Here is a 105,191-nt window from a genome sequence, read left to right as displayed (position 1 = left end):
TTAAACTCATAGCAGTTAGTTTCCAGCTTTCCAAAAATGCCCATCTATTCGACATCTATAGGCTTGTTTAGGTAGACCAACTATTTGTCAATCAGTTCCTTTGCATTCGTTTATTCAATATGCAGTCTAACTAATGTGTAAAACACTCATTTTTCAACACTGTGAAGCATATGGATGGCATCATAAGTTAAACCTCTCCTTCTCAGGGAAAATGGCTTCTAAAGCAGAGAGATAATTAGAAGTTGTGAAAATAAATTTGAATTTCAAATAAATTACGGTTTTAGTAAAGAAATTAAGAAAATCCTGTTTCACTTGGCTACTTTGTTCTGGTGATTTTTCTTTTTCTTTTCTTTCTAACTTTTTTTTTGAGTTATTTTGGATGCAGTCTTATTTCAAAAATTTGGTGTTTTGCTTTGTTTTTTTGTGTGCTGTATTGGTTTTTGTCACAATCTACACATAATACTGAATAACTCAAATGCAGTCAGTTCATCCTTTTCTAGATTTCTTATGGCCTCTGAAAAGATCATCAAATGCTTTTGGAGAAACAACATAAATTTCTGTTTTACTGTAATTCTTTTCTATATTCTTATCTTCAGTGTATTTAATGAGTACCTACTATAGGCCAACCACTGCTTTTTATGGTAGGGATACAACTTTGATCAAAATAGTTAAAGCTCCTGCCCTTAGGAAACATTATTCTATATGAGACAGGAAGATGTATATTTTTCTGTTTTTAAAATCAACTTCACTGAGGTTTGATTTGCACATAGTAAAATGCACACGTTGTGTGTACTTCAATGAACTTTTACAAATGAATTCGGCCATATAACCACCACCATAATCAAGATACAGAACGTCTCCATCCCCTTAAATCACCTAGCCCTATTCCAATTAATCCTTCCTTGACACCCACCTCATCTCCTGGCAGTCACGGTTCTGTTTTGTCATGATAGATTAGTCTTTTTTAGAATTTCATATAAATGGAATCATACTCTTTTGCTCATACTCTGATTTCCTTTGCTCAGAATAATGTTTTATGAGATTCATATTTTTGCATGTCAAGTGGTCATCCCTGTTTGTCGATAATTACTATTCATTATATGAATAATTACATATCATTGTATGGATATGCCACAAGTTGTTTATCCATTCACCAGATGATGAACATTATGGTTGTTTCCAGTTTTTTTTTTTTTTTTTTTTTTTTTTTTGCGGTATGCGGGCCTCTCACTGCTGTGGCCTCTCCCGTTGCGGAGCACAGGCTCCGGACGCGCAGGCTCAGCGGCCATGGCTCACGGGCCCAGCCGCTCCGCGGCATATGGGATCCTCCCGGACCGGGGCACGAACCCATATCCCCTGCATCGGCAGGCGGACCCTCAACCACCGCGCCACCAGGGAGGCCCTCCAGTTTTTGATCATTAAAAATAAAGCTAAGAAGAGGCAAAAGCCAGAGCCGATCAGTGGAAAGTTAACTATGTGGAAACATCTGCTAAAACACGAGCTAATGTTGACAAGGTGTTTTTTGATTTAATGAGGGAAATTCGAGCCAGAAAGATGGAAGACAGCAAAGAAAAGAATGGAAAAAAGAAGAGGAAAAGTTTAGCTAAGAGAATCAGAGAAGGATGCTGCATTTTATAATCAAAGCCCAAACTCCCTTCTTATCTTGACCATACTAATAAATATAATTTATAAGCTTTGCCATTGAAGGCTCAATTGACTGAAATTACTTTAACATTTTGGAGATCATGTATGTCTAAAAGCATGAATTGGAACTGCACTGAAAGTCAAATTCACTTAAAAAAGAAATTAATGTGGCTTCACCAAGAAAAAAAAGCTTTTGTGTGTGCACATTTTCATTCCTAAGTAAATACCTAGGGGTGTAATTGCTGGATCATGTAAACGCATGATTAATTTTATAGTAAAAGACAAACTGTTTACTAAAGTGGTTGGACCATTTTGGATTCCCATCAGGAACATATGAGAGGTCCAGCTGCTCCATGTTGTCAACATTTGATACCGTCTTTTAAATTCTGGCCATTTTAATGGCTATGTAGTGATAAGCATGCGTTACGTTTCCTACCCATACTACTTATGTAACCCCACTTTAAAACTGATCATTTTATTAATTTCAGGAAAAATCTAAACCATGTAAAGGCTCTCTAGGAAACATAAAACCGGTGTCAGGGAGCACCAGCTCGATGGAGCTCTCGTAGCTGGGCTCTTCATGCAAGGCCCCAACAACTCAGGCCTCCGCGTACTTCCAACGCTTCCTCGCGCCTCCCCGGCACCTTTCTAAGAATTTCCCAGGGAACCGCGCGGCGCGAAGCGGGGCGGGCTCTGGGTCCTCAGGCTCCGCCCCTTACCGGCACTCACCCCCTCACTACCCAGGCCAAGGCCGCAGGCTGGAGAAGGAAGGTAGCTTCCGGTCTCGCGATTGGCTCTAGTCCCGCGAGAAGAGAAGATATCCGCCCCGGACGAAGGCTGTCGGTAGCGAGGAAGGGGGTGTGGCCGGGGAGCGCGAAGTCCCAAGGCGTGAGGGAGAGGAGGCGGGGTCGCGCGCACCGGGCGTACGCATGCGCGCACGCGGCCGGTCGGGCTGGGCTGAGAGGGGAGGGGTCGGCGGCGGCGGCCCAGGCGGCGTCGTTATTTCCGCGATTTGGGCGGTGCGTGGCAGCGCGGGTGGCCACGGGAGAAGTAGGTAGGGACCGCCGTGCGGAGCCATTGAGACTTCTTCCCTCCCGTGTCAGAGAGCCGCAGCACCCCGCGCGCGTGGCGGACCCTGGGGACGCCAGGTCACCCTGCGGCCCCTGCCCTCCCGTCGCGCTTCAGGTAGGAGCTGCGGGCTTCCCCGTGCCCGCTGCCCGCCGGGGCCCTGGCCTTACTCAGTGTTATCGGGGCGACGACCTAGCACCGGGCGTGCCAGTTCTCCCGCGCGACGACAGCCCTCTCCTCGCCTCCGTGCCCGTGGGGCTGGGGCCGGGCCGGGCTGACCCGGGTGGGGCGGTCTCCTCCTCAGGTGCGCCCCCGCCCTGGGCCCGGCGGCTGGGGCCCGGCGGTGCGCTCCCTCACCCCATGCCCCCCGGACAAGCTGTGTAGGGGTCCGGCCGGGCCGGGAGAGGTTGGCCTGGCGAGCTCCGGCAGGTGAAGGACCACCTTGACTTGAGTAGTTGCTGGGGTCTTGGGCTTCGAGAGGGGACTCTGAAGAGTGCCTTGGTTATTTGTGGCCAGTGTTGAAAGTAGGAAGCTCTGGAGTTGGTTCTCTTTGGGCCAGTGGTGGGATGGTTTGTGATTTTTTCTTCCTAAATAGGAAAAGCAGCAGCAGTGTTAATTGACGTGGGATTTAATTGCAGTAAGGTAGGTTTTTACAGTGCGGTCCTCAAACTCAGAAGAGCTCTGCTTAAAGAGTTTAATTAAGACTTTCATCCAATACTTAAACGCACATGGTTTGCAAATACTCTTGCCCTGAAAGCTACATCCTCTCTTTTACACCAATATTAATTTTATAGGAATAATGGTTATGAAAGCTTCTGTAGACGATGATGATTCAGGATGGGAGCTCAGTATACCAGAAAAGATGGAAAAAAGCAGTACAAACTGGGTGGACATAACCCAAGATTTTGAAGAAGCTTGTCGAGGTGAGTTTGAATTTTTGAATTAGAAGTTCAAAATTTGGGAAAGGGTGCAATAAAAATGTGGATTGTGATTTCTAAACTATCTCAATAAATGGAAAAAAAATCAACATGTGTGGTTTATCAAGTTTGTTAACCACACATATTCCCTATCCTCTGATTTTAACTTTCATTTAAAGCCAGTTTATATAGGATATAGCATTAAATACAGATGTTCAGGTAGTTTCTTGGGTTAAAATTTTCTAACTTTTAAGTAACAGGTTAGAGAGCACATAGCAGTAATTTCAAACTGTGGAAATACGAATTCTGTCGCCCTAAAGATGGGAGTGTTGTATATTTGAGGTTTGAAAATAATCGGATCATGTCATTCCCTGCTTAAGATCCTCCAGTGGCTTCGTGTTGCATGTAGAATAAAATTCAAACTTCTTCCCTTTGACCTATGTGATCTAGTGTCTGCCTCAGACTTTTTTTGTACCACTGCTTCACTAGACTCATTATGATAAGTCATGAGATCCTTATCTCATTAAACACACTAAGGTCGTGTCCCCAGGTTTTACATAGCTGGCTCCTTCCTGACCACTTAAATGTTACTGTTCCAGGGACTTCTCTGGTGGTCCAGCGGTTAAAACTCCGTGCTCCCAATGCAGGGGGCCCAGGTTCCATCCCTAGTGAGGGAACTAGATCCCGCATGCCGCAACTAAGACCCGGTGCAGCCAAATAAATAAATATTTTTTTAAAAAAATGTTACCGTCCCAGTGAGGTCTCAACAGCCAATCTAAGCAGATTTATCCCCTCATTCTCTTCTATCCAGCTCCACCTCAGTTGAATCACCCTGCTTTATTTTCTTCATAGCACATATCTACTGTGAGAAACCATCATTTTCAATTATCTTTTATTATTAGCCTCACTCACTGAAATATAAGCTTTGTGAGTGCAGAAATCCTGTCGATAACCCTAGCACACAGAACAGTGCCTGGCACATAGTAAGTTCAGTAGATGCTTGGGCATAAATGATTGGAGAAATAAGCATGTTCGTTGTTTGAGAGGAAAGAGCCTTAGGGAGAGAATGAAGGTAAGAGAAAGGAACAAATGATAGAGTGACAGCTTGAACTTCAAGAGAGGATGGGATCAAGAACATTGTAGAGAAATTAACCTCAGGAAAAGAATAGGGACTTACTGAGACAGGAGAATGAAGGTTAAGGTGATGAAGATACAGGTATATTTCTAAGTGGGTGGGGAGGAATGGTGGAGGGATTCACACCATGATGGCTTCTATTTTGTTGGTGAACAGAGGGTTAAGCTTTTAGTGATGGTGACGTGTGTTTAGAATAGTGCTCTTAAGGAGAGGAGTAAAGACTTGGAGCAGCTGCAGGTGGACAGGGAGCCAGCTGAGTATAAGCAAAGCGATAACTCATGTGCTTACCCTTCGACTGTTTTGAAATCCATGTCCAGTTGAAGTATGCCTAGGTGAGATAGTGGAAAGAACATTAGACTGAGCGTTGGGTGACTGCCCAAATATGTCTCTCTAAGGGAGAATTAAGTGTAAGTTACAGTGTAGTTTTTGTGCTCAGTGTTCTTAGACTATTAAGTGGATCACACCTATAATCTTGGATTGATTTTCAGTGACCTATGAAGGTTTTATGAAATATATATGGCTTGAGTTGGGCCGTAAAGGACTGGTCAAGTTTCTGTTAAGTGAATGTTAGGGAATTACTCTAAACTGAGATGAACCATTAGAGCCAAAGTTCAGTGAAACTTTTATGTTTTTTTAAATATAAGTTTATTTATTTATGTATTTATTTTTGGCTGTGTTGGGTCTTTGTTGCTGCGCGTGGGCTTTCTCTCGTTGTGGCGCGTGGGCTTCTCGTTGCGGTGGCTTCTCTTGTTGCAGAGCACTGGCTCTAGGCGCCCGGGCTTCAGTAGTTGTGGCACGTGGGCTTCAGTAGTTGTGGCTCGCGGGCTCTAGAGCGCAGGCTCAGTAGTTGTGGCGCGCAGGCTTAGCTGCTCCACGGCATGTGGGATCTTCCTGGACCAGGGCTCGAACCCATGTCCCCTGCATTGGCAGGCGGATGCTTAACCACTGCACCACCAGGGAAGCCCAGAGACCTTTATGTTTGAAGAACAGTGAATAATTCTGCTTCTTTGGGGAAGGAACCTTGAGTAGAAAATATGGTTTAGTACCTGCTTCAGTGTGGATTGAGAGAGGGTGGCATATCATTTTGTTGCCAGCATCAGACTATCCTATTAAATACTCCTCCATAATTAGCCCTTGTACTGTCTCAAGTGGCTCAAATGTGAGGCATACTCCTTGAAACTAAAAAGTTGATATAGAATTAATCTTTATGTATGATTTTAGGACTGAAAGCTGTTAGCATTTTTTTTTTTTTTTTTTTTTTTTTTGCTGTACGCAGGCCTCTCACTGTTGTGGCCTCTCCCGTTGCGGAGCACACGCTCCGGATGCGCAGGCTCAGCGGCCATGGCTCACGGGCCCAGCCGCTCCGCGGCATGTGGGATCTTCCCAGACCGGGGCACGAACCCGTGTCCCCTGCATCGGCAGACGGACTCTCAACCACTGCGCCACCAGGGAAGCCCCTGTTAGCATTCTTGAGCCTATGGTATTAATAATTTGTTTTCCCCTCCTGAAATAATCAGATTCATAGCCTTGATTATAGGTTAGACTTCTAACACCTTTCTGAAAACTAAATTTAATACACATAACATTACGTCTTTTTCTTAACTGTCGCGGTGGTTTCTCTTTGGTAACAGTGTGATGGCATTTGGATAGACTTTGGTGATTTCGGGGGAGGGGAGTACTATAAAATAATCTGCATACTGATGACAGCGTTTTTCATGCACATTTCTACTTATTCTTTTAGTGGCTCTTCAAAATCTTCTGGATCAAATTCTAACTTTCATCATTTATTTCTTATTGGTCCCATGGCACACATTCCTGCCACATTTCCTATAGCTGACATTGAGGCTTTTTTTTTTTTTTCTTTTCCAAATTATTTTGAATGTGTAGTGCCATCACTTATTTTACCTGATATGTAACATACCATTCGTCTAAATTACACCTCTGAGCTTCCCTTCTCTGGGAAACCTTGCCTAATTCAGTCCATCTCATTTTGTTACCTGTAAGGCCTCTGCTCTTTATATTCCGTTTGTTTGTCTATATTTAGGTACTTTCTGATTACAGAGTTACAACTTAAGACACTTCACTTAAACATAAACGATCATAAAAGATACACTGCTGCTGCTGCTTCTGCCTGCTAGATTCCCTTCTTCCACACTTGCTCTGCATAGCCAACAACCTCTTCTAGGATGTTGACACCATTAGGTGTCTAGAGCCCAGAGGTAATACAAGGTCAGCTATAATTACTTTCATTCTTTTTAAACTCTAATTTAGGAGGATATGGGCCCATCCTCTCATCCTATTTTCTTCTCTCTTTGATGGCTTAGTTCATTCTTCCTTAGTCAATCTTTATAACAGGTATCACTGTTTAGGACCCCCATAAGCCATCCAGTTCCTTTAGGTCTTGCCCAGTACTTTCAGAAAACTCCTTTTGTTGTTTTCTCTTCCCTCATTTAAAATCCAGGATGCTTAAGCCTCTTATTTCTCTTCTTTGCTGTTGTCTTCTCTCACCCAGAACAATATATTTGTTTTTAAGAATAAATGAATATTCTAAGACCATGTTTCTTCAAACCAGAGAATATCTGGATCTTGTACTTCAGAAGTATGAGAACCTGTATTACATGAAATGCTGTCATTGTGGGTGATTGCCAGGAACCAGCATAATTATGAACACAAGCTTGGGCCCTGACACTGTAGCAATAGTTGATTATAATGTTATCATCCATTTGGTCTGGAATATGTTTCTGTAATCTTTTAAAAAGGTTATCATTGAACTGATTGCATAGCATTTAACAATTATTATAGAAGAAGTATAGATCCTTGATAAAATTTAAATGGACTTTCACTCCACCCCCTCAATTCATGAACCCCAGTTTGAGAATCATTGTTCTATGCATTTGCTGTTTGTTACCATTTTATTCTAAGAGGAAAAAGATGGACAGAAATTGTCCTGGTGAAAGATCAGGGCAACCTGTAAAACATTTTTTTAAGTGATTTTGGTTTTGGAAATGAAAATTGTGTTTTCCTTGTCCGTACTATCAAGAATATTTTTTTTTTTTTTTTGGTAAGAGGACCCATTATTCATTCATTCATTCATTATTTTATTTTATTTTATTTATTTATTTATTTATTTTGTGGTACACGGTCCTCTCACTGTTGTGGCCTCTCCTGTTGCGGAGCGCAGGCTCAGCGGCCATGGCTCACGGGCCCAGCCGCTCCGTGGCACGTGGGATCTTCCCGGACCGGGGCACGAACCCGTGTCCCCTGCATCGGCAGACGGACTCTCAACCACTGCGCCACCAGGGAAGCCCTCAAGAATATTTTTTTTTTTTTTTTGCGGTACGCGGGCCTCTCACTGTTGTGGCCTCTCCCGTTGCGGAGCACAGGCTCCGGACGCGCAGGCTCAACGGCCATGGCTCACGGGCCCAGCCGCTCCACGGCATGTGGGATCTTCCCGGACCGGGGCACGAACCCGTGTCCCCTGCATCGGCAGGCGGACTCTCAACCACTGCGCCACCAGGGAAGCCCAAGAATATTTTTAATGGTGGGGCATGGGTCGGGTGAGCAGCACTGGTAATTGTGGATCATTCTTGTTCTCCACCAGGGGTGATTTTGCCCCTCAAGGGACATTTGCCAATGTCTTGAGACGTGTTTGGCTGTCACGTTCAGGGGTGGGAGTTTGCTACCGATGTCTAGGGTGCACATTGAGGATGCTGCTCATCATCGGATGCACGGGATGGCCCCCACAAAAAATAAGTTTTCTGCCCAAAATATCAGTAGTGCTGCTTGGTTCACTCCATGTAGATTACTTTTAAGAATGTTCAGCTATCATTTAACCTCTTTGACCTTGGATTTTTTTAGGAAAGGAACACATGGATGTCATAAGACCTCTGACGACTAGCATTAAATAGCACATGCAGTAGGAAGGGAATGGGACCTTTGTTGCATTTTGAAAGCTCTTCTTACCAGATTTCCTCTATAATCTTGTATTGTTTATCCTGCTCTATAGAAAAGGTGTCCTCAGAAGTCACCATTTTCCCCCTGTTAGTTGGTTATTTTAGTAATCATGTTTCTAGATAGCAGGCTTTTATTGCTGTTCTTGATTCCCCCCACTCCCATTTGGGCATTATCTATGGACTTCCCCCCACATAGTTAGAGCTATGCAAATATTATTCATAGCTGAGCCAAAGAGTAAAACGGTTTTGCTTTTCCCTTCCTACACATTTCTGTTTTATGCAAAAAATATTTACTCAGAAACCATGTACTTGTCATTAATTCTACCTTACACCCTTCACCAGTTGTCTAAATCTTCTTAAGACATTCAGGCACATCAGACATCCTATTGTTTTTAATCTCCATGAAGAAATTTCTTCTCAAGTCTCTTACTTTGCTCAGATCTGGACTTTGCCTTTTGTACCTGGTATGATCCTGAGATCTTCCTTCATCATCAGCCTGGGGTTTCTTACTTTTCTTCCTTGTTTTGATTAGACATCTTTATTATCTTCCTGAGTAAAGCACATGGGAGATACAGTTTTTTGAGACTCTGGGTGTCTGAAAATGTCTTTATTGTATCCTCCCACTTTATTGATAATACATCTGGGTATGTTTGAGAATTTTGAGCGCATTGCTCAAGTGTCTGATGACATTCTGATTACCGAGCTTTCATATGTAACCTTTTAGTATCTTCTCTTTGTTCCCCATGTCCAGAACTTTCACAATGGTTTGCTTTGTTGATGACTCTGGAGCCCTTTCACTTTGATCTTTCAGTTCTGGGGAATTTTCTTTTTTTTTTTCTTAAAAATAGTTTTATTTTAAATCCAAATGAATTTTTAGTTTAAATCCAAACTTTTACAAAAACTAAACACTTTCTTAATTAAGTATATACCAAAAATATCAATGATTTAACTTGCTTCTGTGTATAGTTTTTCCATACATGAGCACCACCATGATCATTACCATTACAACTACAGCATTCTTTTTTTTAAATTAATTAATTTATTTATTAATTTATTTTTGGCTGTTTGGTCTTCGTTGCTGCACGTGGGCTTTCTCTAGTTAGGGCAAATGGGGGCTACTCTTCATTGCGATGCACAGGCTTCTCATTGCGGTGGCTTCTCTTGTTGCGGAGCACAGGCTCTAGGCTCGCAGGTTTCAGTAGTTGTGGCATACGGGCTCAGTAGTTGTGGCTCGAGGGCTCGAGAGTGCATGCTCAGTAGTTGTGGTGTTCGGGCTTAGTTGCTCCACGGCATGTGGGGTCTTCCCAGACCAGGGCTCAAACCTGTGTGCCCTGCATTGGCAGGCGGATTCTTAACCACTGCACCACCAGGGAAGTCCCACAGCATTCTTTTTTAAAACTTGTTTTTCATCCAGAATTTCACACATTAATTTTTCAGTTGGATATTTAAATTCCACTATTAATCATGAATCACAGAAATGGCAGTCAAAGATATCCTCTGATCTTCCTTACTCTGACTCTCTCTTTTTTCATGTGGCTTTCTGAGTTTGGCAATTGTTAACAGATTTACGAAGCTGCGGGAAGATGCCGATGACCCCATTTCATTCTTCCTTCCCTCTGTAATTCCTATGTCTGTGTAAGGATAAGGTCTCCACTTCAATACAAGTCTTGCACAGGATGTTCTACACATATATTTTTGTATATTTATTGAAAAAAATCCATGTATAAGTGGACCCACGCAGTCCAAACCCATGTTGTTCACGGGACAACTGTAGATCCTTCACACGCCTTCTCAACACTGCACTCCACATAACCACTGAGTGACAAACATGGATGGGTTCATTTATCTTGAGTCTTTCTTCTATTATATGTGGAATCTGCTATTCAAGTCTGATAGGTTTTTGCTTCCATTTGGTCTTTTCTGTTTCACATATTCTGTGGGGAACTTCCTTGAATTACTCTATTTCCTCTTTGTTTTTTTCTCTATTCACATTATGGAGTGTTTACTTTTTGAATATTGAAACGTCTAGGCTGAGTATCTGTTTTTTTTCTTATGCTTTCTTGCCCATTTTCCATCTCTTTGTATTTTTCCTCAATGCTGTGGACTGAATGTTTGTGTTCCCCCAAATCATATATTGAAACCTAATGCCCAATGTGATGGTATTAAGAGGTGGGGCCTTTGGGAGGTGCTTAGGTCATCATAGTGGAGCCCACATGATTGGGATTGATGTTCCTATGAAAGAAACCCCACAGAGCCTCCCTAGTCCCTTTTGCCATGTGAGGTTATAGTGAAAAGATGGCTGTCTAGGAAGTGGGCCCTCTCCAGACACTGAATCTGGTGGTGCTTTGATCTCAGACTTTCTAGCCTCCAGAACTGTGAGAAATAAAAGTGTGTTATTCATAGGCCACCCAATTTATGGTATTTTAGTTATAGCTGCCTGAGTGGACTAAGACTCTCAATTTAATTTTTCTTTTCTGCTGTATTTAATTTCTAAGATTTTTTCCCTCTGAATGTTTCTTTTTTTAATAAAAGTAGAGTGTTTTTGTTTCAGGGTTGCAATATTTTTTCTAAGAATAATAATAGTTCTTTTGAAATTTTGTTTCCCAACGTAGTGTCTTTCCTCCAACTTGCCTTTTTTAGTTTGTTTTCTTTGGTTTCTATCTTTCGTGTTAGGGGATTACTTTAGATATCTAAGAATCCTTTGTTGCCTGTCGAAGGTGGGGGGCTGCCAAAAAGCCAACTGGAAGCTCCGAATTTTTGAGCGGGACTCCTCTGCTGTGAACGCCAGTATCAGGTGATCTGACTTGGCTTTTGTGTTGGAGAACCTCTGGTGTCAGTTATTTAGCTCCTTCCTCTTGGAAAGATTATATTCTGTAGAGAAAATTTATCTAATCTCCTGCTTGAGGTTGAAGATTTGACTGTCTGCCTGTGATTTAACAGGTAAGTGGGGGAAGAGGTCTGGAATTTTCACATATTCACTTAATGCCCCCTCTTTCCAGAACTGAACCCTACCCTTCAAATAACCTTCTGTCCCTGGAGATTTTTTGGTTTGCCCTTTTCAAAGAAAGCCTTCAGTATTATCCAAGGTGAGGGAGGGGTAGTTATCTTGTTCTGTAAATTAGGGCAGGGCTCTGGGCTGTCTGATGGCTCAGTTCTCTCTATTTTAACCCATCTTTATATCCTCACTTTCAGAGGTAAGTGGTAAATCAGGTTGGTTTTGGCTTTCTCCACTGCTGGTTTTATTTTTCTTGGGTTTGCTAGGAAACGACTTGTCTTTCTGTTTCCAAGTTTCCCTAATTTTGTTGTATTATTTCTGCACCAATTTTTCCTCTTCCTTTAGGTTCATAGCTTTCTTCAAAAAAAAATTTTTTTTTCCTTTAATTGTTTAAATGAGATTTCAGGAGGGAGTTAAAGGTTGTTGCATGTGTTCAGTTGGCCACCTTTACCCAGGGGTAAACTTTAATTCATCTGTTTAATTATCACTGTACAACGGTATTGGATTCCAGCTATATCATAGGTTCAGTAGGGTCTTCATAGCGACGCTAGCAGTGAAATTAACCATGATTTACAATGTTATGTGTAGAAATATATTCAAAGATCTGTAACACCAGTTTTCAAATTACCTTCTCATTTGTAAGAGGGTAAAATGTATTTGTGTTGTCAAATAGTTACATGTTTTTCTCATCCCATTAGATTACTTTTCTTCAGGAGAATGATCGTATGCTTCAAGTGCTTAGCACTGCTGCAAACCCAAACTCCAGCTACAAGTTATAGTTCATTGTTCATTTCCAAGGCAAAAGGGAGGATGTCCTAAGGAACTTTAACAGAATCATCTAGTACAAGCCTTCATTTTACAGATGATAAAATCAGGGCCCAGAGTGATCGACTTGCTTCTAGGTCTGTGGAGTGTTCAGTGAAGCTATTTGGTACCCAAATCTACCCTAAGTATATGGTAAATTATTACAGCAGTTCTCAATTTTTTGGCATCAGAACCCCATTATACTCTTAAAAATACCTTCTTATGCTTTTAAAAAGTATTGTTTATGTGTATTATATGTATATTGATGTTTACGGTATTAGAATTTAAAACATTTTAAAAATACTTGTTCATTTGAAAATGGTAATAAACCCATTGCATGTCAACATAACATTTTTAAAATGAAAAATGTATTTTCCAAAACAACAACTTTGAAGAGTGGCATTGTTTTATACTTTTGAAAATCTCTTTGATGTCGGCATAATAGAGGGCACCTGAATTCCCTGTCTGCTTCTGTGTTCAGTCTGTTGCCACATGTCATTTTGGTAGAAGTATAGGAAGTATATCAGGCCTCACCAAATATGTAGTTAAAAGATGGTGGAACCTTTTCAGGTAATTGTGGATATTCTTTGCTACTACACCAAAACTTGGCAGGTGGTAGTTTCTTAAAGATTAAGTTTGCAGTGTGGAATCTGAAAGCATATTAGTGGACCTTTCATGCTGTGTTACATAAAGTATATTGGTCTGTCTAGAACGTTGAATGGATCTTTTATCCATGCCTAATTTTGTAACATGCATTGCTATTTGCAAAATATTGGTTTAGTGAGTTAAGCACATTTTCCAAGTGTTGACACACTTCATTATACAGTATTAAAAAGCACATTTGTTAATATCGCCACAGTATCCTCAGGAAAGCCTTTTTAAGTATTTGGACACTGTCAAGTTCACAGTGGCAGATACATGTTTTCCAAAATTCTGATTTTTTCTTGAAAGCTCAAATTTTATCACTGGCAATAAACCTTGTCAGTTATTTTCCTAAAGTGACAAACTCATTTATTTTCAAGAAAATGCCATATTGTCAAGTCTGAATAACTATAATTTGTCACTGTTCTTTCAAGTAAAAGTGGTGTTCCATGATAGTTGTGCAAGAGCTTTTCCTTGAGACAGTCTCTTAAGCAGAGGAAGTGTTTATGTATACTTCCCATTTGTCAAATAGAATATTAAAAAGATGTATTCAAAGATTGTAATTTAATTAGGTATATCAGGACCAGCCCTAGGATGAAGTGAGTGAGGCATTTAGGGTACAGAATTTAAGAAGGCACTACTTGAAAGTGCCTTCTTAAATTTTGCACCCTACGTGCCTTACTTGCACTCTGGTCCTGGCCCTGAGATTAATAATTTTTACTGTTCCATCAAGGACTTCTTAAGTGAAAGTGCATGGAAGTGAAGAATACACTGTTTAGCTTGGGGCCACTGTCTTGATTTGTGCTGAAGCTACAGAGTTTTGCCCTTTTCCTCTTTACACCATTGCTTTTGCATCATCATTGTAATTGTCAACACAATGAAAAAAAAGTTTAGTATTATTTACAAAATGTATTAGTATTATTTTAGTATTTTAGTTTTAGTATTATAACAAAATGACTTTAACATCACAGGCTCCTGGGTTCTCAAACCATCTTTGAGAACCACTGTATGTTCTATTATGCTTCATTACAGTATTTTGATAAATGCTTCTCATTGATTTATCTGTTTTGGTACATGGAACTTTGAAAAATGAATGTCATTTAACTTATTAGCTAGGGAGATTCGTAATATTCTGAGAACTGCTTCTTTTTGTCTTCCACAGGAGTTGACCATCAACATTTAAGCTACTTAAAAATGATACAGTGGTGGTCCTCCCTTTACTTGCACATTGAAATCATCTGGAGTACTTTAAAACCACTCTATGGGTCCCACTCCTAGAATTTGATTGGTTTGGGGTGCTGATTGGACATTGGGATTTTCAAAAGCTCCCCAATTGATACTGATATGCAGCCAAGGTTGAGAACTGCTGCTTTATGGAGGATTAACACTCTTTTGATCAGCTGTTTATGCAAGTGCTTTCTACATTATTTAAATAAAATGTAATAAAAAAAATAATTTCGACACCGTTCCTGGGACAAAAAGAGATTAGATTATGATGCCAAGTAGTTTAAAAACAACTTGAGAAATAGCATACAGTTCTGTGAAAAAGTTTACTTAGGGAGAAATGTATTAGTGGGTTTTTTTAAATGAGGCTGATAATTCTGGTTGTATTATTGTAGCCTGTGATGGGTCACTTGTTAATTCTCAGAAGTTCAATTTATAGTTAGTGTTTAAATATTCACTGTGTAGAAGACATTATATTAGTAATTGAGTAGAAATAATATGACCATTTCTTAGAAAATGAAGTTTAAAGGACTGCAGGCACATTTTTCAGGTGCTAATATTTTGTTTCATTTTTTTCTTAGAATTAACAGTTAAATATAAATATGGTATTATTCAAAAGATTTTTCTCTTTGTTTCTTTTAGAATTAAAGTTGGGAGAACTGCTTCATGATAAGCTGTAAGTATTTGTGTCCTTTGAAATAGTGTAGTGTAATATTTCCATCTATTTTGTCTCCTGTGCAATAGTATTCCTTGAAGTCTGAGTAATTTTACATTTCAAAGCTGTAAGAATAACACTATTTATATATTTTTAACCTTGGTCAGCTGTTTTGGGGCAGCTTACCTTAGTCGTGATAGGAAGTGGTTGTACCTAGTGAAACTGTGACTTATGGTCATACCTTGAGGGTAGGTGTACAGAATGTGGAATTTCGTGAGAAAAGGTGGTTGCATGTTGTATGTGATACGCTGGTTGATAACCAGAGGTAGGTGATTATATTCCTAGATGAAAGTAGATTGAGAATCCCTAGAAAGGTAAATGAAAGGAAATTCTTGATTATATTTATACTCCCATAGATAGCCTCAGTTCCCATACTGCTCTGGCCAGACTCAATTTTCAAGGTTGGGAGTATGAAATTTTAAATTAGTAAGTAGACAAGATTGGACGTTTGTTAGGGGAAGTAGAAACTTGAAATTTAGTTCTTCTCAGACTTAAGTGACATCAGAATCATCAGAAGGGTTTTAAAACACAGATTTCTGGAACCCACCCCCACAGTTCCTTATTTAGTAGGTCTAGTGTGGAATCACAGAAGTTGCATTTCTCAAGTTCTCAGGTGAGATTGATGCTGCTGATCTAGGGACCACACTTTGAGAACCACTGTAGGTCATCATTTTGATGTCACTGGCAGTGATAGGAAGGATATAATGAAATCAAGCCATAAGCTAATGCAGGAAAGAACGTGGCTCCTGACTATGGAATAACATTTGAGAGAGGGTCGCTAGAGGGTCATAGCCCTCTTCATTTCCCCAAGGTTTTAGACACTGAGCCCAGGGATCATGATTGCCAGCAGCCTACCCTGGCCATCTATTAAATTTGTATCCTTTTAATCCATATCTTCTTTAACTGTCATTTCTTTTCCCCCTAGCATGTACGGTCTTCTAGCCTTCTATGTCATACACTTATCTTTATTGTTTGTTTCCTTCCACTAGAATGTAAGCCCCATGAGACAGGCAAATTTGTTTTGCTCACTCATGTATCTCAAGTGCCTAGAACACTGCCTAGCACATAAGCAGGCACTCAGTATTTGTTGAATGCATGGAATAGCTAACTTACTGCTGCTCTGGTTTCTGTAGCAATTTTACTAATAAAGCAAATACCTTATTTAAAAAAAATTTTTTTATTGGAGTATAACTGCCTTACATTGTTGTGTTAGTTTCTGCTGTACAATGAAGTGAATCAGCTATATGTATACCTGTATCACCTCCCTCTTGAGCCTCCCTCCCACCCCCCACCCCACCTGTCTAGGTCATCACAGAGTACCAAGCTGAGCTTCCTGTGCTTTATAGCATGTTCCTGCTAGCTATTTTATGCATGGTAGTGTATATATGTCAATCCTAATCTCCCAATTTGTCCTGCCTTTCTCTTCCCTGCTGCCTGTGTCCACGTGTCCGTTCTGTACATCTGTGTCTCTGTTCCTGCCTTGCAGATAGGTTCATCTGTACCATTTATCTAGATTCCACATATATGCATTAATATACGATATTTGTTTTTCTCTTTCTGGCTTACTTCACTCTGTATGACAGACTCTAGGTCCATCCACATCTCTACAAATGACCCAATTTCGTTCCTTTTTATGACCGAGTAATATTCCATTGTATATATGTACCACATCTTCTTTATCCATTCATCTGTTGTTGGACATTTAGGTTGTTTTCACATCCTGGCTATTGTAGATAGTGCTGCAATGAACATTGGGGTACATGTGTCCTTTTGAATGGTTTTCTCAGGGTATATGCCCAGTAGTGGGATTGCTGGGTCATATGGTAGACTTTATTGATCTAGGGTTTTAATTGTGCCATTAACAACTTTTCTTTAGTTGTTTTCATATAAGTAATAAACGGATACTTTGTTTTTAACAAATTTAAACGTTAGAGATGAATCAGAACTTCTCATGACACCATCTGTCCAACACAATCTTTGTTCTTTGCTTGGAGATAGTCATTGTTATAAGTCATCAGATTGTTACATGTGCTGGACCTATAAAAAATATATATACTTATATATGTGAATGAAATCTATAAAACTAGTTAACTGTAAATGGGGATATATGGTACAGTATTCAGCTTTGCCATTTTTTATGTAAGGGACTTGAGCATCTGTGGAGGCTCCTGGAGCTAACCCCCTGTGGATAGCAAGGGTCGACTGTGTGTATTCTGCAAATTCCCCACCCCCCCCTTTCAGTATATCTTGGAGATCTTTCCATGTTAACTCCACCTTGTTCATTTTAACTGCTGCTTTTTATTTTATAAGATGACTGTACCATAATTTGTCCTACGGTATCCCTATTGATGGACATTCAGATTGCAATGTTTTTTTGGTAATGTGGGAAAATTGAAAACATTTAATTTATACAAGCCTCTTTATACATATACATGTGCAAATGATTTTTAGGATAGAAGCCTAGAAATCAAATGACTGGATTTTAATGGATTCAGCCAAATTTTTTCCCTCACAAAAGTCTTTATCAATTTACACTAACACCAACAGCATATGAGAGTACAAATTAAAAAAAAAAAAGTTTCCTTACTCCCCCCAACCCCCGCCAAAAACCAGCATCATTTTGTTTTGCATTACTTGATTACATTAGAATTTTAATAGCTTTTTACTTTTTTATTAATAGTTTATATTTTCTCTTCTGTTAATTATCCATTCATGTCCTTTGCCTACTTTTCTTTGGATTATTTGCCTTTTCCTATTTGTATGAGTTAGTTATATATTCTGGATATTAACTTTTTCAAAATTACCTATATTAAAAATATTTCCCCTAGATAATTGTCAGTGTTTTAACTGACTGGTTTATTGCTGCATATAAATTTTTAATATTTTACACAGTTGGAATTATCAACGTTTTTCTTTGCAGCTTTGTAAATTATTAAAAGAGTTTTTGTTTGTTTGCTTATTTTAGGTTTAGAACTTAGATGTGCCTGGGGTTTGTTTTATTAAACTGTGTAAATCAAAGATTTCACTTTTTCAGGATCGTTAGCCATTTGTCTTAGTAGTATTTATTGACTAATACACTGTTTTTCCACTAATTTGAAATTCCACCTTTATCATATGTACTTCCTACAAAAACATGGCTTTGGATTGTTTTTTCTTCATCTGTGTATGCTAGAATGCTTTTAATTATTACAGGTTTATAGTATCTTTGATATTTGGTGAATCCCTGTTGTTTTATTGAAAAGGTTTTTTTCCATTTTTGCATATTTTCTCTTTCAGCTTGACAAGCTCATTGAAAAATACCATTTGGGTTTTGATTCACAACATTGCATCAAATTTATAAATGAGAATTTTCTTCAGTATGCTCATATTGTCAGAGTATCTTAAATTGAAGCATTAAGAGGTTTGATGGATTTCAGGGAGTGTCTCCTTAAAGCTCTTCTTTTTTTTTTTAATTGAATTATAGTTGATTTACAGTGTCATGTTAATTTCTGCTGTACAGCAAAATGATTGTTATACGTATGTATATGGTTTTTTTATGTATCCATTTCCATTATGGTTCATCATAGGACATCGAATATAATTCTCTGTGCTGTTCAGTAGGACCTTGTTGTTTATCCATTCTCTATATAATAGTTTACATCTGGTAACCCCAACCTCCCACTGCATCCTTCCCCCAACCCCCTCCCCCTTGACAACCACAAGTGTGTTCTCTATGTCCGTGAGTCTGTTTCTGTTTCGTAGATAGGTTCATTTGTGTCATATTTTAGATTCCACGTATAAGTGATATCATACGGTTTTTGTCTTTTTCTGTCTGACTTCACTTAGTATGATAATACTAAGTATTAGGTCCATCCATGTTGCTGCAAATGGCATTATTTCATTCTTTTTAATGGATGAGTAGTATTCCATTTTATTTATGTACCACTCCTTCTTTATCCATTCATCTGTCAGTGGACTTTTAGGCTGTTTCCATGTCTTGGCTGTTGTGTAATAGTGCTGCTGTGAACATAGGGGTACATGTATCTTTTTGAATTAAAGTTTTTTTTGAATTAAAGTTTTGTCTGTATATGCCCAGGAGTGGGATTGCTGGATCATGTGGTAATTCTATTTTTAGTTTTCTCAGGAACCTCCATACTCTTTTCCATAGTGGCTGTACCAACTTACATTCCCACCAACAGTGCAGGAGGGTTCCGTTCTCTCCACATTGTCTCTGGCATTTGTTATTTGTAGAGTTTTTAATGATGGCCATTCTGAGCAGTGTGAGGTGGTACCTCATTGTGGTTTTGATTTGCATTTCTTTAATAATTAGAGATGTTGAGCACCTTTTCATGTGCCTGCTGGCCATTTGTATTTTTCCTTTGGAGAAACGTCTGTGTAGGTCTTCTGCCCATTTTTCAATTGGGTTGTTTTTTGTTGTTGTTGAGTTGTATGAGCTGTTTATGTATTTTGGAAATTAAGCCCTTGTTGGTTGCATCATTTACAAATATTTTCTCCCATTCTGTAGGTTGTCTTCATTTTGTTTATGGTTTCTTTTGCTGTGCAAAAGCTTCTAAGTTTGATTAGGTCCAATTTGTTTATTTTTCTTGATGTCTTACTGCTGCTGCTTTTCTGAGAGAAATGATTTAATATAACAAGGTAGGTGTCTTTATTTTCCTGGTAATCTAATGGCTTTAGACTAAGCAAAATAGGAAGTCAGTAGCTTCATGGACAGTCACTTTCTTTTAGGCTTTTCTTTTCTCATATCTCAAAGATATACTAACTAATCACTCCACACTACATCACAACTATCTGCTTCTATGGCTAATAAGCCACAAACACCAAACCATCAAAATTTCTGGATTTTACTTTTTTCTTATGTAATTGCCAAAACTTTGGGCATATAGATGGTAATGTGCTAGGTTTTTAGACTTTCAAGATGTAAAGAAAATGAAAAAAATCTGAAAGTTACATTTGATAATGATTATTCCAAATATAACTTTCTAAGTGTTAAATAGTTAGAAAAATTATTTAAAGAAGGCAAAATGAAATCCATTGTAGATCAATTGATCTCTTTTTTTTCAAAAACTTCTAACTTTTTGAAGGAAGAACTAAAACAACTTTGGTTTTAATTCTTTTCTTGCCTCATAGTACACGTAAAATAACTTGTGACAAGTACATGGAAGAATTTTTATGTTAAAGGAAGATTATCTAATTGAAGTAGAAGTGATAGCAAGTTGGAAAGACCAAATACATAAAATAGGGTAGTTATTTAAAGTACTGTAATAATTTTTGTACCACCGTGGAATCTAGGTAAGTTTATTAGTTCATAAACAATTTGTAGAGTCAATTTTTTTATTTGCAGATTTGGTCTTTTTGAAGCTATGTCTGCCATTGAAATGATGGATCCCAAGATGGATGCTGGCATGATTGGAAACCAAGTTAATCGAAAAGTTCTCAATTTTGAACAAGCTATCAAGGTAGTCACCATTGTGCCTTTTGTGTTTTCTTTTGTTGTTTGTTATTCATATGTTAAAACATTTTGATTAATAACGGAAATCAAACTTAGTATGTTAAAGTGTAATTTTCTTAAATGCCTCTCAGGTATGTAAACAAGCGTTGGTTATCTTTCTCCTTCCATTGAAATTTTAATTGTTTAAGGTCTCCATTAAAAGATTGCTCTACATTTGTGTCTGTGTGCACTTTTTAAGTTAATTTTTGAAAGCATTTGAGTGTGTATTCACATACCTGGGTAATTGGCTTAGGGATTAAATTTTATGTATTAATATATTAAGTAAAATGCTTGTGGTAGTGAACTAGATGTTTAATTCAATGAGAATTGATTTAGAAGTTCATTCATAGTTGCCTCATAGTTTAATTTTTGCGTATTTTGTGAAGAAAGATTTGCTAAGTAAGTGGATAGAGTTAAAAAAATTAGTAGTATAGTTAATTAGTTTAAGGGAAATGTTTAAAACATTTTTTTTCTTTGTAAGTAGTTTTATTTTCTTTGTGAGTAGTTTCAATTTATTAAAATGCTTCATACTTATTAATGTTTAAAACTAATTTGAACTGTGCTTTTAAAATGCTTGGTAGTTTGACTCTTTTTTTTTTTATTTTCCTGTGGTACGCGGGCCTCTCACTGTTGTGACCTCTCCCATTGCAGAGCACAGGCTCCAGACGTGCAGGCCCAGCGGCCATGGCTCACGGGCCCAGCCGCTCCGCGGCATGTGGGATCTTCCCAGACCGGGGCACGAACCCGTGTCCCCTGCATCAGCAGGCGGACTCTCAACCACTGCACCACCAGGGAAGCCCTGACTCTATTTTTTTATAAAGGCCTTTATTCTGTTTCAAATTCGAGAGGCTTTGATTTTTCATATTGAAGACCCATTAAAATACATTATTTTTAAGAATACAGAGTTAATTTGGCACCTTAGTTTTATCAGATGATGAGATAGTTTCCTTAGAATTGATACTTTAAAATATTTACTGTACATAGTAGCCATACATATTTTTAAAACTTATATGTCATATTTCCCCTTCTTTTTAGGATGGCACCATTAAAATTAAAGACCTCACCTTGCCTGAATTGATAGGGATAATGGACACATGTTTTTGCTGTTTGGTAAGAGTTAAGATAACATGTTGGTTAATTTAAAAACTGTGACTTACTTGAATTTCAGTTTGAAACATCAACATTGAATATGAAATATATGTAATGCTTGGCCTAGTAAGGTGTACATAAGATTAGCAGGCCAAGTTATGCTGTAGGAAACAGCATTTTATCTTTTCATCTGGGTGGCTTTAGGTTCTTATTTTCTAGAAGGATATTTTCTTTCCAAGGAAGATAATAATATATAGGCATTATCCAAAGTACCCTTTTTATTCTCAAGCTACCCAGGGAAACAAATCTGAAATTGGGAGGTTCCATTAATAAGCATGAAATTGAACCAAAGAGAATTTTGGATTGGCTTTGGATAAGTTTTTTTCCTAATCCAAGGTATATTGAAGTAAACTGGCCATTTTCTACTATGAAGAAAATTTTTTAGTGATTTATATATATATGCTGAATAGGTTGTCTTCCCTGGATCATGTGGTTTAATTGTGGGAAAATTCTCATTTGTACAGCCCTTTTTTCTGCCCCCTTCTTTCTGACTGTCCCTTTCTTTTTTAAACTTAATATTAAATCATTGTCCTTAGAAATAATATAAAATTTCTTCATCTGTGCATCCAGTAAAATACTCATTGATTCCAGTGTGTATGAAGTACTTCTGTTATGTATTTTTTGTGTGTATTTTTCACTTAGGTCTTTTTCTTTAAAATTATTTAATTTATTTATTTTTGGCTGCATTGGGTCTTCATTACTGCGTGCGGGCTTTCTCTAGTTACGGCGAGTGGGGGCTACTCTTCATTGCAGTGCGTGGTCTTCTCATTGTGGTGGCTTCTCTTGTTGCGGAGCACGAGCTCTAGGTGTGTGGGCGTCAGTAGTTGTGGCATGTGTGCTCAGTAGTTTTGGCTTGCAGGCTCTAGGGGGCAGGCTCAGTAGTTGTGGCTCACGGACTCTAGAGGGCAGGCTCAGTAGTTGTGATGCATGGGCTTAGTTGCTCCGCAGCATGTGGGATCTTCCCGGACCAGGGCTTGAACCCGTGTCCCCTGCATTGGCAGGCGGATTCTTAACCACTGTGCCACCAGGGAAGTCCCTCACTTAGGTCTTATATCAGCTCTGCGAGCTATCTGGTATTACTCTTCTCTATTTGCCTAGGGTTACTTGGCTAGGAGGGGGCATAACCAGAATCCTGATCCTGATTCTTCTTCCTCCAAAGCTGTCTGTTTCTCTCAGAGATGTATTTATTACTCTTTAGCCATTTACTGTCCTAGTGGAATAGGATAAAAGGAGGCAAGGAGGAGAATTTTTGTCAAAGTTGAGGAACAATTCTGTGAGACTCAGGGCTGTATCTAAGTTTGAACTTTAATAGGCAGATGGTTTTCAGTCTGGAAAGTCTCCTGCACACTAGTAACGCAAAATACACATCTTAATTAGAGCAGTTTTCATGTGCTTTTCTCATTTTGTAATGTAGCTTTTTTTTTTTTTTTTTTGCTCTATTGCAGAATTCTTGGACTTAGTGTAAATTATAACTAAATAAACTTGGCAAATTATTTACAGTCTCTGACTATTTCTTTATATGTAAGATGAGAAAAATACTGCCTTCCTCAAAGTGTTAGGAAAAAATGAGATAAGATATATGAAAATACCTAGCATAGTACTTAAATATCATGATTACTCAGTTTTGGCTGCTGTTCTTCTAGCTTCTAGCACATGGTACTTGGCTCATGGTAGTCACTCAATAAAATAGTGTTGCCTGATTATTTTTGTGTTTTAGAAAGATCCCTCTGAGTGGGGGTACTGAAGTAGAGGTGGGAGGCAGGGAAACAGTTGCATAGTTTCTTGTAGTAATCTAGGTGAGATGTGATGCACTTGACTGGGTTAGTAATAGTTGGGATGAAAAAGAAGAGTTGAATGAGTGGCTAAGAACCGGGTTAGCTATAAAGTTGTGAATTCCTTAATTTCATGGGTTTTTATTGACTACATTGTAGAACTGATAGCTTTTGGATGTGATGTAAGGAAGCCCTGTAATTTCATTAATCTCCGAATATTTGCAAACTGAATTATATAAAAGAATCCTTCCCATATCTTTTACTTTAAGGTAATCATGTTTTTAATTCTTGAAAGACTTTAGTTAATGAAAGTGAATTCTAACTATATTTTGTCTTTTCTGACCTTCCTTTTAATCATCTTTTAAATCTTGTGATTAATCATATTTATTTGGACCTGTGGCACTCTGGCCTTTGACTGTTGGATCAGACTTTTCAGACTCTGTGTATCACCTTAAACGTGTATTCTTTTATTTCTTTATAGATAACATGGTTAGAAGGCCATTCCTTGGCACAGACAGTATTTACGTGCCTTTACATTCATAATCCAGACTTTATAGAAGATCCTGCCATGAAAGCTTTTGCTCTGGGTATCTTGAAAATCTGTGACATTGCAAGGGAAAAGGTAAATAAAGCTGCTGTTTTTGAAGAGGTAAGATTTTGTAATACAAGAATTCCTGAAGCTCATTGACCACCTTATTCACTGTGAAGTATTTAAATGATTGTGTGATATGTATTTTTTTGTCAACATTTATAGTTAAAAATAGTTTTTTAAAGTAATATGCTGTTGATGTTTACCAATATATTGGCTGTAATAATCCAGTTTTCTCCAAGAAAGGACCTTCATCTTCATGTGTGTTCCTTTTGTCAGTACCATTCATTGAATATCCGTTATGTACAGACGTACTTTATTTTGGATGTTGTGGGGATTCACAAAGAAAATAGAAGAGATAGCCTCGTCCCTCAGGTCTCTTATAAATTATAACACAGAAGTTAATTTCAGTCTTTGGATAAGAGGGAGCTAAGGAAAACAAAGTTATGAAGAATAATTTAGAATATAAACGTTTTCTTCCACTTAGTACTAAGTACCTCATCCTGAGGAAGTGTTGTGCATTTTAGACATAGAAAGATTTTTTTCTCTTTATCATAAAAAAAAGATTTCAGATACTGATATTTTAAGGAGAGATGTGATAGCATTTGAAACTATTGATAAGTAATTATTTTTGTTTAATTCTTTCCTTTGTTGAAACTGGTTTTTTTTTTCACACTGTTACTGATACAGAATAAATATCTTAGGCTCCAGCAGTGGTTCAGTGTAAAACTTTTCTAAATTTATATTATGTATATGAGAATAATGAAATATATGCCTAATGTGATTTTCACATTTGAATGTGTGGCTTATGAGTTGTTTTTGAAATACTGTGTACTTCTTATACACTCATTGGTTATTTAGCTACATATTTGAATTAATATGGATGTCATTATGGAAAGTCTTATCCATTTGGATGGAATTTTTTAAAAGATTAGTTTGAGTTAAAAAGTGAGAAGAGTCATACAAATTATTCTAAGTACATTCTCAAAGTATACCCAGAAAGACATAAAAAATAAGTGGGACAGAGAAAGGATTTTTTTACCATAATACTGGAACAATTAGTTAGTACCCTTGAAAATTACTTCATCAGCATTTTACATCTGCCTTAGTCCATTTAGGCTGCCATAACAGCATACCATAGACTGGGTAGCTTATAAACAATAATTTATTTCCCATAGTCTGGAAACTAAGAAGTATAAGATCAAGGCAACAGCAGATTTGGTGCCTGGTGAGGGCCTGCTTCCTGGTTCATCTTTGCACTGTGGCCTCACATGGCAGAAGGAGGGGTGGGGAGCTCTCTGGAGTCTTTTTTATAAGGACACTAATCCCATGTATGAGGGCCCCAGCCTCATGACCTGATCACCTCCTGAAGGCTCCATCTCCCAGTACCATCACATTGAAGGTTAGGTTTCAACATATAAAATTTGACGGGACACATTCAGTCTGTTTATTGCAGTTGATTGATATGTCTTAAGTCTCGATCTATAGGTTCCCCCTCTTTTTTATTTTTTATTTTTTTAAGCCTTGAGACTTTTTGTTAAACAACTCTGTGGGTTTCTCCCAAAGGCCTCACCTCCAAATACTATCACATTGGGCATTAGAATTTCACATATGAATTTGGGAGTGGGGGGGACACAAACATTCAGTTTATAACAACATCAAAGTAAATTGTAGATAGAAAAAATATTTCAAGTGTAAAAAGTTATTTAAAAATCGGAAGACAGTTTATGGAAATAAAATGACCATTAAACATAAGATGCTTAACCTCTCTTTAGAAATGCAAATTAAAACTGTGAGATACCATGTTCTACCTGTAACAGGCACTCACATGCTGTGTGTGTGTGTGTGTGTGTGTGTGTGTGTGTGTGTGTGTGTGTGTGTGTGTGTGTGTGTGTGTGTGTAGGGTATGAATGGTCATTGTTTCCCTCTTTTTAATCAAAAAAGTTTATTGGGCTTCCCTGGTGGCGCAGTGGTTGAGAGTCCGCCTGCCGATGCAGGGGACACGGGTTCGTGCCCCGGTCCGGGAAGATCCCACATGCCGCGGAGCGGCTGGGCCCGTGAGCCATGGCTGCTGAGCCTGCGCGTCTGGAGCCTGTGCTTCGCAACGGGAGAGGCCACAACAGTGAGAGAGGCCCGCGTACCGCAAAAAAAAAAAAAAAAAAAAAGAAAGAAAGTTTATTTGGAAATATTTTCCAAATAACAGCAGTTACAGTAACAGCACAAAGGACACCCAGATTCACCTGCTAGTAACCTATTATCTCATTTGCTCTTTCAGTTTTTCTCTCATGCATGTATGTATATATGTATTTTTTTTCTGAATCATTGCAGAGTAAGTTGTGTACATTATGATCTTCTTCCCTGAGACACATCAGTATGCACCTTGTAAGGAAAACGGCACTCTCATACACAACTACAGCACAATTATCAACCTCAATAAATCTATAATACCAATTCATTATCCATGTTCCATTTCTATCAGTTGACTCAGTAATGTCCTTCTTATCTTTCTCTACGGTATGGGATCCAGTCTAGGATCATGTCCTTCATTTAGCTGCATATCTCTTTAGTGTCCTTTAATCTACAACAGTTCCTTATCCTTTTGTCTCTAATGACAGTGATATTTTTGGAAAATGCAGCCCTCTCCTGCTTTCCCTTTTTTAATAGAATGTTCCTCACTTGGGGTTTGTCTGCTCTTTCTTCATGATTAGATTTATATTATGCAGTCCTGGCTGGCATATTATGTGAGTGATGTTGTGGCCTTCTTATGGTATCACATCTGAGGCATACAGTGTCCATCTGCCCCTCAATGGTGATGTGATTTTATCACCCCATCAAGGTTTTCTCATTGCTATATGGTTACTTCTTAAAAAAAATTTATTTTACTGAAGTATAGTTGATTTACATTGTTGTGTTAATTTCTACTGTACATCATAGTGATTCAGTTATACATATATATACATTCAGTTATACATATATACATATATACACATTCTTTTTCATATTTCTTTCCATTATGGTTTATCACAGGATATTGAATATAGTTCCTGTGCTATACAGTAGGACTTTGTTGTTTATCCATCCTATATATAATAGTTTGCATCTGCTAATCCTACACTCCCAATCCATCCCTTGCCTACCCCCTCTTCCTCTTGGCAACCACAAGTGTGTTCTCTATGTCTGTGAGTCTGTTTCTCTTTCATAGATAAGTTCATTTGTGTCATATTTTAGATTCCACATATAAGTGATACCATATGGTATTTGTCTTTCTCTTTCTGACTTACTTCACTTAGTATGATAATCTCTAGGTCCATCCATGTTGTTGCAAATGACATTATTTCATTTTTATGCCTGAGTAGTATTCAACTGTATATATACCATATCTTCTTTATGCATTCATCTGTCGATGGACATTTAGGTTGTTTCCATATCTTGGCTATTGTAAATAGTGCTGCAATGAACATTGGGGTTATAGTTTTGTCTAGATATATGCCCAGGAGTGGAATTGCAGGATCATATGGCAACTCTAGTTTTTTGAGGAACCTCCATACTGTTTTCCATAGTGGCTGCACCAGTTTACATTCCCATATGGTTACTATATCTAACCTTGCATACATAATAAGCAATCTATAGGGAAACACTTTAAGATCATATAAATATCCTGCTCATTAAAGTCTCTCCGTGTATGTTTAGTATCCATTCATGGTACTTGCTTGGACTAATCTTGACTGTGTTGGCTGCAAAACGATGATTTTGAACTCTAGCACTCCCTCCACATTTATTAGTTAGGACAGGATTCCATTATAAGCAAGATTCATACATTTTTTGATGGGAGTGTAAATTCATACAACTTTTTAAAAGAGCAGTTTGGTAGTATCTATGACTTAAAATGCATGTCTTGTTTCAGCAGTTTCACTTTTAGGAATTTAGCCTATAAATATATTTGTGCTCATCCCCAAAGGTCTACGTACAAGGACATTAATTGTAGTAACTAAAGTCTGGAAACTAATGTCCATCAGTAGGAGACTCATTAAATGACACTACACTCATACAGCCAAGTAAGTGTTGTGTAACATTTACAAAGGAGGAGGTAGGCTTACTTACACAGATGAGATTAGATCTCTAAATTAATGTAAAATAAGTCAGGTGTAGAAAAGCATGTGTAGCTTGCTACTGTTTTTGTTTTCTTTTTTCTAAAGAGATAGGTAGTTAAATCTTCATACACAAGAAGATAACTAGGGTATTTGAGGGTCAGGGTATATACTTGTTTGTACTACTGGAATTTTTATTATATGTGTGTATTACTTTCTTTTTAAATAAACTAAAAAAAATTTTTTATGATAGAAGTAATCAATCAAATTTCTATATAGTCTCTGGATGAAGGACTTACTAAGAGATGGGAGAAATCCTAAAGGAAAGGACTAATAGGAAGAAAACTGATAGAAAAAATTCTTAGGAAAAATATAGACAACAAAATAAACAATTTTTGTGTATTAAGATCCCATTCAAATAAAGCGTAACACTAAAACCTGAATGAATAAATGCACAGTAAAATAAATAGCTCATTCATAGACGAAGGTTATCAAATGGCCATAATATTTAAAAAATTTAGGCTCAGTGTAATCCAAGAAAAACAAAATAATAATTAGTTCACTTTTCATCTACAAAGTTTTTAAAACGAGAATATTCAATGTTGGTAAGGATGTAATATGTTGGCCCTTTTTTTATTTTTTTATTTTTTTTACTAGTTGGGGGTATGCATTAGCATAGCTGTTTTGGAAAACAGTTTAGCAATGTATATATCAAGAGTCTTAAACATATTGACACCATTTAAACTAGTTAGTTCACCTCTAGAACTCAGCCTTAAAGAAATTATTAGAAATGTGGATGCTTTATGCCCAAATACATTAATCAGTGTTTTTAATAGTGAAAATTGGTATCAATCAAAATGCCACCATTAGTGTTATGGTTGAAATAAATTATGGTTAATTTATTACACATAATTGATTACATGTAATGAATATATAGTGATGACAAAGTATTTAATATCATGGAAAAAGGCATACTTTAAAAGATTAAGAAGGCAGCACACAATGTAATCAATTATGTAAAAATAAAACTGAAAAGAAACAAACAAAAGTTAGCTCCTAGGCTGGAAAGATGATATTTTTTCTGTTTTGCTAAACTTTTCAGATTTTCCAGATAAATTTGTCTCAGTTTTAATAATTAAAAAAAAAAATTGATCTCCTAGTAAAATCCGTAAGAGGCCTGGTAATGAATAAATAAGAACGACTTAAATTATTTGCTTGTTTGAAATGGATGCTTCAGAAGTTCCTAAATGATTATGTATTTTGTCTCTGCTCTTTTTTACTCCTGAACTGGAGACGTTTTCAGTTGCCTAAAGATGTTTCTTTCTCGATATCTTGCTCAGGTGCAAATGGGAACCACAGTTCCCCCATCAGATGGCTTTTCCTCTTGGATTCTGTATCTTGTAAAATAGTGTCTTTAGTGTTATCTTTGATTACTTTTTTTAACCTCCAACATCCAGATCCTTTTACCTTGCAAGTGTCTTGAATCTGGGCACTGTTTTTTCTTCCCTCTCATTGTTCCTGCTTTAGTTCATGCCTCTGTCAGCTTTAGGTTAGGCTCCTGTGAGAGTTTCTGAACTCTACTTTCTGGCCTAGTCTTTTCCCTCTAGTCCATTCTCCACTTGACCATCATTTATCTTCTTAAAGGTAATCTGGTCATGTTCAGTTTTGCTATTTGAAAGTTTTCACTAGGGTGTGTATTTTAATAAAAGTAATAATACTTGTACATAGTATATAAAATCGAATAGCCCGCAAGACTTACAATGAAAAAATTATAGTGCTCTGCTCTTTCCTTATCCATTCATAATAGTAGTCAATTTTTGTACCTTTTTCTACTGTCTACTTCTATGTTTCTGTATAATAGGCTTATATTCTTGTTTCTGGGTTTAAGGGTTTATCAGTTTTTAGCTATAGTATAGCAGCACATTTTTAGCATATGTTTAGCATTTATACATTACCTCCTCCTCACTCCAAATAGTAATTCACTTTGTGGTTAAATCATTCAATTCTGACATTATTGTGATTGTATATATATTAATGACAGATGACCCAGAGTAGTGTATGCTTTTTTTTCCTCATACAAATTTTTTTTTCTTGAAGTTAATAACTACCTCTTCTTTTTGGTTTGCTTAGTTTTATGTGTACTTTTCCTTAATTCTTCCTTTCCCATTATTATTAAACACATCAGGTAATCTGTATATTTCATCGTGTATATAAACATCTATCTATATCTATCTATCTATATATATATATATCAGGTAATTTATAATTTTTGTTTTGAAATGCTCTTCTTGAACGTCTTTGTTCTCTAGCTTCAGGCTGGGTCAGTTGCTTTCTAGGCCCACTGCACAGCTGTCATCCCAGGTTTCTCTGCACCATTCTCCTGGGAATTCCATTTCCCTCTCTTTTTGTTAGATCCCTAGTTACCTGAATCTCGTGCCTTTATTGTTCTTAGTTTATTACTTTGTGCAGTGTCTCCAGTTTCTTCGGGGAGAGAGGGAGGGAATTTTTCTTTGAGACCTTGCATGTCTGAAAATGTCTTCCCTGCCCTCACACCTGATTGATAGTTTGGCTGTAATGGATTTCTAGGCTGGAAAATAACTTCCTCAGCATTTTGAAGGCTGATTTGTAATCCCAGTGTTAGCATCCTGATTCTTTACATGCGACTCATGTTTTCTCTTTAGAAGCATTTAGGATTTCTCTTTTTAATGACCATACCTTAGATTAGTCTTTGAAACCCCTTAATGATCTTTGAAGTTTAAAGCCTCCTGTTCTTAGACCACCACCTCTATTTCTAAATTACTTGTGTTCTGATTCCTAGAGTTCTTCACTCCTATTTGGGCTTCAGTTTATTTATATCATCGTTTCATTGTTACTAACCTCTTGACCCTCTTTTCCAAATTTAAGTATCATCATCCTTTATTACAGTCATTCCCTTGCATATACTTTCAGCTCCCTTCCTCTCTTGCCTTGTTATACCTCAATTCTAGTTGAATCTAACCCTTTGCCTACTCTGCCCTTAAACCTGCACATCTCAGTGTGACTGGAAAAAAATGCATTTCCACTGATTGGTCCCACTACCATTTCATCACCAGTAACTGCACATAGGCCCTCAGTGCTCCCTAGCAATCATTACATTTCCCTAGTTCATTCACTCCACTCCCCTCAAACTTCTTACACTTTGACCATCCTCACTTGAAGCAAATGACCTACCTTTCTATTGCACTGAATAAACAGAAGCAGTCTTCCCACCTACCTGCATATGTGACCTCTTTTCTGCTGCCCTTCTGTTATGTAGATGAACTTTCTCTGCTCCTAAGAGTGATCCCTTCTGCTTGTGCCTTAGATTCCATACTCAGTCTTATATTCAAAGACATTGGTCTACCCATTCTCACCTTTATCCCTTGAGTAATGAATTTGCTGCTCTACTGGATCATTCCTTTCAGCATACAAACATGCTTTATTCATGTTACTCAATCTCAAAAATACCATTTCATGGCATAGTCTTGTCCTTCAGCTTCTGCCCATATCTCAGTTCTTTTCAGCCGGTATCCTTAAGAGGTGTTCGTACTCACTGTCTCTGGTTCTCTCCTCTTTTCTCTGTTGAATCCACTCCAGTCAGGCTTTGAACACGTGTTTCACCAAAATTGTGACATTATGGTCATCAGAAATCTCAGTGTTGCTAAACCCAGTGGTTAATGTTTGGTCTTAAACTTGACCTATCAGAAGATTTTGACATAGTTAATCACGCCATCTTTGAAACAGATTATTTTCTTGGCATTTAATACGTCCTTTATCCCTGGTTTCTCATCTCACTGGTTGTTCTTGTTTGTCGTCTCATTCTCTAAACCAGCAGTATCCAATAGGAATATAATGCAAGCCACATACATAATTTAAAATGTTCTAGTAACCATGGGTAAAGTTAATTTTAATAACATTTTATTTATTTAGCCCAGTATATCTAAAATAATACTTCAATATATAATCAGTTTAAAAATATTAATGACTCTAGCTGCATAGGGTATCCTGTGTGGAGGATACCAATCCATAGTACTATCACATCTGGTTCTTATTTAGTATTACTACCCACTTCTATGGAAAGCTGGGCAAGACACTAATGGTAGGGTATTCTCTGCCTGCCACTGGACCTTAGAAGTGGGGGAAGAGACAATTTACAAAACAGGAAATGCATATGGCTTACAAAATTACGGGAAAAGAATTTTTTTAAACAACTCACTAATGATCCAAAAATGCATGTTAAAACTAGATACCATTTTTTTGGCCTGTGAAATAAATGGGTATAAATTTGAGACAACCTGAAGCTTGCAGCAGAGCAATAAAATGGACAGTTCTTTTTTCTTTTAATCTTTATTTATTTATTTGGCTGTGCCGGGTCTTAGTTTTGGCACACAGGATCTTTTAGTTGTGGCATGCGGGATCTAGTTCCTGACCAGGGATCAAACCCAGGCCCCCTGCATTGGGAGCATGGAGTCTTAGCCACTGGACCACCAGGGAAGTCCCTAAAATGGATACTTCTTTTCACTGTTGGAGAGAGAATAAATTGGTCCAGATATTTTGGGGGGAAAATATTAAAGAAATGTTTTGAATTCTTTTTTTTCTACTGAATATTCTCAATCTGGTATGTATTTTATACTTACAGCACATCCCAGTTTGAAGTAGTCTCATTTCAAGTGCTCGGTAGTTATGTGGCACGCAGCTCTAAACATTGGTGTGACTCAGGCTCAGTCTTAACACTTCTTTATCTATACTCTGATGATCTCATGCAGTTTCATATTTTTAAATTCTGTCTCTGCTAATGAGGCCAAATTTATATTCTTAACCTAGGCTTGTTCCCTAAATGTCATATTCATATACGCTGCTGCCTGTTCTACATTCTCACTAGGATGTCACGCATAACATTTCCAAAATGAAGCTGCTGGTTTTCCCCTTGCTTCCAACTTCTTTCTTCTGTAGTCTTCTCAATCTCAGCAAATGGAACTCCATCCTTCTAGTTGCACAGACCAAAAACCTGGGCATCATCCTTAACTCTTCTCTTTCTCCCGTACCCTGTATCTAAACCCTCAGGAAGTCCTTGGCAAACTACAGCCTGCAGACCAGCCCTGCTCCCTGTGTCTTTTATGGTCCTTGAGCTAAGAATATTTTTTTTCCTTTTAAATGGTTACATTTATATAGTTATATAAGTGCCTACTCAGTATTCTCTGTTTTGCCACTTGGTCTGCAAAGCATAAAATATATATAATCTGGCCCTTTAAGAAAAAATTTGCCTATCCTTAATCTGTACTATCTGTTTATTGATTTCATTAGCATATGCTGGACATTGTGGCAAGCGCTGGGAATAAAATGATGGGCATATCACTTTGCTGTGCAGAGTGAGGATGGGAGTCTAAGAGCTCCTTTCTTAGACATCCAGCTTCTTATTCCTCTAGCCCCACATTTTTTTTTAAAATTTATTTTATATTTGGCTGCATTGGGTCTTTGTTGCTGTGCACGGGCTTTTCTCTAGTTGCGGCGAGCAGGGGCTACTTTTCGTTGCTGTCTGCAGGCTTCTCATTGCGGTGGCTTCTCTTGTCCAATTACTTGGCATCTTCCAAAAATTGCTTTATGTGTCTTGAATGTTGTCTTCAATGTTGTCTTCCATTCTCTTTGTCTTCTTTGTTCTTTGGAATTCAAACTTTTCATCCCTTTACTGATGATTTCAAGAGGTGTAGTGGAAATACCACATTTAACCAAAAGTCCATTGTTTCTACTGCCTACATGATAAAATTCAAAACTCTTAGAGTATCTCTTTTTATCATCTGGCCCCAATTTTATTACTCATTTTTTATTACTTCTTAATTTTTTTATTGAGTTATATGGCATATGACATTGTATAAGTTTAAGCAGTATGGCATATTGATTTGATGCATTTATATTGCAAAATGATTGCCATAGTAGCATTAGCTAACACCTCTGTTGTGTTACATAATTGTCATTTCTTCTAGTGTTGGGAACAATTAAAATGGAGTCTGTTAGCAAGTTTAATGTTTATAATAGTTTTGTTGTCTGTAATCACTGTACTGTATATTAGGTTTCTAGGACTTACTAATCTAATAGTTGCAAGTCTGTACCCTTAAACAACATCTCCCCAATTCCCCCACCCCTAGCCCCTGGTAAGCACCATTTTACTCTCTGCTTTTACGATTTTGGGTTTTTTTAGATTCCACATATGAGAGAGATCATACAGTATTTGTCTTTCTCTGTCTGACTTAGCATAATGTCCTCAGGGTCCATTAATGTTGCTGCAAATGGCAGAATTTCCTTTTTTTCTTATGGCTGCATATATTCATTGTATAAATTTACATCTTCTTTATCCATTCATTCATTGATGGACACTTAGGTTGTTTCCATACCTTGGCTATTGTGAATAATGCTGCAGTAAGCATTAGAGTGCATGTCTCTTTGGTTACCTGTTTTCATTTCCTTTGGATATACATATACCCATTAATGGGATTGCTGGTAGTTCTAATTTTAGTTTTTTGGGTAACCTCCATACTGTTCTCCGCAGTGATTGAACCAGTTTACAGTCCCACTAACAGTGCACAAGCGTTCCCTTTTCTCCACATCCTAGCCAGCATTTGTTATCCCTTGTCTTTTTGATGATCACCATTCTTATGGGTGTGAGGTGATACTTCATTGTGGTATTTATTACAGGTGTACCTCGGAGATATTGTAGGTATGGTTCCAGGCCACCACAATAAAGCAAATATTGCGATAAAATGAGTCACACGAATTTTTTGGTTTCCCAGGGCATGTTAAAGTTATATTTACTATAGTGTAGTCTGTTAAGTGAAACAGCATTATGTCTAAAAAAACAATGTATGTACCTTAATTAAGAAATACTTTATTGCTAAAAAATGCTAACCATCATCTGACAATGCAGGGTTGCCACAAACCTTCAGTTTGTTTTAAAAAAAAATGCAGTATCTGCAAAGTGAAATAAAGTAAAATACAGTAAAATAAGGTATGGCTGTATACCTTTTTCTTCTCCCCTGGCATTTTATTCTTCAGCTGGTCCTATATATTATTCTCTTTCATTATCCCATGCTTGTGCACAGGATGCTGCTTCTGACTCTTAGGCCTTTTCTCTTCTCCTTACCCTTTTAGGGCAGAGTCTTACTTATCTTTAAACTTGGATCCCAATCTCCTGACTTCCCCAGACTTCAGTTTTGTTCTCTGTTGTTCTTTAGCATGTTCTTCTGTCACAGCTAGTGTCTGTACATGCTGGTCTGCATAGAACAGTCCTGCCTGACACCTTTTGTCCTGGTGTAATTATTATAGCATTCCCTCTTACTCTTATACTCTTAGTATACCAGCTTGAATATGGATGTGATGTTTGGAGATACTGCTTCATTTTGTGAACATGAAGTGACAGATGTAAAAATCTAAAAGCTTTGGATAGTGGAGCCGAAAGAAAGATTACTTTCTAATATTCTAATGTTCATGTTATTTGGCATGCTGTAAATCTGTATCACTTAAGTCAGTGTAGTTGGATTTTTCTCTTACTTGCAGCTGAGCATATTTCTAATACAACAGTAAATAAATGAAACTATATAAGTTCTTGGCTTGTCTGGCAAAGAGTAAACACTATTATCCATTTGATGTATATCTTTCCAAGTGTTTTTGATGATATGTACCCATGTGTATTTTACTTAACATGATGGAATTATGTAGACTGTTTGCAACTTGCATTTTCCCACAGATTATAGAGAATAGATTTCTGCACATACCAGCACATGTAGGTCTCATTGTTTTTATTTGCATTGCATCATGTTGAGAATATAGATTTTGCAGAACTATTTCTGGCATGGATCATCAAAGGATGGTCAAACTAGTAGACAAAAGTGTAATGAGACACAGGATTTGTACCTAGCCTCAATGTATCATCCCACAAGACATTTATTAATTACAAAAGGGAAAATGATATGGTTACAGTGTAGACACTTAGTATCTTAGCCAAGTGGCCAGAATTAACCTCCAGTAATGGGATAAGTCAATACCATGTGTCTCCAGATTCAGTGATTTAAGAAGGACACAACATCACTTCTGTGGTATTCCGGTCAAATATCCTATCAAATATTAAATTGATTTGAATTTTGGAAAAACATACGACAAACCCATATTGAGGGACATACACAAAATAACTTTGGCTTGTACTGTTCTAAAATGTCAGGGCATGAAAGACAAGGACAAAAGAAATGTTCCAGATTAAAGAGACATCAGTTTCCTGATTTGATAATTGTACTGTGGTTTCGTAAGAGAATGATTTTTGTTTTTATAAAATCACACTGACATTTACAGATAAAGGGGTATCATAGTCTGCAACCTAGTCTCAAAGGTTTCAGGGAAGAAAAATAGAGAATTATCATGTAAATGTGGTTTAATGTTATCATTTGGGGAGTATGGGTGAAGGGAATATGGGACTTCTCTATACTATTTTTGTAATCTGAATTTTTTTCAGAATAAAAGTTAGAAAAGCCTCTGGGGAGTGAGACCACATAAGTTTGTGTTCTTACTCTGTCGCTTACTAGCTCCGTGGTTTTTCGGAATTTAACCTTTCTATGCCTCAGTTTCCTCATTTATAAAATGTAGTTTGTAAAAGTACCCACCTTAGAGCATTATTGTGAGGATTAACAAAGTTAATACAAGTAAAATGTTTAGAACGGTGCCTGGCACATGATAAGCACTTAATAACATTAGCTGCTATTAGTAGTTGTAGGAGCAGCAGCAGCAGTAGTATTCCACTGTATGTACAATAAATTACAAGCCACTTACTAATGGACATTTAAATTGTTTCAAGTCCTAATCTGAATTATCTGTGCTCATGTTTTACCCTTACTTGTACCCTTACTAGGTTACCCAGTATCTGGTCTGTGGTAGGTACTCAAATTTTAGTTGAATGAATCAGATTATTTTAGGAGCCCCTGAAATATTTATGCAAAGTATTTTATCTGTGAAATGAATGTTTAAAGCAGTAATAAATCACAACTGGTACATTGTGACTATTAAGTTTTAGAAGGGGTTGAAACAGTTTTACTTAATTAGAATATTAGTACAATCAAGATTACTGCTTTGGGGAAATCACATTCAATTCTGATATTGGGTGTTCTGTTACAGTTATGATTGTAAATATTTACTATTCTAAATTTCTTTGTAAGGCTGCATTGTTTCAAATGCTGTGTTTTATAGAATGCTAAATATCCCTTATAATTTTCTGCAGTTATATCTTGGTAGTATTGTAAAGATATTGTAGAGTACAAGTGAAGACATGGGCTTTATCTGTCAAGACATCTTACTTCTGTCCCTGGATAATAAGCTCTATAATTGCAGTGATAGTATTTTACCATTGTATCCCTGGTATTTAACCTATACCAGCCATCATAGGGTGCTCAGAAAATGATTTGTCCATTGCTCAGAAATGGACAACATTTTTTCCCTACTAATTACTCACCTCTAAAATCTTGATATCAAGCATACTATCCTTTGATCCATACCACTTAGTTGGATTCCCCTATTCCTTCTGTCCTTTAGTGCCACAGAGACCTCCAATTCATAGGTGCTGTCGCTTTAGTTTTCTCTGTTACTTTCCTCATGTTCTCATTTCCATGGCCCAGTTAGTGCTAAAATCACTTTTCAAACACCCTTGCTCCTCTAATCTCATAATGTGTCACTTATCTGACAAAACCCCAACCACCTGCCTACTTGCTGCTTGCACCCAAACAACAGAAGATAGCTAGGGAAAATTCACATCTGTGTGTCTGTTCTCACTTTAATTTTAGGGCTGCAAGTCTCAGATGGGCACTCAACACTAGAGACAATCCTATTCTACAATACTTCCGTAGCAAACTTGTTTTTCTAGTCTCTAAGGTAACTTTTTCCCATGTGTTACTTCTCAGACCTCCAGTGCCAACTCTCATTGTCAGCTTTCTTTCTCCCATAATGGGATATTAGATACAGTCAGATGCAATTAGAAGTATCCCATCTTCTCATTATCACAAATGCTAACCTGTTATGGTATCCACACACTCTGTTGTTGTTAAAATGAAAGTATCCCTGTGACATTCTAAGCTCTCAGCCCCTCCACTGTGTTCTAGATTCTATCCCCTCTAGCCTACTGCAGTTAGTATCCCTTTCTTTGTATTGTGTTGCTGCTGTATCCTTCACTACAAGATTATTCTTACTGGCATATAAACATGTTTTTACATGACTCAATTTAAAACCAAAACACCGCAGTTCCCTTGATTCCATGGCTCCTTATATCTACAGTCTCATTTCTCTGCTACCCTATATGTATCAAAAACTCCTTGAATGAGCTGTTAATATTGATTTATTTTACTTTCCCTTTGATTCTCTTCTCGCCCACACCAATTGGACATTCTTTTACCACTACAGAAACTGGTCTTAGCAAGCTCCTTAATGATATCCGTCTTGCTAAATCCAGTGTTCTCGCTCCTCCCTCTTCAGCCTGTCGGCTTCATTAGACTCAACTGACCACTTTTTGAAATACTTTCTTCTTATCTTCCTATTATGACAATCTGTTGGATTTCTTTCTTTCTCGCTGGTGAGTCCATTTCCTGTGCTTGCTCCTGTAGATCTCCAGTTCTCTTGGGCTCTCCCTGGGTTGATTTCCTCTAGTTCTGTGGCTTTTAATACCAACTATAAGCTGATGAAGTCCAAATTGATACCTCTAATCCTGATTTCCTCCTCTGACTTTCAGACTAAAGCAAGTGCCTTCCTGAAACCTTTCCTTGGATGACCAAAGGAATTACAAACTTAATATAGTTAAAATTTTACTCCATTTCTGCCCTTAAACCTGCTCCTCCCAGACTGCCCCATCTGAGTAAATGGCATCATAATTTACCAGTTGCTCAAACCGAAAACCCTTGATTGTACTACAGTTTACCTCATATTCAGTTCTTCAGCACATCATGTTGGCTTTACCTTTTAAATATATCCTGATTTCAATAGCTTCTCATCATTTCTGGTTATGGTATCAATCCCGTTCACCATCAGCTCCTGCTTGGACTGTTGGGTGGTATCCAGTATCTGGTCTCTCTGGGTTTACTTTGATTTTTGTCCTCCTTAAGTCCACAGAGTTTCAGTAGTGATATTTTAACGGCAGCATCTGTTGACATAACTCTTCTGCTTCAGACCTCCAATGACTTAGATTAAGTTCTTGTTACTGAGGTTTGTATTTATTACACAGACCTGTGATAGTCTCCCAGATGAATGCTTTTCCTTAGACTCTTCTTGGCAAACTTAAGGGTCCACAGACAGGGCTTACAGGTTGCTTTTTTTTCCCCCATTTTGTTTTTTCTACACAGTGTTGGTCTGCTTAATTTTTTAAAACTTGGTAACATTAAAAAGTCTGATGATTTTACTTTAAATTAGGTTTTTGTTCTGAAAACCTAGGAGACCTTACCAAACTAGTGCTGTATTCATTCATGACCATAAGAGGGTAAGCAGCGGCCTACTTCCTTTAGATGACACGTATGTTCTCTCATTTGCCACAATCTCCACCACTCCTCAATGTAACTTGTAACCAGCCTGATGTTCTTAGTAAGGTTAACGGCCAAATGGCCCCTGCCCTGAAGTAGCTCATCATTCCTTCAACAAATAGGTTTGAACAGTACTCTGTGCCAAGCGCTATTCTAAGCCCTAGAGATAAAGCACGAATACAACAAAGCCCTGAGCTCAGAGATTATGCATTCCTTGGGACAAATAGTCAATGTGTAAGTAAACAAATTACATATATAATGTCAGGTGGTGACAAGTTCTATGAAGAAAAGTAAAGTAGGGAAAGGGGATATAAAGTGGTGGAGGGTGCTATTTTAGAGAGAATGCACAGGGTAAACCCTTGTATGAGAAATTGACATTGAAACAGAGGCTGGAATATAGTAAGGGATGGAGCTTTGTAAATATTTTGAAGAAAATCAGTTTGGGGAGGGGGGTTCAGTGGGTACAGAGGTCCTGAGAAGAGTGTGTGTTTGATATGCTTGAAGGACAACAAGAAGGCCTGTGTGGTTGCAGTGCAGTGAACATGGAGATGAGTGGTAGGTAGGAAATGGGGTTGGAGAGGGAGACCAGGGCCACATAATGGAGGGCCTTAGAGGCCATGGGGGAATTTTACTGTGAGGAAGAAAATTCCTGAAAGGTTTTGAGTAGAAAGTGACATGAAATGGCTTATCTTAAAACAATCCCTTTGGCTTTTGGTGGTGAATAAATTATATAGCAGACAGTTGTGGAAGGTGGGGGACCTGTCTGGAGACAGTTATAGAAGTGAGAGATGGTAGATCCTTGAACTGGAGATAGCTGTGAAAGGAGTCAGACTTGGTGATTAGAATTTGAAGGTAGATCCTACAGTGTTTTCTGATGGATCTGATATGGGTTTCAGGAAAACAAGATGACTTGAAATGCAGGTTTTCAGCCTGAGTAAAGGGATGGGGGTGCCTTTTAGCAATGTGGTAAACACTAGGAGAGTTCCTATTTAGACATGTATAATTTGAGAATCCTGTTTGATGTCCAAGTAGAGATAGAGTATAAACTTCATCTGGAGGATAAGTTTATAGATTTGTAATACAACCTGAGACTTTTGAAAGACCCAGTCCTGTGAGGCATACAATTCTGAGTTCTTTGAGACTAGAGACATTGTTTGTACTTCTTTCTGTTTGTCAGATATAGTACCTGACATGAATTGCATGCTTACTGATGTTTTTGTTAAGAGTCCAGAAATTTCACTATAGTTCTGGCCACTGCTGTGAATATCTGTTATTTCATTATATTAGGCTTTTATATACATTTTTGTAAGAATCGTAATATGGCAGAAACACTCCTTTAATAGAGCTTCTAACTTCATAGCTGAAATCAGCCAGATATTATTAAACTCTTCATAGTGAATCCAGCAAACCACTTAATTTGCTAATATCCCAGCAGTGTTTTAAATGATTTTGGGAGTGGGAATCCATGTATGAATCATTTGTTTTCTTTACAGTGGGCAGAAGTGGGAATGTGGTTTTGCTGTCACTGAGTAATTCTATTTGAGAAGACTTAACCTTTTAGCCTAACAGTGTGTAAAATGACATATAATAAGTTTTGAAAAGTTTAAATTTTGCAAATAGTAATTATTACATATTTATTGTTCACCTGTGAATGTGAAAATTCTTTGTAAGTGGGGATTATTTGTGATATTATCATAAGCATTATTTTGCAAATGAACATATTAAATGCAAGTATGTTTAAATAGCCTGAGGACAGCAATTGAAATTAAGGGGACAGAGACAACATTAGAATGTGGTGTTTTAATGGTATGCCTGTAAAGAAAGCTTGGATGTATGATAGCAATATTTAGGGTGACATTCCATTACTGTTTTCTTATTAGCAAATAGTGATTTTGTAAGAGAAATATAATGAAAGGTTTTGCTACTATTCAAGGGCCTAATTATTGCTTTTCTGTATAGGAAGATTTTCAGTCAATGACATATGGATTTAAAATGGCCAACAGTGTGACAGATCTTCGAGTTACAGGTAAAACCATTTATAAATATAATTCACAAATTTTACATTTGGATTTGTTTCCTTTTAAAATCATTGTCTCTCTTTCTAGGCATGCTAAAAGATGTGGAGGATGACATGCAAAGAAGAGTAAAGGTATATATTTTTTTCTCTTTTCTTTGGTATAGGATATTTATATTCTTCTAAATGTCAGGTTAACTTTAGCTAATTACAAATAGCTAGTGTAGGTAGGACCACCAACTTTCTTTATATGTTCTGTACTGTTTTTTGGTAATGAATTAGAACACTGCTAGAGAGGTTTCTTGTGAAGTAGTGTTACTTTCAAGTGCTGAAAATTTAACCCTTTCAAATTTTTTCAATTTTTTGCCAGTGTTTTAAAATTTCAGTATGCTATTTTAAGAATAGCATAAGATTCTAGAATTTTAAATTCCTCAAAGGTAAGGACTACCTTCTTCACCTTTGTATCATTAATAGTTAGGGCACTGTCTAGAACATAGCAGAAGAGCTCAGTAAATGGAAGCTCCTCAAATCTGATAAAAGCCTTCTATGAATGACATCCTTTGGCCAGATGATCCTGATGATTTTGTTCTCATAGAAATTAAAAATGATAAAAAGTTACATTTCTTCTATTTTTTATACCTGTATAACACAGCATGGTTGTCAAAACAATTTTGCATTATTGTCTTATTGGATATTTACAGTTATTCAGTGCATTAGGCAATAAAATGCACTTTTAGATGAAGAAAGTACAGCTGAAAAGAGTTAAGTAACCTGTCTTGAGTCTTATTAAGGGCATGCCATTAGTTAGTGGCAGCTCCAGGGCTAGAACCCCAATCTACCAGATCTTCCTGTGGTACTGCCTTGGAATTTTGTCAGAATAGTCACCCATATGTAACACATGTATTAAAAAGATGTTTTGCATTTTAGTATAGAACTGATCAGTATTTACCATGTGACTTTGTAAAGGTTACTTTTTTTTCTAACAGGGTTAGTTTGGAGAGCATCAGGAATTTCAGTTAATAGATTTTTTTAAAAGCAGGAAGTACTATGTACCATGTGCTTCTGCTTATGTTTTTCATTATTTTGCTTTTGCTGTTTTTAATACCTTATTCTTTTGTGTGATCTTTATAATTTATATCAAAATGAACTTTCTGTACATAGTATTAATAGGAAAATAAATAATTGATACGGCTTTTTTCTTCCAAATATTTTTCTTCAAATAGATTCTTGCATATACTCAATAAATTAATTTATTGCTTTATGTTGTATAATTGTAATCTAATGCTTTTACAGGTTTGTGTGTGTTTTAATATACCTTTTTTAAAATTTTAGAGTACTCGAAGTCGACAGGGAGAAGAAAGAGATCCAGAAGTTGAACTAGAAGTAATTGAACTTATTTTCTGGTAGATAATATCAGAGAAGTTAATGTTGTAGTTTTATGAACTACGTTATAATTTATGGAAGCCCTTTTTAAGGTATTTCTTTACAAATTGGACATTGCAAGGGAGTTTATTTCCCTTGTATTTATTTTGATAGAATTATAATATAGCTCTTTCAATTACATGATTTCAAAGCTCTTCAATATTCCTGTGAGGTAGGAAGAAAAAAATGATTTTTTTTTTAACAGATGATCCACCAAAAGTTGGCAGAATTCAAGAACTTACACAGTATCAAAAGTTGTCAAACCTTTGTTAAGATCCTAAATTTTCTGACTCTGCTTAAAGCACCTTTTTATCAGTCCTTTTAAAAATGCTAATTAAATCAGTTTTGAAATAATAGTGTAACTCCTGACTTAGGGAAAAATCAGTCCTCTTGATACATAAGCTTTATTATGTATTTCTATTTCAATAAAATAGGCTTTGTTTTATTATGTTTTCTGCAGCTCATTTTTCAGACATTTAAAAGACTATAAGTGAAGGTGTTTGTAATGTATTCAATAGTAAGTTATTAACACTGAGATTTAGGACTTAAAATACTATATTTTAAAATGAAATTTCTTTGACAGACTTCGCATCTTTTAACTTTTAGTCCTTTCTTGTTTTTTAGCACCAACAGTGTTTAGCAGTATTCAGCAGAGTGAAATTTACTCGAGTGTTACTGACAGTGCTTATAGCTTTTACTAAGAAAGAGGTAAGGGTATTTACTATAACCTAAATTTTAGTGTTTTTGTTTTCGATGGAATGCTTTATTTTGGTAGTTCTGAGACTTTTCCATTGAAATGTATATGCACACATATACAGCACTCAGTATTTGGTGTGTTTACATCAGAGTATCCCTGATTTTCTCCAAAAGTCACATGAATTTTACATTCTGCTCCATAACATGTCCATGTCTGTTGTTGATATAAAAATAACATATTACATATTAGTTGGTAAAATAATAGAAGCTGAAATTGCTTCTGGGTAGTTATTGTGAATTGGAGAAATTAAAAATGAGAGTTTTAGGTAGGCCTCTTTCATTCAGTTAAATAATTAACTTAGATTTGTGTGGAATAGATGGTGAATATTTTTGTGTGTATATTGCATTAACTCTAAGTAAATTACAGACTAATTTGTAAATGGTTAATAAGTGGTAAGTAGAGATCCAACCTTTACTAACATCTGTAATTCTGTTCTTTTTTTAAAATTTCACCTTGATGAATGATTTAGTAGGAATGTTGCAATTTCCCATTTTCTAGTTGATTACATCTCTCTTTTTTTTTTTAAACATGAGATTAGTAGAATAAACCAGAAATGTTTCCTATTGTTCTTTAATGGCTCCTACATTGTATAGATATGGGTAAAAAAATTATTTCTATCCTAACAGGATCTGGGCATCCTATATTAAGTGAATAGTTTGTGAAAACCAATGTCATTACAACAAGCATTTAATTTCATTATTGTTTATAGGATTTTCCTATTTAATGTATATCTTTCAGTGAAAGAATATGTAAGAATGTTTTTGGTGATTTATTTGCTAGACCAGTGCTGTTGCAGAAGCTCAAAAATTGATGGTTCAAGCAGCAGATCTTCTTTCTGCCATTCATAATTCATTGCATCATGGCATCCAGGCCCAGAATGATACTACAAAAGGAGGTAATTGTCTGTTTTGCTCCTACTCTTTTTTTGTTCTTTCCCATCCAGCATGTATAGTGTTTGGTTTGTTCTAAAATATCCGTTAAGTCAATCTATGCAGACTTTGGAATGTTTTGCTCCATAGACTTACATAGAGTGTTTATGGTACCTTCTTTTTAAATTTTTTCTAGACCAGTTTGCCATCTCCTGTATCTTACTGTTTGGGTTCTGAGTCTTTACCCTGTCTCGTGATCAGGCTGTGATGTCAGCAGTAAATCATTCTTTTTTAATCACATCTCCCCTTTACTCCTTTGAGAGATCATCAGCTCCGTTACAGTCTTCCCTGACTCCACCAGGCAGGCCTAGGTATTCCCTCTGTGGCCTCATTGCATTCATACATGCCTTTGTTACATTTTTTTAGTATATTATATTATAGTTTACGTTTTGTCTTTCCATGAGATTTTTAGTACTATTAGGCCAGAGTCTCTTCTTTGCTTGTCTCTACAGTGCTTGGTACGTTGTTGACAGGCAGTAGATTTTATTAATGAATTAGGCCTTAAAAATAAAAGGAATAGTGTACCTTTATTGTAAAAGCTCCGACTGAGTTAACATTTTAGTAATGTGTAGCAATTTTGGTTATCCTTAAAACCATTAAAATGAGATGATATTTGTATTTTAAAATTAGTTTTTCACAGTTGTTAGTCCTCTGACCAGGAAATCTAGTTTTATTGATTCACACTCCTTTCCTTTTTCATCCTTTCCCCTCCTTTTAGGGACAGAAGTTGTGATATTCCCCTTCCCATGAATTTTTTTCTTAATCAAAGGTTAGGTAGTGGAGCAGTCCAAAAGGTAATTTGGTTTAGGAAATCAGTATTATCTTTATGGTTAATAATTATACTGAACTTATAAATTCATTATTAATTCATTACCATTTTCTCATTTTCTCCAGGAGAGGGGAAGATAAGTGACTATTAGATGATTGACTAGGTGACATTCTATAACCATGGGACCTTAAAAAAGAAAAAGGTTTTTATGCATAGCAAGCTATCTAGTACATGTTTACAGAGAGGTAAATATATCTACAACTCTTCAATACTTTGAAATCTAGTGCAAGAATACTTTATGAAAACCACTGTAAAATACATTGCTTCCAAGTAATTTGTTTGGTTGGTTATGTATCAATAGGGTATTATGATGCGAAACAAGAGTCTTTCAAATGACTCTATTCTGATGCTCCTTTTGCCGTATCCTGACTACTGTGGGCTGTTCTGGTCTATAACTGAGGATAATAATTGCCATGGGAGCATTAGTTGCCCATGTGGTTTGTGGCTTCCCTGTAGTTCAGATCAGTCAGCACTTAAAAACAAACAAACAAACCTGTGTGTATATTCTCAACTATTTCTCTGGTTTTATGGGCTGTTCATGAGTAAGCTTTAGGAAGATGGTTTGCATAAAGTTGGTTTGAATAAGCAAGTGAAGTTTTAAATTTAGGGAGTATTCACTCTGTGCTTAGTTAAACACTGTTTAAGCTCACTTAATTTAACTTTGTAATTATCCAACTGAAGCATGAAGCTAAACAGTTCTATAATAAAAAAGTGAATGCCTTCCCAGCAATGTTTATTCTAAGAAAATGGTGATAAAGCCATAGTATAGATTAGTTTTGGTCTCAGGTTATTCATTTTGCCTTCTTAATATTAGTACAACCCCAGCTAGTGACAAAGTGACTGTGTAAAGCTTGAAACTGCTGAGCATTAATTTTAGCTTCTCATTGAAAAGCTACTTAATCAGTGGGAACTTGGAAACAGTGGTGTAAAGGGAGAAAGTAGGAAGAATCAAACTTGATTCAAGGATTACTTGCTGGTGGGTTTACTCAGTGGATGTGATGTGTTGAAGATGAAGGAGGCAGAAATGGTTTGGGAACAAGAGATGCTTAAGGAAGGCAGCTCAGGTATGACAAATGGGATTTTTTGACGTGGTGACATGGAACAGTCCACCGGCAAAGTAAATATTTTGCTCTGGAAAATGGACGGAAGAGCAGGTTTTGGAGTTATTTTCATGTTAAGTGCTAATTAAAATTGAAGGAGTGGATATGGTCAGGGCTTGCTGAGTTCAGGACCTTGAGTTAGAACTTTGTTGAAAAAACAAGAAGAGGATCCAGTGAAGCACATGTTGCTCCTCGTGTTTGCTTATGCTGTTGTATTGCTTGTGAATTCTATACTTCTTTTTATATGTCCGTGGAATTCTTCAAAATAATGTTCAGATAATTTCTTCCAATGAGATTTTCCATGTTCTACTTGTCAAAATTTATTTCTCTTTCCCATATTCTTTTATAGTTATCTGTGGGTTAGGCTTGGTTTACTCTTTAGAATGCAAGCATCTTTTTTTTTTTTTTTTTTTTTTTTTGCGGTACGTGGGCCTCTCACTGTTGTGGCCTCTCCCGTTGCGGAGCACAGGCTCCAGATGCACAGGCTTAGTGGCCATGGCTCACGGGCCCAGCCGCTCCACGGCATGTGGGATCTTCCCAGACCGGGGCACGAACCCATGTCCCCTGCATCGGCAGGCAGACTCTCAACTACTGCTCCACCAGCGAAGCCCAAGATGCAAGCATTTTTAACAGTTGCTAATGGAAATGAAAAATTTAATTACACTTATGTTGCCTGAAATTGGTAGGTACTTTTGAAGTGTATCTCCAAATCTGATGTTCAGTTTCAAGAGGCCTTGGAGAATTCCCTGGTGGTCCAGTGGTTAGGACTCTGTGCTTTCACTGCTTCAAGTAACGGGTTCAGTCCCTGGTTGGGGACCTAAGATCCCATAAGCTGCACGACACGGACAAAACAACAAAAACAAAAAGAGGCCTGTCATCTTTTTGAAAAAAACTTAAAAGGCGTTTGATTCAAGTGGTAGATTAAAGATATGCATTTACATTCTGAAACCTTAATGAAACAATGGTGTTTGGATTTTTTTTAAAAAATAGGTATAATCAGTAACGAGGAAAAGGAAAAGAAGACAATAGCAACAGAATTTTAGAAGCTGGAAGGACATTGAGCTGTCTGTCCACAAGTAACTGAGTTCTTAGCCACTGATTGGGAAAGTCAAGATACAGTCCAGTTTATACTGCAGATCCTGTGAAGGGCCTCATTTTTAGTATACCAGGTACCTCTAAAAATGAGGATGAGAATTAATGGTGATGAGAACTGGTTGAAAACTGTTTAGAAACAGAGATTTCCTCCCCATTTTCTCCATGGTAACATTCCTGAGCCTCAGAATACTAAAAGTTTATTCTCTGGAATAGGGGAGCAGAGAGATTCTGAATTGAGAAGATACCAGACACTGTTGAATGGTACACATTATGGGGAGCTAAGTGGTAATTTAAATACTTATTGTAACACCTATTCTCCCCTTTCCTGCACACCACGTCAAGCTCTAGCTGTTTTTTCCCCCCACTCAGCTTCCAAAACAGTGCAGCCTGGCTATTGCACTTCACCTAAGAATTTGGAAGACTCTTAGGGAAATCTGGCAAGCCCAAGAGATGAAGAAAAGCATCAGCAAAGTCTAAATTTATTGGTATTAGCAGTTCTCCTGATAAAATGGTTTGGTAGAAAAGCCTAACCTAATTCATAGAGCTCTTAATGAGGTTTTGGTCCTTTAGTTTCAAGCCTGAGTATATAGCCATGGGTGGAAATGTCTAGCCTATAAAAAAGACCAAAACAGGGAAGCAAACAAAAACCTTTAAAAAAATGAAAAAAAAATGAGTATGTAAAACAAAAATAGGATGTTATTTAAAAAAAGGGAAAAAAGAGTATATTTGAGGTTCACGATATAAGAGCAGAAATCATTAAAAAAATAGAAAATATAGAACATAAAGTTGAGGAAATCTTAGAGAAAGTAGAATAAAAATGAACAGGTTGAAAATAAGGAGGAAAAAAGTAAAATACTATAGGATCAGTCCAGAAGGTCCATTGTCTAATAAAGATAAATAATAAATAAACAAGATAAATGAAGGATAAATTGGTAAAAGTTTTTCCAGAAATAGAGATCAGAAAATAGAAGCAAAAAAAAAAAAAAAATCACTTGATCATTTATGAAGATTTCCTGGAAGGAAATGAAGCAAATACCCAGGTTAAGAGGGCCAGTAAAGAGTTACCCAGCACAATTAGGATGAAAGTAGACTTCTATCAAGGCATATCATCATGAAATTTCAGAATAGTGGGGAAAAGTAGAAGATCCTAAGAGATTTGAAAGAGAAAAGCAAGTTGCACACACAGAATCAAGACAGAATGTAATCAAACTTCAACAACAGGAATGGAAGCTAGAAGTTAGTGGAGCAAAGAACAAAGTTGAAGTGGTCACACTTCTTGATTTTAAAACTTACTGCAGTGCTACATTAATCAAGAGAGTTTGGAACTAGCATAAAGATAGACATAGATTAGTGGACTAAAATTGAAAATCCATAAATGATCCCTCATGTTTGTGGTCAGATGATATTTGACATGAGTGCCAAGACAATTCAATGGGGAAAGAAAAGTATTTTCAACAAATGACACTGGGACAATTGGATAACCACATGCAAAAGAATAAAGTTTGGTACCCTCCCCCACCCCCTCTTCACATCATAATCAAAAATCAACTCAAAATGGATCAGTGACGTAAATGTAAGAACTAAAAATATGAAACTCTAAAACCTAGACATAAACCTTAAGAATCAATAAAAAGAAAAATTAAGTCAATGAAAAAATAGGTAAGGGATGTATATAAATTAGGCATTTCTCTGAATAAGATTGACAGATGGCCAATAAGCATGTGAAAAAATAGATGTGCCATGGGAAATGCAAATCAAAACGAAAAGATACCACTTCCCAACCACTGTAATCAAAAAGACAGATAGTAACAAGTGTTGGTGAGGTTATGGAGGAACTGAAACCTTCATACACTGCTGGTGGAAGTATAAAATAATGCAACTGCTTTGGAAAACAATATTGCAGTGTCTCAAAACGTATAATGTAGATTGATCACATGACCCAGCCACTCTAATATTAGGAGTATATATACACCCAAGAGAAATGGAAACATATGTCTACACAAAAAGTTGTACAGTAATGCTCACAACACTATTATTCATGATAGCCAAAAGGTGGAAACAACCCAGGTGTCCCTCAGCAGATGAGCCGATAAATGTTGTGCATCCATGCAATGGAGTAGCATTTGGCAATTAAATGAAGTACTAATATCTGCTACAACATGGAGGGACCTTGAAACCATGCTAAGTAGAAAAAGCCAGTCACAAAAGATCATATATGATTTTCATTTATATAAAACATCCAGAGTAGGCAAATCCAGGGAGACAGAAAGTAGATCAGTGGTTGCCTAGGGCTGGAGGAGGGTGGGAAGAAGGAGGACTGCTAATGTATATGGAGTTTTTTCTTAGGGTGATGAAAATGTTCTGTTTCTCATGGTGGTGGTGGTTTTATAACTCTGAATATACTAAAAAACTATTATGTTGTACACTTTTAATAGATGAATTATATGGTATGTTAATTATATCTCAGTAGAGTTGTGATTAAAAGAAAAGCAGTGGACCAGTGTTTTCAGAATTTGGGGGGGAAATGGTTTCTAATCATTGAATCCTTTTCCAAAACTATCATTTAATTGTAAAGAAAGATAATTTCAGGTATTTAAAATCTTACAAAATTAATCTCCCCAAAAGTTTTTCAAGGCTACTGGAATGTGCTCCATTAAAACAAGGGAGTAGGGCTTCCCTGGTGGTGCAGTGGTTGAGAGTCCGCCTGCCGATGCAGGGGACACGTGTTCGTGCCCCGGTCTGGGAAGATCCCACATGCCGCGGAGCGGCTAGGCCCGTGAGCCATGGCCGCTGAGCCTGCGTGTCTGGAGCCTATGCTCCGCAACGGGAGAGGCCACAACAGTGAGAGGCCCGCGTACTGCAAAAAAAAAAAAAACAAGGGAGTAAATCAAGGTAAAGGAAAGTATGGACTTCAAGGAATATAAGAATCCAGCATAAGAGAATAATGAAGGAAATCGTAGGGTGATAGTGCAGCAAGATCATAAGATACTATATATCTGAGCATAATACATGGAGGACAAGTCCAGATTGAACAAAGTCACAAGGCTTGAGGGTAGATGGCTCAAAGTAGATACAAGATCTGTTGTCACCAATGAAATTGACACAATAGCTGTTCTCTTTAATGTAGAAAAAAGAAATTTAGAGAATTGGCAAAGGATTTGGGGTTGAATTAAAGTGTTAAGTACATACAAACAAAGCAAACTAAAAGTAAGAAGTGATTAACTTCAGAATATATATGAAAGTAATACTTATTTCCATGTTTGCAAAAGTTATCCATGGCCCAAATATGAATGTAATTTACTTAATCGTAATGGTGCTGAACATTGATAATAATCAAAATTTTGATCTAACTGTGTTGGAGGTAAGAGGACAGAAGTGTATATATGCGTATAATTTATATGTGCTTATAGCTGCTACTTCATATTTTTTTCATTATCTCTTTTTTACACATATCTCCTTTTGAAGCTGGAGTAAGTCAGGTAACGTGTAAAACTGAAAAAATATGAAGTAAGTAGCATTATAAGCTTGTTATTTGGTGATATGGAGGTAAATATCAAAAGAGCTAAGAAGAAGTGGAAGACACTACCTCTGGGAAGAGAGGGAATAATGGAATTGGCAGGAGAGGGTGGGCAGAAGATTGTTAGTTTTAATAAAAACCTTGTTCGGCTATTTTATTCTCAAGTGGTATGCATTTATGACTGAGTAAAAGAAACAATTAAAAGTTAATGTAAATTAAAAGTAGATTAAAATATAGTTTAGAATTATGATGGTTTATTGTCTGGTGGTATTGCACCTTTAACTTCCTGAGGGCTGTACTTGGTGCTAAAGCAGAAATTATGCTGCCTCAACCCAGTCAACTTCATATGCTGGTTTGGCAGTGCACAGGAGAGGTGGGAACTGACTTCACTGTAAAATCACCACCCATTAGAGAGGCCTGTGTCATGAGGTACTAGTGCCAGGAACTTGAGATGGTTTTACTCTTTTAAAACATTTTCTTTTTACAAAAAATAAACATACATCCTCACACATGTGAGGGATATGTGTAATCTAGAGGACTTCTGGTTTTTGGAGTTAAAGATATTTCTGCTGCTTGCTTCTCTTGTCTACAACCAATTGAAAACTATAAGGAATATGAGAAACAGAATCCTCTCAACTTCTTAAAAAATAGGAAACCTTTATAACCTTAAAAAAAAAAAAAAAAGGCAGCCAAACACTGTAACAGTAGGACCCAGATGAGAGAGAACATTGAGAATGGATTCCAAGATTTTCCTGGTATAAACAGAAGAAGTAAACGATCAAAGCACAGTGTTATCCAAAGTAGTTGGCATGATCTGAAGGACAAAACTAGGGATTCCTTTGGAATAACAGCTAAGAGTGGGTCGCACAGGCTGGCTGTGGGAACCTACCTGGTTAATATCCTGGAGAGGCAGAGGAGGTGGGGCTCTCTCAGAAACCATGCAAAAATGCTGTTTTTGTTACTCATGTAAGAGAGAGGAGATGCTATAGATGTTAGCAGCTTAGTAACTGGTAATCTTTGTCAGTAAAGGAAGTAGAAAGGTAACTTCTCTTGCCTTCTCACACAGGCATATCACATGTGGCTTAACTGCAAATCAGTGAGGCTTCCTGATAGTCTAGAGTGCTATTCTAACACCACATACAAATTACTGGCTCAGAAAGCATTCACTGAATGATTTAATAATAAAAAAAGAAACTGCACAGTAGTATTTACACACAAATATTTGAGGAAATTAATGAACAAAAACAAAAGGCAGAGGCAGATGAAAAACAGATCAGAAACATTTTTTTTGAGATTTCAAAAAATTTATTAAAAAATAACCTCTATAAAACAAAAGCACAAGGCTTCCCTGGTGGTGCAGTGGTTGAGAGTCCGCCTGCCGATGCAGGGGACACGGGCTTGTGCCCCGGTCCGGGAGGATCCCACGTGCCACAGAGCAGCTGGGCCCGTGAGCCTGTGCTCCGCAACAGGAGAGGCCACAGCATTGAGAGGCCCATGTACCACCAAAAAAAAAAAAAAAAAAAAAGCACAAAACAGATATTAGGACCAAAGGAAGAAATAATAACAGAGTACACGTGAGCAGGCAGAGTTCAGGAAAGGAGAGAAAAATCTGAAAGTGAAGACCTAATTAAAAATAGCAAAAAGTATGCTAAGCATTGCTGAATAATTGTAAAGGACATGGAGATCAGGACTATGGGGGAGGTGGGTGTCAGTGATAGGAGACTGTAATGGGCTGAATGATAGCCCCAAACATATCAAGGTCCTAATTCTCAGAACCTGTAATTATTACCTTATTCGGGAAAAAAAAGATCTTTCCGGATGTGATTAAGTAAGAATCTTTCCATGAGGAGATAATTTTGGATTATCTGGATGAGCCCTAAATATCATCCTAAGTGTCCTTACAAGAGAGGCAGAGGGAGATTGGACACACACAGAAGAGGAGAAAGTGATGTGATGACAGAGATAGAAGTTGGCATGATGCAGCTGTAAGCCAAGGAATTCCAGTAGCCACAAGAAACTGGAAGAGGCAAGGAACAGATTTTCCCTTAGAGCCTTCAGGAGTGCAGCCCTGCCAATACCTTCATTTCAGCTAAGTGATACTGAAGTTAAACTTCTGGTCCCCAGAACTGTGAGAGAATAAATGTCTGTCATAAAACACCCAATTTGTGGTAATTTGTTACAGCAGCCCTAGAAACTAATACAAAGATAGATTGCATACAGTGGAATTGATCATATATAAATGTATTGATAATTATGCTTTGCCACTTTTTTCAGACTTGAGGAACTGACTTAGAGTAATTTCTAGAAAGGGAGAAAACTAGATTGAACTCCATGGTATTGATTGAAATTAAAGATATGGGTATAGTACATAGTTTCTAATATATATAGGTTGATACAGAAATAAATGTACATGTAAATATGCATATGTTTGAATGTGCATTTGCATGTATATAAACATACTTGTATGTCCACATAGCAGTGAGCACACTTAACATCTAGATCTTGCTTCCTAAAGACGATTGTCTGCTAAAAGGAGCCGGGGGTGGGAGTCAACCAAGATGGTGACATAGGAAGCGTCCCTTCCTCCCATGGGCACACTGAATGTATACCTACACATGGAATGCTTCCCTCTAAAAACAATCCAGAAACTAGTTGAGCAACTTATACACATTGGACAGTTGAGGAAATATCCACATCAAAGGGGGTAGGAAAGGCTGAGACACACTTGTCAAAAACTCCACCCCTGACATAGCACCACACAATTGGGAGAGGACCCCCAATTCTCAGGTTCTATCTGAGGAGTGAAGCATTTGGAGCTTACATCTAGCACCCCAACTTTGACTCCTTCCTGAGGGATAGGCTCCCAGAACACCTAGCTCTGAAAGCCAGTGGGGCTTGTGTCCATGAGACCTATAAGACTATGCCAACCAGAGGAGCAGTTCCTATTGGGAATGCAGTCACTTGCTATGACTGTCCCCACAGGGATCCGCTCGGAGGAAGCAGGCAAAATTGCCCATCTCCTAGTCTTTCCTTGAAAGGAAAGGAAAAAGCTGCTGTTTGAGGACCAAGCTTCTAATTTAGCAGGCACTAGGGGCCGGCTGCCTGGCTTCTGCCTCCAGCCCACTCCAAGTCACCGGCATCTGCCTGGAAAAGTTTGTACATACATTTGCACCCCAGCTTTTGTGGCTGCTGCCTGAAGCATGGGACCCAGATCTCCTGGCGGTGATAGCCAAAGGGGCTTCCACTCATGAGTTCCGGAAGACTATAGCAAAGAAGCATTCCTTAACTGACTCTACACCCCAAGGTTCAGCACACAGAGAGCAAATGAATTCACCCGTCTTCCAGTCTTTCCCTGAAATAGGTTTAACTCTGTACTTTAAAAGCTGCTGCCTGCATGCTGGGCTTCTAATTTAGCAGGTATCTAAGGGCTACCTGAGATCTTCCCCAGAGACAGGGGAAGCCAGCAGGCATCTCTCCCACCTTCTCCCCATTAGCTTGCTCCAATAATAAAACCCAGTTGACAGCGTCTCCCAAAAAAAGCTTGTACACACATCTGGTGCCCAAGCTTTTGCAGCTGCCATCTGAGGGATGAGCCCCCAGGTCATCTGGCTCTAATGGCCAATGGGGTTTGCATTCAAGAGTCTTACAGGGCTTTATCAAACAAATAGTTGTTAATGAGTGCAGGAGAACCCTTCCCCATGGCCATGTACTGAGGTCCAGCAAACAAGGATTAGGCAAAAACAACCTTCTCCCACTTTCTCCCTGGAAGAAGTTTAACTACATACTTATCCAGCTGCTCCCTGAGGGTCCAGCTTCTAAGCAACATACATCTAGGTTCTGATTGTGATCCTTCCCTTTCGGACACTGATGGGTCTTGGCACACCCTCAACTACTGGGAGCCACTAAGAGCAAAGGAGGAGGCTTGGATGGTCACAAAACTTTGGAAGAAAACTAAGGCCTTGGTCTGGGCTGATTGACGAGGTCCATCTCTTATATGACAATATTCGTCTCCTACATGAGACCACTCTGTCAAGACTGGAAGATGTGACTGTTTTATCTAATGCACGGAAACCAACAGAGAGTCAAGAAAAATGAAGAAATATGGAATATATTCCAAACAAAGGAATAAGGTAAATATCCAGAAACAGATCTTAATGACATGGAGATAAGTGGTTTACCTGATTGAGAGTTTAAAACAACTGTTATAAAGATGCTCACCAAGGTTAGGAAGCAATGCATGAACAAAATAAGAGTTTCAACAAGGAGATAGTAAGTATTAAAAAGTACACAAGAGAAATCACAGAGCTGAAGAATTCAAAAAACGAACTGAAAAATCGAGAGGTTCAACAGCAGACTAGATCAAGTGGAAGAAAGAGTCAGCAAACTTGACAGGGCGGTGGAATTCATTCAAACAGAGTAGGAAAAAAACAAAGAGATAGATTATGGGATTTGTGGGACAACATCAAGAAGACCAATATATGCATGATAGGGGTTCCTGAAGCAGAAGAGAGAGGAACAGGGCAGAAAGCATATTCAAAGAAATAATGGCTGAAAACTTCCCTAACCTGGGGAAAGAAACATATCCAGATCCAGGAAGCTCAGAGAGTTCGAAAGAAGTTGAATCCTAAGAGACCCACACTCAAACACATTATAATTAGTCAAAAGTTAGAGACAAAAGCTTTTGACAATTGTCAAAAGTTAGAATCTTAAGAGCAGCAAAAGAAAAGCAACTGGTTGTGTGCAAGGGAACCCCCCATAAGACTATCAGTAGCTATTTCTGCAAAAACCTTGCAGACCGGAAGGGAGAGGGATCATATATTCAAAGTACTGAGGGAAAACAAAACAAAAAAGCTGCTAACCAAGAATATTCAGCAGTTGTCCTTAAGAGTTAAGGAAGAGAGAAAAAATTTCCAGACAAGCTGAAGGAGTTCATCACCACTAGACTGACCTCACAAGAAGTGTTAAAGGAAGTTCTTCATTTGAAACAAAAGGACACTAGTTAGTAACAGGAAAACATGCAAGTATAAAACTCACTGGTAAAGGTAAATTCATAGCTAAATTCAAAATAATTCTAATGTTGTAATGGTGGCAGGTAGACCATTTATATCTTTGGTATGAATGTTGATAGACAAAAAGTATTTAAACTATAACTGCAGTCATTTGTTATTGGATACACAGCATAAAAAGATGCAAATGGACTGTTATAAATATGTTTTATGCAAGGTTCATGGCAACCACAGAGCAGAAGCCTATAGTAGATATGCAAAAGGTAAAAGGGAAAGGAAGCATACCAGTACAGAAAATCATCAAATAATAAAGGAAGAGAGCAAGAGAAGGAAAAATGGAACAAAGGAATTGCAAAACAACCAGAAAACAATTAACAGACAGGAAATGGTAAATCCATACCTATCAATATTTATGTTAATTATAAATGGGCTAAATTCTCCAATCAAAAGACATAAAGTGTAGATAAAGGTTTGTCAATTTTATCTTTTCAAAAAATTAGCTCTTAGTTTTGTTGCTCTTCTATTCTTTTTCTTTCTCATTTATTTCTACTCTGATCTTTTATTTCCTTCCTTCTGCTAACTTGAGCTTAGTTTGTTCTTTTTCTAGTTCATTGAGGTGTAAAGTTAGGTTGTTATTTGAGATCTAATTTCTTAATATATGCATTTATCACTATAAACTTGCCTCTCAGAACTGCATTTGTAGTATCCTATAGCTTTTTGTATGTTGTTTTTTTAAAATTTTCATTTGTTTCAAGATTTAAGAAAAATTTCTCCTTTGTTTTCTTCTTTGACCCATTGGTTGTTGAGGAGTGTGTTGTTTAGTTTCCACATATTTGTAGATATTCCAGCTTTCCTCTTCTTGTGTTCTAGTTTCATACCATTGTGGTCAGAAGGGATAGTTGGTGTGCTTTCAGTCTTAAATTTGTTAAGAGTTGTTTTGTGTCATATCATATGTTCTATCATGGAGAATGTTCAGTGTGCCTTTTTTAAAAAATTATTCTTTGGCTGCGTTGGGTCTTCGTTGCTGCGCGTGGGCTTTCTCTAGTTGCGGTGAGTGGGGGCTACTCTTCATTTTGGTGCACGGGCTTCTCATTGTGGTGGCTTGTCTTGTTGTGGAGCACGGGCTCTAGTGTGCAGGCTCCAGTAGTTGTGGCTCATGGGCTCTAGAGTGCAGGCTCAGTAGTTGTGGCACATGGGCTTAGTTGCTCCACGGCATTTGGGATCTTCCTGGACCAGGGCTTGAACCTGTGTCCCCTGCATTGGCAGGCGGATTCTTAACCACTGCGCCACCAGGGAAGTCCCTCAGTGTGCCTTTGAGAAGAACGTGTATTCTATTGCTCTTGGATGAAACGTTCCATATATGTCTGTTAGCTCCATCTGGTATAATATGTAGTTTAATTCCAGTGGGTTTTTTTTTTTACTGATTTTCTGCCTGGGTGATCTATCCATTATTGAAAATGGGATATTGAAGTCTCCTGGTATTATTGAATTATTATTTCCCTTTTTAGAGCTCTGAATATTGGCTTTGTTTTTGTGCTCCTGTGTTGGATGCATAAATATTTACGTTTGTTATATCCTCTTGATGAATTGACTGCTTTATTATGTAATAACTTTCTTTGTCTTTTGTTATATTCTTTGGCTTAAAGTCTATTTAGTCTGGTATAAGTTTAGCTACTTCTATGCTTCTTTTGGTTTCCATTAGCATGCTTTTTCAATTAATGCTTTTTCTAGCTTTATTCACTATAGCTAAGGTATGGAAGCAACCTAAGTGTCTATTGATGGATGAATGGATAATGAAAATACAATATATATACAATGGAATATTAATCAGCTTTAAAACAGAGGGAAATCCTCTTGTTTGTGACAACATGGATGAACCTGGAGGGCATTGTGCTAAGTGAAATAAGCCAGACAGAGGAAAACAAATACTGCATGGTGTCACTTATATGTGGAATTTAAAAGAGATAAAGTTTAACTCATAGAAGCAGTAGAAACATGGTTGCCAGAGGCTGAGGGAAATAAGGAGAGGTTGGTAAAAGGGTACAAACCTTCAGTTAGAAGATGAATACGGTCTGATGATATGATGTATGAAATGGTGACTATAGTTGATAACGCTGAACTATATAATTGAAATTTGCTCGAAGAGTAGAACTTAAGTGTTCTCATCAAAGGAAAAAAATAAATATGTGAGGTGATGGATGTGTTAAATTAACTCAGTTGGGGGAATCCTTTCAAAATTATACATATATCAAATCATCACATTATACACTTTAAATATCTTACAATTTTATGGTCAATTATACCTCAATAAAACTGGAAAAAAATATAAAAAATAAAAGGAACTAGTACATCTTGGAGGAATGGGTGATTCCAGGGCTAGGGCAGGGAAAGAACAAGATGAGCCTGGAATGTCTTATTAGCTGGAAGTGAGTAAATGTTCAAAGAATGATGGGACAGGTCAATTAAACACAGAAAACAGCTTGAACGGGCATTCACACAGTCCAAGTTGGGGACAACTTGAGCATCAAAATAAATAATTCTGATAGATCATAACCAATTGAATAAAAGAAGAAGCCATGGTTCCATACTGATATAAATAAGTGAATTAATGAGTAGATAGTTTGATGATAATGAGCATATTTAGGTGTCCTTCCCCTGAACCCCAAATATTTATTAACTACAAAGGGAAAAGCTAACAATAATGAAGAAGCCTGGCAGACACCAACTTAATCAAGTGATCAAAGTTAACACCACTAATAGTTAAAATCTCCACTTTGCTGATGGGTTGCAATGAGAACAATATAATGTCACTTCTTTTATAATCCAAAGGTTAATAATTTGAATCTAATCACAAGGAAACAGGAAAATCACATTGAAGGGCAGTATACAAAATTATTGGCATGTTATTCTTCAAAGTTGTCAAAGTTATCCATAGAAGCCAAGCAGAAGAACTGCTCCAGATTGAAGGAGACTAAGAGACAATGAAAATAAATACAACTTTGTGATTCTGATGTCGATTTGAAGCATATTATTGGTACAGTGTGCAAAACTTGAATGAGGTCTGAGCATTAGATGGCAGTAATTGGTCATTGTTAGTTCCCTAATTCTGATTGTTGAATCGTGAATATATAAGGGTATGTCTTTATAGGAATAACACTCTTACTGTATTTGAGAGTGATTCGGTATTGACTGCCCTTGCAACTTTACTATAAGTTTGAAATTGTGTCAAAAGAAAAATCCACCTTAAAAAATAATGCAGAAAAGCAGATCAGCGTGTATAAAATGTTGATGTTTTGTTTACAAAAGTAACATTGTTTGAATGGGCAAACAGTGGTATCCATACAATGAAATGATTTTCACCAGTAGAAAAGATTGAATGTTGATACACACAACATAATGGATAAATCACTGAAACATTATGCTGAAAGGAGTTAGATATAAAAGAGTACAAATTGGGTGACTCTTTTTGTATCAAAGTAGGAGCAACTGATTTATTCATGGAGAAAACAGTGCCATGGTTGCTGGGCATGGAAGTGACTGGCTGGTAAGGGAACCTTTTGGGGAGATGAAAATGTTGTATACGTTGATTGAGGTGGTAGTTACATGGTTGTATATATTTTTCAAAACAATGAACTATAAGCTTAATATTTGTATTGTATAATATGTATAATATACCTCAATAAAGTTGAAAATATATATATATATATATAAACACACATGAAAGAAGCTTGTAGTAGTGGTTAGTTCTCAAGAGATTAACTAGTCACAAGTGGGCAGGAGAGTTGCTTTTCTTTGTACCTCCTTTTGTTGCCTTTGCAACTTTTAAAATCTGTTGCATGGATACCTATTCAAAAATACACACTAAAGAAACTCCAAAATTTGTAGATGTGTCTGTAATATCATTTATATGCATATTGTATTGCTTATATAACTTACTCTGACCAGTGATTAGGATACAATATTCATTGAGACTATGCTTTTTGAGGTTAACAGTTGTGGTTAAATACCTTTTTATAACTTGTGTGTGTGTGTGTTGAAATATTTATAACATGAAATTTGCCATTTTAACCATTTTTAAATGTAGAATTCAGTGGCATCAAGTTCATTTACATTGTTGTGAAACTGTCACCACTGTCCATATCCAGAAATTTTCATCTTACCAAACTGAAACTCTGTACTCATTAAATAATAACTCCCCATTTCCCCCTCCTCCAGTCCCAGACAACCACCATTCTACTTTCTGTCTCTATGAGTTTGACTACTCTATGTACCTCATATAAGCAGGATCATACAATATTTGTCCTTTTGTGTCTGGCTTCTTTCACATAGCATAATTTTATAACATTTTATAAAGGAAAATCAAGTAGCCAAAAAGTGTAGTATAATATAACAAAACCTCAGCAGCTTCTACATTGTTTTCTAGAATTCCTTCCAACTTCAGGGCATCTAAAACTTATTTCAATAAGTCTAACTGTAAATTGCCTAACTTGGGAGAGATGTATTTGTCCAAAAATGATATAATGTCTCTTATCTCTTTTGACTTACACACTTCCAAATCTTTAATTTTGGCATCTAATTAATTTTAGAATAACTTACTTTGTTAGGTTAAATCAAAGCACATTGTTACTATAAATCTTTTATCCAAGGACCTTGTGCTGTTTGTAATAGTTTTCTGCTATTGATAGTGAAGGTCAGTTATCTAGCAAGAACTTTAGTAACTAAACCACTCTAAACCAATGTGCCATAATATTTTGAATATAGTAATTATATGTTATTATTGTATACTTAAAAGAGTGCTAGTGTGAAGGGAAAATCATTTTATTTGGCGTTGAAGAATTTTATGTATTTTTAACTGGAAAACCAAGATAATTTTTGTACACCTACAGACTTGTAAAGTCAGAAGAGAGTCTAGAAGTTGTCTGATCTGTATCCAGTTTAATTCAGGAAATCTTTACTGAGCGTAGCACACAATGGGTAGAACGTGCTGTGAATTAGCATCTTTTCTAGGCTCATTTAGTAAGGGCTATTCAGGTTATTTTAATATAAGACAGTCTTGAGATAAATTGTGTGATAGAGATATATGAATTTTAGTGGGAAAATGTTAGACCGGTTTATTCTGGGAGGGCTTGTGTGGTAAAGCTGTCTAACTTTTTGTAGTTTGTGTTGCCATTAAATCAAATGCAAACTCCTGCCTGGCTTTTATCCCCACTCCTCCTTAACTCTTCTATATCCTGAATAACAGCTTTGATCTCTTATTATATCTCAGTTCTTATGCTCTTTTCTAGTTAGGCAAGTTACTATGTCTTGTATAGGATGGTTACAAAGTCCTTAGGCATGAGATTCAAGAACAGCTGAGACTTAAAAATAGCTACTAGGAACCACTTTAGCACTTAACCATTTACAAGGACTATGTCCAGAAAAATGTAGGGGGGAAATTTAAATGTGTGTAGAGAATAGAGAGAAGCATGTAGATGATGCTAACTTTTGTGTCTAGGGATTTTGTCCCCACTCTATTTATATGCATCTATTTTTACTTTTGAGTTCAGAGAAATTATGACTTGGAAAATTGCAGCTCCCTAAGGGAAAAAGAAAAAGAGCCATATTATCTGTCTTCCAGGCCTTTGATATGCTTGGAATACTTTGTCCTAATATTTTATCCTTTAACTAACTTATCATTTAGGTCTTTTTTTTAAAAAATTCTATTTATTATTTTTGGCTGCATTGGGTCTTTGTTGCTGTGTGCTGGCTTTCTCTACTTGTGGCGAGCAGGGGCTACTCTTCATTACAGTGCGTGGCCTTCTCATTGCGGTGGCTTCTCTTGTTGTGGAGCACGGGCTCTAGGCACACGGGTTTCAGGCACATGGGCTCAGTAGTTGCGGCACATAGGCCCTAGAGCGCATGGTCTTCAGTAGCTGTGGCACATGGGCTCACTAGTTGTGGCGCGCGGGCTTAGGGTGCATGGGCTTCAGTAGTTGTGGCGCACAGCCTCAGTAGTTGTGGCACATGGGTTTAGCTGCTCCGTGGCATGTGGGATCTTCCCGGACCAGGGATTGAACCTGTGTCCCCTGCATTGGCAGGTGGATTCTTAACCACTGTGCCATCAGGGGAGTCCCCATTTAGGTCTTTTCTTAGACTTCACTTCTATGAAGTCTTTCATCTAATTTTTACATGGATAAGATGCTCCTCTGACATCCTGAGCTTATCCTTACTGAATTACACTTGCATCTTGTGTTCATCTAGACCAGTGTTTCTCAACTGGGGCTTCCCAGGGACATCTGGCAACGTCTGGATCCATTTTACAATTAGGAGGTTGCTACTGGTATGTAGTGGGTTGAGGTCAGGGATGTTGCTAAACATCAGCTGTGCAGGACAGCTGAGTTAGTTTCAAAAGTTAATATTGTTTTATATTGTACTTTTTTGTTTGTATAAAATTGAAGTCAGAATATATTGTGTTTGTTATCTATTTCCCATTAATATTTACTTCTTTCCATGGTAATATAAATTTTCATGAGTGTATTATTATGTATTTATCTTCTACTTGTGGTTTAAAGCCTAAAAATAGATGTATTAAGAGTAAATGCATATTCCTGGGTAATAATTTTCCATGCATACTAGAATACTTTCAGAGAAAATCAGTGTAATGGACTATTTAAGTATCTGGATTCTGTGCGTTTATCATTAAAGTCTGCAATGTATTCATGTTAATATGGTAAAGAAGCTTCTTACAGCATCGTTACTACTACTTTTACCTTAGTCCTAAATGAAGTATTATAAATCAGAAATTCAAATTATTATAGTGGTGGCAGTCTTTCATTTTATTTTGAGCATGCATATCTTGTCATTCAGCAAACAAGTATCCAGTGCATGTTATGAGCCAGGAATTTGGTGTTTGGGATCCAACCCTGTTCTTGCTTTCAAAAGAACTCAGAGAGAGAGACAAATGATGTAATCCCACACCGACAGTATAGTAGTATATATACACAGAACATTGTATATACATCACTGGGGGGACCAGTGATGAGAGAGAATTCAAGCTATATCAAGTTCAGGCTAAGAACAAGGGGGTAGGTTTTACAGGTAGAGAGAATAGTTTGTATAAGCAAAGAGGCATAAAAGGACATGATATTTGTAAGTCACTGTGCTTGCTTATATCTTATAGTACTTAGGGAATAGGGAGTATTAAAAGATGATTTTCAGACAAAGGTAAAACCATGACTCTTATACAGATATAAAAGTGAACATGTGTTAAGGATTTTGTTAAGCTCATTCAGTGACACAACCAGACATGAAAAGTTTTAAAACACACATTTATATGGAGTAGTGGAATATTGAAATAAATTATAAATGGAGGCAAAACATTTTTCTATAGAGTATAGAAGAAGTCAGTTGAATCTCTACCAGACAGAACAGAATTTCATGTTTATCAGTTATGTACAATTTCTAGATTTGTAAAATAGCTCCCATAGAGTCAGTCTGACAATGCATACTCCATTGGAGTACAGAATTTTTTTCTATAAAAGTGGCAGGAAATTTCAAGTTGAGAAAGACTTAGTTTGGAGCTTTGTACTATTGTGAAAAGTGAGATCACCAGAGGACAAAGAATGGAAGAGAGGGACTCACCCTCAGGTCCCTTGTGATATGTTATTTTCATTGTGAATTTCTGGAATTACATCTCAGTGCCAAATACATTCCAAACTCATGGGATTGGGATGGGGACTGTTTTCCTCTGTCGCTTTACATTACTATGTAGTTGACTGTGAATTGATTCTGCAGTTCAGAAAATGAAGGGAAGACAAGCCTATGTTTGTGTTCCCGTTTGAAACGTTTCTTCACAGTCTCATGGTTAATACAGCATTGCCCTTTTATTTATTCTGAGAGAATATGTTAACTCTGTTTTATCCCATTCTTGGCTTGGAGTTAATTTTGAGGTAGAAACCTTTCTCTGTCACCACTACCACCACCATGTCGGGAGGAAGTACAATTTTAGGTTATTAAATCTGCTTATCTCATTTTTAAAATGTGTGTGTGTAGATACATTAATTGTAAATTATAAAATCCATTTAGAGAATATTGTGATTAGAATTCAGAGATGCTTTTGCAACTGGCCTTTTTCTTTTTATATTTAGTAGTATTTGAGGTTTAAAATTCAGAGAAATGTTGAAAATATTAACCTTTTTTTCTTTTTAGATCATCCCATTATGATGGGTTTTGAGCCTCTTGTTAACCAGAGACTACTTCCACCCACCTTCCCTCGATATGCAAAAATAATAAAGAGGGAAGAAATGGTCAACTATTTTGCAAGATTAATAGATAGAATAAAAACTGTCTGTGAGGTGGTCAATTTAACAAATTTACATTGTATCCTGGTAAGTACAAATCTCTGTTCTGGAATGTAACTTTGATTTAACAACAGAATAGTTTGTTACTTTTTGGAGACTGACCGTCCCAAGGGTAAATAATGCTGCTCACCTCTTATCTGTGATATCTGGAGAGTTAAGTCGTGTGTGTGTGTGTGTGTGTGTGTGTGTGTGTATACTTTTTGTATTTAATCCTCATAAGGATTTTATACTATCCATTCTAGAGATTAAGAACCTAAAGTGTGGAGAAGTTAGATAATTCACCCAAGTTTTAAGAATGGGGCTTTGAATCAATTCTGTGTTCAGAACCTTTTATATAAATAAATATTTGTATTTATGCATGCATGTATACATATACACGTACATATATATGTGCATGTGTATAAATATTTTTTCATACAAAAATTAGATCATGGTATTTGGTAACTTGCTTTTTCATCACTAGTCTCTATACCACGAACATATTTTCATGTCAACACTATACATATTTCTACATTATTTTAATGGCTACATGGTATTGCATTGTAAGTATATACCACAGGTTTTTTTAGTCCGTTCACGTTGAATTACGTTTAGGTCATTTTCAGTGTTTTACACTTATAAACAATACTAAGATGAACATCTTTGTAGGTAAATCTTTATATCATGTGCTTCCTTACCCCTTAAGATAAATTGCTAAACAGTGAAGTTATTGGGTAAAAGAGTATGTACATTTTTAAGCTAGCATATTTTGGATTAATCTTTTTTATGGGTTAAAATATAGGAACACAAGGTTTATTTGGGGAATGTTAAAACATTCAGAGATGGAGTTTTATTAATTGGTAAAGCTATAATGACATATACTTCAATTATAAAAAACAGGCAAAAAATAGTGTTATTTAGACATAAGTACACTGATTTATTTTGCATGACTATACATATATATGCATTTGACTGTTGCTCCCCCTCAGTGTTGAGGTACATAATGTCTAGCCCCATGTCATTTCCTCTGTGAAGTCTTCCCTTTTGGTTTCAGGTTGCTTCGGTACCTGTGTTCCTTGCGATGACAGATTATCTAGTTTATATTCCTAGAATTTAGCAGCAGCCTCTGGGGTATAATTGATAAATGGTCAATAAAGATTTGTGCTTCTGTTATGCTCTTTCTTATAGTAAATTTATTTTCCTTTAAAAAAATTTTTTTTCTTTTCTTTTTTACATTTATTTATTTTTTATTTATTTATTTTTGGCTGTGTTGGGTCTTTTGCTGCACGTGGGCTTTCTGTAGTTGTGGTGAGCAGGGGATACTCTTCATTGCAGTGTGCGGGTTTCTCATTGCTATGGCTTCTCTTGTTGTGGAGCACAGGGTCTAGACGCACGGGCTTGAGTAGTTGTGGCACGTGGGCTTCAGTAGTTGTGGCTTGCGGGCTCTAGAGTGCAGGCTCAGTAGTTGTGGCACATGGGCTTAGTTGCTCCGTGGCATGTGGAATCTTCGTGGACCAGGACTCGAACCCGTGTCCCCTGCATTGACAGGCGGATTCTTAACCACTGCACCACCAGGGAAGCCCTCCACTAATTCTTTATCATTAAAGCCCAGCTTAAGTCTTTGTTCCTTAGTGAAACTTTCACTGATTATGCCTTTATTACCTCCTTTTGTGTTTCCTTTCTTTTTAGTAGTTTTTCCTTATTCTCTCATAAGAATCATAGAATCTTAAAAGTAAAAAAGATTATATGCCCAAGCCAGTTCATTTTGCAGTTTATTGTACAGCTAAACAAACTAAGGTTTACAGGGCTTTATAACCAAATTAGATGGTTAGTTAGTGTCATAAGAGAATTAGAATAGAGATTTTATTGTTGTGCTGCATCTGCTTTTCTAATCCTTAATTGATATATGAATATATATTTGTGCTCACTAGATTAATTGTAGGATTTTAGAAAAGGAGAAGATCAATATGAATTGAATAAGAAAGTATAATGCAATGGTTGGAACCTGATATTCTGGCAAAAGATTATGGATTGCCTTGTCAGGGGCGGGGTGAATGCATAATGACACATCATAATAGAGGGGAGCTGGCGGAGCCAGGCCTGGACTGCTGTCACTGGACATGAAGAAGGCATAGTAATGGAAGAATTTGGATCTCTGAAAGACTTGAGACAGAGTGGTAGTGCAGCAGGGGCCACGAGTAGAGAAAAAGATTAAAGTTATGGAAGATAAGGGACCAAATAGTCTGGTGGATCTGCATAGGAAACCTGTTATTATTAGGATAAAGTGCCAGGTTCTAGAGAGCGCTTCTACATATCAGTAAGATAAAAATAAACATCCCATTAAAAAATTGGGAAAGGACATGAGCATACATATTTAAAAAGAAATAAACATGAAAGATGCTTAACCTTACTAGAAATTAAAGAATTGCAATTTATAACAGCTAGATTGACAAGCACAATAATATTTAATGTTGGTAAAGGGAAGTAGTCATTCTCTTATTATACTCCAGTGGCTGTCTCTCTCAAAAGTCTTAAAAATGTGTATACTTGGCCCAGAAACTCTCCTTCTAGACATTTAGAATAAGAAAAAAGGGGGCTTCCCTGGTGGCGCAGTGGTTGAGAGTCCGCCTGCCGATGCAGGGGACACGGGTTTGTGCCCCAGTCCGGGAGGATCCTACATGCCACGGAGCGGCTGGGCCCGTGAGCCATAGCCGCTGAGCCTGCCCGTCCGGAGCCTGTGCTCCGCAACGGGAGAGGCCACAACAGTGAGAGGCCTGTGTACCAAAAAAAAAAAAAAAGAAAGAAAGAAAAAAGGTGTCTGTTGCATCATCCTTTGTAATGTTCAAAAACTAGTAACAGTTTAAATACTGAATGGTGACAATATCCATTCTGTGGTATGTTTACAATATATGTCACACAGCCATTAAAAAATATGTTATAGAAAACTCTTGACATGGGAAGTATTGACATTGGGAAATGTTTGTGAATGTCAAGTTATGTTTAATGTTCTTTTTTTAATATAAATTTATTTATTTATTTATTTATGGGTCTTCATTGCTGCATGCGGGCTTTCTCTAGTTGTGGCAAGCAGGGGCTGCTCTTTGTTGCGGTGCGTAGGCTTCTCATTGCTGTGGCTTCTTTTGTTGTGTGGAGCACAGGCTCTAGGCGCGCAGGCTTCAGTAGTTGTGGCACGTGGGCTCAGTAGTTGTGGTTCATGGGCTCGAGAGCTCAGGCTCAGTAGCTGTGGCGCATGGGCTTAGTTGCTCTGCGGCATGTGGGATCTTCCCGGACCAAGGCTTGAGCCCATGTCCCCTGCATTGGCAGGTGGATTCTTAACCACTGCACCACCAGGGAAGTCCCTGTTGAAAGTTTTAAAATATATTTTTTATATATGTTGTTTCACACAGAAAAGATATTCAGAGACAAAGCCAAATTCAACCAAATTATTTCTCAAAAGATTAGAATAACAAACACCAAAATATTAATTATGACTATAGATAGTGGAATGCTATATGATAGTTTTGTTTTTTGCATTTTTCTGTATTTTCAAAGTTTTTGGTATTTTGCGTATAGGGCAAAAACCAGTGGTAAGGGGGAGGGTAGTGACATTAGTAAAGGGAAACTCATAGTTTAGGAACCCATAAGATGATATTTTGACAGCTGTGGATTAATTAAGAAGATATACCTAGTTTAAATTAGGTAAATAATGGACTTTACAGACTGTATCCTGTTAGGGATGTACACTAGCAATAAGAAATTGAGTACAGACGAACTGTGATAGCGAGTACAGTATATGTACATTCATCAGTTCAGCCAACATGCTTGTTTTGTGTTAAGTGCTGTGCTATGGCTGGTATACAGTGATGAGCAAAAGCATATCTTCCATCTTGCCATAGGGCTTACAGTGTAGTATGAGATAGAAATCGATCAAATAATCATAAAAATGATTATAGAATTACAAACCAGTGTAGGGAGTATGAAGCAAAGGAACTAGAACATATAGCATATAATGAAGGAACTGACCTAAATGATCAGAGAAGTCTTTCTTAAAGAAGTGAAGGTAAAGCTAAGATCTAACAGTTAGGTGAACATCATTTGGGACAGTAGGGGGACAGTTCCAGGTGCAGGAAGCAGAATGCTCCTCCATGTGACAGGAAAGAACATGATACATTTGAGAAACTAAAAGAAAAGTAGCAGAATGGAGCATTGAGTGATGGGGATGGGGGATTTGGTGAGGCTAGAGAGGTAGGCAGACCAGACAAGGCCATTTAAGCAACATTAAGGATTTCGATCTTTATCACAGAGCAAAGGAAAACCGTTAGGTTTATCAAGAAAGATCAGTGTGTGGGGGGGACAGTGACATAATAGGATCAAGAATGTGCAAAGATGTGGCTGCATTGTAGAGAAGGGATTGGAAGGGACCAGAGTAAACACAGTGTGATAAATTAGGAAACCAGTACTGCAGTCCAAGGGAAGAGAAGATGGTAACTTGGACTAAAAGGATGGCAGGGAGATGGTGAGGTTGTCAGTGTTTGAGCTAAAATTGATAGAATATTGGTGGTGAATTAAATATGGGGCATGAGAGAGCTCTGAGGAAGGTCTCTAGGCTTCTGCCTTGTAAGTCTACATGCACGTTTGGTGCTGTTCACTCAAAGGGGGATATTTCTCAAAGGACCTTTGAGGGTCTTAGTGAAGTAAAGTTTGAGGTACCTTTAATATATTTAAGTAGAGATATTGGATAGTATTGGCTATATGGATAGAGTTTAGAGGTCTGTGCTTAGAGTTAAAATTTTAGAATTATTACAGTATAGATAGTAATCAAAGCATGAGTGTTTATGCTTCAAAATTTACAAGGAAAAAATATATAGGTTAAGAAAAGAAGGTTTTCTGGAACTAAACTTTGAACCTACAGAACAAACTGAGAAGTAGCCAGAGGAAGAAACATATGAAAGTCATTTAAAAGGTTTTTCAAGAAGGAAGTCACACTTCTGAGAGGTCAAGTGAAAGAGATGAATAAGGTCCAAAATCAATGTCCATTGGATTTAGTAATGGGGGACAAGTGGTGACTAGAGCAAAGAACCAGGTTACATGTGTTGAAGGTGGGTGAGAGTTGAGTGAGTAGAGACAGTGGGTGCAGCCAACTTCTGCAGAAAGTTTGGCTGAGAAGACAGCAGTTGAGAGGAAAATGTGACATCATGTGATGATCTTCTTTTCTTTTTAAAGATGAGAGAAACCTGACTGTTTAAATGAAAATGGGAACGATCTGGTAGAGAGGAAGAATTTTAATATCTAGGAGAGCAAAGTATGGATAATTGACAGTATGTAATGTTTGTGAAAAAGCCAGAAGGAATGGAGTCTTTAATACATCTGTTGTTAAAGTAGGCAAGGAAAGGATCTGTGTACAGATGTGGATACAACTAGAGGTTTAGAGGCTGAAGTTGAGGGATTTTCTGTGGGGTAAATTGTTTTAATTTTCTTTGTAATGTGGAATAGTAGAATCTCTCTCTGGTGGAGAATATTCACTTTGAGGAGTGTGTGCAAGGTGTAAAAATTAATTATGAAAAAAAAGAATGTGAATTCAGTTAGCCTGGTTACTTGGTATTTATTTCTGTGAAGTAGGAAGTAAATCTCTGTCATTAGTTAGTAAATTATTATTGATACTGTTATTTTCATGATGTACAAATTTAATATCAGTATCCACATAATACTGTTACTGGTAAGTTTGTTAAAAATAAATTTTAGGCTCTAAAATTATCAATTTTTCCATTCATACAATTAGACAATTCTTATAGAAATGATCTTTAGCTATCTTTCTTATTTTAACTTTGGTAGTGTATCATTCCCAGAAGGTCTGGTAAAAGTTATACTCTGTATACAAACATTTTCAGCTTTTATTTAATCTATTAATGACACTTTTTTCTGTGTATCTATTAGGATTTTTTCTGTGAATTTAGTGAACAATCACCTTGTGTTCTTTCAAGATCTCTATTACAAGTAAGTTCCACTTAGTATCAAAATATGTCTTTAAACATCAAATACTGTATATTGACATTGTTTTATTGATTGATGGAACAAAAGGTAGATGCTTTTAAAGGATATTCCACAGTTAGTAGTATATTGTTTTTAACAGAAGTATTGACTTACAGTGTTAGACATTCATCAAGATCATATTCTGGGCCATAAAATAAACCTTAATAATTAAAAAAAATTGAAGTCATACAAAGTATGCTCTCTGACTATTTTGGAATTAAATTAGGAATCAATAACAGAAGCATCTGGAAAATTCTCCAGATACTTGGAAATTAACACACTTCTGAAGAACCCATGGGTCAAAGAGGAAGTATTGAGGGTAATTGGAAAATATTTTGAACTGAATGAAAATGAAAATATCAGAATTTGTGGGATACAATTTAAGCAGTGTTTAGAGAGAAATTTATAGTACTAAATGTTCATATGAAAAAAAGGAAGAAAGGTCTGAAATTATAATTTAAGCTTCTATTTTAAAAAAGTAGAAAAAGAGCAAATCAAACTGGAAGGAAGCAGAGGGAAATAACAAAGATAAAAGCAAAAATGAGTAAAATAGGAAAGAGACAAACAATAGAGAAAATCATTGCATCCAAAAGCAGGTTCTAAAATTGATGAACCTCTAGATGGAACAAGAAAAAAAGAAGATACAGATGAATAATATCAGGAATTGCTACAGACCCTAAACAAATTAAAATGATAATATGGGAATATTCTAAACAACTGTATGTCCATAAATGCAAAAACTTAAATGAGATGGACCAATTCCATGAGGGACACTACCAAAACTCACTCAAAAAGAAATAGAAAATTTGAATAATCCTGTATCTATCAAAGAAATTGTGTTCATAGTTAAACGTCTTCCAGCAAAACTCCAGGACAATTCTATACACAGTCTCTTTCAGAAAATAGAAGAGGCAAGGGCACTCATCATATGAGGCCTGCATTACCTCAGTACCAAAACCAAACTAAGACATTTCAAGCTTAGAAAACTATAGACCTATATTCCTTATGAACGTAGACATAAAAATCTTGAAGTATTATCAGATCAAATCCAGCAATATATAAAAAAAGAATACATCATGACCAAGTGGGTTTTATCCCAGGAATGCAAGGTTGGTTCAGTGTTTAAAGTATAATTTACCATATAATCTAAAGTCTCAATAGATTGAGGAAAACCATTTGACAAAACCAACGTCCATTCATCATAAAAACTCTCAGCAAAACTAGGAATAGAAGGTAACTTCCTTAACCTGATAAAGGGCATGTGCCAAACACCTATAGCTAACATCATACTTAATGATGAAAGATTAAATTCTTTCCTCCTACTGAGAGGAAAGCAAGGATGTCCAGTCTCATCACTCCACTTTCACTCAATATAGTACTGGAAATCTTAGCCAGTGGAAAAAGGCAGGAAAAGAAATAAAAGGCATACAGTTGAGAAACTGAGAAATAATGTTTCTTTACAGACAACATGATTATCTATGTAGAGTACCAAGGAATCTGCAAAGAAGTTCCTAGACCTGATGGATGAGTTTAACAATATCACAGGATATGAGGCCAATTTACAAAAAGCAATTTTATTTCTATATACTTGCAATGAACAATGCAAATCAAAAAATTTAAAGCAGTACTATTTACAATAACATCAAGAATGGAATATGTAGGTATAAATCTAATACCTGTTTGGAGAACCTGTATACTGAAAAACTACAAAGTACTGATGAAAGACATCAAAGGAGACTTAAATAAATGGAGAGATACATCTTGTTTGTGGATTGGAAGAATTGATATTTTTTTAAGATGTCAGTTCTCTCCAAAATTGATCTACAGATTTAGAGCAATCCCAAAATCATAGCAGAAATTTTTGTACATGTCAACAAGCTGCTTCTAAAATTTATACGGAAAGGCATAGGAACTAGTACAGCCAAAACAAACTTGAAAAAGAAAATAAAGTTGGGGAACTCAATACTACCTGACTATGAGACAAGTGTGCTGTTGGCAAAATGATGGACATGTGATCAGCGGAACCAAGGGGAAAGTCCAGAGAAGTTCTGTTCCTTAATTAGTCCTTTATTATGTAGTACTATATGTGAAACCATAAAACTGTTAGAAGAAAGGATAGGAGAAAATCTTTGTGACTTTGGGAAAGGTAGAGAATTCTTAGGTATGACATCAGAAGCACAGTCCACTTAAAAAAATGGCAAGTTGATAAATTTGAAACTTTAATTCTGTGGAAGACACTGTTAAGAAAATGAAAAGAGACTCTACAGAGTAGGAGAAAATATTTGCAAATCATCTCTGACAAGGGACTTGTATCGAGAACATAAAAAGAATTCTATAAACGTAACAGTAAGAAAACAGGGAAATGTAAATTAAAACCACAATGGAATACCACTATCCACCTATCAGAATATCTTTAAAATAAAACAAGAAAAAAGAACAAAACTGAAAATATCAAGCACTGGAGAGGATGCATTACTGACAGGAATATGAAGTGCTATAGCCACTTTGGAAAATGATGGCAGATGGTTACAAAAACAAATATACAAATTTTACTCTTGCTTATTTACCCAAGAGAAGTGGAATCTGACATTCTCCTAGAAACCTGTATGCATGCCTGTGTTTAAAGCTGTTTGGTTCGTGATCACCAAAAACTGGAAACAACTCAAATGTGTTAGGAAATCAAGTAAGGTATAGTATAGTAAATATTCAGATACATTGAGATTGTTAAGGGCAGAAAATTAAATGTAAATTATTATTAAATAGTAGTGTATTTCAATTTAATAATTTATTATTTTAACTATATTTTTTCCAATTTCAGAAAGTTTGTATGTATTCCAAGGTGTTTATTAGAGATAAGGTTATCGACTGACTTGATATTTATAACCATTAAATATTTCATAACTTATGAAACCCTTTCTCGTATATTAGCTCATTTGACATATTCAGACTCATCAGTTCACTTTCACTAGTTCAATATTACTACTCTTGACCTGAGAGATTTTTTTCTGCACATTTTTTGTTCTCCTGCATCAGAATACACCTTAAATAGGGATTAATAAGTAGTACCCACTGTGGAGGCATTGTGGAAAAAGGAATTTTCCACCAACTTTTTACATTTTAATCTCTTTTGTATTCTGTGGCATTTATAAGAAGTATGTTCATGTCACAGTAATGACAACTACATGTACAATATGTCAAGATTGTGACAGCATTACTAATATATATAACATTTGTTTTAAGACCACTTTCCTGGTGGATAACAAAAAGGTCTTTGGAACCCATCTCATGCAAGACATGGTGAAAGATGCACTTCGGTCTTTTGTCAGTCCTCCGGTGCTCTCCCCAAAGTAAGTGTCATAAGACATTGTGTAGCATGTGTGTTTCTTAAAAGCCCAAGTTCTCTGTGCTCCTTTATAGCAAAGACATAAAAACTGTTGGAATCAAGTCTCCACATGAAAAAATAACTCAATCATGTTAAAATTAATTGATTTCTGCCACATATTATTTAGATTTTTTTAAAATTTTATTTATTTAAATTTATTTATTTTTGGCTGCGTTGAGTCTTCGTTGCTGTGCGCAGGCTTTCTCTAGTTGTGGTGAGCGGGGGCTACTCTTTGTTGCAGTGCACGGGCTTCTCACTGCGGTGGCTTCTTTTGTCGTGGGGCACTGGCTCTAGGTGGCGGGCTTCAGTAGTTGTGGCTCATGGGCTCTAGAGCACAAGCTTAGTAGTAGTTGTGGTGCACGGGCTTAGCTGCTCCGCTGCATGTGGGATCTTCCCGGACCAGGGCTTGAACCCGTGTCCCCTGCACTAGTAGGCGGATTCTTAAACCACTGTGCCACCAGGAAAGTCCCAGTTATTTAGATTTAAATTGAGGTTTTTGTCAAGTTGATATTGGGTCTAGTATGAGAAGAAAAGCTTACAAGGAGTGATCAGAAATTCAGCAAGTTGTATTCACCCTTACCTTAGGCATTTGGGGAAATAATTATGAAAAGATAAGATTTCTTCTCAATAATCTGATCTAGATAGAAATAGAAAATGCAGATAATCGATCCTTAAATTATATTCTGGTAGAGTCACCTCCCCAAAAACATGCTGCCATAAAATTCTGGAAAGGATCGTTTGAGTTGGCATTTTGGAAAACAGTGCCAACTTTTTTGGCATTTGCCTCAGGGAAGGAAGAAAGGAGATGTTATTTCTTAGGAAAGAAACCAGGATGTGTGAAGATGTGGTGTATGAAATTGTATATTTTAAGAAAAGTTAGTGGTTCAGCATTCAATTTGTTGAATAAATCATGCCACATTTCACATAAAACTCTGGTAGCTTCCTGTCTTAGTTTGGTTCTCCAGAAGCTGACCCTGACACAAAGATTCATATAAACGTAATTTAGAAAGTAATTCCAGGAAAACTTGCAGGGTTGCAGGCCGGTGGGACATAAAAAGGAAGAAAGCCACTTGAAGGTGTGCTTCACAGTTGGTGACTTTGGTTTGGTCCTGTCAGGGAGCCCTGGAGACTTGTGTGGATTATACCTCACAGTTGTCCTGTCAGGGACAAGGGAACTTGAGAATTTACATATCTGTCAGTTAAGGACTGCCCCTGGGAGGCATCCTCAGTGTTCGTTACATTTCCAGTTTCATTGACAGTAAAGGCCAAAGTCCTTATTGTTGAACCCATGAGGCCCCATGTGCTCGGGGTTAGACCCCTGTCTTGGTGCCTCTCTGACCTCATCTCTTACCATTGTCCCCTCACCTTCTTTGCTTCAGCCGCACTGGCCTCCTTGCTATTCTTGTAACGTAACTGTCCCTCTCTCCCTCTCTCACCCTACAGCGTTCACATACAATCTGGGGTAGAGGGTATTTTCCTCAAAACTCCCCAGGTTGACTCTCTCACTGCCTTAAGTCTATTCAGTGTCACCTCAGTGAGGGCTGCCCTAATCAGTCAATTTAGAAAGTATAATCCTTCCCCATTCTCCCAACCTGCCCAGCACTCCATTTCTCTCTCTCATAACAATTATCTTCTTACATACTATATGTAGAGGGGTTCCCAGACCCAAGCCCAGTGTGCGTGCATGCGTATGTGTGTGTGTGTGTGTGTGTGTGTGTGTAGGCTTCCCTACAACAAGCAATTCTCAGATGCCAGCAGGGTGCCGAAGAATTCAACTCAATTCTGACACTTGTCTACCTGGAAATAGAATCAGATTCCATAGGTAAAGGGCTTGGTCCCATAAGACCACCCTCCACTTCCCAGGTTGTTACCTGTGCTTCTGACTGACCGACTGGCTACAAGTTAGAGGTTCTGACCAACCCCTCCTCTGGTACAGTTAATTTGCTAAAATGACTCAGCTCAGGAAAAGCCATTTGCTCACTAGATTACCAATTACCAATTTAATAAAAAGATATTAAAGGATACAAATGAACAGCCAGATGAAGAGATGCATAGAGTCTGAATGGTGGCACATGGAAGCATGTTCCCCAATGTGGAAGCTCTTGGAAAGGGGCCAGAAAGCTTTCCTTTTCTGGTTTTTATGGAGGTTTCATTAGATAGTCATGATTACTAAATCATTGGCGAGTGGTGATTGATTGAACCTCAAGCCCCTGGTGATTGATTGAACCTCAAGCCCCTCTCCCCTTCCAGAAATCAGGGAGTGGGACCAAAAGTTCCAACCCTCTAATCACAAGGTTCTGGTAACCAGCCCCCAGTCTTAGGTGCACTCCAATCACCTCATTAACATAAGGAAAGACACCTTTATCACTCTTAACCCTTAGGAAATTCCAAGAGTTTCGGTAGCTGTGAGCCAGGAACTGTGATGAAGACCCAAATATATCTGAGAAATATATATCTGAATGACAAAATACATATTTATTATAAAACATATTGCACTATATAATTTTCTTGTTCATTATGTTTACTTCTATAAGAGCCTGTATAATTCTTCATTATGTTTATTTCCACCCCCCCACACACACACCCCATATATATAGAACTATATAAATTCCACAAGGTCAGCGCCTATTGTTTTGGCTGTTTATTCACTGTTGTGTAGTACGTGCTGGAACAGTGTCTGTCACACAGTAAGCACACTTTGTTGAATGAATGAATAAACAAAGAAATAAAAGTTGAACGGTTAGGATAGTTTGGAGTTAGAGTCCAGAAAGTCTTGAATCGTTTGGTAAAGTTTGGTCTTTATTTTATGGTCAGTGAAGAACTGATTGAGTTTTTAGGAGGGAATTGGCATAGTAAAATATGTATTTTTTAATTGGATGCAAATTGGTAGTAATAATGGAGGCAAAATGTTTAGCTAGGCTAATTCCGTTGTACAGGTGAGAGATAAGGAAGAATTAAACTCTGGGAATATAAAGGAGGAGACAGATTTGAGAAACATTTCAGTAGTAAAATTTAACAGGAAGCTGATTTAATAGGGGAAGGAAAGCAGGGGGAAAGTAAGTTGATTTAAAACAAGAAACAGAAGCTGATTATATAAATAATACATGGCCACACTTGAAAATTTAAACATGGTAGAAAAATATGTGGAAAACAGTAAATATCAGCTGAAATCTTACCTCTGAGATAACTACATTTCGATGACCATCACTGTGGATATCTTTGTGTATAAAGACACACACATCTATGACTTTATATATATTTGGGATCACATTAAACAGTTTGATTTTATCATGAACTTTTAAATTATTTTTTATGGATTGCTTTTTTAAATTAAAATTTTTTATTTTAAAATTTATCTTTTTTCCATTCAAAAATACATCATGATTTTATGTCTCAGAGTACCTAGTTAATTCTTTTTAATGGCTGCCAAATGTTTTATAATATGAATGTATTTTACAGGGCGGGGTTACTGGGTGGGAGGACATGTGTAGTTTTAATTTTAATATAAGCAGATGGTATTCTGAAAGATTTCAACAATTTATATTTCTATTAACAGTATAAGAGAGTACACTTTCCCTGCATCCTGACCAGCAGTAGGGGTTATCATTCTTTAATTTTTTCCAGTATGTTGAGTGAGAAGTGATATCTCATTGTTAGTTTAATTTTAGCACTTAATATGATATTTATTGGACATTTAAAATGGTTTTTCTATAAATTGCTTGTTTATATCCTTTGCCCATTGACTTTTTTTTTTTTGAGGGAATAGTATAGTATTATAGAACATTTTAAATAGAAGATCTAATGAGCATAGTCTTTTTCTCTTTTGTTTACAAAAAAAGTTTTCCAGTTTTAAAGTATTCTTGTTTTTGAAATAAGAAAGTGTAAATGGAAGACCTCTTCCCTTTGCTTGATAAACTACCACTTCAAGTATTTCAAGACGCAACTTGTTTCCCTTTCCCCTGACTTTCCCCTCTCCTACTCCTGTAGGATTTTTTTTTCCACACACACACACTGTATTTTATTTTTATAAGACATAAATAAACTGACACCAAGCATTGTAAATGGATGACCATAACAAAAGCAACAATGATTGCAATTACCAAACACGAAACACACTCATACTATGTCATAATATTGACATTCAGTCCAGTAATCCTCCACTGTAACAGCTCCTTTACTTTGCAGTGAAAATTGATTTGTATATTTTTTGCCTCTGAGTCCTTGTCGGATTTTTTTTTTTATTCAAACAGAAAGTCACAAAAATTATAATCATCCTCATTAGTTCACTCAGTCCCATGTAATTAATTTTTTTTTCATCTTGATCTTTTGTTAGCACTTTTATGAATTCATCAGTTTTCCATTAGAGTTCTGAAAATGCTTATTCATTCAGTTCAGCAGTATAGTCAGTTACCAGAAACCTGTACTTGTCAGAGTCTTTTCCATGAATTCCTTGAAGATGAAAACCTTTTTTTTTTTTTTGCGGTACACGGGCCTCTCACTGTTGTGGCCTCTCCCGTTGAGGAGCACAGGCTCCGGATGCGCAGGCTCAGCAGCCATGGCTCATGGGCCCAGCCGCTCTGTGGCATGTGGGATCTTCCCGGACCGGGGCATGAACCCGTGTCCCCTGCATCGGCAGGCAGACTCTCAACCACTACGCCACCAGGGAAGCCCTGAAACCTTTTTATAGGAACATTATTGCAAAAGCATCAGAGTACACCCAGAACTGTCTGTAAATGACAAAAGACTTAAAAATGACCACGGTTAAAGATTTGATGAAAGTTCATAATAATGCAATTGACAAGGAAATTTAGTTGTTTCTGAGATATTCATTTTAAAGTAATAACTAGAATTATGACTTACAACATTATACCAGAACATATAAAATTTTTAGAAGTTTCATGTAATGTCTGAAACATTTATATTAGCATATTTCCATACAAAGAACCCAAAGAAAGTTTAGTATTAGTTGTTTTTCTGTTTTTTTATATTGTAGGTTCCTATTAGTCATCAATTTCATACACATCATTGTATACATGTCAATCCCAATCACCCAATTCAGCACACCACCATCCCTACCCCACCGCGGTTTTCCCCCCTTGTTGCCCACACGTTTGTTCTCTACATCTGTGTCTCAACTTCTGCCCTGCAAACTGGTTCATCTGTATCGTTTTTCTAGGTTCCACATACATGCATTAATATACGATATTTGTTTTTCTCTTTCTGACTTACTTCACTCTGTATGACAGTCTCTAGGTCCATCCACATCTCAACAAATGACTCAATTTCGTTCCTTTTTATGGCTGAGTAATACTCCATTGTATATATGTACCACAACTTCTTTATCCATTCGTCTGTGTCCATTGACTTTTATTAAGTGGTTTACTTTTTTCAGAAAATTTGTAGTATCTCTTTGTGTATTATGAGAGGTTAATCCTTTATCTGTGATAGGCATTGCAGATTTATTTTTTTCCTTAATCTTTTGTCACATCAAAATGTGAAAAATGCTATTTGAATTTTGATACGGATTACACTGAATCTGTAGATCACTTTAAGTAGTATGGACATTTTAACAATATTAATTCTTCCAATCCGTGTGCCTGGAATATCTTTCCATTTATTTGTATCTTCTTCAGTGTCTTTCATTAATGTCTTACAATTTTCAGTGTACAGATTTTTCACCTCCTTGGTTAAATTTATTCCTAGGTATTTTATTCTGTTTGATGCTATTGTAAATGGGATTGTTTTCTTAGTTTCTCTTTCTAATAGTTCAGTGTGACAGTTTTTTATATTGAGTTTGTATCCTACAACTTTACTAAATTCATTTATTAGTTCTAACAGTTTTGGTGGAATCTTTAGGATTTTCAATACATAATACCATGTAATCTGCAAATAGAGATCATTAAAAATTATTTTTAAATTTCTGTGATTAAATATATCATATATTCAGATGTATGAACTGACAGACACCTGTACTGCCATCCATTTTAAGCAAAGTTTTTATTTTGCTTTTATAAATTCCATTACTGGTAAGGAAATTGATAAAATTTTATAAATACTAAATATATTATTAATATGAATTAATAAATTCTATTAATTCCCTTATTTAATAAATATAATACATTAGTATCTACTATTGCCGGATACCTTTCTGGGTTCTGGAGAAAAGGACACTCCTGCTGACAAGGAGCTTGCCTTGCAGTGAGAGAGACTAAACAGTAGACAAATATATAATGTCAGGTCATAGTACTGTATAGAAAGATAAGATAAGATGGTTCTCTTAGATGGGAGGCCTCTTGGAAGTGGTGATGCATGTAAATAAACAGAGTGAGCTATGCAAAATCAGGGGATGAAGTGAGTGAGCTATGCAAAATCAGGGGATGAAGCTTCCTGACAGTAAGTAATAACTGAAAGGTCTGAAGAGTAGGGCTGAGCTTAGGTATCAAGGAGTGGGCTAATTTTAATGAATTCATTCTTAAAAGATATTAAGGACCCAAATAGCTTTTGTTTATATGGGTCCTGTTTATCGATACCTACTATTTTAGAAATTAAAACAATACTTTAAAAATATTTATTCTTTTTGAAAAACAGTAAATCTATTACATGTTAATATACATACATACATTCATAAATTGCATATTAACATAAATAACATTTTTATGGAAAATAACTTTTTAAGAAAAATTAGTAAGAAAAGTGGAATTGTTTTACCTTTTTGCAAATCTCTTTCATGTCTGTCTTAGTAGAAGATAGCTGGATTATTTTAACCTGCTTCTACTTAAAATCTTTTGTAATATTACATACCATGTAGCCTCTGGAAAAGCCAACTGTACACTTGTGAGAGAATGAGTGCAGAAGGCAAATAACAGCTTAATGTCATTATGAAAATAGTTTTGACCTTGTGTTCTCCCCAAAAGCATCTCAAGGGCCACCCCTACCATCACCACCAGGTGAACCTAGGGCACATTTTGAGAACTGCTGACTATAATTTCAAATCCTCCTCCCTCACCCCATCCTTTTCTCTTACTTTGGTCCTAGAGGTAACCACTACGTTACAGTTTATGTGTTTCACTTTTATGAGTGCTTGTATACTTTACCCAAATACATGTGTCCATAAATAATATCAGTTTATTTTATGTTTTTAAACTTAGCATGAATTTTGTCACACTATATATATATCCTTTGCCACATGATTTTTTCCTTCAACATTAGCATTTTGAAATTAACCAAGTTTATCCAGCAAATTTATTTTATTCGTTAAAATCTGATTTTCATCTGTACTGCAGTTTATTTTGCTTTTCTCTACAATTGGATATTTACCTTGTTTCTAATTTATCACTGTTGAAATCAGTGCTGTAGTGAACATCTTTGAATTATGTCTCCTTTTGCACATAGACTATATACTTTAAAATATACTTAATTGCCAATCATAGGCATGTGCATCTTCAGCTTTACTGGTTTTGCCAAATTGCTTTCCAAAATAATTGAACCAATTTGTATGCCAGCCAACAGTGTATAAGGATTCCAATTTCCCCATAGTCTAGGCATTATCAGACTTTTCTTTTTTGTGTGTGTGTGTGGTACACGGGCCTCTCACTGTTGTGGCCTCTCCCGTTGCGGAGCACAGGCTCAGGACGCGCAGGCTCAGCGGCCATGGCTTATGGGCTCAGCGGCCATGGCTCACGGGCCCAGCCGCTCTGCGGCATGTGGGATCTTCCCGGACCGGGGCACGAACCCGTGTCCCCTGCATTGGCAGGCGGACTCTCAACCACTGCACCACCAGGGAAGCCCTGACTTTTCAATTTTTGACAATATGACGTATATGAAATAGTATCTACATCCTCTTAATTTGCATTTTGTCTTTTCTATTTAACAATCTTTAACACTTAGATTCCACATTGTCACACTTATCATTATCCATTTAGATTTAACTACAGTTTGATCTCATTACTTGCAGATTCTGTATTTGTTAATTTGCCTACTTGCTAAAATGTATTTGTTAACCCTCAAACCAATATTCACTCTGCTCCTGCTGTATTCATGGACACGTGCAGAGTGGCAAAATATTCAAGTCGCCCAACGCTGAGGTCAAACAAGGCAACCCTGTCTTCTTGTGCCTTATACTGTAAACTCTATTAGATACCCCTGTTTTTGTGCTTTTTGTTGGTGATTTTGTAGTTTGATGGCCTCCAAGTGTAGTGATGTGCTGTCTAGTGTTTCTGGCACAAGAAGGCTGTGGTGTGCCTTACAGAGAGATTATATGTGTGTTAGATAAGGTTTGCTCAGGCATGAGTTCATTGCTAATCAATTAACAATGTACATTATGTATAGTGTCTTTAAAAAGAAATACACGTAGGGGCTTCACTGGTGGCGCAGTGGTTGAGAATCCGCCTGCCGATGCAGGGGACACGGGTTCGTGCCCCGGTCCAGGAAGATCCCACATGCCGCGGAGCGTCTGGGCCCGTGAGCCATGGCCGCTGAGCCCGTGAGCCATGGCCGCTGAGCCTGCGCGTCCGGAGCCTGTGCTCCGCAACAGGAGAGGCCACAACAGTGAGAGGCCCGCGTACCGCAAAAAAAAAAGAAAGAAAGAAATACACATAAACCAAGGTTATACATTGATCAGTTGATTAAAATGTTGGGACCAGAGGCTGGCAGAAACCTAACCCTGTATTTTACCCTAGCAGCAGTGTTTCAGTATTCTCTATTCAGGGTCCACAGCAAGATTATAGACCGTAACTATCACAAATACCAAGAATCGACTGTGTATATAGGAAAGTTCATTGCATGGTAGCCTATAGATGTTATCCTGCTGTTTTAAAAATTCCAATGTTACATATGTTACAATGTTTTTTTCCTTTGTGAGTGACTTGACAGTTTCTTCTGGAGGATTGTAGAGTTTTTCTTTATTTTAGGAGTTCAAGAGTTTTATCAGATGTTCATGTGTGTTTTTCAACTATTTCTATCTGGATATCAGTCATTAAAGCCTCAAGTCTTCAAATCAGATCATTTTTCCTATTTTATTATTTATTTAATTATTGCCTCACCTTCATCTGTTTCTTTTTCTTTTTCTTCTTTTTTTTTTTTTTTTTTCTGTACGTGGGCCTCTCACTGTTGTGGCCTCTCCCGTTGCGGAGCACAGGCTCCGGACGCACAGGCTCAGCGGCCATGGCTCACAGGCCCAGCCACTCCACGGCATGTGGGATCCTCCCAGACCGGGGCACGAACCCGTGTCCCCTGCATCGGCAGGCGGACTCTCAATCACTGCGCCACCAGGGAAGCCTCTTTTTTTTTTTTTAAGAGCTCCTTATATACTCTATCTTATAGATTTTTCCCCCTGTATTCCTCATGACATTTATCTCTTACTTCTGCTGTGTTGTAAGAAAGTTATTCCCTAGATCTTCAAGGCTACTATGAGCATCTTTCACCTACTAAATTTTTTAATTTGAAAATCCTAATTTTCAGATCCAGAAAGTCTTTTTTTTAAGGGCTTTATTTTTGTCATCTTAAGTAATTTTCTTACTTTGGGCCTTCCAGCCCAAAGTAAGTGGCCTTCCACTTCTGTTTTGCTGCCACCTGTTCCAGGTGTCCTGCCTTTTCTTTCTCCTGGCTGCTGCATGCTTTATCATTATCTTTTGCATGACCATGACTCTGTTTATCTTTGAGGTTCTGGTCAGATTGCTCAGTTATGGCAAACACTTAGGAGCAGCAAGTTGTCAGCTCCTTTCAGTGCACCAGGAAAAGTGTTTACTCTTTCCCATCTCCTTAGGTGCACAGGCTACTGTCAGTCCCACCTCAGGCAAAGAAAAAAAAAATCTTTCCAGCTATTCAGCCCTGTATTTCCTCCAGGGCCAGGCAGGTAGCAGATCCTCCCAAACTGTAATGTTAGCAGTCTTCAACTTAGCAATGTATTTGGTTCCATTTTCTCATTTTTCCACTTTCCCTATGTGTTGGTAGCAGCTACAGTAATCACCACTTCTATTTGTAGGCCAAATAGTTTAATTTTAATAACAAGAATATTATATTATCTTACAGGTGCTGCCTATATAATAATCACCAGGCTAAGGACTGTATTGATTCCTTTGTTACTCACTGTGTTCGGGTAAGAACTACAATTTGGATCATTATGGTGGACACTTAAAAATCGTGGTGTGCAGTATCTTCAGTAGCATTAATTTGTGCTAATTTTTCATCTGACATTTCTTATTCATCTTCCCTGAAATTCGTAGGAAATTTCTGTCTCTTACACTCAAGTGGATAGCTTCATAACCTGTAGTCTTCCTGGAAGGTTGTTAGATACTGAGGGCACCTTTTGATGCCCTTTCACTGTAACCCTTGGGGACCACAGAAACAGAATAAGCTATGACCCCCATCTGGGAAGAAAGGAGTTCACTTTTTTTTTTTTAATGACACAAAAACTTTATTTATTTTTGACCTTATAAACAAAGAATATGGATAACATCCCCAGGCACTTATCTTTGTACTGCCTTAATGAGAACAGGATTATAGTAAAATTAAAATTATCACTTTTAGGTGAGAGCATGAACTTTTTTCAAATCTCAAATAATTTGGAAAAATAAAAACCTTGTAGGTGATTAATTATAAATCATTCTTATTATAAGCTCTTTCTAGACAGCTCTTTCTTGCCTAATAATTCCAGTTACTAAATATATATATGTGTGTGTGTGTGTGTGTGTGTGTGTGTGTGTGTGTGTGTGTATATATAGATAGATAGATCTATCTATCTGTATAGATATAAAGGCAGCATGGTTTGATGAAAGGAAAACCAATAAAAGACCAGATTTTATTTTTATTACTAACATTTTATTGTTATTAGGCAGATCACTTTACTTTTCTGTAAACTTCTCAATCTTTAAAAAGTGAAACGTTAATACTGCCTCTATACCTCTTATCGGCTACTTATCAATTAAATGAGATAATATCTGTCAAAGTATGCAAATGTAAAACATTATTATCCTTAAAGAATCTTAAAATGCATACTTCTTAAATCAGAACAAACTTCTGATCCTGTCTGTTGTCTGTTTCATGAAATGTTACAATATTTTATATGAGAATACTGTGTAGGTAAGAATAGGAATAAAGAACCTTAGGGTTTGTAGGTTTTAGCCATTATCTAATTATTAGGCATTCTGGTATATTTAAAGCAGCAGAGAAGTGTCAGCCTTGAACATTGGCTTTTGGCTTGACATAAGCAAAAAAGAAATGGTCCTCTTTAATTTGTGGGAAAATATCTAAAGATTGAAGGAAGATATTTTTGTCATATGAAAACAAGTTTCATAAACAGCCACTCCTCTAGCTATTGATAAATTCCAGTATTGAGTTTCTTAAAAAGAAACACCTATGTAAAAAGTATGCATAGCATGATTCTTATATACATTTTTTTTCCCTTAAACAAGATTTTGAAAACTTGTTAACTTTTGAATGTTAATTTTCTTTAGTATAAGCATATTTCATATTGACGGTTAACAAACTGTTTGTGTATTGCAGCCATTCTGTAGTCTCATTCAGATCCATGGACATAACAGGGCTCGACAGAGAGATAAGCTTGGTCATATTCTTGAGGAATTTGCCACCTTGCAGGATGAGGTAAGAGCCAACAAGTTGCCCTCCCTTCCAAAATTAAGCAATTCATATACCTTGACCAGATTTTCAAAAACAATTCTTTGGAACAATAATTTGGCTATTTAATTTTTCAATATGGTGAATTTCCTTTTGACTTAAAATGTAACAGTTATGTATACCAAAGAAAGGGTTTACAGAACAAAGCAAAACAATAATCCAAACCTTGAAACATCTTAAATTATTTTTGTTGATAATCGGGATGAATTGTAAAATATGTGTAGAGCTGTAGTTATAATTAGAGCAAGTTTACATTATAATAAAAATGTATTAATCTTCAAGTAAATTTGTGAGCAGAACCATAATAATATAACTAAAGATATGAAGTCAGTTATTTTTACTTTTGTACTATAAAATGGATATCTTTTTAATTTAGGAAATGTTTAGATAAATGTTATGCTTTGAGAAATGAGAAGTTTGAATGTAGACCTAACCGAAGGTGCATTTGAAAGTATGAATTCTTGAGGTGGTGAGATTTACATTTTCTGCTCGTGTGCTATTTTTAGCTGTATGTTTTTGTAATTCTCTCATTACCTTAAAAAGAAAGTTAATGTTATGATGTTTTGTTGTGATAGGCAGAGAAGGTTGATGCAGCCCTTCACACTATGCTGTTGAAACAGGAGCCCCAGAGGCAACATTTGGCCTGTTTAGGTACCTGGGTCCTTTACCATAACCTTCGAATTATGATACAGTATCTTCTAAGTGGCTTTGAATTGGAACTCTACAGCATGCACGAGTACTATTACATATATTGGTAAGAGAACGATTGGAGTTAAAATTGGTGGTGGGTGGGACATACGTAACATCTGAGAGAGTATCTGTAAAGTAGAGTGTAACTTTGAGGTACTTTTTTATTTACTGTATTTGAAATTTAGTTGTGGGACAATTGAAAAATATCTGTTAAAATTAGAGCTAGATCATCTTAAACATCTTAAGTGTCATAACAATGTACAAATATATTTTTTCTAGCCATTGTAATATTTATTTAAAATTCACTAATAAAAGTGGCTTCAAAGTAAATGGATTAAGTGACGAGCTTTTGTCTGTTTCCAAAGAGAAGAATTAACATACATTTTGCACTGACTTCAGTGATGCTATGTACTAGCTGTGGAATGTACTTAACTGAATTAAAGTTTCAGAATTTGAAGATCTTTCTTCTGAGAAGAAATTATGGCTAAGATTATCATTGGGAGTGTAACTTGCAAACTATGGCCCTGAGGATTTGTCTCAGGAGCTTTGAAGGAGTCGATAAGAGGTGATCTTCAGCAGAGTAGTTCTTTGCTTTCAGTTGGAGATGAGATAAACCTAGTAAGAGGATGCTTGAGAATATTTTAGGCGTGAAAAAGCTGTCACAGAAATAAAATAAGAAAATTGAGAGCTAATGAATTCACTTATCTTACATCTTTTTCTTAGTCTAGTAAAGTATGGTAATTTAGTTGTGGTAATTTTAAAATGGTAATGACCTATTATTGCCCATCACAAACAGCTAAGTTTAATATATTAGATCTTAATATATCTAAGATATATCTAATATAACTAATTAGATCTTAGTTCATCTTTTTAATTCATATTTAAATTATTTAACTTGGTATTTAAGATATTGTATATTCCCTGGAGTCACTGCTGGTGGAGGCAGGAAAGTCATTATTTTCTACACTGTTAACATGGTTTTGTGGTCGTGGCTGCTAGGGCTCTTAACAGGTAATTCTTGGTTATGAAAAACAGATAACAACTCTTACCAACAGGCATTGTTATAGCTACTTGAGATTTTTTTTATTATTAATTCATACTAGACACCCCTATTCAAATGAGGCATTTTATAGGGGAACATGCTCAAGTATTGTGGTTTGAGGCAGCTAATTGGAAGCTTTTGTGCTCTTGATTTCTCAAGATACAATTTTTATATGTTTTTTTGCACAATGGATTGGCAAATGATATTCAGATAAATACTCCATTAGAAATTTACCTGAATACTTGAGCAGATTCATTTCTTCTCTTGTTAACAAAAGAAATTTTAGTTCTGCTTGTAAGTACCCTTCTGGTCTACCTTCATGTTAGTTTTAACTGCTTTTTAGTTTCAGAATTACAGATTGGGCTCCAATATTTTCATAAGGTATATATACACTGTTGTTGTTCTTCATGAATGTGATTCCTAAAGCATGTGGACCCTTTCAAAATCAGTAGAAAACAGTGATTCTTAAATTTAGTGTGCACCATAATCACTTGAAAGCAACTTGCTGGGGCTCTGTTCCTAGAGTTCCTGGTTTACTAGGTCTAGGGTAGGACCCACCGAATCATTTGCATTTCTAACTGCTTTCCTGGTAAGACTGCTGCTGGTCCTGAGATCACAATTGAGAATTGGTATAGAATATTAGCACACTGACTCTCCTTAGATATAATTGTGTATTAATTTTGATAAAGCACTTAATAAAAGCTCATTGAAATATCTGATATTTGAAAGGAAAGTCCTGAATTGTGCCAGCTATCCCCTTTCATACACACACATACTGGTTTGCTTTAACTGCCAGGAAGCGTAGTGCTCAGTTTAGCTTTAAGATACAGTACCTAAGTCATTCCAGGTGTATCTTTTCATTTGTTTTTGTTTTTGTTTTTTTCCCATGCCACATGACTTGCAGGATCTTAGTCCCTGACCAGGGATTGAACCTGGGCCACTGCGGTGAATGTGCCAGGTCCTAACCACTGGACTGCCAGGGAATTCCCTTGTTTTGCTTTAAAATGTTCTTTTTTTATGTTTTATTTTTTTAATGTGTTTTAATATTGTAACCTGCCTTATAACCATTTGAAAAATTTGGGGAATAGGTGTCATACACTCAAACTTGATCATAATAAAATTTCTTATAAATCTTTGATTTTCATTAATGTAATAGTGGTCCTTAATTGTATTTAAAGAATATATATTCATATCCTAGATTTAAATTGCTTTTCTGGCTTAAGAGAAAGTACTGTTCGTTAGTTTAAACTTAGGAAAATTTAGTATCTCGTGGAATAATCTGTATCCCATTTCCTTATTGAGCAAACTCAAGTAAATTATATGCTTGCATGTTTATAATTTTTTATTTTTTCTGTACTTGTTTCCTTTTGTAATTAATAACAAAATAAGACATTTACTTAATAGGTTTAGGAGAAATGTGACCTATATTGATATAGTAAAAACAATTTAATGGCCATTCATTTGATTTACATATATGTACATAATTATCAAGAAATCTCTTTTTAATTGAAGTATAGTTGATTTACAATATTGTGTTAGTTTCTGGTGTATAGCAAAATGATTCAGTACTTTTGCAGATTCTATTCCATTATAGGTTATTACAAGATAATGAGTATAATTCCCTGTGCTATGTAGTAAATCCTTGTTGCTTATCTTACTTTATATATAGTAGTTTGTATCTGTTAATCCCATACCACTAATTTGTCCCTGCCTACCAGAAATCTTTAGAAAAGTTGTAAAAGTAATATCGTTGTAGGAAATTAAACAAAATTTTCCATATTGTGTGGCAACAAGTAAGGGAAATTTAATCATCTGTAATGCCCATTTCTTATAAGATCTAATCTATCAGTTATCTAATTGAATAATTTTGTTTTTGAAAAAAACTTTTAAAGCATTATAAAAAATATCTCTTTATTAATACTAGTACTTGCGTTGACCAAGCTATCTCATTTAGACATCTGCCATTAACTAACATTTTCTTTCCATTAAGGTATCTCTCTGAATTCCTTTATGCATGGTTGATGTCAACATTAAGTCGTGCCGATGGCTCTCAGATGGCAGAGGAAAGGATAATGGAAGAGCAGCAGAAAGGCCGTAGTAGTAAAAAAACAAAAAAAAAGAAGAAAGGTAAAAAAAAAAAAAAAAAGGTGCTGTGAATTTTTTTTGGAATTTATTTATTTTTATACAGCAGGTCCTTATTAGTTATCTATTTTATACATATTGGTGTATATATGTCAGTCCCAATCTCCCAGTTCATCCCACCACCACCACCACCCCCGTTTCTCCCCTTGGTGTCCATATGTTTGTTCTCTACATCTGTGTCTCTGTTTCTGCCTTGCAAACCAGTTCATCTGTACCATTTTTCTAGATTCCGTAAATATGTGTTAATATACAATATTTGTTTTTCTCTTTCTGACTTACTTCACTCTGTATGACAGTCTCTGGGTCCATCCACTTCTCTACAAATGACCCAGTTTTGTTCCTTTTTATGGCTGAGTAGTATTCCATTGTATATATGTACCACATCTTCTTTATCCATTCATCTGTCAATGGGCATTTAGGTTGCTTCCATGACCTGGCCGTTGTAAATAGTGCCGCAATGAACATTGGGGTGCATATGTCTTTTTGAATTATGGTTTTCTCAGGGTATATGCCCAGTAGTGGGATTGCTGGGTCATATGGTAATTCTATTTTTAGTTTTTTAAGGAACCTCTATACTGTTCTCCATAGTGGCTGTATCAGTTTACATTCCCACCAACAGTGCAAGAGGGTTCCCTTTTCTCCACACCCTCTCCAACATTTGTTGTTTGTAGATTTTCTGATGATGCCCATTCTAACCGGTGTGAGGTGATACCTCATTGTAGTTTTGACTTGCATTTCTGTAATAATTAGTGATGTTGAGCAGCTTTTCATGTGCTTCTTGGCCATCTGTATGTCTTCTTTGGAGAAATGTCTGTTTAGGTCTTCTGCCCATTTTTTGATTGGGTTGTTTCTTTTTTTAATATTGAGCTGCATGAGACTGTGAATTATTTTTAAGCTTAAGAAATAAATAACATTGGAGTGAGCTACCTGTGCATTTTAATGGGTGAATTGGTCATTATATTTTAATTCTCACCCATCCTCTCTTCAGAAGGTATAAGGGTAGAAACTGAGTCACAATATTGGTACAAACCTTTTGGTTCCTTTTCTTGCTTTTCTTTTACTACTTTGCTATTTCATGTGTCAGAGGACCTTAGGACAAGAAGAAGTAGCCACATGGAATAAGATAGGTTAAGGAACAAGACAGCAGGAGACTTTTGATACTCTTTTGACAGAAGGCTGACAGCTTAGGAAGGAAGGAAATCTGAAGTTGTGCTGTTACAGTCAGCACAGAAAGATGATTACAGAGCACTTCGGCACACTGCCCAAGGACCATGAGGAGAAAGAAATGTTTCAAAGGGACTCCCCTGTTAATCACTCATGGGAGGGTACAGATAGGCTACAATTGTTACAAAATAGTGCTTTGTGTTCCCTTCAGATTTCAACACTTTGGGTGGGTCATTAAATGACTTGTATCCATGGCTTTCCTATAAAAGAAGTCCCTGTATTGTGACTTGAGAAGAAATTACAATTAATTCATACTAAAATCTTGAGGTATTAACTATTTGGGAACACAGTTATTGTTTAAACTTTCTGCTATATTTTATTATTTGTAGAGTTGGGCCATAAAATAAAATTTAGCCTGTAGGAAGAAACTGTTTGAAATTTTAATTTAGTAAACAAGGTAGAAAGAAGGGTTTTTTAAATTTAGATTTCTCCTGCAGTAATGCAAGAGGAGGAGGGAAAGAGTTTGGATGATTTTCTTTCTAATTACAGTTCGCCCATTGAGCCGAGAGATCACAATGAGCCAGGCGTATCAGAATATGTGTGCTGGAATGTTTAAAGTAAGTTGCTACATTGCTATTACTTTGTTTACTTCTTGGGTTGGCCAAAAGGTTCGTTCAGTTTTTTTCTGTAAGATGGCTCTGGTAGCACTTAGTTGTCTTTAACTTCATTCGAAACAATTTTGTTAGATTGTATGTGACAGCTGTCATATTCAGTGTGCATTTAAAAAAAGACATCAAAATTGGTGAATTTTTGTGTAGCCATTTTAATATTGAAATGGAAGAAAAGCAACATTTTCGGCATATTATGCTTTATTATTTCAAGAAAGGTAAAAACACAATCGAAACGCAAAAAAAGATTTGTGCAGTGTATGGAGAAGGTGCTGTGACTGATCGAACATGTCAAAAGTGGTTTGCAAAGTTTTGTGCTGGAGATTTCTCGCTGGACGATGCTCCATGGTTGGGTAGACCAGTTGGAGTTGATAACGATCAAATTGAGACATTAATTGAGAACAATCACCGTTATACCACGCGGGAGATAGCCAACATACTCAGAATATCCAAATCAAGCACTGAAAATCATTTGTACCAGCTTGGTTATATGAATCACTTTGATGTTGGGGTTCCACATAAGTTTAGTGAAAAAAACCTTCTTGACCGTATTTGTGCATGCGATTCTTTACTTAAACGTAATGAAAACGTTCCATTTTTAAAACAAATGGTGATGGACAGTGAAAAGTGGATACTGTACAATAATGTGGAATGGAAGAGATTGTGGGGCAAGTGAAATGAACCACCACCAACCACACCAAAGGCTGGTCTTCATCCAAAGAAGGAGATGTTGTGTATTCGGTGGGATTGGAAGGGAGTCCTCTATTATGAGCTCCTTCGGGAAAACGAAACGATTAATTTCAACAAGTACTGCTCCCAGTTAAGACCAACTGAAAGCAGCACTTGACGAAAAGCATCCAGAATTAGTCAACAGAAAACGCATCATCTTCCATCAGGATAACGCAAAACTGCATGTTTCTTTGATGATCAGGCAAAAACTGTTACAGCTTGGCTGGGAAGTTCTGATTCATCCACCGTATTCACCAGACATTGCACCTTTGGATTTCTATTTATTTTGGTCTTTACAAAATTCTCTTAATGGAAAAAATTTCAATTCCCTGGAAGACTGTGAAAGGTACCTGGAACAGTTCTTTGCTCAAAAAGATAAAAAGTTTTGGGAAGATGGAATTATGAAGTTTCCTGAAAAATGCAGAAGGTAGTGGAACAAAAAGGGTGAATATGTTGTTCAATGTAGTTCTTGGTGAAAATGAAAAATGTGTCTTTTATTTTTTCTTGAAAACCGAAGGCACTTTTTGGCCAACCCAATAAAATGAACCCTCTTCTGTGATTCTTTCCAGGTTCTAATTTCACCTTTATTTTTACTATCTGCTTGAAAATTACCTTTTTTCCAAGGCTAGTGGTTTATATTAATTTGTTTAACAAATATTGAACCCTTGTCATGTGTCAGATATCTTGTACTGGCTACATTGAAGCATACCAAGTGTAATCAGATGTGATCCTTGTGTCACGTGCCTAGTTAATGACAGGCCAGGTGACATATATGTGGCATAGGTACTAAGAGAAGGAAGAGTTTACTTCTGATTGATGATCAGGAAAGGTTTCTTAGAAGAGATGGGGTCTGGATTTTTTTTAGAAGTGTATTAGGAATGGGGCAAGCTCCACAGTAAATGGCTTAAGCAAAGCAGCCATTTTCAGGAGTTAGTAACTCTTAAGTTGTGCTTGGCAATTCAAGAAATTATTTAAGGCAACTTATATTAAAATACATAAAACAGAATATGGCCTTCTGTTTGAAAAACAGGACCAGTGCTTTTCTTATAAAAATTATATTCTACTTTTTCTTCAGGAGCTTTTACTTGAAGGTTTCAAAGCTATTATAAAAGCATTAGGAAGAATACTGTGCATGTGGCATCATTTCACTAGGAAAATTAGTAATATATTAGACACTGGAACTTGAACATTTTTTGTATAAAAGGTGGCTCAGGATATCAAAATGAATACTAAAGCCAGTTTTTCTCTTCCTGTTTCTGATTTCTGAGCCTTTTTTTGATTAACTGTGTAAATAGCTGTTTTTTATTTTCTAGTCTGTATTAATGAGGATGTTCACATTTTCATATTAATACCATCTCTTTTTCTCTCTTTTTTTACTATAGACCATGGTAGCATTTGACATGGATGGCAAAGTACGAAAACCCAAGTTTGAGCTCGATAGTGAACAAGTTCGATATGAGCACAGATTTGCTCCATTCAACAGTGTAATGACACCACCGCCAGTGCACTATCTGCAGTTCAAGGTGAACCTGCGCCTTAAAATAATTGTAAAATAGTTAGTCTTAGACCTCCTTGGAGATGGGCTGTTCGTACCTAGCCATTTTGTTAAAATAGTCAAGTCAAACTAGTATTGGATCAATGGGATAAAGTGATAAAATAGCAGTTTTAAGTAGTAGGAAAATTATTTGACTTTGGATATACTCATCACATTAACAGTTATTTAAATATGACAATAATATGAGGTGTGGTATATGAAGGTTGAAAATTGAATAGGAAAAAAATAGGGACATGCCAAGTGTTTGCTTTAGTGTCTGTATGTGAATGGATAAACAATGTAGAATTTAATTAAAAAAAGGTATTTTAGGGCTTCCCTGGTGGCGCAGTGGTTGAGAGTCCACCTGCCGATGCAGGGGACGTGGGTTCGTGCCCCGGTCCGGGAAGATCCCACATGCTGCGGAGCGGCTAGGCCCATGAGCCATGGTCGCTGAGCCTGCGTGTCCGGAGCCTGTGCTCCGCAATGGGAGAGGCCACAACAGTGAGAGGCCCGCGTACCGCAAAAAAAAAAAAAAAAAAAAAAAGTATTTGAGTTTTTTCATATTAAGCGTGTTTTAAATAATAGTATTTTTTTTTTTTTTTTTTTTTTAGGAAATGTCTGACCTCAATAAATACAGCCCTCCTCCTCAGTCTCCAGAACTGTATGTGGCAGCTAGTAAGCACTTTCAGCAGGCAAAAATGATATTGGAAAATATCCCAAACCCAGACCATGAGGTAAGACTGTAGTCACAGTAATTCTAGAGGAAAAGCTTGGCAGGAAGTACCTATCTTACTACTGGGTGACAGTTTAATTATAAAACGAACCTTACAGTATTAATAAATGAAGCCTGTCAATGTTTCTGCTAAGGATTTCAAATAGCTTTGCTAACCTAACCTTGTCAGACTTAAAATTATTTGATGAAAGAAGTGATGTAAATATCTCCTTTGTGTACATTTAGAAATCAATGCAAAGAGAAATGAAGACTTAGAACCATAAAGTAAACAGAAAGAATAGAAATAAGATCCAGATTGATGCACAGTTCAGTTAAGATTAACATTTTTGGGGGCTTCCCTGGTGGCGCAGTGGTTGAGAGTCCGCCTGCCGATGCAGGGGACACGGGTTCGTGCCCCGGTCTGGGAAGATCCCACATGCCGCGGAGCGGCTGGGCCCGTGAGCCATGGCCGCTGAGCCTGCGCGTCCGGAGCCTGTGCTCCGCAACAGGAGAGGCCACAACAGTGAGAGGCCCGCGTACCGCAAAAAAGATCTATATAATTATATTTTAACACAGTAAACTATAAATCAAAAAATGTTAATCTTTTTTTAGGTCTAAAAAATGATCTGGTCAATTATCCCAGGAAGTAAAAACAACTGTATTCCACTTGACCATTTAAAATAAAGACTGTTGTTTTTAAAGACTATTTTGAGTATCATTCTACAGAGTTTAGAACTTGTAAAATATAAAATACTGTTTCAGCCTTCTGTTAGTCTCATAATTTATACCTAATTTTATTGAAATGCATTTATTCTGTAAATGAGAGTTACCTGTAACACACAGACCATTTTGTGGAGTATATCTTGGTACAGCCTCCATGGAAGGGTATTTTAGCAATCTGTCAAAAATCACATGTCCTTAGGCCCAGAAATTCTGCTTCTTGGGATTTATTTTATAGATACATGTGCACGTGTGGGAAATGATGAATATACAAGAGTATTTATTACAGCAGGATTTGTAATAGTAAAAAAATGAGGAAACTTAGTGTCCGTCAGAGGGAACTGTTACATGATTTTTCATCATGCAGTAGAGTACCATGCAGCCCTAAAAAGGACAAGGAAGATATTTATTTACTGTAATGGAATGTTCTTCAGAATATAAGAAGTTTAAAAAGCAAGCTTAAAATCTGTATGTATAGTCTGCTGCCGTTTCAGTCAAGGGGAAGAAAGGAAGACTACATGTATGTGTGCCAATATTATATGAATATAACATATCTCTGGAAAGATACATAAGAATTAATAACAGTGTTTGCTTCTTAGGAGGGTTGCTAAGTGCCTTAGGGAAGAGGGGTAGGAGAGAGATGACTTTTTAAAAAAATCATATATAGTCACGTAATGAAAGAAAATAAAAGGGGGGAGTGTAAAAATTAGAGGAAGGTGCCTGTAATAGATGGAATATTTCTTTTAGTGGACTTCATTTATTTAACTCAACAAATATTGTTGAGTGCCTACTATGTCCTAAGCACTCTGGTAGGTTCCAGCAGGGAAAAAACACAGAAATCTGGGCCCTCCTGGGGGCAGGGGAGGCAAGCAGTAAATAAATGTTATATAGTGTATTAGAAGATCATAAGTACTATGAAGAAATATCAAGCTGGGAATAGGGATAGTGAATGCTACAAGGAGGCAGGTGGAGGGGATTAGACATTTTTAAATAAGTTGGCCACTGAGCAAGTCCTGGAAGAAGGTGAAGAAGCAAGTCACGTGGCCCTCTGGGGATGGAGCTTCTAGGCAGAGGGATCCACTATGTGTAAAGGTGCAGAGGTAGGAGTGTGCCCTGTTGTATTTGAAGAATAGCCAAGGGCTTTTTTTTGTTATGGCCTCTCCCGTTGCGGAGCACAGGCTCCGGACGTGCAGGCTCAGCGGCCATGGCTCACGGGCCCAGCCGCTCCGTGGCATGTGGGATCTTCCCGGACCGCGGCACAAACCTGTGTCCCCTGCGTCGGCAGGCGGACTCTCAACCACTGCGCCACCAGGGAAGCCCACCAAGGGCTTTGTGTTGGAATGAGGTGAACAAGCGGGTGAGCTGTTGGAGAGTTTTGAGCAGAGATGTGACCAGATCTGATTTTTGTTCTAAAGGATCACCCTGGCCACTGTGCTGAAAATAGACTGTGGTGGGACCAAGGGTGGTAGCAGGGGAGCCAGTTAGAGGCCATAGCTATGATCCAGTTGAAAGGTGGTGGTGTCAGTGGATCAGAAGTGATTGCGTCCTCTATGAATTTTAAGGCCTAGCCAATGGGATTGATTGATGGTGATGTATTGGATGTGGGGTAAGAGAAAGAGAGTCAAGGATGGTTTTGAGGTTTTTGGCCTGAGCACCACCAGGGTGGATTGAGTCATGTAGGGAAGACTGCAGGCTGGAGCACGGGGGAGGTGGGCTGGGAAGGTCTGGAGCTCAGTTTTGGACATGGCTTTTGGATGTCCAAATGGAGTAGTCATGTAGGTAAGTGGATATGTGATCTGGAGCTGAGGAGGAGCAGTTCCTGAACTCGTGGTGACGTGTCAAGTGAGGTCACTAAGAAGAGGGCAATGGGAACTTGTTTTCCTTCAAGTTGCCCATTACTTCCTCTTAAGAGAAGTGAATATTCCATTCCATTGTTATTCATGTGTTCAGGAAAAGCCTTTTAGACAAATGGTTGTCAGAAGTAACAGTTAACACTTAAAGGATACTTATTACCTGCCAGGTGTGTGTCTCAGCTCATAATATATATTAACTCACTTAATCCTCAGAACAAATCTTTGTGGGATAGGTAAATTATTATTGCTGTTTTTACAGATGAAGAAACTAAGGAACAGAGAGGTTAGAAAACTTCCAGAGGTTTCATAGCTAGTAAGTGGCAAAGCTGCAATTCGAAAATGGACAGCTTAACTCCAGAGTCCGTGCCCCAAACACTATATTGTATTGTCTTTGTAGGACTTTGCAGTGTAATGTTCTTTCGTTTTAATGAAAATGAGATACAGTAGCCCTTTCAAGTTTTCATGGTTGACTACTAGAGTCCTCTGTTACTAAAAGACGTATGATGGTGTTCATGTTTTTAAATTGCATTTTAATAAAATATCAACACTTACATTGTGCCAATTTCCTCTTATCTATAAATCAATACATTTTGACTATGAATTTTATGTTTTGATAGCTTAATGTTGCTCATTGTTTAGGTCAATAGAATTTTAAAGGTTGCCAAACCCAACTTTGTGGTTGTGAAGTTATTGGCAGGAGGACACAAAAAGGAATCTAAGGTAAGTATATTGTAGGGAAAATAAATGGTCTTAATTTATTGTAAAACTTCATTTTTTTTTCCAGTAAGATGAATAAATATTACAAAACGCTTATAAAAACCATTCTGAAAGAGATTCAGTGGCAGAAAATAAATTAGAGCTTGCCGTTCTTCCTTGAAACTTAAAGATTTTGTTGACTTAAAATCCCATCTTCGCTTCCATGTAAATTACTGAATGACTTAAGGTAATAAAAGAAAATGTGTGTAAACAAATTTATGGAAGAGTTATTTAAAAAGTCATCTGCCTTTTGAAAAGTGAATGCTTCAATAATTAGAGACTTTAATGGCTCAGGACATGGAAGATTCTGTAAGCTTCCGTTGGTAATGCTGTTGTATCATTAGTGCTGTATCAACATTCGGTGCAGAAGTTAAGAGGCCAACCACCGAGGCGTTTTTGGTGGCATTTGCCCATTATATACATACGTCTGTTTGTTTACTCCCATTGCTTTTCTGTGATCTCTCTTATCTCCTGCTTTGCTTTAGCAGTGATTCATTTAATTGCTCAGGAGTATCAGCACCCTGGAACTAAAAAAAAATTGCTGGCCCATGACCTTTTCCTGTAATTTAAGTCCATTTTCCTTTGTTAACTATTCTCTGAAGTTAGAAAACCACTGCTCAGCATGTTTTCTAATGACCTTCATAAATCCAGAGATAAGCTACATCATTTTCTTTTAAATCTCTTTTGTGCTGCCTTGTCTCTAAATAGTCTTTATTTTGTTTACTGTCTGAATATGTATAAGATACATTAATTGACTTTGTTTTCTTTACAGGTTCCTCCTGAATTTGATTTCTCTGCTCACAAATATTTTCCTGTTGTGAAACTTGTTTGAAAGAGAGACTGAAAAGGTGACCAAAGAGGTGAAGTCTACTTTCAGATTCTACTCTTAGAGGATCTATCCATCAGTCTTACATGAAGTGAAATGGATTTCTTGGGTAACAACCCATTATAAGGAATACTTTTTATTTGACAGCCTTACATGACATGAATGAAAACTGCTGTTTTAAAGTGGTTTATTATGTTCCATGGATGAAACTGGTCTTATTGAATGCATTGATGAACATTATATGGTTTTATTACAGATTTACTCAGAAATCATTTTTTATGAATGATTGAGTGAAAATAGTGTTTGTAAAGGTTAATAAATTTGACAAAAAATGCACTACTGGAGATGAAAAACAATAGCACTTTGTTGATACATATTAAGAATTGAAGGTGTTTATTACTCTTAATGTTTGAGTAGTTCAAACAAATTATCCAAAAGAAGTTTCAAATTAAGGGATTTTTTAAACACATGGGATTTGGGCAAAATACATTTAAAAGGGATTTTGGGGGGGCTCCTAGCTATATAGGGAGACTAAATTACATGGGGATTGTGATTTTATGTGTCATGGTATCTTAAATTATATACCTGTCAGAATATAGATTTTTTTTTAATCCTTTAACTGTTACTTTTGGCACTTTTAAAAGATTACACATCATGTTTGCTAGTGACATTATTCAAAAGATAAGACTGTATAGATTTGTTCATTTTTAGAGTTAGGTTTCAACACGGCATACTCCTTTTTGTTTACTACTTCACAGTTTAGCCCATCAGACATTTTCAGTCAGGGTCTTTCCAGCATCTTCTGGCTTTGAAAATTGACTTAAATCACCTATACCTACAAACGCCCAGTGCCAGTGGCTTCACCCTTCTTCCTTTGCTGCCAATTCCTCTTCCTGTCTCTGCTCTGCTGTTCTGTGTCAAGCTGCCATGGCCTCTGGGGGCCTTTCCTTCTCCTCCACAGGAAGCAATACTATTAGCAGAATGAGCTACCCTGCGCCTAACTTAAATTGACTTTTGGCTTGGCTTAAGACTAGCAACCATTTTATATTTGCTCTGTGGTTTCTGAGTTTCAAATATCCTAATTCTTATTTGACACCTTTCTTGCAAATGTGATTATTGAAACTTTATTTCTGGAAATATTTGCAAGCAGCTAACCTGAGCAAATCTTGCCAGTAAGAACTTTCCTGACCCCCTCCTTCGTGGCTGTTGAAGTAGACTGGCGACACATGTGTCATCCAGGAACAGCCAGTAGGCATCCTGAAATCTCAGAATCCAGAAATCTTTAAAAATAAAGTAGGCTGTACAGTAGAAACTTGAGCTATGAAGAGATAAAGAATATACATGTTGTTAGCTATTCGGTTAGTTTTTTGAGAAGGAACACTGTTCCTGGCTGGTAATTTCTGAACACTTCAAACAAAAAAGACAAAGAAATGGTAGAAAAGAGGCAGTAGAAGAATTAAAAGATAATGCATGGACGATAAAAAACAGCAAGATTTTGCAAACCGCCAAGAAGAGCCTGAGGCAAGCTAGAAGAATGCGGGTCAGGGCCACCAGGGACTGTTGGATTAAGAGGGCAGTCTGGCATTTTTTAAATGATGTCTAATTAGGTCAGCTAATGTAAATGAAAGTTACTGAGCAAGTGTTCTGCCTAATTAGAGAGCATCTAAGGCTGTTTTTTCAGGAGTGGGTCTTCTTAAGAGCAGAGTGTTGGGCCTCCCTGGTGGCGCAGTGGTTGAGAGTCCGCCTGCCGATGCAGGGGATACGGGTTCGTGCCCCGGTCTGGGAGGATCCCATATGCCGCGGAGCGGCTGGGCCCGTGAGCCATGGCCGCTGAGCCTGCGCATCCGGAGCCTGTGCTCCGCAACGGGAGAGGCCACAACAGTGAGAGGCCCGTGTACCGCAAAAAAAAAAAAAAAAAAAAAAAAGGAAGAGCAGAGTGTTCCTAAGTTTTAACTGCAGGTTTCTAAACAGAAAAGCTGAAAGTTACATTTTTTAGAACTTTTAAAATATCTGCCATTCGAGGTGCTAAAAAAAATGATGGGGGAAATAAGACCACCTCTCCCCTCACAGATCTAGCAACTTTAAGAATGCAGGAAAGCAGACAGGTCTTTATCCTGGGGAAACGCAGTATGCTGGTGTAGGAGAACCACCTCACATAAAAGATTTATGGAGAAAGTCTCCATCTCATCTGGGTCCCAAAGGTTAATAAAGAGGCATTAGCTGGTAAAGGGGTCCTAGACAGGGACACAGATGTGCACAAGCCTGAGATGAGAAGGTGGCAGTTTGACTAAAGTATAGAGCAGGACAAGGGACTGGAGGGATGAGCTTGAGAAGAGGCCAGTCCTCCAGAACCTGGGAAGCCAGGTGAATGAATTTGACTGTCGATGTTGGTGGATACCACTAAAAGGTTTGATTCGGGGAAACAACAGGATCAGATCAGATCTGCTTGCTCAAGACTGCTGGTTCAAAAGGGAACAAGGCTGTAGGCAGGGAAGCTCCTTCGGTGAGAGGAAATGATGGTTGGTCTTAAACTTAATTAAGTTAGTGGCAGAGGGAATAGAGGAAAGTGAATAGAATCAAAAGATAAAGGAGGTACAGGACTCGGTAATGATTGGGTGAGTTTGTGGGAATCAAGGGTGATGATTCATAGGTTTTATGGCTTTGCTAACTAGATGGAGTGGTGCCATTTGCTTATATAGGCAAAATAGGAGACGAGGTTTGGGGATAAAGATTGTTTTAGATGCTTTTTTGTTTGTTTCCTTTTTTGGCCGCGTGGCTTGCGATATTTTAGTTCCCCAACCAGGGGTTAAACCCAGGCCCCCCAGCAATGGAAGCGTGGAGTCCTAGCCACTGGACCACCAGGGAATTCCCTGTTGAGATGTCGTTGAAAGACATCGTAGTGAAGACAGCAAGTAGTCTGGTGTGGATCTGAAAGGTGCATTCTTGGGCAGACATGAACTGAGGACTAAGTGGCTGCAAAGATGTAAACTAAAGCCTGGACTGGGAGTTGCAATTGCTCAGGGAGCCTGTAGAAGAGCCTGAGATTAGTCCCAAGGAATAGAGTTGGCACAGCCAAGTTCTAAGAGTGGGCCAGGGAACAGGGGTTGGGGGAGCAGGTAGATGAAACATAAGTGAGCACCTTAAAATCATGCCCTGCCACCTTCTGGCAAAGTTTTTATGTCACTATTTTCATAAGACTCTGACTTTTCTAAAACATTACCTCAGTTATTGGTCAAAGAGCACCCTGTTTAGAAAAGTTTAGGAGAGTTCTGCTCCGGCTATGCAAAAGCATGCAAAGGAGATTTAGCCAGAAGATAAACAATGCAGGGCCACAAACAACTGAAAGGCCTAAGATAAGGACCAAAATGGGCCCATTGGATCTGACAAAGGTTGCTGGCGACAACAGGGAGACCTTTCTTGAAGAGGTGGGGCAGAATCTGGAGAGTAAACTGAGGTGTGAGTGAGTGGGGTGAAGTAACGGAGACAGAGTCATTGCGAAGAGCTGACTTCCGTAGTCATCCTTGCCCCACCCTGTTCTCGGAGGAGCTGGTATGATCGTAAAAGATCCACTATTCTCTGGTTAATGATATAGTCTTCACCTACCGACGCCCAATTTGGCCACTTCATTTCTGACTTCTCCCCTTGGCTTCTGAAGCTGCAGTTCTGTTGCTTTTCCTCTGACCAGCAAGCCTCTTCTCTTGGATAGCTTCCCTTTATCCTTCGAGTTTCAGCTGAAACTCTTCAGAGAAGGCGTCTCCATCTCCTGGTTAAGGCCAAACCCTTTAAAAGTGCTTAGCATTTTCAGTTGTAATTTAAATAGTTAATTGTTTCTGTCTTCCCAGCTGTAGTATAAACTTGAGAAAAAGGCCTTCATTGCTCCAGAACCTACTCACTCAATTAATGGGATGTGGATCTTTTAAAAATGTAAAAGATATCCTGGAGGCAATTTGTTGGAAAACTGAATAGAGGAGGTAAAACAAGGCCTCCAGGGCTCCCTTTAATATCAGAGACACTTGATGGTGAGAACACAGGACACTAAGTGCAGAGGAATTTGGAAGTAGGACTTAGAGGTGGCAAGTTGGGAGTCTGGTAGCTTTACCCCTAAACAGTTTGCTTCCAGTGAAGTGAAGAAGTTGCATTCACTTAACTATAAGACTTTTTTCTGTAGTCCTCTGCTAACATTGCCTTCTATTCCTTCTATTTAAAAAGAGAATGTATCAGCTTTTCCAGGATCACATAAAGTTATGTAAAACTCTGAATTTCTAAACTACTGCAAAGATAAAGATAAAATACCTGCAACCTTCTGTTTAGAATTCAAACATTAAGCCAAGTTTAAAGGAAAGTGTGGTGCTTTGTTTTGACCACAGATGTGTTATCTGTTGACTTCCCAAATAACTTCTGAATGAACCCATCTCAAAAAACGAGAGCAAGGATGTTACTATACCAAGATATCCTTCACAGGGGAAAAAACTGGCAGTTGTAGACTGCTGGTTAAGGTCACAGAACTACTTTTTTAAATGATGCTCAGATGTTAAATGTTGATAATGCAGCAGCTTTTTTGGACTGAGTTAAAACATTCAGGTGATTTCTGGATAAAGGCAGACATGTTATATACTGGAGGTTCCATTGCATTTCACTACAGCTTTGAGAGAAATTAGTAAAAAGCAAGCTCTAACATCAGGAGCTCTTCCACAAAGACTCCGGCTTACCTCTTAATAAGCCTTGAGTTTTTATCCTAATTCCCATGTGTTTATTAACATTCATTCTAAAAAGGCATTTGTTCATCTAAATCTGTTTATAAAGGTTCTAAAAGGCAAAACACTGGTCAGTCACAATCATTTACTTGGACTTTAAATAGTCAAATATTTACCAAGCACTCCCACAGTATTAGAATCTCTGTAGGGGTATAAAGTGTTAAGCCTTTGTCACCTGACTCAGGATTTTTGTTCTACTTTAGAATATTTTTTTTAAGATTTTTTTTTTCTTTTTGATGTGGACCATTTTTAAAGTCTTTACTGAATTTGTTGCAATACTGCTTCTGTTTTATGTTTTGGTTTTTTGGCTGCGAGGCATGTGGGATCTTAGCTCCCTGACCAGGGATTGAACCCGCACCCCCTAAATTGGAAGGCAAAGTCTTAACCACTGGACCAGCAGGGAAGTCCCTAGAACATTTAATTTTATTCTAAGGAGTAAGGATAAAAAATAGGCATTTGTCTTGGTTAGGGTCCTGGTTTATAAAAATGTCACCTTAAGTTTATATATAGTTTACAGATGAGAATATTTCAAGTCATGTAACTTTCCCTGAGATGTGTTTCACAGGCACACCAACAAGGACAGAAGCATTTTAGTTTAGTATTTTTGTTTCTTTTTTTTTTTTTTTTTTTTTAAGTGCATGTCAAGATAACTACTTCTGCGTAATCCTTCACTGTATACGTTACCAGAATTTTACAAACCAGCTGTTATGGAACAGTGGCTTAGTTAGTACACTTTAAGAAAGTGTTGGGCCTCCCTGGTGGCGCAGTGGTTGAGAGTCCGCCTGCCGATGCAGGGGATACGGGTTCGTGCCCCGGTCTGGGAGGATCCCATATGCCGCGGAGCGGCTGGGCCCGTGAGCCATGGCTGCTGAGCCTGCGCATCCGGAGCCTGTGCTCCGCAACGGGAGAGGCCACAACAGTGAGAGGCCCGCATACCACAAAAAAAAAAAAAAAAAAAAAAAAAAAAAAAAGAAAGTGTTGCCCTCTGAGCTGAAATAGTACACAAACATACAAACATTTAAATACACGCGATAGGCCATTTCCCCAACTTTCTAACACTAATGAACATTTTCAGTCTAAGCTAACTATGTGAAAAAATGTTAATATAACCCACAGTTAATGGAAACTTTAAAATGTATATATTTGTTTTCAAACTTATTTCAAAGACAAGTGTTAGAAGCTGGTTGAGTGTCCTATAAATTATCATTTATTATTTATAATAATCTTTTAGGCTAAAATACATAGTGGGAATAGACCAATTCCCCCTGGACCTTAAAGGACCCTGAAATCACAATTCTCTTACACCATTCCAAGTTCTACTATGAATGATAGCCACCTATTACCAATTAAAACAATCAGGCTAGTTATCAATCTAGTTATTTAATGACAGCATACTGACTTAACAGATAATGGTTTGTTTCTCAAATTCTATCACACAAAGGTATACTGTGTGTGGTGATTAAGATAATTCATGAAATCGAATCCAAAACTGCTTAGGGAATCTTCATGTGCAGTCCTACCTGCAGGAAAAAAGATCAAATGAATCATCACTCCTGTCTGCTCACCATCTGAGAGTAGAGAGGAGGGTTGTGAATCAAATAGAGTTTATACCTATTAAAAATTGGACTACCTGCTGGTTTAATTTTGAATGAACCCAAAAGACCAAGGTTGGGGGTCTGATATCTATTTGATGCTTATTACACAGGTTTTGTTTGTTTTTTAAATAACTGTGACACCTCTAGATTATTCCTTGGAAGAGGTGTCTGTGATCCCAAGGGAAGTCAACAGTAATAAAGCATGACTGCTTGAAGAAATAGCTAAAGTACACACCTC

At 37.1% G+C, this 105,191-nt stretch overlaps 1 protein-coding gene across 1 annotated transcript; it reads left to right on the top strand.

Annotated features, from left to right (window-relative positions):
* Window positions 1–2,573: 2,573 nt before the first annotated feature.
* Window positions 2,574–98,861, top strand: NAA35 (N-alpha-acetyltransferase 35, NatC auxiliary subunit; the record flags this gene model as incomplete). Its single annotated transcript, XM_079706207.1, is given in 25 exon segments — window positions 2,574–2,585; window positions 2,587–2,661; window positions 2,748–2,829; window positions 3,507–3,635; window positions 15,025–15,058; window positions 20,439–20,553; window positions 21,621–21,695; window positions 23,988–24,155; window positions 41,695–41,761; window positions 41,841–41,884; window positions 43,082–43,132; window positions 43,796–43,879; window positions 44,709–44,823; window positions 64,592–64,770; window positions 70,657–70,716; window positions 73,993–74,099; window positions 84,164–84,230; window positions 85,637–85,735; window positions 86,344–86,522; window positions 89,491–89,627; window positions 91,356–91,423; window positions 93,586–93,726; window positions 94,349–94,471; window positions 97,662–97,742; window positions 98,551–98,861. Coding segments are annotated over 25 exon segments (2,352 nt in total). The 3' UTR covers window positions 98,611–98,861.
* Window positions 98,862–105,191: the final 6,330 nt, after the last annotated feature.

Source organism: Hyperoodon ampullatus (assembly GCF_949752795.1).
Source record: "Hyperoodon ampullatus genome assembly, chromosome: 6".
In the NCBI taxonomy this organism is placed as follows: domain Eukaryota; kingdom Metazoa; phylum Chordata; class Mammalia; order Artiodactyla; family Ziphiidae; genus Hyperoodon; species Hyperoodon ampullatus.
The sequence above is the reverse complement of the archived record's forward strand: the minus strand, read 5'-3'. Positions and strand labels throughout refer to the sequence as shown.